The sequence below is a fragment of the Chionomys nivalis genome, chromosome 8 (assembly GCF_950005125.1).
Source record: "Chionomys nivalis chromosome 8, mChiNiv1.1, whole genome shotgun sequence".
Classification (NCBI taxonomy): domain Eukaryota; kingdom Metazoa; phylum Chordata; class Mammalia; order Rodentia; family Cricetidae; genus Chionomys; species Chionomys nivalis.
In genome coordinates this window covers 44017209-44161387 of record NC_080093.1, presented here as the reverse complement: position 1 = coordinate 44161387, position 144179 = coordinate 44017209, and the positions used below count along the sequence as shown (strand labels likewise).

General features: G+C 39.3%; 6 protein-coding genes and 1 non-coding gene across 10 annotated transcripts in view; 3 read left to right on the top strand and 4 right to left on the bottom strand.

Moving 5' to 3' along the window:
- LOC130880603 (glycine N-acyltransferase-like protein Keg1) overlaps positions 1–11776 on the top strand; it is a 19494-nt gene extending 7718 nt beyond the window's left edge. Inside the window, exons 4-5 of the mRNA XM_057779719.1 lie at positions 8424–8595; positions 11374–11776. Coding sequence (XP_057635702.1) covers positions 8424–8595; positions 11374–11776 — 575 coding nt within the window. The remainder of the gene's footprint in view (positions 1–8423; positions 8596–11373) is intronic.
- A 36773-nt stretch (positions 11777–48549) lies between these two features.
- Positions 48550–53035, bottom strand: Cntf (ciliary neurotrophic factor). The gene is made up of 2 exons (XM_057777559.1): positions 51445–53035; positions 48550–50601 (listed from the first exon to the last, which is right to left on the bottom strand). Exons 1-2 carry the CDS (start codon positions 51556–51558, stop codon positions 50113–50115), a joined length of 603 nt encoding a protein of 200 aa, XP_057633542.1. The 5' UTR covers positions 51559–53035; the 3' UTR covers positions 48550–50112.
- Positions 53036–53185: 150 nt separating this feature from the next.
- Zfp91 (ZFP91 zinc finger protein, atypical E3 ubiquitin ligase) lies at positions 53186–86222 on the bottom strand. 3 transcript variants are annotated; one of them, XM_057777558.1, is made up of 12 exons: positions 85762–86222; positions 81294–81322; positions 69508–69714; positions 69232–69268; positions 68569–68670; positions 65961–66095; positions 64953–65003; positions 64497–64575; positions 63256–63370; positions 57303–57402; positions 56466–56838; positions 53186–53540 (listed from the first exon to the last, which is right to left on the bottom strand). In XM_057777558.1, exons 1-12 carry the CDS (start codon positions 86109–86111, stop codon positions 53418–53420), a joined length of 1701 nt encoding a protein of 566 aa, XP_057633541.1. In that variant the 5' UTR covers positions 86112–86222; the 3' UTR covers positions 53186–53417. The 3 variants fall into 3 exon arrangements, with proteins under 3 accessions (XP_057633541.1, XP_057633539.1, XP_057633540.1); XM_057777556.1 differs by having other exon boundaries at positions 53397–56838; XM_057777557.1 differs by having other exon boundaries at positions 53397–56838; positions 68569–68667.
- A 955-nt stretch (positions 86223–87177) lies between these two features.
- On the top strand, positions 87178–116723 carry Lpxn (leupaxin). 2 transcript variants are annotated; one of them, XM_057778416.1, is made up of 9 exons: positions 87178–87351; positions 95458–95615; positions 101059–101105; positions 104942–105041; positions 108209–108376; positions 109133–109306; positions 109425–109506; positions 114969–115117; positions 115826–116723. In XM_057778416.1, exons 4-9 carry the CDS (start codon positions 105012–105014, stop codon positions 116093–116095), a joined length of 873 nt encoding a protein of 290 aa, XP_057634399.1. In that variant the 5' UTR covers positions 87178–87351; positions 95458–95615; positions 101059–101105; positions 104942–105011; the 3' UTR covers positions 116096–116723. The 2 variants fall into 2 exon arrangements, with proteins under 2 accessions (XP_057634399.1, XP_057634398.1); XM_057778415.1 differs by lacking the exon at positions 87178–87351 and adding an exon at positions 89240–89319 and having other exon boundaries at positions 115826–116722.
- On the bottom strand, positions 92709–92834 carry LOC130880845 (small nucleolar RNA SNORA40). Its single transcript, XR_009057647.1, has one exon. It is a non-coding gene; the product is annotated as a small nucleolar RNA SNORA40 (small nucleolar RNA).
- Positions 116724–118573: 1850 nt separating the features above from the next.
- Positions 118574–119518, top strand: LOC130879744 (olfactory receptor 5B12-like). The gene has a single exon (XM_057778538.1). It carries the CDS (start codon positions 118574–118576, stop codon positions 119516–119518), a length of 945 nt encoding a protein of 314 aa, XP_057634521.1.
- A 10159-nt stretch (positions 119519–129677) lies between these two features.
- LOC130879748 (olfactory receptor 5B2-like) lies at positions 129678–130607 on the bottom strand. Its single transcript, XM_057778542.1, has one exon. It carries the CDS (start codon positions 130605–130607, stop codon positions 129678–129680), a length of 930 nt encoding a protein of 309 aa, XP_057634525.1.
- Between the last annotated feature and the right edge of the window lie 13572 nt (positions 130608–144179).

Sequence of the window (144179 nt, the reverse complement as noted above, 5' to 3'; positions counted from 1 at the left end):
CCTCCTCCCACACATTGCCCCCTCCTCCCACTCCCCTCCCCCATCCCCACTCCTCTTCTCCTCCCCCCAGTCCATTCCCCCTCCCTCTCGATACTGAAGAGCAGTCCAAATTCCCTGCCCTACAGGAAGACCAAGGTCCTCCCACTTCCATCCAGGCCCAGGAAGTTGAGCATCAAAACAGGCTAAGCTCCCACAAAGCCAGTTCATGTATTAGGATCGAAACCTAGTGCCATTGTCCTTGGCTTCTCATCAGCCTTCATTGTCCGCCATGTTCAGAGAGTCCAGTTTCAACCCATGCTTATTCAGTCCCAGTCCAGCTGGCCTTGAAGAGCTCCCAATAGATCAGTTCCACTGTCACAGTGGGTGGGTGCACGCCTCGTGGTCCTGATTTCCTTGCTCATGTTCTCCCTCCTTTTGCTCCTCATTTGGACCTTAAGAGCTCAGACCGTTGCTCCAATTTGGGTCTCTGTCTCTCTCTCGATCTATCGCCAGTTGAAAGTTCCTGTGCCATTCTCCTTGGCCTCTCGTCAGCTCTCATTGTCCGCCACATTCCGAGAGTCCGGTTTTATCCCATGTTTTTTTTCAGTAGCAGTCCAGCTGACCTTGGTGAGCTCCCAATAGATCGGCCCCACTGTCTCAGTGGTTGGGTGCACCCCTCATGGTCCTGACTTCCTTGTTCATGTTCTCTCTCCTTCTGCTCCTCATTATAACCTTGGGAGCTCAGACCGGTGCTCCAGTGTAGGTCTCTGGCTCTATCTCCATCCATCGCTAGATGAAGGTTCTATGGCGATATGCAAGATATTCATCAGTATGATTATAGGATAGGTTCATTTCAGGTTCCCTATCCTCAGGTGCCCCAATGAACTAACTGGGGACATTGCCCTGGGCATCTGGTAACCATTCCAAGTTCAAGTCTCTTGCTACCCCTTAGGTGGCTCCCTTACCTAAGGTATGAGTTTCCCTGCTCCCCTATCCAACCTTCCTTTATCCCCAATCACCCCAATTCCCCCAGTTCCCCTCATCCTCTCCTTCACACTTTTCTCTCCCCATCACCCCTCATCCCCATCCCACCCCACCCCCAAGATTCCAATTTTTTGCCCATCAGTCATGTCTATTTCCCATAGCTGGGAGGATATCTATATGTTTTTCCTTGGGTTTACCCTCTTGTTTAGCTTCTTTAGGATCACAAATTATAGACTCAGTGGCCCCTATCCATGGCTAGAAACCAATTATGAGTGAGTACATCCCATGTTCTTCTTTTTGGGTCTGGGTTACCTCACTAAGGATCGTATTTTCTATTTCCATCCATTTGCATGCAAAATTCGAGAAGTCATTGTTTTTTACCGCAGAGTAGTACTCTAATGTGTATATATTCCACACTTTCTTCATCCATTCTTCCATTGAAGGGCATCTAGGTTGCTTCCAGGTTCTGGCTATTACAAATAATGCTGCTATGAACATAGTTGGACAAATGCTTTTGTCATATGATAGGGCATCTCTTGGGTATATTCCCAAGAGTGGTATTGCTGGGTCCAGGGGTAGGTTGATCCCAATTTTTCTGAGAAACCGCCACACTGATTTCCAAAGTGGTTGCACAAGTTTGCAGTCCCACCAGCAATGGATGAGGGTACCCCTTTCTCCACAACCTCTCCAGCAAAGGCTATCCTTGGTGTTTTTGATTTTAGCCATTCTGACAGGTGTAAGATGATATCTCAAAGTTGTTTTGATTTGCATTTCTCTGATCGCTAAGGAGGTTGAGCATGACCTTAAGTATCTTTTGGCCATTTTAACTTCTTCTGTTGAGAATTCTCTGTTCAGTTCAGTGCCCCATTTTTTAATTGGGTTAATTATCCTTTTAAAGTCTAGTTTCTTGAGTTCTTTATATATTTTGGAGATCAGACCTTTGTCTGTTGCGGGGTTGGTGAAGATCTTCTCCCAGTCAGTAGGCTGCCTTTTTGTCTTAATGACAGTGTCCTTTGCTTTACAGAAGCTTCTCAGTTTCAGGAGGTCCCATTTATTCAATGTTGCCCTTAATGTCTGTGCTGCTGGGGTTATACATAGGAAGCGATCTCCAGTGCCCATATGTTGTAGGGTACTTCCCATTTTCTCTTCTATCAGGTTCAGTGTGTTCAGATTGATATTGAGGTCTTTGATCCATTTGGACTTGAGTTTTGTGCATGGTGATAGATATGGGTCTATTTTCATTCTTCTACAGGTTGACATCCAATTGTGCCAGCACCATTTGTTGAAGATGCTTTCTTTCTTCCATTGTATACTTTTAGCTCCTTTATCAAAAATCAGTTGTTCATAGGTTTGTGGGTTAAAATCCGGGTCTTCTATACGATTCCATTGGTCGACTTCTCTGTTTTTATGCCAGTACCACGCTGTTTTCATTACTGTAGCTCTGTAATAGAGTTTGAAGTCAGGGATGGTAATGCCTCCAGAAGTTCCTTTATTGTATAAGATTGTTTTGGCTATCCTGGGTTTTTTGTTTCTCCATATAAAGTTGATTATTGTCCTTTCAAGATCTGTGAAGAATTTTGATGGGATTTTAATGGGATTGCATTGAATCTATAAATTGCCCTTGGTAGAATTGCCATTTTTACTATGTTGATTCTCCCAATCCAAGAGCAAGGGAGATCCTTCCATTTTCTGGTATCCTCTTCAATTTCTTTCTTCAATGCCTTAAAGTTTTTGTCAAATAGATCTTTCACTTCCTTGGTTAGAGTTACCCCAAGATATTTTATGCTGTTTGTGGCTATCGTGAAAGGTGATGATTCTCTTATTTCTCTCTCTGCTTCCAGATCCTTTGTGTATAAGAGGGCGACTGATTTTTTGGAGTTGATCTTGTATCCTGCCACATTACTAAACGTGTTTATCAGCTGTAGGAGTTCTTTGGAGGAGTTTTTGGGGTCGCTCATGTACACTATTATATCATCTGCAAATAATGAAAGTTTAACTTCTTCCTTTCCAATTTGAATCCCCTTTATCCCCTTATGTTGTCTTATTGTTATTGCTAAAACTTCGAGAACTATATTGAAGAGGTATGGAGAGAGTGGACAGCCTTGGCGTGTTCCTGATTTTAGTGGAATGGCTTTAAGTTTCTCTCCATTTAATTTGATATTAGCTGTCGGCTTGCTGTATATAGCTTTAATTATATTTAGGTATGACCCTTGTATCCCTAATCTCTCCAAGACTTTTATCATAAAGGGATGTTGAATTTTGTCAAATGCTTTTTCAGCATCTAATGAAACGATCATATGGTTTTTTTCTTTCAGTTTATTTATATGATGGATTACATTGATAGATTTGCGTATGTTAAACCAGCCCTGCATCTCTGGTATGAAGCCTACTTGATCATAATGGATAATTTTTCTAATGTGTTCTTGGATTCGGTTTGCCAGAATTTTGTTGAGGATTTTTGCGTCGATGTTCATGAGTGAGATTGGCCTGTAATTCTCTTTCTTGGTTGTGTCTTTGTGTGATTTTGGTATCAGAGTAACTGCAGCTTCATAAAAGGAATTTGGCAATGACTTCTCTGTTTCTATATTGTGAAATACATTAAGGAGTATAGGTATTAGGTCTTCTTGGAAGTTCTGGTAGAATTCTGCATTGAAGCCGTCTAGACCTGGGCTTTTTTTGGTGGGGAGGCTTTTTATAACAACTTCTAATTCTTCGCAACCTACAGGTCTATTTAGATTGTTCACCTGGTCCTGGTTTAACTTTGGTATATGGTACTTATCTAAAAAAGTGTCCATTTCTTTTACATTTTCCAATTTTGTGGCATACAGGTTTTTGTAGTAAGATCTAATGATTCTCTGAATTTCCTCTGTGTCTGTGGTTATGTCTCCCTTTTCGTTTCTGATTTTGTTAATTTGTGTATTCTCTCTCCGCCGTTTGATTAGTTTGGATAGGGGTTTATCAATCTTATTGATTTTCTCCAAGAACCAGCTTTTTGTTTCATTGATTCTTTGGATTGTTTTCTGTGTTTCTATTTTGTTGATTTCAGCCCTCAATTTGATTATTTCCAGTCTTCTACTTCTCCTAGGTGAGTCTGCTTCTTTTTTTTCTAAAGCTTTCAGGTGGGCTATTAAGTCTCCAATGTGTGCTTTCTCCGTTTTCTTTAATTGGGCACTTAATGCTATGAACTTTCCTCTTAGCACTGCTTTCATAGTGTCCCATAGGTTTGAGTATGTTGAGTCTTCGTTTTCATTGAATTCAAGAAAGACTTTAATTTCTTTCTTTATTTCTTCCTTGATCCAGGTGTGGTTCAGTAGTTGACTGTCCAGTTTCCATGAGTTCATAGGCTTTCTGGGGATAGCATTGTTGTTGAATTCTAACTTTAATCCATGGTGATCTGATAAGACACAGGTGGTCACCGATATTTTTTGTAGCTGTGTAAGTTTGCTTTGTTACCGAGTATGTGGTCTATTTTCGAGAAGGTTCCATGAGCTGCAGAGAAGAAGGTATATTCTTTCTTATTTGAGTGGAATGTTCTATAGATGTCTGTTAAGTCCATTTGATTCATTACCTCCCTTAATCCTCTTATTTCTCTGTTAGGTTTCTGTCTGATTGACCTGTCCATTGGTGAGAGAGGAGTGTTGAAATCTCCTACTATTAGTGTGTGTGGTTTGATGACTGCCTTGAGTTTTAGTAACGTTTCTTTTATATAAGTGGGTGCTTTTATATTAGGGGCATATATATTCAGGATTGAGACTTCATCCTGGTGAATTGTTCCTGTTATGAGTAAAAAATGTCCCTCTCCATCTCTTTTGATTGATTTTAGTTTGAAGTCAACTTTCTTAGAAATTAGTATGGCCACACCTGCTTGTTTCTTAGGTCCGTTTGCTTGATAAACCTTTTCCCAGCCCTTTACTCTGAGTAGATGTCTGTCTTTGTGGTTGAGGTGTGTTTCTTGTAAGCAGCAGAATGTTGGATCCTGTTTTTGTATCCAATCTCTTAGCCTGTGCCTCTTTATAGGTGAGTTGAGTCCATTGATATTAAGTGATATTAATGACCAGTGGTTGTTAACTCCGGTCATTTTTCCTTTCTTTCTTTCTTTCTTTCTTTCTTTCTTTCTTTCTTTCTTTCTTTCTTTCTTTTGGTAGTAGAGTTTGTGTGTTTTCCTTCTTCAAGTTGTGCTGGTGAAGGGTCATTAGATGTCTGAGTTATTGTGGGCATTGTTGGACTCCTTGGTTTGTGATTTTCCTTCTATTACTTTCTGTAAGGCTGGATTTGTGGCTACGTATTGTTTAAATTTGTTTTTATCCTGGAAAATTTTGTTTTCTCCATTTATAGTGAACGAAAGCTTGGCTGGGTATAGTAGTCTGGGCTTGCATCCATGGTCTCTTAGTTTCTGCAGTACATCTATCCAGGACCTTCTGGCTTTCATGGTTTCCATAGAGAAATCAGGTGTAAATCTGATAGGTTTACCTTTATATGTAACTTGACCTTTTTCCTTTGCAGCTCTTAATATTCTTTCTTTATTCTGTATGTTTTGTGTTTTGATTATTATATGACGAGGAGATGTTTTTTTTTTGATCCAGTTGATTCGGTGTTCTGTATGCTTCTTGGACCTTCAAAGAAATATCTTTCTTAAGGTTGGGAAAGTTTTCTTCTATAATTTTATTAAATATATTTTCTGGACCATTGAGCTGTACTTCTTCTCCTTCTTCTATCCCTATTATTCTTAGGTTTGGTCTTTTTATTGTGTCCTAGATTTCCTGAATGTTTTGTGTTGAGAATTTGTTGGTTATGCTGTTTTCTTTGATCAGAGAGTTGATTTTCTCTATGGTATCTTCAGTGTCTGAGATTCTTTCTTCTATCTCTTGTAATCTGTTGGTGGTACTTGTCTCTGTAGTTCCTGTTTGTTTATCCAAATTTTCCATCTCCATCCTTCCCTCGGTTTGTGTTTTCTTTATTACTTCCACTTCATTCTTCAAGTCTTGAACCATTTCCCTTACCTGTTTGATTACTTTTTCTTGTTTTTCTTGTTTTTCTTGGGTATCTTTGAGAGATTTATTCATTTCCTCTACCTTTTTGTTTGTAATCTCTAATTGATTATGGCAGTTTTTCACCTCCTGTTTAAGGTCCTCTATTATTTTCATATAATTCACTTTTGAGTCGAATTCTTCTAATTCTTCGGGATTAGGGTGTACACTTCTTATTTCGGGATTCCTGGATTCTGGTGATGTCACGTTGCCTTTCAAGTTGTTGGGGGAATTCTTGCATTGGCGCCTGCTCATCTCTTCCTTCAAATGGAGCTGGGAGAGGCCTGGTGTCTTGGACCAGTCTTTGCTGTGACTAACTCTCTGGGTGTATCTCCTCAGTGTAGGGGCAGGAACCGTTCCCTACCAGATGAACTCCTCAACACCAAAACAGGGATGCCTGGTATTCCAATGACCCGTGGAAAGAAGGGCAAATGCAGGGGGTAGGGCGGGGTCGAGTAGAACACAGGCGACACTGCAGTACAAGCTGGAGGTGCCTGCGCTCCCTTTCGGGGGTTGCTGAGGCCTGCCCGCTAGGCAGGCACTCACTGCTCTGGTTGGGTAGCCTTAGTGTAGGGGGGTTTGTGCTCTCTACCGGGACAGTCCGCCCCAGGATAGCACACACTCACCCGTCCAGATGGAACTTCTCAGCACCTACACAAGGACTCCTGGTAGCCCCAATGAGCCAGAGACCAAGGGAAGTAGGGCGCAGGCAGAGCTGCAGCAGGAGCTGGGGGAGGGGCATTTGTGCTCTCTACCGGGACAGTCCGCCCCAGGATAGCACACACTCACCCATCCAGATGGAACTTCTCAGCACCTACACAGGGACTCCTGGTAGCCCCAATGAGCCAGGGACCAAGGGAAGTAGGGCGCAGGCAGAGCTGCAGCAGGAGCTCTTTTTTTGGTTTTTTGAGACAAGGTTTCTCTGTGGTTTTGAAGCTTGTCCTGGAACTAGCTCTGGCTGGTCTCGAACTCACAGAGATCCGCCTGCCTCTGCCTCCCGAGTGCTGGGATTAAAGGCATGTGCCACCACCGCCCAGCCCCACTGTGCCAACTCTTAACCTCAGGGATGGAAGTGGACTGAGTGACATGCAAATGTCACAGGATCAAGAATAGAAAGTGAAAGTCAACCTCAGTGCACTCTTTGAACCATGTTTACTAAATCACATTCTTCCCATAAACCCAAGCAAGTTTTATGACTGAACCAAGGTAATTAAGGGTAAAAGGACTCATATTAGTGCAACAGATAGATACTGAGAACCTTATACTGACAATTTAATGGATTGAGTACATAGAAATGTCCCTTCAATTTCAGTTACCATACTTCTACCTCACCTTGTTTGGTAGCTATATCTGTAGCCTTTTTAAATTTTACATACCAACCACAGTTTCCCCTTCCTCCTCTGTTCTCATTCCCTCCCCTATTTTCCTACTACACCACCCACAATCACGTCTTCTCAGTCTTCATTCAGAAGGGGTAATTCATCCCATGGGAGTCAACAAAGCAGGGCAGATCAAGTTGAAGCAGGACCAAGCTCTTCCCCACAGCATCACGGTTGGGCAAGGCATCCCACCATTGAGAATAGGTTACAAAGAGCCAGCTCATGCATCAGGGACAGGTCCTAGTCCCAGTGCTAGGGACACACAAACAGAAAAAGCTACACAGCTCTCACGCAGATGCATAACACCAAGGTTCAATACAGGCTGTCTAACTGCCTTTTCGGAGTCCTGAACTCCCACAAGCTCAGGTCAGTTGTCTCTGTGGGTTTCTTCTCATCATGATCTTGAAGCTCCTTGCTTCTTCTTTAGCTGGACTATTGGAACTTGGCCCAGTGCTTGGCTGTGGACCTCTGCATCTGTTTCCATCAGTTACTGGATGAAGTCTCTATGATGACTATTAGGGAAGTCACCAGTATGATTACAGAAGAAGGCTAGTTCAGGCATCAATTCCTCTCTTGCTAGGGATCTTAGTTGGGGTCATCCTTGTGTTTTCCTGGGAGCTTCCCTGGCACCATGCTTCTCTCTAATTTCATAACTCCTGAATATAACTGTAGTCTTAAGTACTTAGGGTTTGTGATACCATATAAAACTTAAATTTTAAGCCGGGCGGTGGTGGCGCACACCTTTAATCCCAGCACTCGGGAGGCAGAGGCAGGCGGATCTCTGTGAGTTCTAGGCCAGTCTGGTCTAGAAGAGCTAGTTACAGGACAGGAATCAAAAGCTACAGAGAAACCTTGTCTCGAAAATCAAAAAAAAAAAAAAAAAAACTTAAATTTTAAAAAGGGAGGGATATAACCTTTATCATATGAACCTGGTCATGATTAAAACAAGACTTGATGATGCTATGCTCATATTCCCTTTGCTTCCACTGAATAGCCTTCCCAAATATTAAGATGAATAATGGTATATCATTTGCTGCCCTGTTTCCCCATCAAGGTTCACAGTCAAGCCTGGACAAAGTGATAGAAACTCTTGGAGCCATTAATTTGGGCAAGGTCAAGCATACACAGGGCTCTCTCTTTATGATACTTGAAACAGCAAAGAAACTGGCTCCTTCCTTGGTGGATGGGAATAAGTTTGTACGCAGCAGTGACATGTCCAAGCCCATGTAAGTGTTTCCAAGCTGTCTGCACCAATCATTATCTTACTAATGACATGCCTCCTGTGTTAGATTTCTGAAGTGATCGTTAGAAGGCCACCTTAAAGGATAGGGCTAAAATCAAAGCACATGTGATCCATCGTTGTTTTGGAGTCTAGAAGGTGGAAATCAAGATCTGAGCAAGGCTGTGCTGCATTGTAATACAAAGGATAGAATTCCTTATGTTCTTTCCCCACACACATTGTCATTCCAGGAGTAGCTTGGCTTTGGGTTGCAATGCTCCACTTACTAAACTCACTTTCACACGACCTTCTTTATCCTCTGTGTCTTTTCCTCTTTTGTTTGTTGTGAGGACACTTATCAATAGATTTGGGACCCACAGAATAACTGAGATGAGATTATATTGAAGTCTTAGACTTGATGTTCACAGATTTATTTCCTAAGCAGGATTATCTGCATAAAGGACTAGCAAGATGTCTCAACATCTAAAGGTGCTTGCTAACAAGTTTAATAGCCTGAATTCAATCCCTTAGGCCTATATGAAGAGAGAGATAGCCAACTCCCAAAATTAGTATCCTCATTTTCATACATGAACATGTGAGATCCATCTATATACACACACACATATATGCATGCAATTAAAAATTTTACTTTCCTATACAAGCTGAATGTAGGTTACCATTTAACTAGCCGTGCCTTCACTACCTTTGCTAGCTTTTGCCCTGGTACCTATCCAACCAATATTTTTCAGAGTAGATTTCTAATTAACTAACTTTAAATAAGGATGATGTCTCTCTCCTGCTAACAAGATTTCAAAGCTCCCTGGCATGCTTTCTAATCTTTCTGAAATTCTCGGCCCACTAAGCTGAGATTTTCATCTATTTCTCAGGCCTTATCTTGTTTCTTCCGTACAAAACTTCCAGACATTTTAAAAAATACTACAAGTTTTTTTTTAAACATAACCTGTCTTTTAGACATAAGTCTAAAATCAGAGGTTGAGCCATTCTTTCAAACTAGTGTTCTCATGGATGTAGTCTAAAGAGGAAGAGGTTGATTTTATAGACTGAGCTAAGCTAAAATAACACAAGCAAACTTTTGTCATTTCAGTGTTATTTCCCACATAAAATAGAAAAGGAAGGCACACATTAGAATTTGACAGATTGGTTCACATCAGTTTACTTCTTGTTAAATATTTTGGTTAGATTTAGAGGAAAGGGAACCTCATTCAAATTCTCTATCTCTCTCTTTTGCTCACTCACAAGCTCACTCTCTTGCTCTTTCCTTCTCTCTCTCAGAAAGTCAATTAACACTGTCATATTGGTTAGGTGACAGGAAGCATTATGTGAATGATTTAACATTGTTTCTAGTGTTAGAGCTAAATGCAGAAGGTACTGATGCTATGCCATAGCTTTGCTGCAATTCTACTTGACCTTCATGAGCTCAGGTCTCCAAGATGAGCTCAACCCCCCCACCCCCCCCCCACCCCCGGTCTAAAATTTCTCTCTTATGCAGATCAGTCTTTACACTAATGACTTACTTGTTATCCAGATCAGATCAGCTCACAAGTTCCTTCATCAGCGTCCTGGGTAAAGCACTTCAATAAAAGTCACCATTGTGCAGGATTCACATTTATTTTACTCATAGCACTCATGAGTATTTGAAACTAGTTAATTTATCCTACAGATTTGATATTTGATTCATCCTCTACCAATAATGAAAACCCTGCAAGAGTTGGGATCATCAGGAGCTGCCACACAGTGGGTTTTAAACCAATATGTGTTCAGTGAATTCTCTTCATGCAACAACTGAATCCTAATAAACCTATTTTGAACACATTTTACACTGTCCCTATTTATGTTTAACATAATGCTGAGGAGAACTAGAAGCCAGCAGTGAGCATGTGACTTGAGGATGCTCAATTCTAAAGCCCTTTGTGGAATTTCCCTCCCGGAAGTACCCTGTTCTCCTGTATACTACAAGGCAACCTGGAGAACACTCCCATCCAAAAGCTACTTGGAACTTTTGTCTTACTGTGAGCTAAAAGTTAGCCCAATTTCTTGACAGAAGGTAGAATCTAGTGGTGGAATAGTTTGTTTAAAACATGGATGAATGAATCCAGGTTGAAAAAGAGTGTCTAGCTTCACCTCCAGAGCTCATTCCAAAATGATTCCTGAACCTCCCCACACCCTTGCAGATGTCTTCGGGCATCAGACTCAGTAATGTGGGCTATCTTCATTCCGCGTCGCTGCGAATCTTTGCACTTGACTTTATCTTTTGTTCAACACAATGCCTAAGGCTGCAAGATATCAAATACTATGATTCTGAACTTTGGCTTCTGCTTTCTACATGTGTTTAGGGAAGTTTGCTTCTCCACAAAACCTTTTCCTTTTACATAAAACAAGACTGATCACATTGAAGCTCCCTAACTGAAAGATCATATTTGAACTCTCTAGCTGAGTCATGGGCAAATAAAAACTGCAAATGTTGCCTGGAACATTTTTACTAGCTGTTAGGCACCAAATATGAGCCCCCATCACACTAATGTGCTCATCTATAGTGCAAGTTGCTTATTATCCCTACTCACTAGATGGGGAAACACAAAAAGTGAAGAACAATTAATCAGCAGTTAATGCACACAGTGCTGATAGGAGCTCAGACAGTCTGGCTACAGAGCACACAGTCTTAGTGATTCTACTGTCTGACTCTTGGGGAAATTTATGGGAAAATAAATAAAATTATTCATAACCTATGTGACTAAGGGCTGCTCTCTCCTCTTGTTCCCAATAGTAATCAAGAGTTGTTCAAACTCAGCTCCCTGGATGTTACACATGCTGCATTGGTGAATAGCATCTGGCATTATGGTGGCAATGAGAAAAGTCAGAAGTTCATTGAGCGCTGTATCCACACCTTCCCCAACTCCTGTATTATGGGGCCTGAGGGGATTCCCGTGTCCTGGGGCCTGATGGACCACACTGGAGAAATGAGAATGGCAGGCACCTTGCCTCAGTACCGGAACCAGGGTCTCGTTTACCATGTTGCCTTCCACCAGATTCAGACTCTAAATGATCTTGACTTCCCTATGTATGCACATGTGGATAAAGCTAACTTCACCATGCAGAGAGTGGCTGCCAGGCTGGCTCATGTCCCCATGCCCTGTACTTGGAACCAGTGGAATTATGAGCCTCTATGAAGATGCAAAGAGTGATGAGGGTACAGTCCTTGTAGATGGGGAAGGAGCTGAGTGAACAGAGAGAAGTACTAAATTGTCATTAGGTGGGCGTGTGTTTCTAGATCAGGGGAATATCATGAACTGCACACACACACCGTTTCTCTGCCATCACATTGCTCACACACTTAACTCCACTTTGTTGTCATGCAGAAGGTCACTGTCTCCCGCTCCAACTCTGTCACAGGTCTCACATTCTCAGGATGCCTCTAACACAGTGGTTCTCAAACTTCCTAATTCTGATACTCTTTAATACAGGTCCTCATGTTGTGGTGAATTCTAACCATAAAATTATTTTTATTCCTACTTCATAACTGTAATTTTGCTACTGTTATGATTTATAAAATATACATCTGAGTTTTCTGATGGTCTTAGGCAACCCTTGTAAAAGGGTCGTTTGACCCCCCCCCAATGGTTTTGCAATCTGAAGTTTGAGAACACTGCTCTAACACATTTAACTGAATCATTTTCTTTTCTACTTTGCCTTTACAGCTTCTGATCCATGCCCATTACAAGGAGATTTTTTTTTGTGACCTGCTGCACCACACACATTCATACTGCCTCTGGATTTCTGTTGTTTTTCTTTTATTGACTTGAGAAGTAGCTTGTCATCTATAAATACCTATTTAAAATCATTCTCTCCCAGGTCACTTCCTAGCTGTTATATTGTTTTTATGTAAAAACTACTACACATGTATGCACAGATGCACAACGTGTGTGGTAAAATTGTAGAATTATTAAGAAATAAACCAGGGATCAGCAGGTACAGATGCCTGCAGCCACGCCTTTTTACCTGAGTTCAATATCTAGGACCCACATTGTGGAAAAAGAAAACCAATTGCATCAAGTTGTCCTCTGGCCTCCACGGATGTGCCATGACATGTATACTCACAAATAAATAAATGTAATTTTAAGAAAGGACTAATTTTCTGTAATTTACAATGACTTTCACCATTAGTTCCCACACCAGGAAAGAGAAGTTAGCATTGTTCTAAAGGTTGAGCTTTGTCACTTCACTCTAATGTTCATATTTAATAAAACTATTCTTTATTTATAGAAGCATAAATGTTAGAAGGCAGAGCACTGGAGGGAGAGGAGAAAACAATAGTACTCAAACCAGAAAAATGGATGTCTTTATGTAGGAGAGAGACAAAAGGGGATGGTGAAGGAGAAGAAAAACAAAACTGGGCGGCCAAAGGAAGTTAAGGGGAGAGAGAGACAGACAGAGAGAGAGAGAGAGAGAGAGAGAGATCTTGGGTTGTAGAAAGACCATCTCTTCAGTAAAGAGGAAAATGCTGTGTCTGAACTTTTATGAGCTGAATTTAAATAAATTTTCCGGAGTATGTTCAAATACTCAGGACTTTAGACAACCGTCTAAAGCTCCAACAGCAGACAGCCCCTGAGTTCTTCCCTCCGGTTCTCAAATCCTGCTGCTGCCAGTCCTGTGGCTCTAAACAGTTGTTTAATTTGTTTTTCCCCCTCAAGTTTTCTGGAAATGACTGAATATTTATATTCTTTTTTAATCTAAAGTCAAGTTGCACAGGGGTTCATTTTAAAACAAGGCTTTAATTGCCTTTCTTATTCTATTTGAAGTCAGCTATGTTTTTAGGAACTTATAAATTATATAGTGTATATATTTATATGTGTGTATGTGTATTTACATCTATTTACAATCTTAGTTTCTTAAATATTTAAACATATACCAAACTATATTTTTGAATTTTATTTTCACTTTAATTTTTTAAGATCTCTCTTAGCAACAGAATCATCCAAAATAGGAAATTCTAAAATTCATTAAGAGCACTGACTGATCTTTCAGAGGACTCCTATTTCATTCATAGAACCCAAATGATGACTCACAATCATCTGCACTTCTACTACATGGGCTTGATGCCCTCTTCTGGCCTCTGCAAGCACCTGCATGTGCATTGTATACACACACACACACATACACATGTGCATGAACACATACGTGCATGAACACACACATACTATGAAGCTTAAAGAAATATAATTCAAATGTAAACATAATAAATTCAGAGAATTTACAAATACAAAAGATCTTCCAGACATTTCTGGTTTATTCATTTATTTATTTTACATGATGATCACAACCTCTCTCCCATCTTATCTTCTCACTCTTTCCCCTTTCCTCCCCTTCACACTCTAAATTCACTCCTCCTCTGTATTTGCTCAGAAAGGGACAGGCCTCTCTGTATGTCAGCAAGGCATGGCCTATCAAGATGCCATAAAACCGCCGGGCGGTGGTGGCACACGCCTTTAATCCCAGCACTCGGGAGGCAGAGGCAGGCGGATCTCTGTGAGTTCGAGACCAGCCTGGTCTACAAGAGCTAGTTCCAGGACAAGCTCCAAAACCACAGAGAAACCCTGTCTCGAAAAAACCAGAAAAAAAAAATGCCATAAAACCATAAGACTCCCTGTATTCAGTTTGGGCAAGGCAATCCAGCATGAGTCATAGGTTCTCAAGAGCCAGTCAAAGCAGTAGGGATACCCCCTGCTCCCATAACCAAAGTCCCACAAACAGACCCAGCAACACAACTTTCTGACATGTGAAAAGGGCCTTGATCAGTCCCATGCAATGTAGGTGACACAGTACAAACTGGTTAGTAAAATAGAAGAATTCCTGTGAACTGTATTATGAGTTCCTATACATATGTGCACTTTAAAACTTGATCAATTATACTCAGGTTTTGGGTCACTTGGCCAGCATGTGTAGGGTCTTGAGTGCTAACTACAGCTCTATAAAAAATAAAAACAGAGAAATGGTTTATGAGAGAATTAGGAGATATGTAATTCAGAGACTTATTAGAATATCATTCTTGAAAGAGTTTTGAAACTCCAAAAATTCAAAAGCACTTAGTGACAAGGTTTTTTTTAGGTAAAAATTAGTTTTTTTGAGACATGGTCTCACTGTGTTGATCTTGAGCTCTGAAAAATTCACCTGCTTCTGCCTCTCAAGTGCTGGGATTAAAGTCTTGGGCCACTAGGCATGTATAACGCAGTTTTAAAATGAATAAAGTAAAGAATATGAATTTTTAGAGAAGAGAATGACCATTTACCTTAGTCCAGCAGAGAGTGAGAATTTTTCAGTTGACCAGATTGCAAAAGGATGAAAAATAGTTCAAAAGAATGGGCTGATCCTCACAGACTCTGCTCAGCCAGCAGAGGGCAGCAGCAGCAGCCAAGTCCTCTAGCAGGAGTGGATGCTTCTTGGCATAAACTCCTCCTGGACTTTAACCTACAGCTCTTAGTAAGTGCTTCAGGTCTTCTATTATAACTCAACCTCTGGGAAACTGTTATGTCAAGATATTGGCAGCTACATCACATGAAAATGAGAAAATTCTTTGGAAGACTATCTCTCCAAAGAAGGGGTCTTAAAGTGGAGTCTGCAAGAAATGAATTTACCTTTCTTGCCATCAAGGGTTTGTCCTTGTGTTTCAGGGATCATCCACACAGGGAATGCTAATAAGATTTTTCATCATGAGTCACTGTTTTCAGAGTAGAAAACAAGCAGAAAGTTTAACTAGAAATTACTAAAACTGTAACTCAGCATCACTGTTTCCCACTGTACCCACCAGATTTCCTAATTCTCTGTAAGAACTGAAAGGAGATAATTCCTGAATACACTAAATAATGAAGAAATAAAAATAAAGTAATATAAATGCTCTTTTAGTTCTATTTTATTTTACTTCTCACATATATAATTTTCCATAGCTAATATGATCTTCTAAACCAAGCAGGGCTGACCTTGTTAGTACTTAGATTGGAACAAAGGCGTGATGAATTGAATTGTCCTCTTCGTTATTGGAAGGAATGTACATTTCTGTGGCTTTTAGTTGTTGGCATTAGAGGCCATGTTTTGACAGAAAGAAGTTCTGCTTAGGTCAGTAGATTTCCCAGAGGTTCACTTAAATTCAGGGAAGAGAGGGGAGAGACAGAGAGAGACAGAGAGACAGAGATTGGTTTTTATTAACTCCAAGCCACATATTAGCAACACATTAGCATTTCCTTCTATTTATGAATGTATACATAAGATTACAGTAAATTTGCATTTCTGCTGGTTGTGTGACAATTTCTGCTGAATGGTGACAATATGATTTCATGTCTGATTTATTTTGGTGAAGATAAACTGAAATATCATTCTACTCTTAAATATTTAGTGTAAAAACATAATCATTTAATAAATAGTTGCACTCACTACTAGACTTTGCCATTAGATCTTTGTTAGTTAATGAGTTAATCATATTTGCAACTGTATTGCACAACATTAACTACTAAATTAGAAAATAAAGGTTGTGTTTTTTATTATCAAAGTAAAAACGGAATGAGCATCTAGTGTCAGTCTTACACATAAAATCAGAAACCCAACATAATTCTTGCAACCTTTTACCCATCTCTTCCATGAGAGTAAAGTACAAATTTTTGGATTATTTTTGTAATTTGATTTTTATATTTCATCTGCTGAGGCAAGATTAGTTTTTTGCCATTCATTCTACCTTATTGTCATACTTAAAATACTTTATTAGACTTAAATCCGTGTTTTACTGGTTTCAATATTCATCATTTTACTATAATTTTAAAACTGTTTATTCACAATAACTTTTTCTCTGGAGCATGTAACTGAATTAAATGCATTTTGCATTATGATATAGCCACAAGCAGATGGGAGTCAGGAAATGGGGAATGGCATGTGATGGTATAAATGGGAATGGTCCCTATGGGCTCATATATTTAAATGTTTGGTTCCCAGCAGTGGATTGTTAAGAAGTATTAGGAGTTATGACCTTGTTGTAGAAGGTACATCACTGAGGGTTGACTTTGGGGTTCCAAAAGCTCACAGCATACCCTCTCCCCCTCTAGATCTAACTCTCTCTCTCTCTTCCACCTCTTGCTTGTGGGCTAAGATATGTGCTCCTGGATACTGCTTCAGTATCATGTCTGCCTGTCACTATACTTTCTATCATGATGTTTGTCTTGGGTGTTTCTAGGGACACCATGACCATAGCAACTCTTATAAAGGAAAACATTTAATTGGGATGGCTTACATTTTTTTCAGAGCTTTTAGTCCATTATTATCTTGGTGAGACATGGTGGTTTAACAGGCAGACATGGTGCTTGAGAATGAGCCAAGTGTCCTACATCTTGACCTGCAGATAATAGGCAGTGGTCTGAACTAGGCATAGTTTGAGCATAGGAGACCTCAAAGTCTGTCCGCAGTGACACACTTCCTCCATCAAGGTCATACCTCCTAATAGTGCCATTCTCTAGGAGCTTATGGGGGCCAATTACACTCAAGCTACCACAATGCTCATAGACTTATGATGGTAATAATTGATCTTGTTATGCTATAACAAATAAAGCTTGCCTAAGGATCAGAATGTGGAGCAAGCCACTAGTTAACCATAGAGGCCAGGCAGTGGTGGCAGGTACCTTTAATCCCAGCATGCAGAAGGCAGAGACAGACTGATCTCTGTGAATTCAAGGCCACCCTGGGCTACACTAGATTGATTCAATCTCAAAGAGAAATAGAGCCTGTGGTTGTGCCTCACACCTTTAATCCCAGTACTTGGGGGTCACATGCCCTTAACCCCAACACTAGGGAGGTGGAGACAGAAAGGGATGTAAATGGGCAGAGAGAGGAGACAGGAGTTCAAGGCACTCAGTCTGAGAATTTGTGGAGGCAGAATCTTTCCCCCTTCGATCTGAGGATTTGGTAGAGGTAAAAAGTCTCTCTAGTGGCTAGCTCCTTTACTTCTCTGATCTTTCAGCATTTATCACAATATCTGACTTGGGTTTTTATTATTAAGACCAACTAGAATTCACACTACAACTTATACCTTCAGAAACTGTAAGCAAATCTCCAACTAAATGCTTTCTTTTATAAATTGCCTTGGTCATGTTGTTGCTACATTGTTTCTTTTTTAGTTAATCTTTTTTCAAAGCATCTATTTTATTCACTGTCCAATTTCTGTGAAAAGATACCATGACTAGCCGGGCGGTGGTGGCTCATGCCTTTAATCCCAGCACTCGGGAGGCAGAGGCAGGCGGATCTCTGTGAGTTCGAGGCCAGCCTGGTCTACAAGAGCTAGTTCCGGGATGGGCACCAAAGCTACAGAGAAACTCTGTCTCGAAAAAAAAAAAAAAAAAAAAAAAAAAAAAAAAAAAAAAAAAAAAAAAAAACATGACTAATGAAATTCTAATAAAAGAAAGTATTTAATTGTGGCTTTCTCACAGTTTTAGAGGTTTATTCCATGGTAGTAAGCAGACAGGAATGTGGCTGAGAGCTGACATCCTGATCTGCAGACAGTGGGTAGAGAGACACTGGGCCTGTCACGGGCCTTTAAACCCCAAAGCCAAGCCCCAGTGACATACCTTCTTCAAGATCATTCCTACTTCATCTAGGCCAGAGACTTACGTAGATATAATCTACATGGGAAATAGAAAGTAGAAAAAGACAAGATCTCCTGAGTAAATTGGGAGCATGGGGACCTTGGGAGGGGAGCATAGAAAAATGTAGACCTCAATAAATATCAATAAAATATATATATAATTGCTGGGTCCAGGGGTAGATGGATCCCGAAATTTCTGAGAAACCGCCATACTGTTTTCCAAAGTGGTTGCACAAGTTTGCATTCCCACCAGCAATGGATGAGTGTACCTCTTTCTCCACAACCTCTCCAGCAAAGGCTATCATTGGTGTTTTTTATTTTAGCCATTCTGATAGGTGTAAGATGGTATCTTAAAGTTGGACCCAGCAATACCACTCTTGGGAATATACCCAAGAAATGCCCTATCATACAACAAAAGTATATGCTCAACTATGTTCATAGCAGCATTGTTTGTAATAGCCAGAACCTGGAAACAACCTAGATGCCCTTCAATGGAAGAATGGATGAAGAAAGTATGGAATATATACATATTAGAGTATTACTCAGCAGTAAAAAACAATGACTTCCTGAATTTTGCAGGCAAATGGACGGAAATAAAAAACACTATCCTGAGTGAGGTGAGCCAGACCCAAAAAGAGGAACATGGGATGTACTCACTCATATTTGGTTTCTAGCCATGAATAGGGGACGTTGAGCCTATTATGCGTGATCCTAGAGAAGCTAATTAAGAAGGTGAACCCAAAGAAAAACATTTAGGCGATGAAAGGAGACAGAGACAAAGACCCACATTGGAGCACCGGACTGAAATCTCAAGGTCCAAATCAAGAGCAGGAGACAGAGCACGAGCAAGGAACTCAGGACTGCGAGGGGTGCACCCACACACTGAGACAATGGAGATGTTCTATCAGGAACTCACCAAGGCCAGCTGGCCTGGGTCTGAAAAAGCATGGGATAAAACCAGACTTGCTGAACATAATAGACAATGAGGTCTACTGAGAACTCAAGAACAATGGCAATGGGTTTTTGATCCTACTGCATGTACTGGCTTTGTGGGAACCTAGGCAGTTTGGATGCTCACCTTACTAGACCTGGATGGAGGTGGGTGGTCCTTGGACTTCCCACAGGGCAGGGAACCCGGATTACTCTTAGGGATAATGAGGGAGGGGGACTTGATGGGGGAGGGGGAGGGAAATGGGAGGTGGTGGCGGGGAGAAGGCAGAAATCTTTAATAAATAAATAAATAGAAAGTAGGAAAAAAATTAAAAAAAATATATATATAAAAAAACAGGGATAAACACTCATGGATACAGATTAGACACCGCCATGATCTAGCTGTTATGTCCTGCAGTTCTACCCAGGAGAGCTGGGGTCCAACCACTGGAGCAAGAAAGCAAGAAAGAGAGTAACTTTTCCCCCTCTGCTTTTAGGAGGTCACATAAGTAGACAAGATTTCACCCTAGGGCTTGTTTCCATAAAGGTCAGTGACTAAACAGATCAAAATCCCATAACACTTTAATTACTTGAAACCCTGTCAGAGGAAATAAAGAGGTAAATGTTTCACCAATATAAATGGCTTTATATTACTTTTGTGTGGTCTGAAAAAAAATTCCTTGATCAAAAGTAAATTAAGAGAAAAAGATTACTTTGGCTTATTACTCCAAAGGGTTAGAGGCCATCATGGCAGGGATGGTATGGAAGCAAATGGCTGAAATGGGAAACTGAATGATCACATTTATCTGAAAACCTGAAGCAAAAAGAAAAAGGAAGTTGAGCCAGGCTACACCCACAAAGCTCACTCTAGTGACATATGTCCTCCCACAAAGCTCCATCTCCTAATAGGTACTTAACCTTCCCCATAAGCACAAAAAATGGGCAACCAAGTATTCAAATGCATGAACAGATGTTGACATTTCTCATTTAAACCACCACAAGCTCCAAAAATTTTACCAGGATACTAGGTCATGGAGACTGATTTCAACTTATCATGACTAGATTTTCTCTGAAGATGGGGCTTTCTGTATCTCAACAAGGTCCAACAGATGTCCCGTGGTGGATATGCTGTGCCTGTTCTCCAATCCTAGCATTCTGAGTCTGAATTTATTTCAGGAATGTTTTGCTGCCCTGTTCCTGTGTTCTGATTCTCATCATCCCTTGGGCTACTACAGGTCTCAGCCTCCCAAGTGCTGGAATTACAATCAGGAGATACCAAAAAGAGTTCTTCCTTTGAGTTTTCATGGAAGTCTCTCAAAGAGAGGTTCCTTGTAGTCCTACAGAGGCTGGCTGGGGAGCAGCTGCAGGCTGTGATGTAGGTTTCCCTTCTGTATGCTGTGAATACCATTAGTTAATAAAGAAGCTGCTTTGGGCCTAGTGCAGTGAAGTATAGGGGAAGGAGGCCTCTTCTGGCCTCAGTGGGCAGTACACACACACACACACACACACACACACGTGCGCGCGCAAATCTAACCAATCAAACAAAAAGTTCTTCCATAAGAAAGGAATGTCTTAGGATGATAACTTTCATTGGCACTGTTCTCTTCTGGTGGATGAAGCCAACAATAGGGTGGTACTAGCCTCCAAAATAAAATGAACTGCTTACCACCAGAGGAATCTTTTCTCCTAGGTGCCCCATTTTTTTCCTAATACTGGAAGTAAGTATGGTCATGGATAATAATCTAGTTTTTTTTTTAAAATGTGCCATAAGCAAAGAAGATTCCCCTCAATTTTTATTCATATGGACACTCCAGTAAATTCTTTTATATTTGAAAATCTCCTGGAGCTAAAGTTACATGCAGTTGTAAACTGACTGATATAAGTGAACTGAAGCCCTTTGAAGAAACGGAACCACTGTTAACCACTGAGTCATCTTTCCAGCCTCTACGTACTTTTTGAATTATCACCTTCATCTCTATTAGATAAACAACAACCTGAGTAGTCACACAAATCTAGATAGATAGCAGCCGTAGCTCTCTATGCAACACATTTGACTGAGAGAAATTTTACATCACCAATTTTGTTCTTAGCAAAGAAGGATTTCTAAGAACCCTTTCTGTATTAGTTAGTTTTCTATTGCTGTGATAAAACACCATAATTGGGGTCACTTATAGAAGGAAGAGTTTTATTTGGGGCTTATAGTTCCATGGGGAATAAGAGTTCATCTCCATCATGGCAGGAATGACAGCAGGCAGGCCATGGCTACTAGATCTGGAAGCTGAGAGCTGAGAGTTGAGAGCTCATATCTCAGATCATAAAGGGGAAGCAGAAAGAACAAAGTCAAAATAGCATAAGTCTTTATTCTCTTAAAATCCACCCACGATGACATATTTCCTCCAGCAATGTTGGAGGGAATGGGCCACTTGTTTGTCCTGACCATCCCGCTAGCTTATACCCTAAATAACCACACAGAAATTATATTAATTAAACCACTGCTTGGCCATTAGCTCTAACTTCTTATTGGCTAACTCTTACATATTAGTTTAGCCCATCTCCATTAATCTGTGTATCACCACATGGCTGTGGCTTACCGGAGATTCTAACCTGCATCCATCTCAGGCAGAGGATCCATGGCTTCTCTCACTCTGCCCTTCTTCCCAACATTCAGTTCTGTCTTCTCCACTTACCTAAGTTCTCCCCTATCAGGCCCAGAACAGTTTCTTTATTCATTAACCAATGAAAGCAACACATGAACAGAAGAACCTCCTACACCACAGCAAGGTCTTATCTACTAAGCTTCCCCATATACTAGCTGGGGATTAAATATTTAAATGAGCAGACAATAGGAGAACATCTTATTTAGACTAGCACAAGTCGATTGGTCATAAAATATATTGAGTTCATAGAGAGTTTACCAGAAGGTCAGGAAATGAAAGGTTTTCCTTCAGGGAGATTTAAGCAGGGAATGAACTAAGCTATTCCTACTTCCGCTGTGATGTGGAATGGTACTGGGTTAGTGTAACAAGGTAAATATCTATTACTGCACAATAGACCGTGATAAAATTTGGTGGGCTGGCGTCTAGAGTATAACCAAATATAAAGCATGCACTTAACATGTGCAAGGCCCTGGGTGCATGTGCAAGATCTTGGGTATAGTCTCCATAGCACAAAAACAGACACGCAAGCAAAAGTTGATGGTTCTATAGTCTAACTTAATTCATCTAGACAGCAATTTTGAGCCATGATGCGTTATCCAGGATTTCATCTAAAACCAGATGTCCAGATGACTCTTACATCTTGAATACCTGTGTTTTTTAAAAAAAGTATGAGGGCTTGCTGCAGGAGCATCTTCTGCTCCTTCAGCCAATAGCCGCTGAAATACCAGTGCAAGCCTCAGTTAGCTCTCTTGGTTCCAGCTCTTGCTCTAGCGACTAGACTCCTTTTTTGACTGTTGGTGTTTTGTAAGTTTTACCCCTAAAATAAATACCCCTTTAAATCCAAACTGTTGTGGGATTGTTTCACGCTTTAAGGGCTGAGATGAACTGAGAATGGGCAGAGCTGAAACTCCTGTAAATAGTCTATGATCTCTTCCTTTTCACAGCTGGATGACTCAGATTCCCAGAAGTGAAGCTTTCAGATCATTTCCGGTGTAGAGATGGTTTCAGGGCTACCATACTGAATTGGTTAAAGTGAATTATAGGACCAAAGCAAGTTTGCTGTGGGATGAGGATTAAAATGGGTATTCATACAGAGGGGACAACTAACAGGGTACTGTTTTGGAGACCAGTGAGAGACTATAGAGACAGATTAATGGGTAGGAGCACATACTGCTCTTCCAGAAAAATTAGATTCCCAAATTCCACACCAGGCAGCTTAAAATCACCTGTAACCTAGGGGGTTCAATGCCTGTGACTTCTGTGCGCATTAACACATTTGCGCATATACAAATTATTAAAAATAATTTAAAAATTAAAAATGTGTCTAACTGTTGAAGGAAGAACAGAGCATAATAATCCCCAGGCTCAGGGAACATCATGGAATGGGGAGCAGAAAGATTGAAAGAGTCAAAGTTCAGAGAGGAATGTTACAAAATTATGCCATCTAGATACAACAGAGCCATTGTACTCATAAACTCATAATAATGATAGCTGCCTGCATAAGACCAACACAAGATCAAGAGAGTCTACAGTCTAGTCTAGATGGGGGAGGGGAATCACAACCTCTCCCTTACAGCTAAAAACTATTGATAGTTGATGGCTATTAGGGCATGGACAGTCAGTTTTTTTGAAGGGTGCTCATGCTCCAGTGCATTTCACTACACCATTCCCATGTAATATCCATACCAAAGGCAGTAATAACTGGATTCTGTGGAAGAGGGAGAGAGAGAAAAAAGAGAGAGAAGGGGTGGGAGATAAAATTGGAGTGGTCATGGAGGATCTGGGAGAAATTAGAAGGGGAGATGTGGGTTGGATTTGATTAAAATACATTGTATGTATATATGACATTCTCAGTGAATGGGTAAATAAAATTTTAAAGAGAATAGAGCATAAAGCATAGATAAAAGCACAAAACTGATTAAAATTTAAGAGGTTGGGATAGTTTCAAGTGTTAGATTTGTAAAAGAAAATAAATGAACAACTGATCTGAAAGTGAGTGCCTGCTCCAGTCACCTAGGACCTTGATCATTAGATGCCCAGCAACTTGATTCATCTTCATCCAATGCCTCTCAAAACTAATTGTACAGACAGTGACTAGGAGCTACCAAATGCCATTTCCCCAAATATCATGAATATAAAAATTGAAGACAGCATATCATAACAAAGATTTGGTAATGTCTCAGCACACAGGATGAGAAATTATGGGGAATTGGAAACTTTCCTTAAGGCAATTCTGTCAAGAGAGAAAGGGAAGACCTCGTTGTGACTGTGCAATAGAACATCACAATCTAAGACTGGAGGGCAAAACAAGATAAGTGTATCCACATACACTCAGAACAAAAACTGTCTCTTAAGGCTTTCCACTGAAGACCTGATGGATATTTAGAGAACTTCCTATGATGAGTGTCAAGACTTTGGTCTGGGTGAGAGTCTCTTGCAATAGTGAAGTTATGTATGATAAAAGAAAAGGTGTAGATGTGCCAATTTAATTACACAGGCCACAGGGCAAAGGCCAAGAGGAAATGATAAGGGATGTTAATCGACAAGTCTGCTCCACATTCCTGACTGTGTGTTGAAACCTTGACTCAAACTCCAGAGTCAGCCTCTGGTACCATCCAGTTATAACAGTTTTTCCAATGAAAACACCAAGTACCTCAGAAGAAACAAACATCAACTAACTCAGAAATAGTAAATTGGCTTGGGAACTGGCCTCCCCTGGTGGTTTTCCAAACCTTTCTTATCCTTTATTTCTGACCAATAGCCAATGTAGATTCAGTGTAAATGATTTTCACTACACTTCCCAAAGTGTTTCTGGCTCTTAGATCCACAGGACTCTCAATAACCTACAAGCCTAGGTAGTGGTAGTCACAGACCATTCCTTTTCTGACAAAAAAAGTATCTGTAATACCTCAATACACAGTTTTAAATTTAAGATTCCCTTGGCCTCAGGAGCTAACAGGCTGCTTAAGACCATTAATGAGCTGGGCGGTGGTGGCGCACGCCTTTAATCCCAGCACTCGGGAGGCAGAGTCAGGCGGATCTCTGTGAGTTCGAGACCAGCCTGGTCCACAAGAGCTAGTTCCAGGACAGGCTCCAAAACCACAGAGAAACTCTGTCTCGAAACCCCCCCCCCCCCCAAAAAAAAAAAGACCATTAATGACATTGGAAAAGTGACTTCGGAGGTCTGAGCTCTTTTGGGTGTGGTTACTTTGGATATCACAGCTCATTTTTTTTTTAAGTTTAGTTCAGGAAAGCTTAGTAACTGTTATGAACAGGCTTAATTTGTAAGCAATGCCATTAGCAAGAACCCAGGACAAGTTTTTACTCTGGGGTTGTCAAGATTCCAAATGTCCTTCAAGAGGTTGGATCACTGGCTGGGAGGTAAAAATAATCCTTTAGAGAATATATTATGTTGATATAAAATGTGATTATTTTTCACACATTTATGTATTGTTTATTAAATTTATTCATTTATTTTACATCCCAACCTCAGTTTTCTCTCCCTCCTCTCCTCCTATTTCCTCGCCCCACCTCTCCTCCATTCCACCCCTCAATCCACTCCTCTGTTTCTGTTAAGAAAGGGGAAGGCCTCCCATGGGTATCAACAAAGCATGACATTACCTAGTTGAGTTAGGACTAGAGGAACTTAGTTTCCTCCCCTTGTTGTAAGGCTGGGCAAGGCGACCCACTATGAGGAATAGGTTCCTAAAAGCCAGCCACAGTGTTAGGGATAGACCTTGCTCCATTACCAGGGATCCCACAAGTAGAACAAGATACACAACTGTCACATATATGTAGAGGGTCTAGGTTGACTCCATGAAGGCTCCTTGGTTGTTGGACCAGACTACGTGAGTTCCTATGAGCACAGGTTAGTTAATTCTGTGGGTGTTCTTGTGATGTCCTTGACCCCACTGGCACCTACAATTCTTCCTCCCTTGTTTCAGCAGGATGCCTGGCTGTGGGTCTCTGCATCCATTTCCATCAGTGATTGGATGAAGGCTTCCTGATGACAATTGAGGTAGTTACCAATCCCCTGCACTTTCCTTAGGTAGGACAGACTGTAGTTGGGCTGGTATCTCAGTCCCTTCAAGGAAAGTCTCACTAGGCCACAGGAGATTGTCAGTGCAGGCTACACAGCCACCATTGCTAAGAGTCTAAGCAAGGGTCATCCTTGTAGATCCCTGGGGGTTGCAGGTTTCCCTTACACCAGGTTTTTACCTGACCCCAAAATACACCACCACCACCCCCATGTCCAGTCTTCTCTTCAGTACTCTCCCCTTCCTTCCATTCCCCAACCTAATCCTTCGTGGTTCCATCTCCACCTGTCCCCAGTCCACCCATGAGATCTCTTCTATTTCCCCTTCCCCAGGAGATCCATGCATCCCACCTTGGGCTCTGCTTGTTACTAAGCCTATTTGGGTCTGTGGATTATAGCATGGTTATTCTTTATTTACAGCTAATATCCAGCTATAAGTGATATACCTTGTTTGTCTTTCTGGGTCTGGGTTACCTCAGGATGGATGTTTTCTAGTTCTGTCTATTTGACTGACAATTTTATGATAACATTGTTTTTAACTGCTAAGTAATATTTTATTGCATAAGTATATCACATTTTATTTGTCTGTTCTTCAGTTGAGGGACATCTAGATTGTTACCAAGTTTTGAATATTACAAATAAAGCTACTATGACCACAGTTGAACAAGTGTCTTTGTGTTATTCATGAGTATCTCCTGGGTATGTACCCAAAAGTAGTATCACTTGGTCTTGAAGCAAATTGATTTCCAATTTTCTAAGACATCACTCTATTGATTTCCAAAGTGGCTGTACAAATTTGCACTCCACCAGCACAGGAGGAATGTTCCCCTTTCTCTACATCCATGAAATGGGATTTTGCATGCAGGGCACAGACTAATTCAGACATGCTGGCCAGGGTTCCCCATTGATTCTTTCTCTCCAAGCTCTCTCATCTTGATGATTTGTGGTCTTCTTAAAGATAAACCACCAAGAATATGAGTATCCACAATCAGATGAGGTACTGTGAGCACTAATGATATGTTTTAAATTTAAATTACTGTGTGTAAGAGATCTATAACACAAAATGCCTCTAACCTGTAAGCCCCACTTGCCCAAGGACAGATAAGTTTTTGGAATACTGCAGACTATTGTTCATATAAGATAACGAGTTAAGTGTTTTTCCTTTTGCAAACAAACTTGTTTGCCCCAATTACACAGGATGTTCTTGAGCTCATGTAGGTGGGATGTACATAAGCAGGAAGTACGTCAGGATGTACACTTGCCACTGATTGAACAAAAGTGGGAGAAAGTATGTAGCCTTGTAGATTTTGCCTACTAAGTCCCTGACTAATGTAATTCATCACCATACTCTGGGAATCCCCTGTATGGACTTGTCCAGCAGTTAAAAAAGCTTGATTCAAATTTGACTCAAAAGATTGTAGTCTTATTCTTTTCCGATAGGAATGATAGTAGATCCGTGAGCAAACAGTACGTGTGTGTGTATGCATATATATATATATTTATGCATGTATATATGCATATATGTATATATACGCATGTGTATATATGTGTGTGTAGTCAGGTGAGTTAGATCCATGATTAAACTTTGTGTGTGTGAATGTACAGGTGCACACGTTCTGTGGGTGCCATGTGCACATAAACAATGCCTCAAGGACAACCTTAGGTGTCATGCCTTGGGAGTCACTCACCTTACTTTGATACAAGATCTCTCACTGATTTTGAGGTGAAAAAGTAGGCTTATCTGGTTAGCTAGTACCTCATGGATCCTCAGATCTCTGCCTTCTCAATGCTGGGATTACTAGCATATGTCATCATAGGCAGCCTTTTGTGTATGTGTGGTAAACACCTTACCAACTAAATTATCTCATTGATTTCCACAAGTACCCATCTTTAAGGAGAACTACCGCAATGAATGTCAGGAGACTGAAGGAAACATGATTTCCTGGTGCCTTTAGAAGGGACAAGAATGGCTTAATAATCTTTTCTTTAATGCTGAAGTTTTAATCAACACCTAACAATTATATTATTATATTATATTATATATACTTAATGCCCACAGTAATGTGTGATACTTCCTTTCATATATACAATGTGTACTGATCATATCTGGGTAATTTATCCATCTATCACCTCAGATACAGATCATTTATTTGTGCACTGTTGCTAGGCATTCTGAAACAATCAGTTAATTATTGCCAACCACAATTTTATTTTATTTTGCCAATGGCTTCTTTGACTTACATAGTGTTTTCCTGTATATAGTATCCTATAGATGGAGGGTGAATCAAGAAGGAAGAGAGGCCATGAAGAAACTAACTCAAAGCCTCCTTCACATGGAATTGAGGGTAAGAAAGACCTCAAAACCCCAACTTAGATTCATGGTCCAGTAGTAACTGTTAACATTGAACTATTAGGTTGCCAGACTAAAAGTCCCTGAAACACCTCAACCTATCTGACTCTTAATTGGCATAATTCTGGTTAAATTACTCTTTGATATCTTCTTCCTCCTCAGGTTAAATTATCTTCCTCCTCCTCACATGAACAAGTGTCTGGAGAAAGAAGAAAGCAAGGAGGTTAAGTCACTTTTGCAAGGTCACCAACCTCAGAGTTATATAAACAAATCCCCAATTCCACATGACTCTTCCTTTAAACTCCTTCCTTTTAATGCCTTCTCTTACCCTTCCTAAACACTCAAATATTTTTAAAAACATATAGTCAGTTACTAACATTGTGTTTCTACTAAAGGAATGTCTTTCTTTCTTGCGGCATTTGGTCTACCTTCCTTTCTGCTGTTATAATAAACACTCTAAACTAAAGCTGTTATGATTTCAGTCACAGTAAGGCTGACACTTTCGGGTTTTAGGGCCATGCGTGTGCAGCAAGTCTTCAAACAAAAGTGCCTAATGGTGCTGGGGATGTTAAAGGGCCCTGCATGATCCATGTAGTGTGGCTGCATCATTCACGTATGACTCAGCTAAGCCCCTGCGTGCATGTGTGAGTCCCATCATCTGTGTATGACATAGTCACGTCAACCTCCTATGTGCATGTGCTAGGCAGCTTTTAAAAGCAGGATGACCCATATTCCCCCCCACTCTGTTTCTGCACACCAACTTCCCCAGGCCTGTACACGCCCCCTCTAATAAACTCCTAAGCAGGTTTGTTGCGTGTTCCGTGTTTCCTTCTCACTTGTGCCAGGTAGTTTCACTGGGACCATGAGACTCAGGAGGCTCTTCTTCACCCCTGAGCCCTTCTCCTGGGGTTGGGATCTGGAACCAGGTATTTTTTCCATAATACCCACATGTACCATCTGCCTGAGCATGATTTCTATGCACACTGCTGGCCTCAATTGGTGAGTTTCCTCCATTCTGGTCAGCTTAACCATTTCTTCAAATCCAAGAAATTGACCATTGAGCTCCCTGAAATCTTCTGGTGTTCCTAGAAATGGGGGAACAACCCCCAACCATGGCCTTCAGGGCTACAGTTGAGTCCTTCACTGACATTCATCTCTAGATTGCTTCCCTTAGCTGAAATTGTGTTTGGAAGACCCAGGGTCAGTCCTCCTGCAACTGGGGGCCTAGGGTCCCTCAGATTTTTCTTTTTCCTTTTTTTTTCTTTTCTTTTGGAACACTCATTCTGCCATGGCCTCTCTGGCTACCGAGTTGCCCCAACCAGAACTACTTAGGCTCTAACACCCCACCACTGCCTCGCCATCTCCCTCCACTTGCACCTGTGTAGTGCAGGCTCCACTGCCCTCTTCAGCTCTCTCCCTTCCCCCTCTAACTACTCCATCAGCTCCGCTGGATCATCCTTCCTCTCAGAGCCTGGCCACAGCAGCCACCCAGCTCTGGCACCCACCTTTACCCCTCTTCTCACACGCTCCCGTGCTGCTATGGAACCCAACCTTGACCAAACCAAGCCTACTGCCGTTCTCCCATTGCAAGAGGTGGCTGGCATAGATGGATTGGTTAGGGTACACATTCCTTTCTACCTCTCAGAACTCTCCCATGTAGAACAAAAAGTGAGGTCTTATATGTCTAATTCTACCTCGTTCATAAAGCAATTCCAATGTATTACCCAGTCTTATAATCTCACCTTTCCTGATGCTTATATGATCCTATCTAATAACCTACTTCCTGAAGAGTGCAGGTGAGTTTGGAAGCAGGCCAGATTACATACAGATGAGATTCACCAAACACATACAACACACCCTCTGGGGGCAGAGGCGGTCCCCGAGCAGGAACCACACTGGGACTATAACACTCCAGGTGGAATTTTAGCTAGGGACTGGTTTTTGACTGCCTCCTGGCAGGTCTCTGTAAGGCTGTCTTCAAGCCAGTAAACTATAATAAGCTCTCAGAGGTCATTCAAGATACAAAGAAAAATCCTCCTGCATTTTTCGAATGCCTCACTAAAGCCCTGTTACAATATTCTAACTTAGATCCAAAAACCACAGAAGGCAGTTACTAATGACTCATTTTTTTTTCTCAGTGCTACCCTGATATTAAAGCTAAACTTAGAGGTTTGGAGAAAGGCCCCTTGACCCCACAGGCAGAAGTCTTAGAGTTGGTTTTTAAGGTGTACCATGCAAGGAATGACAAAGCCTGCAATCATCACTGTTATGTGCTAGCCACTCCTACTGGCCGAGGCAACAGATTGCCTGATCCATGCTGTCCATACTGCTCCCTTGCCCCGAACCCAAGGCTCAAGAACACCAGGCCCATGTTTCAAATCCGGTAGAACTGGTTACTGGGCCCAAACATGCCCTAATCCTCATCTTGGTCCCATGATACCTAGTCCAAAATGCCATAGGGAAGGACATTGGGCAGTCGATTGTCCTCATGCACATAGTGGCATGGGGACATCAAACCCAGAAAATTCCCAAGTTGACCTTCTCGGTCTGGCCATGGATGAGTGAGGCTTCCTGGGCTCCTTTGACCCAACCACAACCATCATCTGTAACACGGAACCACAGGTAAACATCTATCAGGACGGCCCATCTACTTTCTCTTGGACACGGAGCCACATACTTGGTACTGAGGGAATTCTGGGGGCCTACCTCTCCTTCTAGTTTCTCTATTGTCAGGGGAGGGGGACAGCCTTATCTACCTCAGCAGACTCCACCACTTAACTGTGTTTTTGAGGGTATTTACCTCACTCATTCATTTTTAGTCATGCTGACCTGCCCAGTACCTCTTATGGGAAGAGAGTGTGTTTTTAGCAAAAGTAGGAGCTTTCTTTTCATTTGCTCCTTCTATTCACCTTACCTCAGACTCACCAGTAGGTCCCCTCTTCCTCCTTCTACCCTCCCAGCCTCCCATCTCCAGTGTGCCTTTTCCTCTACCAGCCTTTCAGGTAGACCCCCAAGTCTGGGACACACAAAACCCCTCTCTTGCTAAACATCATTCCCCCATTGTTATCCAATTACAAGACTCTACATTACCCAAGCTCAGTACTCCGTCTCTCTCTAGAGCCTTAGGAAACTTAAGCCTATTATTTCTGACCTTCTAAGAAAAAAAGCTACTTCACCCCACCTCTTCTCTCTTAACACCCTATACTTGCTGTTAAAAAATCCTAATGGAGCCTATCGCCTGGTTCAAGAACTTTGGCTCGTTAACTCTGCAGTGGTCCCTCTTCATCCTGTAGTGCCTAACACTAGTGTAACACTTCTTTACACCAAACCCCCAGGAACCTCCCACTTCTCAGTTTTAGATCTTAAGGATGTTTTTTGCTCTATTCCTCTCAACTCTCAATCTCAAAATATCATTGCCTTCACCGGGCTGACCAAGCAGCTAGAACAGCAGTATTCCAGAACCCAAACCTACCTCAATCACCTCAGGGGGTTCATACAGTATAGCCCACATTCTTGCAGACACCCCCTGACACCCAGAAAATTCTGTCCTATCTACATAATCTCTTTCATCCTAATAGCAAAGCTCTGTTTCATTTTGTCAAGGCTCACCTCCAATCCACCCCTGAGGACTTAGAGTTCTTTTTTTTTTATTGAAAAAAAAAATTTCCGCCTCCTTCCCGCCTCCCATTTCCCTCTCCCTCCTCCCACCCCTCTCCCCCTCCCCCAACTCCTATTCTCCTCCCTCTCCAGCCCCAAGAGCAGTCAGGGTTCCCTGCCCTGTGGAAAGTTCAAGGTCCTCCCCCTCCATCCAGGTCTAGGAAGGTGAACATCCAAACTGTCTCGGCTCCCACAAAACCAGAACATGAAGTAGAAACTAGACGTTAAAATGCTAAATAACCCAATTAAAAAATGGGGCACTGATTTAAACAGAGAATTCTCAACAGAAGAAGTTCAAATGACCAAAAGACACTTAAAGTCATGCTCAACCTCCTTAGCGATCAGAGAAATGCAAATCAAAACAACTTTGAGATATCATCTTACACCTGTCAGAATGGCTAAAATCAAAAACACCAAGGATAGCCTTTGCTGGAGAGGTTGTGGAGAAAGGGGTACCCTCATCCATTGCTGGTGGGACTGCAAACTTGTGCAACCACTTTGGAAATCAGTGTGGCGGTTTCTCAGAAAAACTGGGATCAACCTACCCCTGGACCCAGCAATACCACTCTTGGGAATATACCCAAGAGATGCCCTATCATATGACAAAAGCATTTGTCCAACTATGTTCATAGGACTTAGAGTTCTTAAAAGTTATCACTGCCTCTTGCAAAATCTGTCGAACGTCAGATTTCAAGACTTTTTCCCTTTTCCCACCCACCAGGTCAGGGGCTCTCTTCCAGGAACTAACTGGCAGCTTGATTTTATTCATATGCCCACAGTCAGAGGAGTTAAATATCTTCTGACTTTGGTGGGCACCATGTCTGGGTGGATTGAAGCATTTCCCACCTCTAACAAGAGGGTCCAGACAGTTTCAGATGTTCTTCCCCTAGAAATTATCCCCCAGTTTGGAATCCCAACCTCTCTTCATTCAGATAATGGCCCAGAGTTTAACTCCCAGATCTCTTAAACTTTATCTAAGGCTCTTAACATTCCCTGGCAGCTTCATATCCCATACCATCCTCAGTCTTCAGGGAAAGTAGAATGAAATAACCATTCATTAAAAACTGTTCTTGTTAAGTTGTTAGAGGATCTTCACCTTAACTGTATAAAACTTTTGCCTCTGGCTCTAAAGGGCTTAGAGCTCTTCCCCAAAAGCCCCCTTTTCATCTCACCCTTTGAACTCATGCATGGGCAGCCAGTTTTAACCCAGGCCTCTCCCCTTCCTGATCATCTGCTTACTCTGTTGTTATCCCATCTTCGCTCTCTATTATGGGATTTTACCGACTATTCATTACCCTAACCATGTGCCAATTCATGCCCACCACCGATTAAAATAGGAGAGCAGGTATTATTTTCTCCCCCAGACCAATGACCCTCACCCCTTCCCACTAAATGGCAAGGCCCCTTTAAAGTAATTCTTGTAACTCCCACAGTTGCCAAACTTGCGGGCATCTCTCATTGGATCCACCTGTCTCACCTTAAACCTTTTATTCTTCCAGCTCAAGATACCCCTTCATATATCGTAACTCAAACAGGGCCCTGTTCCTTTCAGTTCTAGAGGACACCAAGGTCAGTTACTTTTTTTCCAGTTCCAGAAAAATAAAAGTTTCATCACCATACTCAACACTCCTGTGCCCAAAACTCCATATACTCTCCGTCTTCCTCTTTCTCCTATCTGCTGTACCAACTTCTCTATATCTCCAATGTCATACTTAAATTTCCAGATTAACCACTCAGCTGTTATTACAGGGGCCATCATTAAACGTAGAGCTGGAGGTACAAGAACTGTCAAAAGCCCAGGTGGTAAGAAACAATAACAAGTTTGGGGACATTCACAGCCCCAGACTCCAAGAACTCACAACACAGAGTTTACTATAACAGTTTATCACTGACTGCAGCAGTGTCTACTGGATGTTAAGGAAATACCATGACGCTAAAGAGAACAAGTGCCTTAAGATTTGCTTTGGGTAAAACATTAAGGGGTCTAATAATTCCCCCTTTCCAATAATTCCCCCTTCTTTTCTTCTCTCATCCCCACCGTCTTCCATTCCAACACTATACCATCCTAATCATAAGCTTTTAATATGCCTAAAATTTATTTATTTTCAAACATTTTTTTCATAAGCTCCAGGAAGCCTATTGGACCTGTCTAAATGGACCAGACTCACTCAGAATAGGTATCATTTAATTTTTCCCTCATCATTCCTGGTCTTGGGAACCCCTGAGAAATTCCCTCCCCCCCCCAAAAAAAAACACTCTATCTACCATCTTGGGGCTCTCCTCCCTTAATCACCAGGATCTAAAATTTTTTCAAACATAATTTTCTGCCTTTCCAGCATCCTGTGTGGTCCAAACTGCCAGCCAGCCAGTTCCGAAGAGCCTGGAAAAAACACTAAAGTAATCAGCCACCCTAGGACATGGTCAAGCACCTCAACTCTTCTATGCCCACAAAATCAGCAGGAAGCAGTCATGAGACCTTACAAGGCCCCATTCCCACCCATTAAAGACCCAAACTCCCCAAATTTTCTATAATAAACAAAACGGTGGAATGTTACGATTTCAGCCACAATAAGGCTGACACTTCCGGGTTCTAGTGCTACGGATGTGTGGACAAGGCCTCAGGCAGAAGTGCCCAATGGCCCTGGGGATGTTAAAGGGCCCCGCGTGACCGACATATGGTGTGGCCCGCATCATCCACGTATGACTCAGCTAAGCCCTTGCGTGCATGCGTGAGCCCCGTCATCTGCATATGACGTAGTCGTGTCAACCCCCTGTGAGCATGACCTAGGAAGCTTTTAAAAGCTGGACCCGCCATCTTTCTCTGCACACTGACTTCTCCCAGCCTTTACATGCCCCCTCTACTAAACTCTTAAGCTGGTTTGTTGCATGTTCTGTGTTTTCTTCTCACTCGCGCCAGGTAATTTCAAAAGCAACTTAGGGAAGGGAAAGAAAGGATGTATTTGGCTTACACAGGCCATAGTCCATACACGGAGGGAAATCAGAGCAGAAACTTAAAGCAGTAACCGTGTGAAAATGCTGCTTGTTGGCTCTCTCTGTGTGTCTCATGCTCTGCAAGTTTCCTCAGACACCCAGGACTAAACACCTAGGGAATGGTACTGCCTACAGTGGCCTGGGCCCTCCAATAACAACCATCCACACAATCCCTCACTCACATACCTGCAGACCAGTTTCATGAAGATAATCATCAATTTGAGACTTTTTTTTTCAGATGATTCCAGACTGTGTGAAGTTTGCATTTAATGCTAACTAGGAGAGTATTTAAAACAATGACACATTGTTCTTATTTCTACACTGGTTCTTATTTAGAGAGATGTAGAATATGAAATGAGCCCACACAAGCAGGGTAAATATAGATCTAGTAACTAACCTGAGGCAGGCCATTTGCAGCTTTTGTTAGTCCTGATTGATTGGGCTTAGAACTTGCATGGGGTTCAATATTTTAACCATTTCTCATGCTCATCTGCAGTACTAATCATCCGTATTTGTGTTCCTTATGGATCTTAATAAGAGTGTGCACAGCCAAAGGAGACTTGGGGTGAAGAAATGCTCAAGGTCGACTAAACTAGAGGTACAGTTAAGGTTCAGGAACTCAGGGACAGCCCGGTCTTGCTGTGCTGTACCCTTATATGACCTATCCGTATCCCTTCCTTTCTCTGGAAGTTAGTTTCTCTGTGGGTAAAAATTATATGGCCTAGTTCAATGCTATGCCAAACAGCACACACATGTAAGTCTGGCTGTATGCCTGCATTCATGGATTATATATTGACTTCAGGTTTTCTCTGGAGAGCACAGCTAGGTTCAACAGGTTTTTTTCTACCTTATATAACCCCCTTGTTCTTTTAATTTCTCATAACAAGCATTTTTCAACATTTTTTAAAGTTAACAGCTAAAAAGTCCTGTTTGATCCTTTTTAAAAGGAAGTCATAGTTCTAACCCAAGGTCACTCATGCCTCAGCACCCGATTCTGAAGTCTGTGCAGTCTGAACATTTTTAACGCTGATCAGAACAATGGGGGGATGTGAGCTCTGGGCTCCAATGAACCCCTCATAATCTCTTAGCCTCAGCACTTACTGCCCAGGGATGGTAAGAAAACATCCTCACAGTTTTCTTATCTTCCTATTGGCTTCTGATCCAAACAGCAGATAGAAAACTGCTATTTAGCTTAAAGTATGTTTATTTTCTTTCATAGGCATGGGTGAGACTGACCTATGTCCAAGGAGAGCACTACTAGCAAAACAAGTTTGCATGAACTAATGTCTGCACCGCCACATTGGGCTGCCATGTTTTGGGAGATACCTTTTAGGGGTGACTTCTGCCATGATCCTAACCACAGTGGGTTCGTACATTCCAGGGTATGGGTGTGAGGATTAGGAGTGCTAGGTAGAAGGAACAGAGATGAGAAAGAATCACAGAGACAAAAGAAAGTATTGGGAGGGCCACTCAATGCCTCCTGCATTCTGAGTTCTTTTTCTGATTTCTGAGTTCACCTGTTTTATTTTTCCATACACTTTTATAACCCAATACCAAAGAGGGGAAGAAGGCAAAAGACTGTCCTAACATGATACAAAGGACAACTAGAACAATTACTTGCTTCAATACTGAAGACATCATACATCTTTAGAAAAGCATTTATTCTATAGTATGCAGTGAACCCACCTTAAACAAAGTATCCTGAAGGCAGTTACTCCCTAGGTCAAACCTAATTCAAAAGGAGGAGCAGAAGTATGCTTGAACTCTCTGACCTTTGGTCTGGGTGGAGTGGGTCTACCTTTACGGGTCATCTTAATGTTTAAAACACCAAGTAACCACACCCCAGGTCTGGGTGTGTAGCCACAGTTGTCAACAACTTTGAGCAAGCTAAAACTCTCTGACCTTTAGACAAGGTGGAATAGGCTCACATTTTTGGGCCTCCACAAACTAATAATGATATGACGTCCTTGTGCCTGGCTCAATGGACTAGGAAGTGGCAAAGCAACAATGATTCCTTGTTCTTGGCATGGGAAGGAACTCCAAAAGGAAAAACAGCTTTGTCATTTTCCCGGATAACAGCTTCTCTGCAGCAAACAACCAAGAGAGCTAGACTCTGGACTCAGACAACCTGAGACCAAATCCAGGTCTTGGCTAAGTCACTTAGCTCACTTCTTTGAGATGTTAGCATCTGTACCACATACTGTGACGACAGTTTGCATCCAATAGCTCAAGCCTGAAGAGGATTGTATAGTTCTTAGTATGCAATAGATGATGGGAGTAGAGCTAGGAAAGACATCCAGGAAATTAGGAGAGTTCACATGATGCAATGACAAGGTCCAGATTCCAATTCACACCTTTTGAAGTAAAGGGCCACAATAGTAACTGGATAGTGAGCCTCTCCCTCGACATAATGGTGAGGAAAGATTCCTGACCCAAGCATCCTACTCCAAGCATTCTGCTACAAACATATCTTACCAGCAGTAGCCATAAGCCCAGAGATGGCTAAGATTGATTTCCTACAATCATCTAGGAGACAAACTTTTGGGCATGTCTGTGAGGGAATTTCTAAATTGAATTAACTGACGTGGGGAAATGGACCCTACATGTTAGGAGTAGTAGTCCATGAGCTGGGGATCCAAGATTAAGGTTTTGTTTTTTTTTTTTTAAAAAAAAAAAAGACTGCAAACTGAGCACCCAGTACTCATCTCTCTCTGTTTGATGACTACAGATACAGTGAGACCATCCCCTTCACTTTAGGACTATCATGAGACTTTCCTACCATGAAGGACTGTACCCTCAAACTGTGAGCCAGAATAAACCATCTTTCCCTGCTTAATTTTTTCCTGAGGTATTTTGTCATAGTTACAGAAAAAACATAACTAATACATGCCCTCTCCACAAATCTTGTTTAAAATGCAAGCTCCCTAGGCAGCAGGGAGAAATACCACTTACAGATCAGAGTGGAAACCGGGCTTTGACATCAAATGAAATTGGTTGCAAATGCCAGAACAGCTATGTACCATGACGTTGGCATTTTACTTGGCCTCTCTAGATGTAAAAGATGGACAATAGGAGATATGATGGTATTATATCCGTGAGGCTCATTTGGGAGTGGTATATCTCAGGGAAAATAGAAGTCCCTATAAGGCTTCAGGAAGAATAATAGTACAAGAAAAAAAATCTTCACTCGGGAGGCAGAGGCAGGCGGATCTCTGTGAGTTCGAGACCAGCCTGGTCTACAGAGCTAGTTCCAGGACAGGCTCCAAAGCCACAGAGAAACCCTGTCTTGAAAAACCAAAAAAAAAAAAAAAAATCTTGGGATTTGGGCTATGTTGTTATGAATCTGAGGTTAATGATACACAATAAATCTCAGTCCTTGGATGTATTGAGCCTGCTTGAGATAATCTTCACTACCAATGTACTAGGATTCTAGAGCATGGCACAGTTACCAATATTTGCTGGCACTGCCCTGTACCCGACTTAGTTCAGAAGAGGGATCCTTGCTATATACTATATGCTGAAAGCCCACAGTGAAATCCACTCAGAGTAAGGGTAAATCCCAGGTTCCAAGGCAGGTCCAACAGGGAGAAGAGGAACTCAGTTTCCCAAATCCAGAAGTAAACTTGTTCCTGGCTGAACACAAGTTTCAGTTCATTCCTGAGCCTCACATTTACAGGTTTAGTAGTAGAATGCTACCTGCAGCATGTGACAAGGGTCAAAGAGCTAAATACTAGGTGCTTGATAAATGTGAACATTTGTTCTTCTCACAGGACTGAGTTCAGAGGCCCTTGGGCTGTAAGCTTTCCATTATCCTTTCCTGTTATAATTCAAAGCCTGGAGTCTGTCCAGGTTTCATTCTTGCATGCTTCTGATAAGAGATGTCCTTGATATTCTTTCCACTGGAGAGCAACCTGTGGGGGGGGGGGAGGAGCTTGCTTCCAGCTGAGTCAATACCCTGAGGCTGGGCATATTTCAAGTCCCAGGTGGTAAACTTCCCTAAGTCACAGCAGGAGATGGGAGGCAGTTGCAAAAGGAAAGCCTTAGGCTTTGCTCCTCTGTAATTCCTGGTCCTTGGTGGGCACCACAGAATGGTGAAATTCTGGGGTGCCAGGCTTCCAAAGTTGCAAATACAGAACTCACAGATGTTAGAGTGGTACAATCTGTGCAACGTGAACCTCATCGTTGAGATTACTTGAAGTGCTTCTCCATGGAGAATGCCAAGTGCCATATCGAGACCATGAGCACACAGGGACATCAAGGGGGAGAACCCTAGACATCTGTGAGAAGCACTTGGACCACTAACTCAGCTACATTTCTGCATAGACTGTCCCTAGCAAGGAAAGCCTCCCATTCCAGCTTTAGTGGTTAGCTGTTCAAAGCAGTGAGCTCAGATATATGTCACAGAAGTTGCAGGAAGGTTCCAGCAACCAGTGAGTGGAATCAACTCTCTCTGTCTCTCTCTGTCTGTCTGTCTCTCTGTCTCTGTCTCTCTCTCTCGTGTGTGTGTGTGTGTGTGTGTGTGTGACAATGTAAAATATATTTTGAACTGTGGATGCAGTGAAACATTTGAAAGCATCTTTGGTAGATACTCCATGACACTTGAGGAGGGTATGTTTTCACATCCCTCTTTGTTCCCCTTACTCACCACTGCAAATAGTTCCCTTAGAGATTCTGTTTAGTTCAAACAAGCTACAGAAAATTTCCTTCTTTTTTTTTTTTTTTTTGTTTTTTGTTTTTTGTTTTTCGAGACAGGGTTTCTCTGTGGCTTTGGAGCCTGTCCTGGAACTAGCTCTGTAGACCAGGCTGGTCTCAAACTCACAGAGATCTGCCTGTCTCTGCCTCCCGAGTGCTGGAATTAAAGGCGTGCGCCACCATCGCCCGGCGAAAATTTCCTTCTTTAATTCCAATCAGAAATCTTTGGGGAGGTAGCTCAGTTTTGAAATATTCTTCGAACATAGGTTTTATCATACCCCATAAGCCCTGACTTCGAAACAACAGTACAGAACTTTGTCCAAATGGGCCCAGAAATTGTGACTTTATCAAAATTAAAAATGGTAAAGAGAAGATGATACCAAATCTGTGAAGCACAATATCCATATAAAATATAGGTCAGTCAGTGGCTCACAAGGCGGGGGCCTGTTTTTGTAGCAAAGTTTCGTTGGAAATAGCATCTGCATTTGTTTATTATTTGTAACTGCTTCTGTGCTACAATGAGAGCGTTCAACAGTCACAACAGAAACTCCTACAGCTCATAGGACTAAAATATTTACACTCCACCTTAAAAGTGTTATTTGCTAACCCTTGATATAGATAGAGCACATGTCCAAGATGTACTGATCCCTTTATCATAATAGTCACCCAATCGTAAAGTAGGTACACTGCATGCACCATGGTCCAGTTCCCTCCAGCCTAGAGCAGCTTCCTCCTAGAATCCAGATCCTCCAGTTTATTCCACGGTGCTTTACGGAAGTCATTATCTCTGTGGAAAAGACTGGTAAGCACTGGTATGAAACCATGTTTGCCATCATACACTGCCTTTGTCACTCCCTCTTCCTGACTTTGTACTCTCACTTAGATAGCATTTAGTGAATTCTTTCCTTATACTAGGGAAGGCACAGACCTGCCTTTCAAAAGCCCATACTGGAGGAGAAGGACATGTATATAAACAACTAGTACATAAGAAGTATGATTTGTGTACAGCAGTCTTATCTGGTCTATGGGTTCCCCAACGAGGTCTGCAACCACAGATGGTCGATCTATCTATCTATCTATCTATCTATCTATCTATCTATCTATCTATCTATCTATCTATCTATCTATCTATCTATCCTTTATCTGTCCTATTAGCTATCTATCATCTATAAGTACATATATGTACATATATGTATATATTGTGCGTATATTATGCAGTTTCTTATGCATACATACACACATACACATATACATACCCATGAGTTTTAATTTGTAAATTAGGTGCAGTAAGAAACTAAACACCATCCTCAAGGATAAAATAGAACAACCATAATAATGTTCTATATAAAAGTTATATTAATGTGCTACCTCTCGAAGAACTCAAGATAAATATTAATGTATTCAGACTGTAGCTGACAATAAGGAACTGGATGGTGAGAAGATAAAACTGTGGGCAAAGAGAGGCCACTGAGGTTTACTACTCACTGGTTCTGCAGCTGTGAACCAGTCAAACTTTCTGAGCTTCTGTTGTTTCCTATGTAAACTGGACATGAACTAGTAAGTGTAAGGAAAGGGTTGTGGTGAAGGATACAAGTGCTGCTCAGTGTAAGGCACCGAGTCCAGTGTCTGTAAAACAAAATTGAAATTCCTCAGCAATATGTTTAAGGCCCTTGCCGGCTTAGCCCCACCCTTTCCCCCAGTCTCATTCTTCACTCCTTTCCCATTCTGCTACTTTGCACATTCAACTCAGCTCATGCATAAACCAGTACTGCAAAGTCCTATACACTATCCAATACCTAGTCCTCATTCTTGTTTTCTGCTTGATTTATTCCCTCTCATCCTACTTGGGAGTGGCTGCTTTTTGATTTCTATCTTTTTTTTTTCAAACTCTATCCTTCTGTCCAGTTCCCCTTGAAAAATATTCTGTCCCATTTTCCAAAATTATTCTCATTTTCACCATGCCTATGGTCACTGTTCTGATTTAGGCTCTCAGCTTTTGCTTTTTCACGATTTTGCCATCACAGATCCATCTGCCCACAGCAACTTGAAGTTCCTTTTAACCATATAATATAAATTCCATTACGTTCTGATTTAAAACCTTCTGATGAATATTTGTAAAAATTACTTGTAGAATATATGGAATTAAAGATGGTTTATTGACATGTTGCAACTAGGGAGGCAGCCAAACATAGGGGACCTTGAGACACTTTGGGATGAAAATGTTAAAGGTATTTGCTGTAGGATTCAGACTTGTGTTAGTTAATTTGGGGAAGGATTCAATAAAGTATGGTTTTGTTATAGATTTGGTGCCATCAGAAACCAATGGTGATTCCATCATTAGGTATCTAGATACTGTTTTAGTTAAGGATTTTTTTCTCTTTGCTATTTAGGAAGAATAGTAACCAAATAGGATTAATCAACACTGACTTTAGAATCATTTGTAAGTTTGCTTTGCTCACCAATTTCTTTTCCATACATAACCTTGTCATTAATGAGAAAAGTGAATGTAACTGATGCCTAGAATCAAGATTGTACGCCCTTCCCTGCGTACTTTGGGATTATTACAAGCTAAGCTGAGGTGCACAGCTCAGTGAGCAGAGACAATGTGAACAACCTCTTAGAATTATAACCTTAGACCAAGTTACACTGAGACCACAATAACAGAGCACAACAGCCCACTTCACAATTTTATGTCAACACACAGACACAAATAAGCTCATGGTACCATCTATAAGGTATCTTCTCATAAAACTGAATACACACACACACACACACACAAATACATGTATGTGTGTATCCTGAGTCCTATCTTTGCCTTGTCATTTCTTGCATATTATTTTTTCTTTGATTGTCCTCAAGACCACTGCACAAGCTCAACCAACCATTTTAAAGGCTTTTTTCTCGTAGACACTTTTACAGAGATTCACCTATTGCTCTGATTTCTTGTCTTTGGGGTTTACTTAGTGGTTAACACAGGGGCTTCCACCAGCTTGATATATGGGATTCTCACAGTTGGATGCAAGCATACAAAGATTGGGTTAGTGCTTGTTTAAGGATGTGACAGCTCTGGAAATCTACGCATTAGTCATCAGGGTGAGTGAGAGTGGTCATCAACATCTGGCCTCGAACTCCCGATCTCCTGTTTTAACCTTTGATGTCTGGGGGTTCTATGCATGCATCAACAGACCCAGTTCTTCACCACTTCTGGTCAACAGTATTGACATTCATTCTACCTGTCTCTAGCACCAAGGCTCTTCTTGTCTGTGATGGTGGGTTGTGGGAGAAGTCCAACCTTTTCATGAGATTGTAGCAACAGAGAGCTTCCCCACTTCCTGATAGTGTCCAACTAGAGCAAAACTCTGCCCTGCTTAGACTCTACTCCATCAGTCAACCATAGCCTAAAATGCCAGTAGAGGTTTGAACATGTTCTTCCTGAAATACAGTTCCTCCTCGATCATCTTGCCCTCAACATAGCTGCTTAGCAGCATTGTGTTTCTTCTAGCCTCTGGCTGAAAGACCTTGTTCTTGGCACTTCTTTTCTGCTCAGTTGGCTTCAGCCCCATCAACCTTTCATTTCTTTGAAGACAAGAAACTACAACCTGCCTTAGGGACTTGTGTTTAACAGTGTCTTTACTCAGAACGAATCATGGCTGATTCAGATCTCAGGGAAATGGAACCAGAAAATTAAGATAGAGGAAAATAGCAAAGCCTTCTTGAAAGTGGTGAAGAATGTTAGACACAAATCATTAATATGGCCAGAAAAATAGATCCTGGTTATTTTTACATAACCTGCTGTTTACTGCGGAGGTTTTACCAACAAAATACTATAAAAAGAATCAATCTTTCACTTGTAACTCCATTTTACTTCCCTGTAGATCTTCATTGGCTAGGAAAGTTCATGTATAGATCCTGACATAGATGTAGAAGGAATGAAGCCCTAGAGGACTGTCCCTTGAGGATTCCTCCTCTTTGCCTTGGTGGCCATTACTCTCAGTGACTCTTTTTCTACACATTTTTGTTTAAATCAATATCTAAGTTATAATAATGTATGTTGCTTGTCTTCACTCACTAGAATGCAGACTTCAGAAGTAAGGCACTATCTTGTGTTTGTTTCTATGTCCTGGTAGCTCCAATATTCCCATTTCTTACTTTGAGCATCGAATGGCATATTTCCAGGGAATTCTTCTGTCTCCAGTTGTGGTAGCTCCAGTGCATACACAGCTGTCTCAGATATACTTTCTGGAACAAAAAGTTATTGCTAGCAATCCTCATCTCCAAAACTCTCATGGATTCTTTTTCCCAAGGTGGCGTCATTTCCCTCCTGCAGTCTGATTCTCTCAGAAACTCTCAGAAAGCCTTGAGATTCAGTCGCACTGATTGGTCTCAGACATGCCACAAGCCTACCAGTAGCCAAGCCCTGACAAGTGCCACTGAATCTAACAGCAGTGTTCTTGCTAGCCTCTCACTTTTATTATTATTATTTTCCCAAGGGCACAATCCTCATTGTTTTTCAATGCCCAACTGCCAGGATGTCCAACTTCTAAAATGTGTTTTCTATGCTTTTGCTGCTCCAAGTTATCCACATGAACTGCTAAGCACACCCAATCCCTCACAGTTGTATTCCCAAGGGACCACAAGTATTTCAAGTACAATCAATGGTCAGGTACATGTCTTCACTGTTTCCTTTGTAAAACAAAGATCTTTCTATGTATCTTACAGACTTCTGAAGAGGAATACATGAGATTATGCACGGAAAGCAACTAGAACAACACTTGGCATAAACACCACATACACTTATCTTTATTATCCATGGCTGTTTCAGCAGGGACCCAAAACAATTTTGTCAAAATGCATTGTTGTTAAAATTGGTTAACTCTGGCAGGCAACTTCCAAAAGTTGAACTTTAGAGCTTCAAGATAGCATGAAAATATTGGCATTATTTTCCTGGTGACCTTTCAAGTTATTTGTATAACCCTCAACCTTCTTGCTATCCTGAGTTTTGGTCATAGGAACTGGGTTGGTAGCTGTTATGCAATAGAAATGTCTTAGCTCTTACCCTATCCTTATGACATAAACATCAACATCTGATCTGAAAGCATCTTTATTAGAATGTTATTTAGAGTCTTCTCTGGGTGCCTTCAGTCCTGGAAAATACTTTAGAATGTATTCTACATCTCTCATCATGTCAGAGAGGGATAGGATATAGGATCTTAATATTACAACAGAGCTTGTGGTTGGGAAGTAGAAAGTATCTGGGTTAGGAGTTACTAAAGCTATGGGTTTCAAAGGAATTAAGTAAGAGCCCTAGAGCTTCAAAGGATTATTAGAGGTACAGGAGCTGAAGAGCTGAGGATGAAACAGACAGCTGATGCCTTCTGAAAGTCTAATGGAGAGGCTGAATTGTGCAGTATAGTGTCTTTGTGAGGTGTGTGTGCATGTGTGCATGCGTGTGCATGCGTGTGCGTGTGATGTACAGTTCTTATTCTTTCTCTTTGGAACTGGGATGCTGTGACAGAGTTCAGAATGCCTTTAATTACCTCACACTAGGTGCCTAATAAAGGACAGGACTAAATGAAGTTTGAGTTCTTTCCTGTATTAAGAGGAGGGCGTGGGTATAAGAGGAATGAGTCTAAATGCATGCTTTAACACATCTTGGGTGGTGCCTAGGTTTGCATGTTTTTTTGGCTCCCCAGTCTAGAGCCTGCCAGATGTCTCCAAGGCCTGTCTGACAATACTACAAGGGAAGTGATCTGTGTGCAGTGAATGACCTGTGCCTCAAGCTCTCCAGAAATGTAGGAGTCCTAAGGCCTCGGAGTGAGGTTGGGTTGGTATTTTGTAGCCTAAGGTCAACAAGCTGAAAACTAGGTTATGACCCCACCAGGTCCATCCTGGGAAGAAAATAACAATCTCTGAGATGTTTAGAGCACACTCCTCTGTCCAAAGTGTAACTTGAATCTAAGCTACTTGAGTTATTAAAGACATTTGAAGTTCACATGCCTTTTACAAGTACATACAGATAATTTGTCTGAACTGTGTAACAACCTGTGAGGTCAGGCATTTGTCATCGTTTCCATTTCATAAGTGAGGAGCTCAGAGAAAGTGACTTGTCCCAAGTCGGTAGCTTAAATTGGCTTTGTTACCCTTTGAGACAGGTTGATACTGGTTTTGTCCAAGTGAACTGCAGAGGTGGAGGGTGGATTTCAGAATTGGATGATTTTGGTCACCAGATCTCTTATGGTATGAAGAAAGTGTAGAAGAAAGCTTTGAGACAAGAATTAAATCTTTAGCCCTGTCATATGCTCGAGGAATAGATTTGAACAAATTAATGCCCATTGTCATTTCCCTAATCTGTGAAAGAAGATAGTATCTCAAAGGATTACACATGACAAATGTCAAGTTGTCTCATATGCCAAGTAAATGCCTTGTTCTTTCCTACTACCTCATCATGCAGAGAGAAATACAGACTCATCAATTTTATTTTCACCTATGTGCTTTGTCACAACCTAATCTCTACCTCTAAAATAACTAGAAACAGATTCTTCAGACATCTGTCTCTGCCAAAGGCTAGACTGGGAACAAAACAATTTGAAATTAAACCTTCATTTACAGCTTAGGTCACTGAATTTAGAGAGGGTTGCAGGAAAATTTGGCCTGGTGGTGTAGGGGCACTCAGCCTTTTCCAGGCTGCCTGCCCCTGGGATTTTTGCCCACTATTCTGGCATCATGGAGAATTATCCAGCATGCTTGATCGAGCCTGGCCCTGGCTGAGAGGATTACATTTCATCCAGTGTTGAAATCACTTGAAATTCCCCTTGTTCATCCAAAGACACAGAAATAAAAGAGGTAACTTGTGGTCTTGCTGAGAAGAGAACTCTATTGTTAGCCATTCTAGCATCTTTTATTTTCTATGTGCTCAAAATAGATTGATCCAAGAAACATTCTTTTGTTAAGAATCTCAAGCACATGGCTATTTATTTTAAACACCAAACATTTCATTTCTTCTATCAGCAATAGTCAGAATTCTGTAAAAGCTTTTGTCGTGAGATCATTTTTTACTGCCTTTTACTTTTGAATGCACCAGAATTCAGAGGGTTCATTTTTGACCATGAAGCTTGAGGTTGAGGCCAAACCATTTCTTTAAAGAATTCCCTGTTCCTAAACCACATTATATCACACACACCACAATCAATTGAAATCTCAACTCAACCACCACTGTTCCTCATTTTGGTGGAGGCCTGCTTTCTATGTTGCTAACCCTTAATACAAGCAACAAATGAGCTGCTGCTCTGGTACTCAGTGAGGACCCAAGGATGTGTGATCACAAGTCACTTGAAGCTCTTCTTCAGACCTTCCCCCCTCTGGTCAGAGGTCACAACAGTGTCATTCATTGGGCTTTCGTTCAGGGCAGTCTGAAATAACAGCAATACCAGGGCTATGACTTTATACTCTGCCTCAATTCCATTTCTTAAAGCTGATTCTTTTCCATGCTTGGACAAATTTATGGGTTTCAAATCATCATCTTATGGAGAATTTGTCAAGCTTTATTAATGCAATTCAGGGAAACAGAATTTCCCTCCTCAGGGATTTTTTTTTTTTTTTTAATGGTGCTGTGGGGTAGAATTTCTTTTTAAACAATGTAAAGGTGAGGCACTGAGTTTATATATCTTATGAGTTTTTTTAAGGGATTCCATAGATAGACAGGTCTATGAAATAAGGATAAAATCTAAAGAAAAATCTCACCTTGTGAATTACTAAAAACTATACCTTTCCATATGCTGGGACTGGAGCTCGGTGTAGAGTGCGTATTATGTGAGGCATTGGGTTTCATGTCCCATGCTAAAACCAAGCTCCTCCCAAGCCCAGTAAGATCCTTAGTGGCATACAGGCTATGAAAACAATCAAACAAGAACTAGGTATGTCCACAGTACTGTTGTCTGTATTATTAAGATACCTATGACATTGGCATTGTCAGCCCTTTATTCAATTTTATGCATTTCTGGTATGATGCATTGTCTACACATTAACTTTTCACACAGGTTCATATTTGTTATATGGCTAAGAACTCATTCAACCTTTTACTCCCTCTTCCCTTGAGACACTCTACGTAGTCCTAGGACAGGACCAGACTGGCCTTGAACTCTGCATTTTCCTGCCTCTGCTTCTTGAGTGCTGTGATTAAAGGTACACACCATGCCCAGTTCCCCCTCCCTTTACTAAAAATTCGTGTGTGTGCGCATGTGTGGTACATGTGAATTTGCATGCATGCTGAGGTCAGAGAGGGATACCAAGAGTCATCTATTACTGTCTTTGTCTTGAAATAATGTCACAGGACACTTACACAGTGAGCTCCACACACAACCATGCTCGCAACTTTTACATGTTTTGGGGTATATATTCAAATTCTCAAGATTTTAGGACAAATATTCTTACTCACTGAGACATCTCCCATTCATCCCCCTCCCCCCGCCTTTTTCCCTGAAGGATTTCTACACACAGCTGAGAGACATACTTTAAATTTCTATTTTTCTTCTTGGGGTGTGTGTGTGTGTACATTCTATGTAGTCCAAGCTACCCTCAAACTCCCAATCCTTCAGTTTCCTGAGTGCCTGGGATGCTGCCATGCACTACCAAGTTTCTTGAAGATGAATCTGACAACACAGTAGGACAGGGCACTAAAATCTCAGACGTCTTCCGATTTCTCCTCATTCAATTTTTGTACTTTGTCTGGGCTGCCTTCCAATTGAAACCTATATACACATTCATTCACATGTAACTCAATAGAGCTCAAGCTAGACTCACTGATTTCTGAAAATCCTGCAATATCTGTCACACCTGTGAGATTAAAAAAAAAAAAAACCCTAGAAGAGGGGTCACTCATGATGCAGATTGTTCGTAATCTTGTCATTCCTCATAATGAAATTTTAGACACTTTTCTTCTTTAAACATGAGCCTTGTTAACATACACTTTATTAAATGGAAGATCCTCCTGACAAACAGAACTTAATAAACACAAATGAAATAAGACTTTATCGTAATGAAAAATATGTATACCACAATCACAAATGGAAGAAAACAAAATAGGCCTTTATGGTGCTGGGTGCGGGTCCAGACATGTTCATGAGCCAACTTCTTGTTCTTTTTTTTCTGTTGGAGTTTATTCTGTATTATACTCCATCACCCAGGAAGCACATTGACTTGTGGCTTTAAATGATCTCTTTTAGTTCTTTATAATCCCATTCTAGTTTTGATCTTTTTATTTTATACATATACAACCGTATTTTCACAAATGCATACTAGAAAACAGAGTCTCACTTCCCCTGAGCTACTACAATGCTTGACTGAGTATGGTCATGTACTTAAATCAGAGTTTTAGCCTTTATGGAACCCATTATAGGAGAGCACACAAGATGAGTCACATATCCCCACCTCATGCAACTTATGGAAGTTAACCCTCTCTGACTCATGCATAGTTCATTCATTTATGAAGCGAGATGTCATGATTAGACTTGGGCCCTCAACTCAAGATCTCTCAGGTTTATCTAAAAATAAGTAAAAAACAAATGATACAAATTGTTGGAATCACAGTACACCACTAATGCACAGATCTTTCCCACGGACATCTGTTTCCTAGTTTTCCATGCTGTGTGGCTCTCACAAGAACATTAAAAGCAGAGCGGTACTGTGTTAAGAATCCCTGGCATTCTCAGTGGGGACCAACTAGACTTCATCCTCCCCTCATGAGTAAGCCCAGAGAATAGAAGGTGATGGAGCTCTGTGATCTTTAACCTCAACATTCCACTCACTATCGAGCATCTATATATCATACCTGTATCACTCATCTGTTAATTTCCTATAAACAATGATTAACCCAATACTCAAGTACAGTCAACCCTAACCTCCCTGTTATTGCATATCATCTGTTTCCAAATACGGAAGTACACTGGGCCCCATGTTTCACCCAAATGGAATCTTAAGATTTGTAGTTGCTGTTCTTTGTCAGGTATGGGCAACAAACACTTGGACATGTGCTGCTGACTTCTGAGGATATTTAACAAAAGGCTGTTTGCTTTTCAGCGCTAGGGATAGGTCACAAGACACATCTAACCCTCTGAGACAAAGATGTAAAGTTATATAGAATATACATAAAGCTATGGCACTCATTGCCTCAGCACACCAATATATTACTATGGTAGTTTGAATGATGATAGACTAGGATTTCTAATTTGTTTATTCAGTCTTTTAAGAAGTCAATCAGAACTAGTTACAATTTCTCTTCTGTTTGAAAGGCTGTTAAATGCCTAGAAAGGCCACTTAGTATCAGTATCAGGGACATTAAAGCTCTAAGGTGGGAGGATATTTCCCTTGTTTCTACTCTATTATACCACCAGTACAAACAAAAATGTTCGTACACATGCGTACACCCAGAATAACCATGTATATCCGTTCAAATGTGGTCAAGCCTACTTCATGAAACTGCTTGTGGTTTAAGGTTTTCAAAAATTGGTTCTGGGAAAACAAGGCCTCAGGGAACTACCTATATCTCAGCAGAACAAAAAATGAGAGGGAAGGGCTAACTGCTACAGTTGTTTGTCCTTGGCCCCATAATGGCTCTCATGTGCTGGGATTCCCATCTGATGAGAAGAAATGACACGGAGGTCATGGATAGACCTCACGGTCCACTGTGAAAGCTCTTGAAGGACCTTCAGGCCCCATAGCTTCTTCTCAAAGAGGCCACCATCTCCAACAGCAACAGGCGTCCCATCAACCTCATTTTCAGGGATCTTCTGTTCCAGCAGCACCATTAACTCCTCTAGCTGATAGGCAAAGGCAGAAACCTGGAGCAGAAGAGTATGTATTGCCTGATGGAAGTCACCTTCAGCTGGGGTGAAATGCACTCTCTGGTCTTCTAAAAGCTTGGCCAACATCCCGTGGAAGGTACGGTAAGCCTGGAGGTTCTCTTGGAGTCGCTCTGCCTCAGTCATCTCACTCCAGCGATCAGTGCTTGCCACTGGCACGCCATCCACAGAATCCAGGTTGATATTTTTATTCAGGCCCTGATGCTTCACCTGGCCAAGGACAGAGTAAAACATATGTTCCATTACCATCTCAATTCCATTCTCCAATCACAAATAAACACTCACTTCTGTAGTCAATGATCCAAGTTGTAAATAGAAACCCTTCATTTGGAGAGCCATGATCTTGCAGCGCTACCTTAATTTCACTCTCCCCAATGTCCACTCTCAGCGAGATCAATCCTTTAGAATACAATAGGAACTGGCTTTAATAGGGTAACCATTAGTCTTATAAATGGCAAGGCTTTTCAAGTTACCAATTCTCAGAGAACATAAATTTGTAACTTTACCAGAGGTTTGGAATATTATATCAGGCCTTTAGATGGAGGCCTTTCATGAGAAAACAAGCTCAGAACTCCATGGTTAATTTAACATTTTCACAAGACTCTAGTGAAAATTCTAGGGAATATTTTTAGTTACAGGTATACTTCTGATGTAAAAATTAAAATGTATATAGGTAGCTTACACTGTTCAGAGGGAAACTAAACTTTCTCTAAAATTCCATAAGGTTCTTCCTAATCCTATAACCTTTTATTTTACAAAGCTCAAAAATTTTATGAAGAACCAAAACTTTAAGTCTACTGTCTATCCTGGTAGGGTTCAGAAAAAAGGCAACCAAATATTCTATTTTCTCACTCAAGAAAAGACATGTCTCAAGAAGATAGTTAAGGTTACATGAGTTTTCTCAAGGGAGAAGCCATGCCAAATTATAGGTGTTTAATATATGAATGACCATTAAGACTAGAGTTTTCATAACTGGTTATGGGGTTGGAACATGATGGTTAAGAGTTGAACTAGAAGAGTTAAAAACAGACAACAGCAAAATAGACAACTTACGTAAGATTCCATAAGAGCAGTCAGGTCTGAGCGAATCTTCCTTGCTAGCCAGATAGAACGGCTACAGAGGTCCCGGCGGTGCAGGGTCAGAGGTGAATTCTCTGCAAAAGCCATCCCCTAAATCAACTGTCCCAGGAAACAAGTGAGCTGGTTTGCTTCTGTCTTCACAGGGCCAAATAAGAAATGTGACTCCCACAGACTAACTCCACTGGGCATTCTCTAATGGGATTGTGCACCCCCATCCCCACCCCCTGCCTGACTCAGAGGTGGCAGCAAATTCCTGGCTGTGGATTTTTGTGCCTGTGGAATCAAAGAGCCCTTTTAATCAGTCTTTTTCCCCCCCCGCAGTGTCTGCCTCCATCTCTCTCCTCCACTCAGTATTCAGCACTTGTTTTTATGTCATTGTTTTGCTTTTTACTTAGCAACAAGGTCACTATCACACTAATCCTCATGACACCCACCCCTGCCTAATATAGTCTGTTATTTACACACATAATCTGTTGATTTTATTCTGCTTTCTACAGCCTAAATTTTTCTTTAGCATGGCAAAGTATATTATTAAGTGCCATTTATCAAATGGGTCAGATAATATGCTCCAATATTTATGATTCTTAGATTAATTCTGGGCTAAATATTAGTATTCTTTGGAGGTAAAAGAAAAGTGTTCTCATTTGATATAAGAAACTTTCCTCAAAGAAGTTAATCCAATAAACTAGACTTGTGTTCCTACACTGGTCTTTGGGTTTATTCTCCCCCTTCCCAACTTTATGACTTCTTTGTACAGCTTCTGTTTTGTGCAAGAGACAAAGACTATGTGATGCAGGCCTTTCGTAGCATCTTTCCATTCCTATCCCTTATAAGGTTAAACTTGTTTATAATTAGCTAAAGGAACATCTCTAATCTCAATCATGGAGCCTTCCTAGTAGCTACAGGATGTGAAAGGCACTGTTTAGGCCTGTTCTCTCCCAAAGGAAACACCCAACCCTACTTGGTAACATTTCTCAGGCAGTTTTACTCAAGTGACAACACGCTTCTTTTTCTTCCCAGTCCCAGTCATACTCCATGCTAACAAGAGAATGAACAAGGTTTTGAAATGAGGACAAAAGAGTTAAAAGGTGCTTACAGAGCTTTCATTCTATTGTACTGTAGTCACTGGGTGATGCTATTGGCTGAAGTTTCAAAGTTTCATCCTCAAATGGGTCAGTGACTGTCCCTATTTCATATCAGATGTTGCCAAGAAGGTCAAACATAGACCATCTCAGGAACGAATTGACATAGGCAAACAATAAATGAGGAATGACTGCCACTGAACTTTTAATCAAAATTAGACTGTTTTCTTTTTTAAATTCTAACTTGACATGGGTATTAAAAGCGTTGTCAAGAAGCACTAATGTTAAATGCAACCAAGGTTCTGTCATTATCAGAGTAAACTGTACTTCACAGTATCTTTAATAACCTCAAGCAAGCAACTGAAACACCCATTTGGAGTCTGCCAAATACAGAGCTACGAGGCATCTCAGCATTAGAACCGCTACCCAACTTTCAATAAAGAGCAAATAGCAGCATACAAAAGCCTACCCTGGAGGCATCTGTTTTCTTCATTTAACAGCATCAACTGTTTTACTCTTGGATGACTAATTCAGTATAACCAAGGAAGACTAGTTGCTTCCAGGAAGACAACTTTTATTTTTCTTTACATACTTATTTTGAATATGATTACCTAGATTAAGAGGAAACAAGATTTTTAAAAGCAAAGTATCCCTTTTATTATAATTTTTTTTACATAACTTTTAAACCTAGATCAAGTAACCACCTATCTTTCATCACAGGAAAAGGGTCCTGCACATTTCAACAGGCAAAAAAAGCTTTTAGGAAATATAACTGCCCCATTACAATGTTCTGATTTTCTTGAGTATATGGAAAATTGGAAGAAAGACAGGAGCGAAACTGTTTTGTAGCAAGGCTGTAAGACCTCACTTAGGTTGGTGGTAGAGTTCACAATCTTCCTCCGAACAGGTGCGAGGGAGGTCCAAGTGCTCTATGACGATGTTTTCTGTGCTCATTCCCAGGACTCCCAGCCAGTGTCCGACTAAACCCTGTAAAATGTGTAAGGGTCTAATTATGCAAAAATATGCCAGCAAGGAGTATGCACAACTCCCAGAAATACCGAATGATTATCACACACAACTATATCCATAAAATTTGGAATTGCCAATTGAAAATGGAGGTATGACTAGTTATTTAAAAGATAATAAGATATGATTATGAAATATCTATCAATTTTTAAGATTAAAAGGACTCTTTAAAGGACAATTAAATGAGTGGCATGGGAATAAAGGAATTGGTAATGGTGCTTAGTTTGCTCATATAGACTTTTACTATGCTAGCACTTGTTCTCAAAAGAAAAAAAATAAAGTTCATGAAAAATATTTTAAAATTTATTGCAAACCGCTACAATAATTTATTGTCAGCAAACGGTAGCTATGAAGATGACCCAAGTCCCCTTTACGCCCCCTCCCCCAAATGAGAGGACAGGAAGTTTCTAATTATTATAACTAGTTGCTTTCGTGGGGAGGGGAGTGAGGTACAGAAAAGAACATATTTCTCCCCGTCCCAGAAAGAAGAGATGTTTACAATGCAGTCTGCTTTTCTGTGGGTGGCTATATTTGATGAGTAACCACTCTAAATGAAATCAGTCTAAATGTGAAAAGCAAAGGCTAAGTGTAGGATACAGATATTAGGGAGAGAAACAGTATCATGTAGAGCAACTCTGCTGCAGTCCCATTTATAATTGCTCTTACACTATTTCCAAATCTGTGTACCAATGCACCAGAGTCAATGCACATTTCAAATCAATGCGGCAAAGTCAAACTCTGTGGGGCAGGAAAGTCTATCTTCATGCCTTCTCTCCCCTGATATGGGAAGGATGGCAAAGTCTGCAACACTTTAGAGGAAACAATAATGTGTTTAATATTGTTCCTGTAGGTGTCTTTGCCCTCCTCCCTGGCATCCCAACCAGTGACATTGGTGGGTGTACAGTAAGCGTCTTTCAGAGATGACATTTTTTGGGGAAAAAAAATTAAGCAGAGAAAATTTGATAAACTCCATAGCTTTAGTGTTTGTGAAAAACAAGCTGTTCCTTATTTTGTTCTCAGACTCTTAATTTTCCCAACAGTCATCATGTATTTCTGGTAACTGGCCAGGTCTTCAATGGCAGATTCTGAAGCACACAGGGAGGAATTGCATTCCTAATTCTCAAAAAAGTGAGCTCAATGCTCAATTAGGGTTTTAGTCTTCCGAGAGGTATAAGCATGTAAAAACACAATCTGCGTCTCCCAATGACAGTGATAATCCACAATGCATTAAAAATCCCTACTCCAAGGAAAATAGGTAATTTGGGGACAGCCAAAGACATTATCACACAGATTTTTTACCTTTGCTTTTGTCTATTCAAACTTTGTTCCTTCTACGGGGGAAATATGACACACCAGTTTTCTCTAAACCCAAACTCTAGAACTCTTAATTTTGTCCTTCATGAATGACAGGGTCTGGTCTTCCACTAATCAAGAGCTGGAATAACCAATGACAAAACCAAAACCACAATCAAAACAAGGGGCTGGAATTAGGACAGCAGGGAGATTAATGCACATAAATGGTGAGGACAAAAAGAAAAAAATTCACAGAAGAAAAAAATCTTTTGATTCAGACCATGAGTAACATTCCTCATCCCCTCAAATCCTTGTGTATCTCCAAGAGCACTCTAGTTACCACAAACCCATCAACCTTCCCTAAGGCTTCCAAAAAAAGCACTAGGCTACTGTAGTGATTCTGTTAGTGCTGAGGACCAGCTTTCTGTAAAGGCCACTGGAAAACTATGATTTTAGAGGCTGGCTGTGCTTCTTTAACTCTAAGCCTTGCCTTCAAAGTACCTCTTATAGGAAGGATCCCATGTCAGAATAATCTACTCTCCCAGCCCCACAAAACATAGCAACAAAGACCCTCCCCCCCAAAGAAATCAGACTTTCCATTAATAAATAAGGAATCTCAGGTTCCACAACACAAAAACACACATGTTCAAAGTGCAAATTTCTGCCATTAGCCTGGGACTTTTCTCACTGACATAGAGCCCTGTCTTACAGTCAGAAAGACTGTACATAGGGCAGTCCCCTCTTTCTTGGGAGCCTGCTTCCAAGCAATTGAGCACCATTAAGAGCCATATGGAGGTTTAGGAGGGGGGACTGAGGTGCTGGGATCCACTGAAGGGGAGGGAGGTGGTCCCCATGTATCCTTCCTTCCCCAAACCCAGTGAGTAATGGAAGAGGGGTGAGATGTGTGCTGTTTTAACAGCATCCTGCTGAGGGGCTCTAAAGTGCCAAGTCAAGCTGCCAGCCTCCAGAAAATAGAATTATATATTATTTGAGGATAAGTGTTGGTTGTTGCAGTGGGGAGAAGCCAGAGCTATAGGGCAGCAGTAGAGGAGAAAAGATTTAGATGATAGTAATATACTACTATGAGTTAAAAGCTGATCCAGAGCACATCAGTTATAGGTTGGGAAAAGGAGATTTGCCGATGAGCAGGAAATCAGCTGCTGGCTGGAACCAAGTACACTGCTGCTTTTTCAATGACCTTTCTGGTAAAGGCAACATCAATATTTTAAGGATAAGGGAGGGAAATTCAGGAGAGGGGGCGAAAGGGAGGGAGGGATGAGACAAAGTCTCTCTCTGTGTGAGTTGTGTGTGTGTGTGTGCTGTGATCCACAATGCAAAGAGCAGGCCCTTCAGTTATTTTACTAGATTTTAAATGCTTTAAATTTTTTTTTTGTCCTTTTTTGTCTTTTAAATACAAAGTCTGCACTGTCCCAGTGCCCAAAGTCTTCCTTTGCACTAAGGTCCAGTAGAGTCTGAATCTTCAATCAGAACCTCTGTGGTAGCACCGAGTATATCCGAGTTCATGACCAGCCCTTCAGTGCCCCCACTGCTGCCGCTTCCCACAAAGATCTTCCCGTCAGCCATAAGGCTCACCCGTTCTGTCCCACTGCAGTATGACTTTGACATCCCTTCAGCTTCTAGCAGTAGGCACTCTCCAGATGTTGAGTTTCCCAAGGGCTCAGGAAGGAGAGGAAGCCCCTGTGCATCTGCAGGTTGTGTCAGGGGCTCTGGATTAGTGCCCAAGATATCTGTGCTGGTGATGAGGGCGCCTGCATTGGCTGCCAGAGCTTCTGCAATCAGCACCTCAGGGTGGCTTTTTGCTTTGTGTGCCACTACGCTGTCCTTCTTCTCAAATTTTTTGCCACAGATATTGCAAGAAAATTGGTAGAAGGAGTCTGCGTCATGCTTCTTCATGTGCCAATTAAGGGATGCCTTTTGTCGACAAGTAAATCCACAGATCTCACATCTAAAGAAAATCCAAAGGAAATGAATGATCAAGCAGAACTCTATCAAGGGCCAAGTGAGAACTGAAAAAATGTATACACATACTAATCCATAGCACATACATTTTATGAACAGGAAATTACTAGATGGAAATCTAAGTAAAAAAAAAATTGTTTGCTTAAGAAACAGCAAAAAAGAAAATTAAAAAAAAAAAAGAAAAAGAAAAGAAAAGCACAGCCCTATCCTCAAATATATAGGCAGTACAAACTGGGTTCTATGGCTTATTTCAAAAAAGGGGGCTGGGCTGGGTGGGAAGTGGTTAAGGCAGAATAAATTCTCAAACTAATAAGATTATCTAGTCTTTCACTTAGAAAAAGTCCAATAGCGGTGACAACTGAAATGTTTATAATGGACTACAAACCTCCAAGTGAGGTAAATGTATGTATTCCTTCCTACCCAGATATTCAATAGTAAGTAAATACTCACTGTAATGGCTTCTCGCCCGTGTGAATCATTCGGTGTACTGCCAGATTGTGGGAACTCTTGAAGGCCCGAGCACAATATTCACAGATATAATCCCTCTGATCTAAGAAGAAAAATAATGTGGTTAATGTTCTATTAAGACACCTGCTAAGTATTTTCTACAGTTTGCAGATGAGCAAGTGTTCTGGCAGTTAGTCTACAGCACATAACACCCTTTGCAATGAGTAAATATTTTGAGCAAGCTAAATTTAACAACAGAAAGTATTGTTTTGATTGTATTTTTCATCCATGCATCTAGCAGAGTAAAACTCAGCTTAAACTAATGGAAGAAGAGGCAGAAAGCCATAGCGGAGCACTGTGCTGAGCTCCCAAGTTCAATCAAAGAGTGGGAGGAGTGAGACTATGAACAAAGAGATCATGACCATGATGGGACATCCACTAAAACAGCTTACCTGAGCTAATGGGAGTTCACCAACTCTGGCTAGACAGGGAAAGAACCAGCATAGGACCAAACTAGGCCCTTGGAATGTGGGTGATAGTATGGCTGGGGCAGACTGCGGAGCCACTGGCAGTGGCACCAGGATTTATCCCTACTGCTTGTACTGGCTTTTCGGAACCCATTCTCTTTGGAGGGATACCTTGCTCAGCTAGATACAGTAGGGAGGGCCTTGGACCTTCCCTAAAGCCATGTGCCTTACCCTCTCTCTGGGGAGTGGATGGGCGGTTGGGGGAAGTAGGAGAGAGGTGGATGAGGATGGGAGGAGGGGAGGGAGTGAGAACTGGGATTGGTATGTAAAATGAAAAAAAGTTTGTTTTTTAAACAGAATAAAAAATCAGCTTAAAAGACAATTCTAGAAGCCAGTATTACTCTAATACCCAAGCTACATATAAGCAAAAACACAAAAAATAAAACTATAGGCCAATATCCCTGATACACATAGATGCAAAATAAAATACTTGCAAACTGAATACAGACACATCAAAAAGATAACCCACCATGATCAAGCTGATTTTATCACAGAGATGGAGGAATGAGTCAATATATGTAAGTAAATAAATCATATAAAGGGGCTTAAAATAAAAAATCACCATAAGATCATCTCAATAGACACATGAAAGTTTTTCACAAAAAACCAAACATTTGACTATAAAATTTAATAAAAGCATCCCAAACACAAACAGTAGAGACAAGACAGCATTTTCATGAAATTATACTGGGAAAATGAGATGCCTATTGAAATCACGCCCATATTTACCACCTTGCACAAAAATTAACTCCAAATGGATCAAAGACCTCAGTATGAATCATGAAACACTGACACTGCTTGAAGAAAACCTAAGATAAAGGTGTAGAAAAGACTTTCTGAATATGACTCTATTTGCCCAGGAATTAACACCAACAACTGACAAGTGGTGTTCTCTTAGAGTTTTATTGCTGTGAAGAGACACCTGGGGCTAGCTTATAGTTCAAATCTAGTTCATTAATGCCATAGCAGAAAACATGGTGGCATGCAGGCAGATGTGGTTCTGGGGAGGTAGCTGAGAGGTCTACATCTGGCAGCACAAAGAGACAATGACCCAATGGCTTGAGTTTATGAGAGCAGTGACACACTTCAACAACACCACATCTACTCCAACAAGGCTATACTTCCCAATAATGCCAATACCTATGAGCCTATGGGGTCACTTTCATTCAAACCACCATAAGCGTGCCATAATATCAAAGCTTCTGTACAGCTAAGAAAACAACTGAGCAAAGAGGAATCCTACAGAGTGGGTAAGAACCTAAGCCTGCTACACATTTGACAGAGGGTAAGTATACAGAATATATAAAAAACACACAAAAAAACAAAGAATCAAGAAAACAAACCATTTCAAAAAATGGGCTATGGATCTGAACAGAGTTGCAAAAGAAGAAATGAAATTGGCTAAGAAACATCACAAAAAGTATTCATCGCCGGGCGGGGGTGGCGCACGCCTTTAATCCCAGCACTTGGGAGGCAGAGGCAGGCGGATCTCTGTGAGTTCGAGACCAGCCTGGTCTACAAGAGCTAGTTCCAGGACAGGCTCCAAAACCACAGAGAAACCCTGTCTCAAAAAACCAAAAAAAAAAAAAAAAAAAAAAAAACCAAAAAGTATTCATCATCTTCAGCAACTAGTGAAATACAAATGAAAACAATTCCATCTTATCCCTGCCAGAACGACTAACAAAACAACTGACAACAAATGCTGAGTGGAGGAAGGAACCTTCATCCACTGTTATTGAAATTTGCAAACTGATGCAGACACTTTGGAAATCAGTGTGGAGAATCCTTAAAAATCTAAAAATAACTCTGCCACATGGTCCAGCTATTCCACTCTGACAATGCCCAAAGGACTTGACATTCTACTCTACAGATGCCTGTTCAGTCATGTTCACTGCTGCTCTATAATAGCTAGGAAAACAGAACCAAACTTAATGTCTTTCAACTGATGAATGAATAATAAAAAGTGGTACATATATACAATGCTCTATTCAGTTGTGAAGAAAAATGAAATCATGAAATTTCCAAGTAAATAAATGGAACTAGAAAATATATTGAGTTGGGTAACCTGATGCAGAAAGACAAAAGTTCTCTATCACTTGTGGTTCCTATCTCCAAATCTTCAGATATCAGTACATAAACTGGAGTAACTAGGCTAGTACCAGCACTCAGGAAGCAGAGTCAGCCAGATCTCTATATGAGGCTACATAGAGAGTTCAGGCCAGCTAGGGCTACATAGCTAACCTTGCTTCAAAAAAAAACCAAAAAACAAAAAACAAAAAACAAAAAAAAACTCACTCACACAAAAAATCTAAGTATAAATAAGGAAACCAGAACCTCAATCCCAGCTGTACCAACATTCCAGGATACTGAATAAACTGGTTAGGATTTTGTGGTGGTCTGAATGAGAATGGCCCTGTAGGCTCATATATTAGAATGTCTGATTCTCAGATGGTGAACTACTTAGGAAGGATAAGGAGGTATGGCCATGCTGGAGAGAACTCACTGGGGGTTGGCTTTGAGGTTTCAAAAGCCCAAACTAGGCACAGTCTCTCTTTTGGCCTGCAACTTGTGGACTAGATATGAGCTCTCAGCTACTTCCCCAGTGCCATGCCTACCTCCTGCCATGACAATGGACTAACACTCTGTCTGACCTTGTAAGCAAGCTCCCAATTAAATGCTGTTCTTTAATAAAAGAAAGTATTTTTTCTTTTTATTAAAAGAGGTGCATTGGTAATGCGGTTTTCTCACAGCAACAGAACAGTAACTATTCAGACATTAGTGCACTTTCTGTCGGTTTTATTTTTTAAAATAATTTTTTTCAGATTGTCACATAAAAACAGCCCAGATATAAACAATATGATTTTCTACTGGAACAAGCTGATCCATATCTAAACAGCAAACATTCCATTTCAGGTTAAATGATAACTAGATAATATTTCAAATAAATTCAAATGCCACTTGCATTTATTTCTTTATTTGCCACCCTGCATCTTCTGCACCATTCAAGTATTTCCTCATGCTATTGTAATTACCTTCGTCATTTCAAGTTTCACAGAAACTTAATCTCGCATAATGTGGAATCAATGACATAAAGGATCATTGCACTATGTTTCTACTACTTGGTTAAGGAGCCAAAGGACTGAGGTATGTTGAATAATTTGTTTAAGAACCACTACATTTTCTATTCCACTTAAAACTACTTGATGCAATCACAGTAAAAACATCTTAAGTCATCAACAATATCTATTTTAATATTCCTTTCCAAATAGTTTTAACATGTGTAGCAACCAGATATGGTAAGTGGCTCTTTCAGGAGGCTGAGGAACAAGCCGTTTTTCCTCAAATTTAAACACCTAACAATCACCTTGGACATACTAATGAATATGCTGATTCATCACATATGAGAGAGAGCGAGCAGAAACCTAAATGATGCCAATGCTGGCTATTCTGTGTTGCACACTACACAAGGTCTGAAAATACAGTTTCTAGCACAGGAGCAAGCGCATCACTCATAGTCCCGCTTAAAAGCTTCTTGGCTGTCAGATTAGAACATTTTAGCACTCATGAAGCACAGCGAATGTGTGGGGCAACCACTTGATAAGTTACATTTACAAAGAAGGTCTGTATAAACTAATTTTTAAAGGAAAAGCTAACATTCTGAAATTATATTAACCAAATTAAAGTTTCTCATAGTAGTTTGTGGTATTTAGCTGAAACAATCTAAGCTAGCTGTCGGGAAGACTTTCAGTGAGACAAAAACAGTATAGAGGGAGAACAACAACAACAACAACAACAACAACAAAAATACGGCCTGTATTCAGGAGCAAAATAGCAGGCTTTTTTTTCTTCTTCAGTTTATATAGTATGAAGAAATGATTGTAGATCTTGGGGAAATTAATGTCCAAGAGTTCATATCCTGGTATCTTGCAAATGTCTACTATGTTGCAAGTTCTATGTGACATACAAAAATGTTATCTCATTTCATATTTATTATAATTAGCCTGTCATATTGGTACCTGTAATTTATAGTTAAGGAAAAATGAAAAGTTAAGTAACTTGCCTGTGTGAGAGTATGTACACCATTATCAGCTAGGGGAGGGACATATTCTTTCAAGGGGAATTTTTAGTCTTACTATCCAAGACTGAGGAGAGAACACATGTAATTATCAAATGTGAGGTATATCATTTTGTATAATATACTATTAATAGGCAACTCAATTCATATTTAAAGCAGAATTTCACTAAGATTGTCAGTGGCTATAAATGAATAGAATTTGAGCCTATTCCATAATACACATTAGTCAGCTTCTGTTTTTGAGCTGTTTATATAGGAATTAGCAACAAGTTCAGTAACTAGTTTTTCTGATCTCCACAGATATAATCATCTCAAGCTATTTAATAGAAAAACATAAATGAAAGCAATCTCCCTTTACTGTTTAGGCTTTCTCATTAATGTTCAACCTACTTTTATTCCCTAAAAGCTCCTGCCAACTATCTTTGCTGATCAGTAACTGCCTGAAGCAGAATAGAAAGCTTATTTAATTAATTAGGTGATCATTGGCAAACTGTTTAAGTCTTCTAAAGTCCTATATTCTTAAGTATAAAACATGGCTTAGTGGTGTTGAGTGGAGAGATTAGCACAGCTATGTTAAGTTCAAAGCTTAGAATATATGCTTAGTAAAAAATTAATAGCCCCAGTACAAAAAAATTCTCAGAAGCCAAGTAGTAAAAGTTCTAAAGCATTAGCTGATTACAACCTGTAATAGTCACACTTTCTAAAAATTTAAATTATTATTTTTTGTGTGTATGGTGTATATAAAGGACTGAAGTTAAAGTCAAGAGTCTCTTGGGATCGCTATCTACTTTATTTTTTGAGGCAGGATTGCTCACAGATCCCAGAGAGCACTGAATCCTGCTAGTTAGCCAGATTGCCCTAGAGATGCTATTTCCCAAATGTTAGGATTAAAGGAAGCCAGCTGCCTGGCTTTTATATGGGTCCTAGAGTATCTCTGGTCCTTATGCTTGTGGGCAAGGGCTTTATCCTATCAATAAGGTTATTTTAAAACAAGAAAACCAATGAGGGTCAATCCCAATACCTGGGAAACAATGGTAGGATTGGTGGGAGTTTAAGGCCAGTCTGCTCTCCACAGTGAGTTTCAGGACAACCAAGACTTCTTAATGAGATCCTATATCTCCCCTATTTCCAGCTTTTAAAACAGATTCTATATATGTAGTCCAGCCTGGCCTGGAACTCAAACCCCTGCTTTAGTTTTCCCAGTGCTATTTTCCCACTTTCTCCCATGCTTGTCAACTAGGTGCTTTTAAAAAGACTTATATTAGAAATATCTTGCTTCATTACCAGACTATAATGCAATGTCCTAATTGCAGTTCACTTGGTTACATGATAAACCTTTTACTTAGAAATGTACCTGTATGATGTTTGGCATGTCGCAGAAGTTGTTTCTGGAGCCTGAAGAGTCGTCCACAGGAAGGATGGGGACATACATATTTTTTTTTCAGCAAATGCTGGTACTTAATGTGGTGCTAAAATAGCAAAAGGAAAGTGAAACAGGAAAACAACTGTTCTCAACATTCTTTTGTTTTCTAAATCAAAAAAAAGTTCTAAAGGAAAACTAGCAGAATAAAATGGTAAAGAACACAAGAATAAATAGACCTGGGTTCCAATGTGTTCCTGTCACTCACTAGCAATGTGATCTTAGAAATACTTAAACATTTCAAGTTCTAGTTTTCATTTGCAAAATAAAAACACAAAATAAAAATGGGTATACCAAATGATACATACCAAAAACCAAAACCATACTCCAAAAGTAAGGTCTTAGTTTCATACTTACTGCTAAAGAGTAACAGGCATTTCCTAAGCAACATTTCACTATTTCAATTCCGTTTCCTGCCATACTGCACATACCCTGAAAGCCAGTCAGTTAAATATCTACTCATTTAAAGAAAAACCTTAAAAGATCAAAAATTTAAAAAAATAATTTTTAATACCATCTCGAGGAAATCATTAGTTTGCACACTATATTCTTTGTATCCTAATAAATATTGAAGTTAAAACCTAATAAGCCTGTGTCTTTCTGTATAGTTTCAATAATCTGTTATGGGAGACTTCTTCATACCACTTTGGGACATAATGTAACACTGTAAAAATCCGAGTAAAGTCACATACTCAGGGAACAGAATGTGCTAAGTTTTAAGTGTATCCACTTCTCCACCCCCCACTGGTTCCTGTGTTGAAAACTTAAACCTTCAATGCAATAATGCTGAGGTATATTTACATGTTCTGTTTTCAGAAATCGATTAAAATTGTTAACAAAGTGAACCCAGATCCCTGTTTCTCCTCATGCTTCCTTCTTGTCTTTCAGTCTTACACTCTGAAGAAGAAGACCCCTTTCCAGACGCTGGTACCATATTCTTAATACTAAGGGACTTGGAATCAAAAGCTAATAAATTTGTTCTTTAAATTGCTAGTCTCAGGTATATTTGTTAAAGGAGTACAAGTGGAGTAAAGATGATTTATGTAATTTTATACTTAGCAATATTTTTCTTCATATTTTATATCAATGTTTACAAATGCTATACAAATTAACATTTTAGGAGACAAGTAATGGACACTGCATGAAAGACTGTCTTGTTTAACAACTTCACTGACCTGCAAATAGCGAGGGTGAGCCAGAACAGTCCCACATCCTTCCATCTCACAACGGACATATTGGATTGGAGGTTTTTTTCTATTACCAAAATATTAGAAAAAAGTTAGCAGGTGAAGTGGTATTCTATATATAGTGTGATGTTTAATATAAATTAAAATATTTATAGTAACACATAGGTTTCACAAAATTTGTACTCAAGTAATCAAATTGCCAAATATTCAAGTTTATAAACAGCATGAATAAGCTAGTAACCTGCAAAAATTAGAAAGTACTGAAGATTTCAGACAAATTAGCAATTTGCAATGAAAATGAAAACACATCATCTGTGCATGAAGGACATTAAGAAAACCACTTTTGTGAAATTTAAGTCACACCTCTTCTGTTTATTAAAGCTAAAGTAATCAAACGCCTACCAAAGACTTTAGGTATAAAAAACAGGAGCAGAAATGCCTCACCTCCTTTTGGGTAACCGTGGACTTTTGTCATCTTTTCTCCTTCTCCCTCTCCTACAATTTAAGAAAGAGCAGTTGACTAAATATTCTAGATGAAAGCTAATAGAAAGCTGAAGTACATTCCAGAGACCCAAGAACAGGTGGCAGACACAGAGCATAACCAACACAAAAACAAAGGCATTTGGTCTCAAGCTAGATTTACTGAGGTAATTCCATTCATAAATTATTCTTTATTACAGGCATTACTATGAAATATCTGGCTAAATTTCAATAATACTTGAAGACTAGCTAAGTAAAGAGTTTGCCATCTCAATGCAATTAATTAAAAAAAGACAAGAAGACAATAAAATACTTATTTCTGCAACAAAGTGTGTGCTACATGGAAAGGTTTTACAGAATCAAATCTATTGCCTCATTTAATCTATTTATTAGTTTTTGAGAATACACATCTGAGATTATTTTTCTGGTTTTCTCTATTCCTCTGTATCCCCATAGATACTGCCTTTTGCTCATTTGGACTTACTGATATATTGCTTTGCAATGAAAAAAAACCAACACCAATACAACCTTTCAAAGTTGTTCCAAAGAAACTCTAAGTTGCTTAACATTAGTATTTTACACATTCATATACCCCTTTTATATCTTTGGGTTTTTTTTTTTTTTTTTGGTTTTTCGAGACAGGGTTTCTCTGTGGTTTTTGGAGCCTGTCCTGGTAGACCAGGCTGGTCTCGAACTCACAGAGATCTCTTTGGGTTTTTTTTTTTTATCTGAGGGCGTGTCTCATTATGTAGCCATGGTTGGGCTGGAATTGGGTATGTAGATTAGGTTGGCCTCACACACAAGGCTTGTCTCTGCCTCCCAAGTGCTGGGACTAAATCCATGTGGCCTCATGGCCCAAATATGTGCGCACACACGTGCATGCATGCATACACACTCTCATCTAACTTGAATTCTGTCTACTAGTGGTTTTAAAAGGAAGGTTTCCACTTTTAGTAGAAACTGCCTACTCACTTCCTAGGAGGCTCTTCATCTTCCCTGATTTCATTCTCCTCTTCTTTCACCTCTACTTCTACTTCCACTTTTATTTCTTGCTTTTCTTTTTCTTCTTTCACCTTCCCTGATTTTCTCCGTGGTTTTGGGGTTTCCCTGAAAACAGAAAAAAAATCTCAACACAAACATTTTAACAAAGACTTCATTAAAGGCAATATATGATACCAGGTTGAAGCTTAGGGTTTATCATTATCTCATTATTCCAACGCTGTGATTCTCGTGTTAAAAACCAGATGTTATCAATTGTCCACACCCCCAACCTCACAGCAAGAGTGTGTGTGTGATGTCCATGGGAGAATACTGCTTTATACTGGTTAATTTATGTCAATTTGACACAAACTGGAGTCATCCCAAGGGTGAAACTTCAACCGAAAATATGACTCCGTAAGATCAGGTCATACTGCCCATCAAAATCCCAGCAAAATTCTTCAAAAACCTCAAATTAATGGTACTCATTTTCAGTTGGAAAAGCAAAAAACCCAGGATACTCAAAACAATCCTGTGCAATAAAAGAACTTCTGGAGGCATCACAATTCCTGATTTCAAACTCTACTACAGAGCTACAGTACTGAAAACAGCCTGGTATTGGCATAAGAACAGACAGGAGGACCAATGGACTTGAATAGAAGACCCGGATATCAATCCACACATCTTCAAACACCTGATCTTTGATAAAGGAGCAAAAAGTATCAAATGGAAAAAAGAAAGCATATTTAACAAGTGGTGCTGGCATAACTGAATATCAACATGTAGAAAAATGAAAATAGACCCGTATCTATCACCATGCACAAAACTCAAGTCCAAATGGATCAAAGACCTCAACATAAAGCCAGCCACACTGGACCTTATAGAAGAGAAAGTGGGAAGTACACTTGAATGCATTGGCACAGAGAACCACTTCCTAAATACAAACCCAGTAGCATAGACACTGAGAGAAACAATTAATAAATGGACCTCCTGAAATTGAAAACTGCAAAAGACATGGCCAACAAGACAAAACGACAGCCTACAGACTGGGAAAAGATCTTCACTAACCCCACATCAGACAGAGGTCTGATCTCCAAAATATAGAAAAAACTCAAGAAATTGGACACCAAAAGATCACATAATCCAATAAAAAATGGAGTACAGACCTAAACAGAGAACTCTCAACAGAGAAATCTAAAATGGCTGAAAGACACTTAAGGAAATGTTCAACATCCTTAGGTCATCAGAGAAATGCAAATCGAAACACCTCTGAGATTCCATCCTACACTTGTATGAATGGCCAATATCAAAAACACTGATGACAACTTATGCTGGAGAGGTTGTGGGGAAAAGGGAACACTTCTGCATTGCTAGTGGGAATGCAAGCTGGTATAACCCCTTTGGATGTTAGTGTGGCGATTTCTCCGAAAATTAGGAAACAACCTTCCTCAAGACCCAGTAATACCACTCTTGGGTGTATATCCGAAGGATGCTCAATTATGTCCATAGCAGCTTTGTTTGTCAAAACAAGAACCTGGAAACAGCCTAAATGCCCCTCGATCAAAGAATGGATAAGAAAAATGTGGTACATTTACACAATGGAGCACTACACAGCAGAAAAAAATAACGACAGCTCGAATTTTGCAGGAAAATGGATGGAGCTAGGAAGCATCATTTTTGAGTGAGGTAACCCAGACACAGAAAGACAATTATCACATGTACTCACTCATAGGTGGTTTTTAATCATAAAGCAAAGAAAGCCAGCCTACAAACCACAATCCCAAAGAATTTAGACAACAATGCGGACACTAAGAGAGACTTTCATAGATATAATGCACATGTGAAGTAGAAAGTAGAAAAAGACAAGATCTCCTAAGTAAATTGGGAGCATAGAGACCTCGGGGGAGGATTGAAGTATGGAGGGGAGAAGAGAAAAATGTAGAGCTCAATAAATATCAACAAAAGAAAATTAAAAAAAAAAAAAAGATCAGGCTATAGGTAAAGCCTGGATTAATTAGTGATTATTGTGGGGAGAATCTAGCCCATTGTGAATGTGACCAACCCTGGGCCAGTGGTACTGGATGCAGTCTATAAGAGGGCAGGCCAAGGAAGTCAGAAAGCAGTGTCCTCCATAGTCTCTGCAAATGTCTCTGCCTCCAGGTTCTCACCCTTCTTGAGTTCCTTCCTGTCCTAACTTCCTATAGTGGTGGCCAATGTGTGTAGAAGAGTAAGTCTAAACCCTTTCCCTCCAATTTGCTTTTGGTCATCATAGCCAACAGTAATGCAAACTAAGGTAGGCCAAAACATACAAAAATCAAATCTCACTATAGCTGCAAAGAGAAGTAAGATATTAAGTGAAACAACTTTAAACATTCCATAAAACCTTATTAAAACATGCACACTTCTACTAAATGGTATAGTTAATATTAAAATTCAACAGATCAAACAAGGTTCTATGAGAGTAAAAATGCTAGAGTTGCAAAACAATCACTCAAATTATTTCCATGTTTATTTAATCTTGGGACAAAAATAAAACAAACATATCCAACTGTGTATTCTTATGTGTTTTTCACTAGCACATACAGTAAAATTTCAAACATGCCTTTCAAGATGGGGCTTGTAGGTCTCATCTCTTGGGTCATCTTTGAATGGTATTTCCTCTTCACTGATTAACATCTCTTCCTCCTCCTCTTCCTCATCACTACTATAAATAAACAAACAAATAATAAATTCTGATTCCAAGGATTATCTAATTAGGAGTGAATTAGAATACTTATACACCACCAAAAATCCACATCATCTAAAATTTTCATCCTTATGACCTGATTAGACTACATCCTAAACAATATACTTAAAACTCAGACTATATAAATAAGATATACTACAACATTTTAAAATTAAATAATTGCCCAATGGCATGAAGACTTAGACAACTGACTTTGTAATTCAGTTGTAATTGTCTGATGTGTTGTATCACAAAAGACTTAACCAACATTAAACTACCAAAGTACTATGAAAGACACTGGCAAGACACTTATATTTATGTGCCCAAAAGAGAATAACCAGAGAAGATACTCAAAACACGCCTTTGGAATTAGGAAACTAAGTCTCCTAATGTTTTATGGCCCATTTAAAATCAGATGTAGAATATTAAGTGTGATATATTAAAAATGAAATTAACAGTTCAACATTCTATCAAATAAAAAGTCTCAATCATTTAATACAATTGAGTATTCAAGATATAAGTATGAAATAAACGTTATACCTAATGCCACCGGGAGACAGAGGTTCTTCTCGAACTTCTGGAAAATTAAACCAAAATTTATTGAGACACACACACGAGATATTTTCTCTTCATAGTCAAAGATTAAGTGAAATCACTGTATGAAGGAGCTCTGTAAATGGAGAGTATCTACAATGTACCCAAAACAAATCCTACCTACATTACCACCTGTCCCCCGAAATTAAGATATTCAGCATTACATTTAAGGTTAAAGAACCAATCAGGTATTTGAGTAACCATATTATATTTACATCGTACCATATTCAAGTTGATCTGTAATTGGCTCTGACTTGCAGACGAGTTGCAACGAACTAGTCTTGGACCTAGAGCTCCGAGTATTCTCAGTGTCTCGAAGGCGAGAAATAGATGTCCTGCTACTACTACGCCAGCCTCGGCTAGGCCTAGTTGCAGAAATGGAAACTTCCTGAGGGAGGATAGAATCATCTTCTTTCTCTTCCTTGGGATCTAGATGAAAACATAATTCAAGTTTCAGCTAAATAGTGAAATAACCACGCTTATACATCTAATTAAAATAAAATCAAGACAACACTGAAATAAAATGGATCTTTACTTCGCCCCTACAGGTTCATATATTTGAATGTTTCATTATCATGGAGTGTGACCTTGTTGGGGTTGGTGTGGCCTTGTAGGAGGAAGTGTGTCACTGGTGGGTGGATGGGCGGGCTTTGGGGTTTCAAATGCTCAAGCCAAGTCCAGTAGCTCTCTGCCTGCAGATCTGGATGTAGAGTTCTCAGTTACTTCTCCAGCACGTCTGCCTGTGTGCCACCACCCTCTCCGCCATGACAACAATGGGCTAAACCTCTGAAAAAGTTTGCCCTGTCATGGTACTTCATCACAGCGATCGTATACGACAACTGTGGTAGGTAGTGTTCTTATACTCCATCATTCAGACTGAGACAGAAAAAGGATCATGAATTAAAACTAGTGAGAGTATAAAAAACAGACAGACAAACAAATCCAATGGCAAATTGCTCACCAGAACTGAATGGTCAGAACCTACTGCTGAAGAGACCATATACTTTGGTTGCAAGACAAAAATCAAGCTGGAACTGAATTGGACACTCAACTTTACAGGGCTGAGAGGTGCTATGCACACTGTTGGGAAAGTCATCAGTCTCATCTAATTGTGGATCTTGCATTCTACAATACTGCCAGGCAAGATGTATCCATTTGTATAAAAGTGGCATGACTGTTATAGGGGTGATCGATTACTTTCTAAACTGGATTTGAGGCTCATTCCATCAGAGAAAATTCATGTCTGTTAGGAATAACTTTGTCAAAAATCCCAGTTGGTAGGGAGGTGGGATATGCTCTCAGAGGGGAAACCTATTACTGCTGTTTCCCTACCCAGACATTGATATAGATATGAATAATTTGCATTGGTATGGATTTTAAGGTCAATTTTGTTATATGTATTTCTGATCTTGATTAAGGTATTGTGATTGTGAAGTTCATTTTTAAAATGTAATGTATAGTTAGAAAATATAAGTTGTTAATGGATAATCATCTATAATAGTCAAGTTTGTAGTCATGTTAGATTTTCTAGGTGTACATAGATATATTTTAGATAGACATTCTTCATATCTTTCAAAGACTGCAGAATATGCTATTTAATGTTTTAATAACTTAAGACTTTTCATGACAATAAGACACTCTGCTCCTGGCAGCACCAATCTACTTCAAGAAGAAAGAAGATGGGCATCGAAGAGGATCCTTATGGAGTTTGATAGCCATTTGGGCAAGAAACTGTTCTTGCCTGGACTATTGCATAAACTGGACACAGAGAACCCTCAGAGAGAGGACTGCTGAACTTGCCTAAAGGTGAGATGATCTTTTAGGGTTCCTGATTCATGAAGGAGTCTGCGAGACATTCTGCAGGACACAGCAGAAAGTGAATGAACTGCTTTGGAATTTCCTTCTTCATGGAAATGTCTGCTGGATACTATGGGCCTGAAGGCCAAAGATGGATGCCCCAACGGTACAGAAGAACTTTGGGTGACTGTACAGGCAGCAAGATGTCTCTGTCATTTCTAGAGTTTTGGATTTCTTGTTTACTTAGGCAATATTGTATCTTTCAGGAGTCTTTGATGGAGTTGAAGAATAGTTATAGTTTTCCTTAGTTATGATAAAGATAAAATAGATGTAAATATTGTAATTTTTACTTGATAACTGTTTTGTTATATGTAATTTTGCTATGTTAAAGTTAAAGCCTTCCTTTTTTTTTTTGTTTAAACAGAAAAAGGGGAAATGATGGAGGAAGGTCATTGGTTAAAAATAAACTGCTTGGCCCTCATAGGTTAGAACATAGGTGGGTGGAGTAAACAGAACAGAATGCTGGGAGGAAGAGGAAGTGAGCTAAGATGCAGGGCAGCTCCTCTCAGGGCCAGAAGCGATGCAGCCAGCCGCCAGGTCAGACATGCTGAATCTTTCCCGGTAAGACTGGTGCTACACAGATTATTAGAGATGGGTTGATCGGGATATGAGAAGTAGCCAGTAAGGGCTAGAGCTAATGGGCCAAGCAGTGTTTAAAAGAATACAGTAAAACCATGTGGGCGGCCGGGTGCGGGGACGCAACCCCACCGCTCCTATCACAACAAGACATAATGTCACATTGTTTTCATTTATGTTTACATCTAGTGATTAGTGCTTTCTCAGCCTTGATTGAGTAGTAAGTTAATATAGAGTTTCTTAACTGATCAAAATTCTGAGAATAAGTGACTTTTGAGTGCTCAGCACTGTCCAGGACATCTACCCTACCCATTCAGGGAAGGGAGGGAAGTATGTAAGAATCAAAATATGGGAGACTGTGTTGTAAAATGCTATGTTCTGAATCTGACAAGGCACCTGCACTCATAAAAAGCCAGTGGTTGTAGTTATTTGCCTAAGACTGGGGTCTTCGACGTAAAATTTCACCTTTCTCTAAGCTGTCAATGTCTCTGTAAATTGCCCTTGTCCCAACATTCATGCAAGCAACCTTAATTAAATGCAGTGGCGTGTGTGTGTGCATATACACACACACATACATATACAGAAAAAATATGGCGTACGGCTTTCAAACATACAAAAATCTCAACCCATTTATAATGACATCAACAGAGCAGTACATTCTGATATTTATACAAATGTATGACAACACACTGTATGACCATGGCAAGGTTTCAAGAAAACAGGCACTTGAACACACAGATGTTAGGTTATTAGTAAAGGCAATTCTATTAGAGTGGAAGGCCCAAGGATAATCTTTATAGATCATGCTTTGTATTCTGAGCCCAGTGGTGACAAGAGTCATCTTTTGCAACATTAATTCTCCTACTGAAATATCTTCACATGTTGTTCTAGCTTCAACCATCCCAAATACAAAAATCTAGGCTCATAACTTAGTAGTTAATCCTAACAAATATTTCAAAACAAAACAAACCTCTAGACTTTCTCAGACTTTAAAAAATATTAAATAGATCACTTCAATAATATTATGATGTCAGCATCACCCAACATCAAAGCAAAAACAAACAACCCCCCCCCAAAATCCTCTACATACCAATCTATATTTCCTATAAAACAAATGCTATGGCATATTTAAGAGAATCAATATATAGTTTTGATATTCAAAATAAAATAAAACGAAAAAAATCATTTCAACATAGATAAACTAACAAAAGCACACATACTCCCCTGAGCATACTCGGTTGCAAAAACAAAGTCTTCTACCTAAGTAGAAAATCATGGATGACCTCTTCTATTTAATAGTCTACTACAAATTCAAGCCTCAACAATTAAGGGAAAGGAAAACAAAGAAAAATAAAGGTAACATCCAAACTGGGACAACGACAAAATTCCTTTATTATCTGCAGATTAAATGACCTTATATTAATACTGATCGATATCTCCCCTTGTAATGAATTTAGAAAGGCGTAGAATAGAAAAATCAATAAATACAATTCTGCCTTAAAATATATCACCAACTGAACAAGCCCCAAAGGAAATTCAGAAAATGCTTCCTGCCGGGCGGTGGTGACACACACCTTTAATCCCAGCACTTGGGAGGCAGAGGCAGGAGAATCTCTGGGAGTTCGAGACCAGCCTGGTCTACAAGAGCTAGTTCCAGGATAGGCTCCAAAGCCACAGAGAAACCCTATCTCGAAAAACCAAAAACAAACAAACAAAAAACAACAAAAAATGCTTCCTCTTTTAAAAGAATAAAAAATACTGCTAAGAAAATAATCTTTCCAAAACAGATGCACAAACAACGTATCTGTAAAAATCCAGATTCTGTTAACCTGATCCTAAAATGCATATGAAAAATCTTGAGGAGGAGTGGCCAAAACTACTGAAACAAGAACAAACTTGGAAGACTTTTTAGAACTTCAAAACCTATTAAAGGTTACAGGAACCAGTACTGGTAAAAGACTAAACATAATAGCCAATAAACTGAATTAAAACTTTAGCAATAAATCTATCCATCTATGTGCAAAAAAGCCGGTGGGAATGGACATTCTCTTCAACAAATGTTAATGGGAAAACAGTATATACAAAGATTAGAAAGCTAGATTCTTAGCTCTTAAAATTTAATTCAAAATGGATCATATATATATACGTATATACATATACATACATACATACATATATATATATATAAGTGAAAGAGCTAACACTTTAAAATTCATAGCGAAGATGGTTTACAGAATGGGAGAGATTTACAAATTACATTTGCTACAATACTTTAAGCATATAAAACTCATCTTTCATTTTAAAGAGGCATATAACCAGAAACATAAGCAAAAGATATGAATAAGCATTTCATTAAAGATAAACAAGCTTTAAAAAAAAACCAAAACAAAAACCATATGCAAAGATACTCAACATCAGTCATTAATGAAAGGCAAATCAAAAGCCTGATGAGACCATAATTTCATACTGACTAGGATGGTTATAAAAAAGAAAAGTGTGTTGAAGAGAATTAAGAGAAACTAGAACTGTTGTATAATGCAAACAGACATAAGATTGGGCAGGAAAACAGAAGATTCTCAAAACACCACCAAATTATATATATGAGTCAACAGTTCTTAGTTCATGTAATGATTGGATATAATGACCTCCCCCAAAGCTTAGTCTTAAAACTAAGTCTGAGTTTCAACAGCTTCAGTGCTGAGCCTTCAGAAGTAACAGAATCACAAGAGCTCTATCATCAGATTAATCCACAGATGAATTCATGACTTAGTGAATTGTTAGGAAGTGGGTTTTCCTTCTGACTGCTATAAAGCAGTTTTCCTTCACTGTAATATAGAGGCAACCCATAGAAGGAAAAAATTCTTACCAACTCCACATCTAAGAGAGGACTAATATCCAATAATAAAGAACTCAAGAAACTTGATCTAAAAAAAACAAATGACTAATAAAAAAAATGGGGTATAGAACTAAACACAGAATTCTCAATAGAAGAAACTCAAATGGTTGAGAAACAAAGAAATATTCAATATCCTTAACCAATCAGGGAAGTGAAAATCAAAACTATTTTTGAGATTACATTATACCATCATTATGGCTAAGATCAATATTGCAAATGACAGCTCATATTGGCAAGGACGGAGAGTAAGAAGAATACTCATACATTGCTGGTGGGATTGCAAACATGTACAGCCACTATGGAAATCAATACGGTGACTTCTCAGAAAACTGGGAATTGTTCTACCTCAAGATCCAGTACCCAAATGAGACAGCATCCTATCATAAGGACATTTGCTCAACTATGTTCACTGCTGTTCTATTTATAATAGCCAGAAACTTGAAACAATGTTTGTTGATGTCCCTCAATAGAGGACTAGATAAAAACATTTACAGGATGGAGTTTAAAAAGTATGCCATTGCAGGGTGGTAGTGGTGCATACTTTTAATTCCAGCACTCAAGAGGCAGAGGCAGGTGGCTCTCTGTGAGTTTACTTTTTTATTTTTTTTTTTTTGGTTTTTCGAGACAGGGTTTCTCTGTGGCTTTGGAGCTTGTCCTGGAACTAGCTCTGTAGACCAGGCTGGTCTCGAACTCACAGAGATCCGCCTGCCTCTGCCTCCCAAGTGCTGGGATTAAAGGCGTGTGCCACCATCGCCCGGCTTCTCTGTGAGTTTGAGGTCAGCCTGGTCTACAGTGCAAGTTCCAGAGAAATCCTCTGTCAGCCTGGTCTACAGCAAAAGTTACACAGAGAAATCCTGTCTTGAAAAAACAAAAAGTATGCCATCATGAAATCTGCAGGCAAATGAACTAGCAAAAAATCATCCCGAGGTAACCCAGACTTAGAAAGATAAATACTGTATATATTCACTTATCTGTGGATATTAGCCATTAAATGAATGATAACCAAGCTACAATCATTAGATCCAGAAGTTAAGACTACGGGGGAACACATATATCTCCCTGGGAGAAGGAAATCTTACAGGTGGATTGGTGGTGGGAGTGGAGGATGGGAATGGGAGGATAAGGTGGGGAGCAGTAGAGATGTGCTGAGAAAAGGAATGCAGGGGAGACACAGTTAAATTTGAGAGGCATTTGAGGTGTGGCATGGAAATCTGGTGCAGGGGAAACTTCCCAAAATATATGTTAGCAATCCAAATGAAGTCTCTAAATATGAGGTAAATAGAATCCCAACTAGCCATTTCTTGTCACCAAATGAAGCTTCCACTATTGAGATTGGATTACATCCAATTGCATTGTGGTAGAAAGGGATCCCACGGAAATCCCAAACAATCTAATCTGTTGACAAGACAATAGATTGCTCTCCTTAAACTGACAGCAACACCCCTGTCCTGAAGACAACTTCCACATAACTCACTGAGCATGGAAAAGATGAGCTGGTGCTTACATAGAACCTTTACCCCTATGTTCTAGTATCTTTGTCTGGGAAGGCATTCTGTAGGCTACCAAGAAAAACGTAAACATCAACCTAGCCATAAAACCTTTGATCTGTAATAGTTTCCTGCCTGTAAAATTATGCTTGGTCAATGGTGGCACAAATCTTGTGAAAATAATCAACCAGTGTCTGCTTGGACTTAAGATCCACTCTGCAAGATGGAACACATACCCAATACTGCTTGGGTGACCAAGGTATTAGATAGCCCAATGACCTAAGGTAAAACTAAATACTATTGGTCTTTAAAAAAAAAAAAAAAGGGTAACAATAAAATGACTTCCTAATGATATTCTGCTATACTCAGACCAGTGCCTTACTGAGCTATCAGCAGAGAAGTCTCCTCCCACAGCATACAGGAACACATACAGAGACCCACAGCCACACATTACATAAAGAGACAGACATTGGAACATAGATCTACATGGATGTCTCCATTAAATTCCTCTCCTCAGAGCTCAGAGAACCTCTGGAAGGAGAGGCAGAAAGAGTTTAAGAGTCAGAGAGAAAAGAGGACACCAAGAGAACAAGGGCCCCCTAAATCAAATGAACTATGAACTCACAGGGACTGAAGCAGCAAGCACAGGCCTGACATGGAGATGCACAGGTCTCTTAAAATATATATTATTATAGCTTTCAGTTTAGTAACGTAAGTATTTTTATGGGGTGTGTGAACGATCGTGTATCTGATTCTTGTGACTTCTCATGGGGCTCTTTTCCTTCTGTTGGTTTGCCTTGCCCAACTTTGATGTGATGATTTTAGTTTTATTTTGTTGAATTTGGTTGTTATCTCTTAGACACCTGTTCTTTAATGAGACAGAAAGGGAATGGATATGAATAGGAGGGAAGATAGGGAGGAATAAGGAGGAGTAGAGGCAGGGAAATTGTAATCAGGATATACTGTATAAGAAAAGAATGTATTTTTAATAAAAAGGGAAAAATAACTGTGCCCCACTACAGGTCCAGAAACAGGCCAAATGGCAATGAATAGAAACTTCTGAAGCAAGGAGTTCAAATAAATCTTTCATTTTTTTGTAAACTGTTTTCTCAGGAATTTTACCCTGGCAAAACCAAGTCACATGTCAAAACGTGAAAACAGGGATTTAATGAAACAAATGCTTATACTGAAATAACTATCACAATTCATTATGGCCAAAATGTACAAACACAAATATTTATCATATCCAGCTAAGAACCGAAGTTTCATGGTTGTTAACTCTTAATACTAATATGCTTGTTCTATGGTGCCTAGTTGTCAGCCTAAATGCCAATCTACATCAGTTGAAAGACTTTAAGACTTAGGTTTTGGGAAGAAATTCAATCTCAAGACTGTACCAGAAACTCCAAATTTCCAGTCTAGAATTTAGATTAAAAAGTCTAAAATCAACAACTTTATTTCTACCTTGCTGGTTGATCCTCAGTTCCTCAAAATTAATTTTTAACTGACAAGTAATTACACTTAGTGGTATAGTAAATGCTTCTAATTTAACCTTGTCTCAGCACCTACTTCAAATGCATTCTTAGCATTATAATAAAGGAGGCAAGGCTCATTCAACTATCAATCTTCTTTTTTTGTCTGTTTTTAGAGAAAGTGTTTCTCTGCGACCCTGGCTGTCCTGGAACTCACTATGTAGATCAGGTTGGCCTCAAAATCAGAGATCCACCTGCTTCTGTCTCCTAAATGATGGGATTAAAGGAGTGCACTACCACTGCCAGGTTTTAATACCACATCCAAATGCCTTAAGAGTGTAGCCACGAATAAAATCTCCAGATGTCTCTGAAGGTCTGCAGTACCATGAACGTCTGGGTCAAGCCTGCCCTAGTCTTCCATAGCCCCTGCTTGTTGCTTTCTCTCCTCTCCCTTACTATGCTAACTTGCATATGACCTGTGCCTATGCCACTACTCTCCAGAGTCTGTGAGTACTAAAAACTCCTCTAAGTGTAGCTTTCTGCAGTAAGATCTAGGAGGAAGTGAATCCACTCTACAAGGAACACATGAAGGTGAATCCTTGTGGTTGCTGCTCTTTTGTCTCAGTCTTTGGTGATTGCTAGCTAAGCTGGAGAAACCTAGAAGTTAAGCTCAGAGCATGCACAAAATGTATTTATATTATAATGTTTCAAGTAAGCAAATTAGCATAATTTCCAGTTTACTAATTTGCCATTTATGTATGAGCACTAAGAATGACTTTAACAATCTTGAAATGTCTATTACATTATTACTTATTGTGCTAAAGTACAGAACAATAAAACACTGAAATGTACTCCTGGATTTTAAGCAAAACCTGTACCCTATCATAACAGACCCCCTTTCACCTTAGTCTCTAGTAACCACTCTGCTACTTGTATAACAGAATAATTTACAGCTCACGTAACATTTAAGTAAATACTGCAGCATTTTTCTTTCTAAGTCTGGCTAATTTCATGTAATGTTCTCTACTTCTATCTGTAAAGGACAGTTTCCTTTTTCCTAAAGGATATGATGCATTAAATTATGTAATTTACATTTACTTTTTGTTGTTCTTATTTGTTGGAGCAAGGTTCTTACTTTGTAGCTCAGGTTAGCCTGGAATTTGTGGCAATCTTTCTAAGCCATACATATGAGTGCTAGAATTTACAAGTATGAGCCATATGCCCATCTACAAACACTAAACAACAAAACCCCTACAGTTATAAATACTGATAAACTCAGAATAAAATTATCAGCTCAAACTTATAAATAGTATCAAAAAGAATTGTTACATGTTAGTGATGATCGAGAAAAAAAGAATACCACACTACAAGCTAATCTGAAAACTGGTAAAGAGGTTTCTCAAAAAACTAAAAACAGAAAATAGTTCAGCCAAGAAATGATAAATCGTTGCAGTCTAATTTGTCAAATTTTGTGGGATAAACTGGTGACTTCTTTGCCAAGTTTCCTTTCTGATTCTTGGAATGTAAAGCTTGTACTGCAAATACCAGCCAGAAGTACTATATACAAGTGCTGATCACTTTTGTCTAGCAAGGTTATTATTACTACTTATAAAGCAAAAGATAATGCAGTAAAGAAAACTAGGTTTATAAAGTTTTATACAGGCAAAGTTATAAACAGAATCAACAAATAAACAGCTAGGCGACAAGTTGAGTGTTTAGGACCAATGAAACCAGCAGGTGAGCAGAAAATACAAGTTCCCTTTTTTTTTTTTTTTTGGATTTTTCGAGACAGGGTTTCTCTGTGGCTTTTTGGTTCCTGTCCTGGAACTAGCTCTTCTAGACCAGGCTGGCCTCGAACTCACAAAGATCCGCCTGCCTCTGCCTCCTGAGTGCTGAGATTAAAGGCGTGCGCCACCACCACCCGGCCAAGTTTCTTTTTTTTAAACTGAACTGATATTAGACTAGTGAAGACATGGAGGAGAGATAGGAGTTTGAAAATTTCCAGACCTGTCAGGTGGAGGCGCACACCTTTCATCCCAGCACTGGTGGGGGGGGGGGGCGGCAGAGGCAGGTGGATCTCTGTCAGTTCAAGGCCAACCTGGTCTACAAGAGCTAGTGACAGGACAAGCTACAGAAATCCTGTTTTCATCTTCCCCCAGCTGCACAGCTACCCACCATGCTGGAACTTCCAGATTAAAATACTCAAGAAAAAATATTTTCCACAGTACTTCAAAAATTTTCTTCAAGAAAACTATATTTTCAGCTCTAATAAAAACAACTGCCTTTAAAACCTTTTTTTAAAAAATGAGAACTAGCCTTGTACCCATTACTTATCTGCACTTCCCCACAGAGTAAGAGCTCCAAAGTGATTTCTGAGTAAGGAACACAGACTTTCCACATAGTAACAAGAACCTTGCTAGACAAAAACAATGTCTTCTTCTACCTGTATATCAGATATTAGCTTTACATTCCAAGAATCAGAGAAAGAAACTTGTGAAAAGAACTTGATGAAGAAATCACCAATTCAAGTTACTGGCTCCTAATCACACTGTCATACGTTCAAATAGCATAAACATCCAATGTTTGAATGTAACTTAAATAGTTGCAATGCATACTTTACAAAGAATAGAAAAAAAGGTCACTTAAGAAATTACAGATATAATAAATGTCACACACACACTTTAGTAATAAGCTAAATCAGGAAGATTCTGAGTTAGGCTAGCTTGGGCAACATAATGGGGTTGTCTCTCCACCAAATATAGCAATGTATAATTAGACCTTAAAAACTCACTAGTTAATTCTACAAATTAAGTTAATTCCAGGAGTTGAAAATTGTCTATGTTAGACGAGATCAAAAGTACAAAGTACAATCAAGAAGTGAAATATGGGCTGGAGAGATGGCTCAGAGGTTAAGAGCATTGCTTGCCCTTCCAAAGGTCCTGAGTTCAATTCCCAGCAACCACATGGTGGCTCACAACCATCTGTATTGGGGTCTGGTGCCCTCTTCTGGCCTGCAGACATACACACAGACAGAATATTGTATACATAATAAATAAATAAATAAATATTTTAAAAAAAAAAGAAGTGAAATACAATTAAGGAGTTATTTTGTCCAGCTTAGAATTTAAATTTAAAGATCACAACTAAAGATTAGAAAAAGGGAAAAATTGTCATAACAGTACAGAGGCATTTTAATAACTCAATTTGCAAAATCAGAATAAAGTTTCATATTTAAAATGAAACATTTGCTTCCTTTTATAATCCAGATAAGCAGAAATCTACATTCAACATCAATACCTGTATTTCATTTGCTAAACTGTAAATAGATTTAAATGACTTAATGAATTTTTTCAATTATTTACCAAGGTAAAATCTTAGCATACTTTCCACATTCTTTAAACTATGAGTCTACCAGTTATCAAGATTTACCTATACTTTACTATTATTACATGTAATTTTGTTACTTCTTAATAAATGACTAGCTTTAAAAATCGGTGTGGTTTTTAAATTATAACCCATTATTGAGTTTCTAAATTCAAAGACATTGTATTTTCCAAATCTGCTTGCTGTGTCATCTAAAGAGAATCGAACTCTTTCAGCAGGTCTACAGCCTAAAGTAACCTTTGAATGGAAAGCACTGAATAATTAGGCTGAAGTGTACTGTCTTTTCTAATAGACTACAAGACAGTGCTATCTATATGCCAAAACAATGAGTCTTACCTTTATCAATTGCTATTTTTTCTATGCACCTGAAAGAAATCAAGAGTCAAACGTTAGATGAGTAATTTTGTGCATGTCTTTAAAACACAAGTATTTATTTTAGATTCATCTCCAGAATAATACAGAAAGCATCTGCAATATGTTTAAAACAGAGCCTAACTTTCAGCAGTGGTAGAAATATCCTATCTATACCATATATACTATAGCACTGTAACTGGGGAAGTTTTTTATGTCGATTAAAGTAAACTTAAAGAGTGGCCACCATAACCAATAGCACAGAAACAGAATATCATTTGAAATAATTGCTTTATTCATAAAAAAAAAACAAGGAAAATTTTGCCAATTTTATTAAAAGTGGTTATCTGAGAAAATGAATGTCCTTATTTTATATATGTACAGTAAATGAGACTGAAATGACAACATCTGAGATGTGCTCAAAAACACTTCTGTCTAAAACAGAAGGTAGGGAGGGAGGTGTAGCAAGGATGGTAAGATAGATGCCAGTAACTTTCACTGATAAATACTGATGTTTTATTACACTACTTTTCCTACTTTGTATTTACTGAACAATCCTACTAACAAAATGTAATTTTAACAGTCCCTAAACTTGACCACTGAATCCAATAAAAATTTCTAAAACGGCAATATATACATCTCAAATATTACTTATACATTACAAATTAAATGCAAGTAAAAAGCTCAAAAAGTTAAAAGCCTACTGACTTAAAATACAAAGTGACCGCCATGATTTTAATTTGGGATAGCTTCTAAGACATGTAACTGGAAATGCAGTATTTTGAATTCCATACCTCTTCTCCAAACTCAGAAGTAAACTGGCTTCCTATTTGTATTATAAAGATACCACATTGTATCTAGCAGCATAAAGGCTGCAAATGAACTCAATGCAATTAAAAGATGTTTTGTGAAAGAAGAGTTGTCATTGTGCCTCATTTTTAAAAGCGTATTATGATGACTTTAGTTGTCATAAACTTCACAATTGACAAGTATCTGAACCACCTTTACTTTAGTAAATGGAGCACTAAAAACACACCTGCTGGATGCCTGAGATGTTTTTCAAATAGTTCAGTGTTTATACCATCATCCTAACCTCCCCCTAGGTTCCTGACCACTCAGGATTCCAGTGCTGTGCAACTGAGGTCTTCTAGAAACAAAAAGCTTGTGTTTGTCTATTCAGAATATTCACCTCACTATCCACAACCCTTCAAGCAAACACAGCAAAAAAAAAAAAAAAAAAAAAGTACAGATTACTATTTTACTTTTGTCAAAATAACTCCACAAAGAACTCTGAACTTTATACCAAAAGAGTAAAACAACTCTCTTCTTCATGTGTCACTCATCTGAACCTAAAGAAGACTTCCAAAAATATTCAAGGCTTTGTTTAAAAACGCTATGCAACAACTACATTTTAAGTTTCAAGACTTATTTGTTAAAGAGTTTTAAAATCTGGAATACACAGATATTCAATTTTATGTTATAGATAAAGATATTTTGTCTCCTATCCTAGGAGGCAAATTGATTTCACTGTTTGCACATCGATATTTTAATTTATTAAAAACAGAAAAGCCAGGCAGGGTGATGCATGACTTTTATCAAAGCACTTGAGAAGCAGTAGACGACCAACAGATCTGTCACTAGGAGGTACAGTATGGTATACATACAAAGGCAGATCTGTCACTAGGAGGTACAGTATGGTATACATACAAAGTTCCAGGCAAGGGCTACATAGTGATGCCCCATCTTCAAGGAAGCAATTAAACAAGCAGAAAACCTCACAAACAATGAAACACATCAAAAAGGAAAAATAAAACACGTAAGAGGATAAAAATCATATTCTTAGACTTATTGTACCACCACATGCTTCTCGAAGCATATCCACAATTAAAACAAGAATCACAGCTAAAACAGAACGATGAGCTTAATTCTTAACATAAACACAAATTTTGTACAAATTGAATTTAAATTACTAACTGCTAGCCATTTAGGTAATTTGTGTATGAGACTAGCATTTAACTTTATGCCTCCCTCCAGAACATACTCACTGAAACTGTATTATCTTAATTCTCAAAAACTTCGATGTGAATTAAGTTGTTATACATTCAAGTTTATGAAAGTATAACCCATTATTCAGCTGTAGACCTCCTGAGGAACAGCTCTCAAGATTTGGTGACTTGTTCAGGGCTACTTAGCCAGAGAGTAGTAAAAGCTTACAGATCACATTTACAGTCTGAACATCAAGTCCAAGCTTTTTTTCCACTATATAATTTAGTAATACACATTTCAGTTGATCCAAATCTATGTTTTTGATATTTTAAACAACTTTGTACATTTTTCTGTTTCTAATTGGGAGAAAGAAATACAGGTCAATACCCAATTTCATAGTATTTTGTAGGCAAAAAAGCAGGAATATGGAAAATGGATGAAAAAGTAACTAGGGAGGGAAAGATCTAAAAAGAACAAATAATTAATAGAGAGATTAAATTACTTATATCCTTTTTAAATGTTATTTCATTTGGAAGAGATTAATTAAGGTCAGAGTTCAGTACACCGACCCTCAAAACTGCATGTCTCAAAGGATTAAATAGAAAAGTGAGTTCAAAAACAATGATGTCACTGACCATCTGCAAACCATGCACACGAGTTTAATGAGTGCTAATCAACGTTCCCTTCCTCAGCAAGGTCCTTGAAGACAAGGCCAGGTCTAATTTAATTTTCTAATGCTTAAAGGAGTAAGAATATTAGTCCCAGTTACTTTTCAAACAAGAACTGCAAAGCTGAAACTGTGTTGTGATTTCTCTGACGTGTAAGCCATTGAATAAGTAAATTGTGCAATAAAAATGAAAATTCATTTTTAGGAATGTAAAATTGTATAATCTTAAATACACGACCAAGGGATAAGTCTGAAGGCAAAAGAATGTAAAGATCATTCTAACTATGTATAGTACTAGATGAGAAGGAAGATTAAGATTGCCTCTTCCCCTCCACAACAAATACTGTGATCAAAAACCAAGCAAGCAAGCAAGCAATCATATTCATCCCAGATCAACTGCTTCCACAATTAATTATACTGTGGGATTCAAAATGTCCATCAGTACTTCTACCACATAGGAAAAAGTAAGATACTACTCTACATATAATTTAACTTGATTCAGATTACTTTACTCTCAAGTGCCACGTTAAAAAAAATTTTAAAATACTTGTTTATGTAAGATAATAGAAAAGCACGCAACTTTACAAAACCGACACAAAAACACCAGTACAAAGTACTGTTTCTGATAGGGCACCACTTTTCAACACAGCAGATTGAATTTGGTATTTTGCTGTGTGAGACACTGTGTGAAATGGTCCCACAATGTATTTAATACACACAAACTCAAGTCATGAAAGTTATCCCCCTCCCCCAGTGTAACTGCGCACAGATGAAGAAACCAAGATACACATAAAGAATTTGTCTACGAAATTTATGCTCAATTAGAATCAATGATTTACATCATTTCAAGTTTGTGAGTTAAATACATATAAGCGGTTAAGATTTTTGTAAGCACGTACATACAGCAGTTACAACTCTTAATTCAGTTTAAAAATTTGTAATCAGAAACTTAATTTTGAAATAGGACTGTTTTTAAGATTTATAAATGTTCCCAGTCCAAGGTAAGTCAAGCCCTACTTGATTTGTACTCTACTGAAAGGTTGCTGGTTATCTGAAACCGAAAAAAATCCCTGCCCTTTGATTTTCTCTGCCCCCTTTCCCATTTGTAAATCATAAAATTGCTAACAATGAATAGCTAATTTGATTTAAACGTGTAACTTATAAAACATGTATTTAATTATTTTTAACTTAAGCATTACTCTAATGAGCAATTTAAAATATTTAAGCTCCTGGCCATCTGCTAAGGGCCTCTATTAGTTCAAAGTAGTAATTCAGATCAATCAAATTTTAAGAATGAAGTACCTACGTCAGAATCTAGGAATAAAGAAAAAGTACTACACATCTAGTTTGGTTATGTAAAATTGCCACAGCAAGTTTTCATCCTGAGGACAAAAATGAACGTGACGATTTAGGGGGACAAGAAAGGGGACATTTTTAAGTGGTTCGCAAGCTAGTTAATAAGGTCGAGCAAAAACACTCTCGAGGGCTAGAATGGTGCTGTTGGATTTCCTCACGGGGATGTGGGAAGACTGGAAGCCATAGGCTGACAAAGGGGGCGCAAAAGCCAGAGGACTGAGGAGGCAGAGGGCAAGCAGCCTGCAGAGTGACTTCGGGCGTGGGCTGCCGGCCACAGGCTGCGGAGCCGCGGGAGCACGGCCGCCAGCGGCGTGACATCTGGCGTGCCGAGCCGGCAGGGGGCAGAGCAAGCGGGGTGTCACGTGGAGCGGGTGCTACGGGAGCCGGGAGGGTAGCGAGGATCAGAGGGGGGTCTTCCCCAAAGCCTCAAAGACAGTTACTCACTGGAGTCGCGGACTCTTCTTGCCCTGAGCAGGAGACGGGGGCTTCGCGGCCGCGAGCTGCTGCCCCGGGGCGTCGGGAGGCCTGTTGCTGGGGCTGCTCCTCCGCCGGCGGGGATACTCGGCCTTCCTCCGGCGGGACACAGCGGCGGCGGCGGCGGCCGCAGCGGCCCGGCCGCGGTCCCGACCTCCCCTCAGAACGCGGCTGCTCGCGGTCCCTGCAGGCGCCGCCGCCGCCGTCGCCGCCGCCACGCCGGGCCGGGGCTCGTCCGAAGCCGCGTCGGCCGCCGCTGCCTGGCCCCCTTCCTGGTCCTGCTGCTGCGGGGATCGCGGCTCCTCCGTCTCCCCCGGCATCGGGGCTCGTCCGTCCCCCACCCCTGCGTCCCAGGCGGCGGAGGCGGCGGCGCCCGCGGCGCAGCTCCCCCCGCCCCCCTAGGCTCCCGGAGAGTCCGGCTCCCTCGCACTCCCAAGCACCTCTCTCCCCCCCCGCCCCTCCGAGAGCGCTCCCCCCCCCACCCGCACCCCCTGCCACTCAAGCCCGCGACCGCCGGCGGCGCGCACGCGCGCACCCGCAGAGGCAAGCAATGGACCAATCGGGAAGGAGGATCGGCCTCCGGGCCCCGCCCCTCACGGTCTCGGACTCAGTGTAGCGCACTCAGTGCCCTCCCCCACCCCTCCCTTCGACCAATCAGGAAACGGCTCCGAGGGAGAGCGCGAGGTTTCCTTCCCCGCGCGCCCGTTCTCACCGTTAAACGGCTGCGTCTCGCGACAATCCCAAAGTGACCTTTCCCCCGCCCCGGGCGTTCAGCCCCACTTAGGGGCGGTGGGAGGAGCGGGGCGGGTGCGGGGCGCGGAGAGGACAAAACGGACCTCGGCCCGCTTCGCGCGCATCCCCCCCCCAGCGGCTGCGCGCGCACCTGCCTCCCAGAGGCGCCCCTGCCTCCTCAGGGGCTCTCGCTAGGCTAACAAGCGGCCGGGACGTGGTCCCGCCTCCACCAGGACCCCCACCTTCCTGCTCTGGCCTTTCTGTCCCCTGCGCCGCCGGCTCTCGCGGGGAGAAGGGGTAAATTATTTGAGTTGCCGCTTCTCCTTTAAGAAAAAAAGGCCCCGTCCGTTGCCGGATGAAAGTCTCTGAAAAAATGGCGGCGGTAGGCTAGAGGCGGGGTTAAGGGAACAGCGCGGGATAGTCGGGCCGCGCATGCGCAGGGCTAATTTAGCCCGCGGCATCCTGGGAGACGAAGTCCTCATTAGTCTGTGCTTCCAGGGAAACTAGAGGCCGAGGGAAGTCTGGGAGTTTTTGCCCGATTCACTACGGGAAACGTAGTTTGCTAGTCACACTCCGGAACGTTTACGTTTTACGTCCCAGAGACGCACTGCTTCCGGGCCAGGCCTCAGCGCCTGCGTACAACTGGCACAAATATTGAGTCAATTACTGGCTAGGGTTTCCGGAGCGGGCAATCTCCTTCACTGTGTTAAACTGGAGTCTGTGTAAGCTCTTCGAAGTGGCCTCATCACAGTCCCCACTTCGTCTCCTCTGCGACCTTCTGTCATTCCTCCACCTTGCGTTGACCCTCTCAGCCGTGAGACCCTGGAGGTCAGGGACGTTCGGCTTCCACCACTTGAATTTCAATAAACCACCTAGGGACGAATTGGAAGGTTGTTTCCTAGTAGGAACTGGGCAGCACGGACTGGCGCTGGCTGTGGTCCTTGAGCTGGAGAGAGAGAGCGTTGGCGTGACTCCCAGTGATTTATGCGGAGAAGCTGGTGCTCTGTCGTGTTCTCCGCCTCAACGCTGCACGCCTTTGCGGTTTGTAGATGTTTCTGCAGCACAGGAAGCAGAGTCAGAATAGCTGGTTTTGTCTAGCGTGTGCAACTAAGTACCTTCCTGATGGGTAAAGGGGGGCGGGGAGGGGGGTTTCCATTTGTTAAGCCGCAGCTGGGGATTCTTCGGCCTCTTGTGTTGGTTTCCCTCTCATACATTGTGTTGGCATTTCTTCCCCTTTTATACATTGTTTGCATTCCTTAGTTTCCTTTTTATACATTGTAATCGGAGAACAACTTGAGGGGACTCTTGCAAATGGAAACATCCCCAGTTAAAGTCTTCACAAGACGATGAAGATAACAAAGTTTGGAGATGTAATTCCGATTTTTACTATAGTCATTAAACGGCAAACATGCAGTAAAATCCATTGTCCTTTCCAGCATTTGGCCCACTTGCCACACAGATAAAGCAAATGTTTTATAGTCTGTATTGAGTCTTTGACTCTTTCAAAGGACTAGTATCATTTTCTGTTGTAAAAATGGACAGTATTGAGTAGGAACGCATTTTCAAGCTGTATTTGCTCACTGTACTGTAGGTGAAAGAGAACATACTGAGTTAAAACTGGTTTATATAACAAGTAGCACGGCTATCACTCTATTCTGTTCTTTTAGCCAGTTACTATTCCTTGTGCCTGTTTCACTACTGGTGAAACCAGGACGAAACTTACTTCACAGGACCATGATTATAGTTATGTACTGTCTTCTCAAGGTGGGCCTGTTTTAAGTGCTTTCTTCCTTTTGAGATGAACTAAGACACAGGGATAAAATGAAAAGTTGACCTGGCTCATTTTTTGAAGAAATTGTTACAAGGCTATGTGAACTGAACTGGGATTTTGGATAATTCAGATTTTAGTATCTAGTATCTTAAATCTTCTGGATTGATTCTTCCTTCGCCTGTAGATGTTTGCATTTTGGATAACTATACAATCCAGCACTAGAGAACTCAAAAGTGAACCCGCTTCTGTTCAACTTTAAAGAATTTGTAATCTGAGCTGGTGGATTGCTCAGCCAATGAAGGCACTGTGCTGACAAGTCTGATGAGTTTGGTCTGTGGGACTCAGGTGGTAGAAGTAGAAAATTGATTCCCATAACTCATGAGTGTCAACAGACACACACACACACACACACTTGCACTCAAATAAATGTAATTTTAAAAAGTTTTTAAATTACAGTTTGAGAGTTAAACACACGTAAGCGTTTAAGATTTTTTGTAAGCACATACATACAGCAGTTGCAACTTATAATTCATGACTTCTGAATAAGAAAATAGAGAACGTGAAATGCAGTTGGTACTGTCTAATCAAAAATTTTAAGGAAGGAGCCATGCTTCCATAGTCCTTTAGTTTTGGGGGGGGCGGTGTTGGCAGTGGGCAGTGGGATACTTGAACTTGGAAAAAGTAAGGCCTTGTATGTGGTATGTGTTGCAAACTTTGAAACATCAACTTAAAGTCTTTATAACCACCCTGACCAATGTAGCATCAAAACCTCAGTCTTACACAACCCGCCTTTCTCTGTCAGCACTATTTTAAAAAACTGAGCTAATAGAAAAGAAAAGAAAAATTTGACAAATCAAAAGTGAGGAAGTGCTAAGCAAATACAGGAACCAAAAAGGGTCATAGAAGCTGCTTTGCCCTGGCTTCTTCAGTTCCGTTGTGGTCCCCTTCTTCACCACATGCTGAAGCAGTTCACAGTCTTCAGGGCTAGAGCGCCGGCGGTGGGTGTAAGACAATGGAAGAGCTAGGTGAGTGAGGGGCTTTTGAAGATGCTCTAAGGAAGTGTGGACTTGGTTCTCATCCATCCCCGTGAGTGATGAGGTGTGTTCTAGCTGAACTGAGGACAGTGTTAAAAGATTTATTTTCACTTCTGTCCTCAGTTCGAACAAGCATGAGGCAGGAGGAACTCTGTTGGGGGAAACTATGGGGTCTCTGCTTGCAAAGGCAGAGAGTTGAGAGCTAACCACAGAACAGACACCCAGAGAAGCACTTTTAGAAGGAAAAGTAATTGAAAGCGCTTCCCCTCTTGGCAGCTACTGGAGATCATAGCGTGGTTCCAGAGATAGGTGATTGTGAAAATACGATTTTGGAAGAAAAAGGAAACAAAGTTGGGAAAGGGAGAGGAAATAAGTGAAGAGAAGGGGGGAAAGGACAAAGAAGAAGACGGGAGAGTATAGGGAAGAGCAATAAGGTAACAGTGGGAGGAAAGGGTCTGTAGCGGCTGCAGTTTAGACTGCAGAGGTATCCGCACTGGAGTGGCTCTTGTTGGCTTTTTGTTTAGAGAAATCTTGAAGGAGCAGATTAGTTGGCGAAAAATGCAGTCCTTTTTTTCAACTCTTAGGTCATGAAAGCAATGGTGAAAGTGTCAACAGCTAACCATGCCCAGAGAAATCACAGATTTCAAAGCTTTGGAACTGTAAATCTGCCTCCTTGGGACTCATGTCATACACTTTGGCAATATTCATTCATTCACTTATTTATTTACAGCATCCTTAACATCAAGCTACTTTCACTTCTTTTCAAACTGTATTTATTCAACATTGTGTGTTTGTAGCTTTGCAAAAACTGCCAGCAATAACAAAATTCATAGCGTGTACATTTTGCTTATAAAGAATTATTTAGATTATACTTTTAAGGCTAGAGAAACAGAGAAAGGAAGAAGGGTAGAGAAATTAATTATGGAAAAAGGGGTGTTTAGTAAATGCTGATTTTTTTTTTTTGGCAAGAAAGTGTATTTTGAGACTGTGGTAAAAGCTATACTTTGGACTTTGGTGTAGAATCCAGATTCTTTTTTTATATAATATTATTTATTCTCTGAGAATTTGCCGCAAGCATATACTGTGTGGGTACTGAGGGAATTTGTATTTCTCCATGGAGTTTTACCATTTTGTTTTCAGAGAGGATCTTATTTTGCTTTGTTTTATGGATATTAAATTTTACTCAAATTTAGTTCAAAAAGTTAAAAGAACTAATACAGTGAAAACAAAATATGTTAATATAAGTATTACTTTTTTTCTTTAAATAAAGAAAAACAAAATACCCTGCTCACCTTCAGGAGCATCTGTCACTAAGAGAGCAATTAATGACAATTTTACGAGTTGTTCTCCTATGTTAGAAGTGTGTTTGTCTTGGTAGCCAATGGAGTAATAACACTTTTTTAAAGTATACTTTTCTGTTTTCTGCGGATGATCGTTGTTTAGGGAAATCTAAATGTAAATGTAGAAAGTATGCAGTTTTGAAAGCCAACTGTGTAGGTTATCCAGTTAGCTACAAGTCAATGGATGGCTGATGGCCACACATCAGCAGTCTCTTCAAAATGTCACCATCTGCATGGAGTGTGGCACTGCTTCCCTGGAATCCCGGCTCAGAGGTGGAAGCAGGAAGCTCCGAAGCTTAAGGCTATTGTTGGCTATTAGAAAATTTGAGACCAGCCTAGACTATGTAAGAGCCTATCTCAAAAAGCCAGACATGGGAAGCAGAAGCAGATTTCTATGAATTTGAGGCTAGACTGGTTTTCATTGTAAGTTCTAGGTCAGCTAGGGCTATATAGTGAGACCCCGTCTCAAAAAACCAACAAAACACAAGGCAGAAAGTATTTGCCAGGCACAAGAGCTTACACCTGTGATCTGAGCACTGGGGAGGTTAGATCGGAGGACTGCCCAGAGTTTGAGGCCAACCTGAGCTGGAGCTAGTTCCAGGTTTGCTTGGACTAGAGCAAGACCCTGCCTTAACGAACTAGCTACCGCCGGGCGGTGGTGGCGCACGCCTTTAATCCCAGCACTAGGGAGACAGAGACAGGCGGATCTCTGTGAGTTCTAAAGCCACAGAGAAACCCTGTCTCGTAAAACCAAAAAAAAAAAAAAAAAAAAAAAAAACTCCACCCCCGAAGATTTGGGGTGGAGTTTTCTTTCTAATTCTGTAAAAATTGTATCAAGGACAGTTTGATTCAGGTGGGCAAATCTTCCCTCTCTCCAATACTGCTTTGGATGTTAGTAGCTTGCCTTCACCTAGGTTTTACAATTTAGGAATGAGATCATTATAACCTGTGGAGACCCACAGAAGACTTCACTTGTGGGTGAAAGTTGATATTTAACTCCGCAGGTCAAGGACTAGGAAGATGAGCTGCAGTTTTCAGTCCATTTCACTCGCCCCAGTATCTTATATTAGTCACACCAAAATTAGTCATCCAATTTAAACTGTAGAATCTGCACGAAGCAGAAAGAGTAGACTCAGGGTATTGGTGAAATGTGCACTCATTGGAAATAGGAAGTGAGAGTCCTGTTAACTCAGGAGCTGAGAGGAGAGTTTTAATAGATTTGGTGAGCAGATGCTTCTAAAGATTACTTCATATTTTTGCTGAATGATACTCCTGTCTCATACTCTTTAGTATAGATTGATTCTATTAATCCAGGAAGGCCTTTGAATTTTGATTGGATCAAAGCTTAGAAAATAGAAAAGAGAATGATTCTGTTTTAACAGAGAATAAAATATTGGAATTCTGAAATCCAGAGTTCAGTCTGGCTAATAAAATTAATATAAAACTTTTGCTTTATAGTTTTTTTTTTTTTTTTGGTTTTTCGAGACAAGGTTTCTCTGTGGTTTTGGAGCCTGTCCTGGAACTAGCTCTTGTAGACCAGGCTGGTCTCGAACTCACAGAGATCCACCTGCCTCTGCCTCCCGAGTGCTGGGATTAAAGGCGTGCGCCACCACCGCCCGGCTATAGTTTTGTTTTTTAAAACCCTTTCATTGTAAAGAATTTTAAAATATACAGAAATAGAGAAACTATTTTAATGAAATCTAAGCCTTCTCAGTTTCAACAATCATTAGCTCTTGACAATCTTATTTCATGTCATTTTCAAGAAATTTCAGATATTAAATTTCTTATCTGTAAATATTTCAGCCTTAATCTATTACATAAAATGTATATATTTATAGAAACAACCATTTTAACAGTATCACACCCACAATAGCTAATAATCTTAATGTTGGTTCCTCGATATCATGAAATAACATTATCACACCTAAAATTAATTGAAGTCACTTTAATGTTAATATTTTCAAATTCCTAAAATGCTAGCATTTAATGCTAACTATGCAGTGTTAAATATTTTTAAAATTTTTTAAATTTTATTTTTTTGATCATCTGTCTTATGCATGTAAAACTCATGCTGAGTACTGAATTCTGAATTGCCAAAGAGGATTTATTTTTGCACTTGCCTTTAAGCTTTTGATCACAAGTTCGGCAAAATCTCACACAAATACTATCAATCGGTATTATTGATTGATCTAATTTTTAAATTAAAGTTATGACCTAAATTGAAATTAGTTACATGTCTCCTAGTTCTCTTTTATTATATATGTACCTCTGCTGTCTTTTTTTTCTCTTGTTAGTTTATTTGTTGAAGAACAGTCTAGCCTTAATAGATTAGCTAGTCCAGTTCATTCTTTCTCTCTCTCTCTCTCTCTCTCTTTCTTTCTTTCTTTCTTTTTGGTTTGACAGGGTTTCTCTTTTATTTTTTTTCAACACATCTTTGTATCATTAAAACAAATGTTCCACAGAATAAACAAATGTAACACATCTTAAAATAATATTCCTCAATACTGCTGAATAGACATTTCCCCTCCCCTCGAAGTGCACAAACCTAAATAAGGGGTGAAACATTTATTCACATGAAAAACTGGCACTACTAGATCATACTTACTATATGGTATTATAAGTATCGATAATAAACTTGAAGCAGTGGATGCTCCCAAGTTTCCGAGGAAGAAAGTTCTTCTTACCTAATCTTAGAGTAAGCTTTTTCCAGGAAATACATTAGCTTTAAAACCATTCTATTTTAAACAGCAAAAGTTTGCCAGTTCCCATTGGGGAATAAGGTTTTATTTTATTTTTTTCTACCTTTTATTTCCCATATTAGGGAAATGCTATAATTTTTTTAATTAATTAATTTATTTCTTTATTAAAGATTTCTGCCTCCTCCCCGCCACTGCCTCCCATTTCCCTCCCCCTCCCCCGATCAAGTCCCCCTCCCTAAGGGTTCCCAAGTCAGCCCTAAGAGCAATCAGGGTTCCCTGCCCTGTGGGAAGTCCAAGGACCACCCACCTCCATCCAGGTCTAGTAAGGTGAGCATCCAAACTGCCTAGGCTCCCACAAAGCCAGTACGTACAGTAGGGTTTCTCTTGTACACCAGGCTGACCTCGAACTCACAGAGATCTAGATCTACCTGCCTCTGTCTCCCAAGTGCTGGGATTAAAGGCGTGCACCACCACCACCCGGCTCAGTTTGGTTATTTCTGAAATAGTGTACTAAAGGTCAAAATTTTGAGATATAAATGATTGAGAAAGTTCTACAGAATATTTCTTTTGTGAAAACTGATTGCATCTTCCTTATAATATTGAGAAATACGGCTCCTTAATCTGGGGATGTGGCTTAGTGGCACATTAACGTACTTTGGTCTAGTATACATAAGTTCCTGGTTCAGCATTGTAAAGAGGGAAGACAGTGTGGGTAAGGCAGCTTTTGAGCTGCTCATGGTGGCACACTCATGTAATCTCAACACCCAGGAAGTGGAGGCAGGAAGATCATAAATTTTAGGCCATCCTAGATCATTGAGTGATTTGCAGGCCAAGTTGCTTTATGACAGCCTCTCTTAAAAACTAGACAGATTAAAACCCCGTTCTCTCCAAATATGAAGAACATGTTTGTTTTTTTAATGGCATGTTAAGGTCATTTTCTTTATATGAGAATTTCAGAGCTAGGCAGGTCCCTAGAAACCCCACAATCTAGTGCTTTGCAAGTTTATAAAAGCTAATGTATTTTTAAAATCCCCTAAAGTTCTAAAAAAGGCACTAAAATATCTTGACTTGCAACTTGAAAAATACTCTTCTATCCAATTGCGTGATTATGTAGATGAAGAAAGGACCTTCAGAAAACATGCTGTGCTTAAAATGACTCAGACGACCTAATGATGATGGCAACTTCAACTTAAAAGTTTACAACATTGACGTTGAGGTGGCGCTCACATAGCTCCCCTTGGAGTTCTGCTTCTGTGCTCAAGAGCCTTTGAGAGCTACATTCTCTCTTTCCTGGATATGATATGAGAACAGTAATGTCCTCCATCTCAAAGTGTTAGGATAATACTTTTCATACACTGTGCTTGGCATTGGCTGATTTTCATTAATTGTTGTGATTAATGACATTGCAACAGGAAGGTACTAGCAAAATGCTTATGAAGTCTATTGGCATTTTCCCAAGAAAACTGCAAAAGAAGTCTCAATTATTTGGATTGCTACATCTTGCTTGATTGTGCAATACTTTAGTTTCTCTTTGTTTCCCCAACCTCTTTCTCCTTTTGCATCCAAACAAACCACCACCACCAACAAAAACCCAGTAATACTTAACAGTTTTTGGTTGTTGTTGTTATATTCTTGGGCTAATCTTTGAGATATTAGATTAAATAAAATCACGATTAATGTTTTGTCTCCCTACTGTACTTGGGATATATTGTATGAGAGTATAAAAGAAAAAGAAGAATGTTTGCCTCTTGGTATATTTTGAAAAACCTTATTTTTTCTAATATGAAATACATAGTTGTTCTTTTTTTGGTGTGCGTGTTTGTGTGTGTGTGATCTACCCAACTGGTTAAAAACCAATACCTAGAAGTTAAGTTGTAGAGAGTCTATGAAATTGAATGCAATTATAGGAAATATCAAACAGACCCTAATGTAATCTCCTCGGACATGTCACACTCCTGAAGTCAGGTATGGAGGGAGGGAGGGATTTACAAATTGTTATCATCCAAAAAAAGAAGAGAGGATTTAAGAAGGAAATAATTCTGGAGACTCACAAATTCTACATTATGCTCCCTTCGTTTCTTGTGATATAGATGCCTTATTGGAGGAATTGGAACGTTCTACCCTCCAGGACAGTGATGCATATGCAAAGCCCATTTCTTGTTACCCAGATCAGCAATCCAAACAGGAGAGCAAGCTTCCCGAAAGTCCAAAAGCCTTGTCATCTCAGAGTCACACAAGTCCCCTGAAGGTAACATTTCATCTTTTGTAGTATTGTAGACAATATTTGATTGCACTTCTGAAAGTTAGTTGTATCCCACTTATATTAAAGGAGACGCATATATTCTGGATAGAAGAAAGTATCAGTTTAGTATTAATTTAAAGATAGTTGCTTTTGGAAAGAGGAGAATTGAGAAAATGACCATAGAATATGTCTTTGAAATTTTTTTATTCTAGTAAAGGTACAGTAGCATAATATTGCCTTATTCATGCCGGTTATTATTATGTTGCTCCCTGGCTACCAGAACTGCCATGACTAGAGTCACACCCAGTAAGATCAGAATCACTGAGTAGTTTAGACAAATCTTGGGGGTGACTTACAGCAGTTACTTCATTGATCTTCTTTTCTGCTGAATAGATTCAGAAATTGTTTTCATCCAGCTATATAGTGAAGCTCTTAGTAGGCACCATGAAGAAACTAAATCCTCCAGAGATGATTTATTTTAAAGCCCGGAAATCTGGTGTGTTAATTTATGATTAAGTGTTAAAGCTATCAAGTTCGTATTTGCTGAGGTGTGTATTCTCTTCCTTTGGATCAGTATGCACAAACCTTTATTATAAATAATAATACTTACTTAATGAGAATGCAATTAGTATAAGAGACACTGAGTGGATGTTCTTCATAGCTGGTATTTATAAACTGTAATGTTCTGATTCCTTCTTGGGTACTCATATAGTATGAGTATCCCAGAACTGGAATTTGAATGCAGGAATAGGTAGTTTCCAACTTCTCTTGAGACTGCTTATCTGACTCTTGACTAGAGAGTGTTTGTTTGCTGAAAGTCTTAAACTACAGCCATAGCATCCTAATGTTCTCCTGCATTGACACTTGCACTTTATTATTTCATAGGAGCCCCATAGAGCCTTGTCTTACTTGAGACCATGACACTCTTTTTTTTTTTTTTTTTTTTTTTTTTTTTTTTTTTTTTTGGTTTTTCGAGACAGGGTTTCTCTGTGGCTTTGGAGCCTGTCCTGGAACTAGCTCTGTAGACCAGGCTGGTCTCGAACTCACAGAGATCCGCCTGCCTCTGCCTCCCGAGTGCTGGGGTTAAAGGCGTGCGCCACCATCGCCCGGCTTGAGACCATGACACTCTTGTACCCTCACTATGGCAGTGATTTCCTATCATTTGCAGTAAAGGCCACAATGTTGGCACTGATCTTTGTGGATGACCACATCTTTGTTTGCCTGCAATAACATTAGCTTTTGCTTATTTTCCTGACTTCTCATTAATTTCCTTTGATGTAACATTTTCAGTTGTTTTTGAAGTTGTATTATTAGTATTTGCATTAACATATTAATATGATTATGACTAATACCAAAAGGTGACTAATAATGACTCCTTCTGATCTTGTTCAGACAAAACCTCAGTAATGTCACCCTTTTATGGCAGGATTCAGGGAGATGACTATGAAGTCTGAGAGTGCAAACATAAGCTAACTTCTGTGGTTTAGGTGGTAGCAGAAGAAATCCGCTGACCACTTGGTATGCTGCCAATCATATCCTGCTGTGGTCCATGTGATGTATACACGGAACATCTGGGTACAGTAAATAATAAGGGAATCATGGTTAGTGACATAAAGTTGATGTTCAGGAAATAGAATTTAGTATTCTGTCATCACAAATGCTGTATTGTAAACATTATTAAAGCATTTTGTATTTGTAAACTCCTCAGTGTTTTATTTTTGTTAGCACTGAAGAAATCTTAATATTACTCTTTTGTCACTTGGCTTAAAACAGAGCAGAAACAAAATCTTTGGGTTTTATTTTCTCAAAGCAGTTATGAAGACTGTGTAATTTGCACAAAACATTTTTTGATGTTTTCCAGTCACTGTGGGAATGGAATAGAGCTGTTACTGTTCTTCTAAATATCAGGAGACACAAAAAAGGCGAAGAAGAATTAGCATGTACTTTAGATTTAATACTTAATTTTTGAAGCACGTTTCTGAAGATGACAATCTATGCACAGCTACAGGAAGTGTATTTGCAGATCACTGTGAAATACACATTTCCACTTATAGCAAACCACTCTTGTAAACATTTTTTTTTTGCCTTGTTTTCAGTTTTACATTTTCATCTGCTTACAAGCAGAGTGGAAAGGGTCTTTGAAAACCATCAAAAATGTCAGTCTTGAGTCACTGTCATTAGAGGTGTTGGTTAGAAAATTAGAGCATTCTCAGCTCTTTGATTTATTTTTCACTCAACATCCAGCATCAAAATAAAACCCTGGAAGTTAATTTTCCTGTTAAAAATAAAACAAGCAACATTACTAATGTCAGTACAGTGAGTTGAAAAAGTATTGAAGACAGCAAAATCTTCTGGTAAGAATAAGAAAACAGACTGTCAGTAGAACACAACATCATGGTAATATGTTCTTACCAGTTTAAATCCAACAGAGCAGAAATGAATTTGGAGCTTGTTGTGAAGTGCACAGAATTCTTGACTTCATCAAAACAAACAACAGCATTCTGCCTATTAAAACCAAAATTATCAAGACTGGCAAATGTCATGCTAGTCATTTTTTTCTAGGAGTGATATGAAATTCAAAGCAACATCAACTACAACTATATTAATTTTCTTTATGTGTTGGAAATGTTCTCTGGGTTTATAATAATCCCACCCTTATTTCATAAAGCACAAGGTGCACTGTGTGCAAAATCAGCTGGAGAGCTGTAATCAAATTATTCAATCAATATAAAATGGAAAAGTGCTTCTTAACAATCTGCAATCATGTTCAATTGAGTTTAAGAAAAGGAAGCAGCTCCATTTTCCCCTAGCTTATACCAAGAGATGAGAGCTCATGTGACTCAATTGTTTAATTTGAAAATGTGATTCTTGGTTTTTCGAGACAGGGTTTCTCTGTGGCTTTGGAGCCTGTCCTGAAACTAGCTCTGTAGACCAGGCTGGTCTCGAACTCACAGAGATCTGCCTGCCTCTGCCTCCCGAGTGCTGGGATTAAAGGCGTGCGCCACCATCGCCCGGCTGAAAATGTGATTCTAAAACATCTTGACTTTGATAGATTATTGGCTTTATATTCTTGGCTAAATTTATAAACCAACATGTAATAGTATAATGGAAGACAATGATTTTGGTCTTACCCATCCCTTACAAAATACGTTAAAAAGAATCACAAATAGAGACAACTTCATGGTATTATTAGAATATTAATGGAGAAAGATGCTGTGTGAATAGAGGTAGCTAAGCAAAGACACATGGGAATATTGTCTTGGCCAAAGGAGAAGGGAGAAAGCCTGAGGGTGGGCAAGAATACAAGAGAGGTAATGGGATGGAAAGAAAACAAATATTGCATTTTACATCATTTATATCACCGATGTATTCTATATATGATTTAAAGACAAAAGACAGATTTGTGGAGTGAAATTGACCAGAGGGAGGGTGAAGGGGACACAAGGAGGGTGGTGGGAAGGCAAATATAATCATAGTACATTAATATTCATGTACTAGTGAACTCCATTATTTTATGTACTAATAAAATTAATTAAAAGGTATTTTCCTGAATGTCTTTACACATTTTAGTAGAGAAAACGGAATTTAGAACTTGTTCCACAGGGCAGAATGTGCCCTGAATGTTCAGCTTCATCAGCATTAGAGAGATGACATCTCTACACTATGCCCCAGAGAAAAGCCCAAGGTAAAGGTAACAGCAGTCTCTAGTCCACAAACCTAAAATGCAGCTTTGGAAAACATTATGAATTCAAAAGTGACAGTACTACATATTTTGTTTTTTAAAAAAATCAACATTTTAAAGGAAAATTCCTAAATCAAAATGCTAGAGCCAATAATAGTCAAGTTACCAATTAAAGTAAGTGACTATATTTTGAGAGTAATTGTTTTCTTATGCTGTTTACAATGTTTAAGTGATAATAATAATATTAATAACACTAAAGACTGGCTGCAAGCTTGCTATTTGCCTCAGTTTTTCAAGTGCTGTGGTTAAGGCATAAAGGCATGAGCCACCACACCCTGACTTTGATTAGAATGATGTCTACCAATTAGAGGTCTACCAATACAATACAACCAAGTTGTTTGCTAGGAATTTGACTTCATTAGCAAACTATGAGACACATATTTGCAGTATCAGTACTAATGAAGATGAGACAGGAGCTCGAGTCTGAACTAGATCCCAGTCTCTCTCCTAACTCCCTCCCTTCTTCCCTCCCACCATCTTCTTTCCCTCTCTAAAAATTTAAATGTATTAAATTAAATACATTGAATTAATTCTGAAACCTCCTTTCCCTTATAAGTATCTCAGTTTGAGCTGAATATATATGCGATTACCACTTGCAGATCTAGCCCCCTTCCCTGCTTTACTGCACAGACTACACAGGCTTCCTTGTTCCCATTTATTCTTTGCACATGGATAACATTACCCTGACACCTGATTGCTTTCCTTGCTTCCTGTAAGTCATTTCTCAAGTGTTGTCTGCTAAGTGAGATTTTCTCTATCATTGCATTTATAACCACTACTATATCCACATTTCTTATTTGCTACTCTTTGTTTAACTTTTATGTCTATTTCTTGCCAATAGGCTATAAGCTCTGGAGTATTTAGTTTTTGTTTTCTTAAGTTGGGTGTCAAGTAAGCTAGGCTGACTTCAAGTTCACTGTGTAGGGAAAAATGAGTTTAAATTCTTGATCCTGTGTCCAGCTCCCAAGTGTTGGCATACCAGTATCACACCACAACACCAGGTTTATACAGTGCTGGGATTAGAACCCACGGCCTCGTAGATGCTAGGTAAATACTCCTCCATTTACATTCCCCAGATCATTTGGTTTTACTGTGATTGTTTTATTTTGTGGTTTTGGGGATAACATCCTAACTCTGGAATATGTCAGTTACTCAGTAAGTATCTGTTCAGTGAATAAATAGATGAATTTCTGTCTAGCCACATCTTTGGTGGATACATTATTACCTTTCATAAGGCAAGTTTGTGTTACAGCCTTCCCCTAGGCACCATTGTGTTTAAAGTACTTTTCCCTGAACCATCATATTTTATGATTCCTATCTGAGGATGATACATCTCTTTATAGCTTTGTTTTTAAGGCAGGGAGAGTAGTACTTATTCAGGTGCCAACTTCTGTTTATAATTTGGTTTTGCTCTACATGATAGAAGATAATCCTGCCTTTGGAAACATTTAAACAATGTATGAGTTATTACTTTTATTGTTTATTATTATTATTAGCTTTGAGACAAGGTCTTGATGTTATTTCCAGACTAATCTCATACTCATGCTTCTCAGCCTCCCAAGTAGCTTGAATTACAAGTGTGCACCACTATGCCATTCTAGTTATCGCCTTTGGAAACTAAAAACCTCCGTCCCTCTCTGTTTTGATAAGCAACAACATTCTAATAAAGATGTCATTCTTTGCCCTTTTCTGTCATGTATGTCTTAGGTGCAGCTCGTGTATACAACCAATATTCAGGAGCCCAATGTCTACAGGTATGCTTTGGTTTCTAATAAATAATTTCAGAATTAAAAATTATTAGGTAATTTATTAAAAATTACAGTATTTTGGTTTGTAAAGATTATTATTGGATTTTCTCCATAGTATGTCTCTTGCCAGAGCCTTTACACAGAGTTAGAACCCTTCTAAGCTGACTTGGCAGCTTCTCAATGTATCTTTCCTCCAGAAAGGTATCCAGACTTGGGGGGAGGTCTCTGTATTTTCCTTACCACCTGAAAAGAATAAAAAGTCCCAGAGTCAGAACAGATGTTTTGGCACTTCAGTTCCACGTATCATGCAACAAGTGCTCAAAAGAGAAAATACACCTGAAAAAACTTAAGCAAGGGTCCAACAATGTCATTGCCAGGACCAGGGCTATATGAAGACAACAAGGGTCGGTCCATCACAGACAAATGAGTGTACACTTCTACTTTCTAGGTCTACTTGAAATTTATTTAGGTGGTAGAAGGGTATCCCTTTCATAAAATGCTGTGAGATATCTTTCTGTACATTGCTTTCAATAAAGTTTCTTTGGCCTATGATAAGACAGAATTGAGCCAGGTAGGAAATCTAAGCAGAGATACAGAAAAGAAGGGCAGAGTCTGGGAGACTCCATCCAGCTGCCCAAGGAAAAACATTCCAAAAGACTGGTAATGCTTGGATTAATAGAAATGGGTTAATTTAAATGTAAGAGGTAGCTAGTAATAAGCCTGATCCATTGGCCAAACATTTATAATTAATATTAAACCTCTGAGTGGTTATTTTAGAAGTGACTGTGGGACTCGGTGGCACAGAAAGCCTTCATTTACAATAAAAGTTAGACATGAAATAGATTCATTTGCTAAATCATTTTTCTAGTCAAAGCAGAACCAGCAGTTATAACAAACAAAAGACAGAAAGACTATCTCTTTTGTGTCTCTCTATTTAAAAAATAGGCTCTCTTTTAAGGATTTGTGCTTGGCACAGAGTGCTACACTTCATTATTTCATAATCATAGCACATAGAGCACACATGGAAGGCTAAAACAGGGAAATGACATGAGGTACATGAAGTCATTTAAAACTTCCCAGTTGAGGTCTCTTTTGTGTTGGTTTGTTTTTTGAGACAGGGTTTCTCTGTCGTGCTTTGCAGCCTGTCCTGGAACTCGTTTTGTAGACCAAGTTGGCCTCGAATTCACAGAGATCTGCCTGCCCCTGCCTCCTGAGTGTTGGGATTAAAGGTGTGTGTCAGCATCACCCAACTGAGGTCACCTTTTACTGTGGTGGGAGTGAAGCTAGTTTATAATACACGTTACCTATTTATTCCAGCTCTAGGAGGTGGTGGGTAAACACTTCTCCATCATCTTTACTCAATTGTTGCAGTTAAAAACAAACAACAAGAAAAGCAGTGCCTGTGATTTTACAGTGAGATTTAGTAGTAGACCTTGGGGTCACTTAAGACTTAAGACTACTATCCTGCTGTATATTCAGCCTGTTTGTTTAGCATACTTTTACTTTAAAGAGAACAACCAACCTTAGTGGCCTTGAATTTCCCCTGTAATCAACTTTAGTAACCCAAGCCAATGCATGGCTGTAATATTAAATTATGTACTTCTGACCCAAGAAAAATGCATGTGTGTGTTGAAAAATGCATGTGTGCATTATGATAATCATTTGCTAAAAGCAGAACAAAAGCCAATAGCAGCCTTATAAAATGAATACCCACCATAAATATTGAATGAAACATATGGATATTTCTTGAAGACATTGGTTTGTTTATTAATTATCTGGGTCAGTTGGGGTCAGTTTGAGTTAGTAACTTAATACTTTGTAAAACTCTGTTAAAGATTTTGTAAAGTATCCCTCATTCTTTATTCATGCAGTGCTTTCTGTGCTGTTCAAGAAGTACACATTAGCCAGGCGGTGGTGGCGCACGCCTTTAATCCCAGCACTTGGGAGGCAAAGGCAGGCGGATCTCTGTGAGTTCGAGACCAGCCTGGTCTACAAGAGCTAGTTCCAGGATAGGCTCCAAAACCACAGAGAAACCCTGTCTCGAAAAAACCAAAAAAAAAAAAAAAAAAAAAAAAAAGAAGAAGTACACATTAGAAGCCCTTTATTAGAAGACACAAGAAGAACAAAGTAGAGAATTCAAACGTAGGCTCGCTCTTGATCAAATGACACCAATAAGAAGTGCTTTTTTGACTTCGGTCCTTAATGCAACACTGATGAGTTATTGGTGATTTTGAGGTTATTATTAATGTGCTTAAGCTTATATAATGAAGCAGATGAACAAAATTTTAAATTTAGTAGTAATCTCATATATGCACAATTTTATTACCTATAAACCCCAATTTGTCTGTGGCACAATCGGTTAGCGCGTTTGACCGTTAACTGAAAGGATGGTGGTTCAAGCCCACCCAGGGACAATAGCCTTTAGGTTTTGCCGGGCGATGGTGGCGCACGCCTTTAATCCCAGCATTCGGGAGGCAGAGGCAGGCGGATCTCTGTGAGTTCGAGACCAGCCTGGTCTACAGAGCTAGTTCCAGGACAGGCTCCAAAGCCACAGAGAAACCCTGTCTCGAAAAACCAAAAAAAAAAAAAAAAAAAAAAAGAAAAAAAACCCAACTCTGACCTGTATTTCATTTCTTGTCCACTTTCTCACTCCTAAAATCCATTGTTTTTCTATTATTTAATCATTTTCCATTCTCTCTATATATGCTTATAAGTACAATCATGTGATGTTTTATGTTTTTACCTTATTTCCTTTTGTACAATGTACTTTAAGCTTATCTATGTTGAATCAAATATCAAGATCTCTTTCTTCTCTAAGATTGAATTATATTCCAGTGTCTATGTCATCCATAGCAGTTTAATTTTCCTAATTCATTCATTCATGCAGAGAGACTTTGGTTATTTCCATATCTTGACTATGTAAATAACACTATAGGAAACATAGGATCACAGAATTCTTTATAGTATATTGGTTTTATGCCCTTCACAGAAGAGGGACTGCTGGGTCATATGGTAGTTCTCGTTTTCATTGTTTTGGGAACCTCCATATAGTTTCTCAAGGAGACGACACCGACCTGCAGAGCACTGGTAGATTACATTGCTTTCCTTTCTCTATTCTTTTGCCGGAATTTGCTTCATGCTATGATGAGTGTAAAGTGGTATCTCGTAGTAACTTTGATTTGGATTTTCCTGATAATTAATGAGGTTGAACACCTTTTTGTATACTGGATGACTGTTAATTATTTTTAGAGGAGTGTTTATTCAGGTCTCTTGGTTACCTATAAAACTTTTTGTTGCATATGACTTATAATTTTAAAATTTTCTATTAAACTGCTAGTTATGATTTTATTTATTTATTTATTTATTTATTTTTGGATTTTTCGAGACAGGGTTTCTCTGTAACTTTTGGTTCCTGTCCTGGAACTAGCTCTTGTAGACCAGGCTGGCCTCGAACTCACAGAGATCCACCTGCCTCTGCCTCCCGAGTGCTGGGATTAAAGGCGTGCGCCACCACCGCCCGGCTAGTTATGGTTTTAAAGCTCTGTTGTAAGGTTACCTGGAATCTAGAAATTGGAGACATGTCTAGCACTTTCCTTCATACACTTGGGAACAAATAGGTTATTTATTTATTTAGGTGGTCAAGAAGAAACAGATACACAATGCAGAGAGGCCTATTTAAACATTTAGAGTAGCAACTATTTTTAAAATACTCCCTGTCTTTGATTTTTAGATTCATGTCAAATAGGTTAGCAGGTAAAATTGTATCCTCTGATACTTACAGGGGACTTAATATTTATTTGAGTTTTTATATGTTAATATAACTTTTTTTCTTCTGTCTGTAGTGAGGTCCAAGAGCCAAAAGAATCAGTACCACCTCCTAAAACCTCAGCAGCTGCTCAGCTGGATGAGCTCATGGCCCACCTGAGTGAAATGCAGTCCAAGGTGGGTACAGTATGGAACATAAAGTCTGGGTCTTTGAGGCACCAAGTTAGCATGGTAGTGGTCAGTCTCTTATCCCCTGCTTGGGAATTCTAAGGTGACATTCATTTTCCTAGATTAAATTTAATTCAGTAGAGAAAATCATTTGGACATTAAAGATAACATGGTATAGGCCTTGATATGGAAGAGATTGGGGTGTTTATGGTGTAGCCAGTCATAAAACTCTGCAGTGGTTGTAGAATGAAAGACTGGAGATTTTCCAAAGTGAGTGGAGCACAGCCCAGGATTTTGAAAGGTTAATCAGATTTTGTCAGAGCAGTTGTGACGGGATTTAGGATGGACACAGAATGATCAGGGTTGGAGAGATCCCGAGGGCAAAGGCTCCCCTGAAGGCATGCTGATGCAGAGGTCTAGTAAAAACGTGTGCCTGAGCAGGACAGAGGTCAGGGGGCAGGCTGAGACACAGAGCGAGCAAGGCCAAGGGAAGAAAGATGAGTTTTGAGACCATACTGGGATAAAATTAGCTCTTTTTTTCTTGTCTGTAGAATGAAAATGTCATACTGACAGAGAGCAGAAATCAGATAAGGAGTCTTAAGCATTTATCAAGAACATAGATCTATAATCCTTAACATAGAGAATCCAGCCTTTTAAAATCTGGTTGAGAGCCGGGCGGTGGTGGCGCACACCTTTAATCCCAGCACTTGGGAGGCAGAGGCAGGCGGATCTCTGTGAGTTCGAGGCCAGCCTGGTCTACAAGAGCTAGTTCCGGGACAGGCTCCAAAACCACAGAGAAACCCTGTCTCGAAAAACCAAAAAAAAAAAAAAAAAAAAAAAAATCTGGTTGAATGTTAAGGTGCATACTCATGAAATCAGTATGAAATATTTAAGGCAGACTGTTAAAATGTGTATGATAGAAGAGTACAGGGACGGTGTCAGCGTGAGACTCCCCATGTCACACATGGTGCCTAGCACACAGGGACTAAGTAATTCACAGCTGTTGGAGGGGCAGATGAATAAATGTCACATCACGGTTCTCTATTGGCTAATACTCTGTAGTTAGCTAACTAACATCTACACTAAAATGAGTGTATTGACTTGTGCTGCATACTTGATGATGCTAGAAAAAACAGTCATATTAGGAAATTTATACTGTTTTCTTCTTAAATTATCTCTTGGTGTGTTTATATTTTAACTTAAAATGTATGTTTTAAAACTAAACAATGCATATACATTACACAAAATCAAAAGTACAAAAATGTAGTGAACAAGGGCCATAATTTGTCCCAGATAGTCCTATATTGCCCCCTGCAGGTCATCAGTATGTACTGCATTTTATGTATGTATCTGGAAATATTTTGGAATATGCAAGCAAAGAGACGTAGATGTAGAGAATATATAGTTATATTTTTACTTAGTTATTTTTCAAATGGAAAATTAATTATTTTTGGTACCTCTGGACATTGATCTTTTGGATAGATACCTCTCTGTAGTAAGAAGGCCACACTTGTTTGTTCCCGGCTACCCAGCCAGCCCCTAAATAATTACACAAAAACTATATTATTTAAATCACTGCTTGGCCCATTAGCTCTAGATTCTTATTGGCTAACCCTTACATATTATTTTAACCTATCTCCATTAATCTTAATCTGTGTATCTACACGTGACTGTGGCTTACTGGGTAAAATTCCGTTCTGTCTGTCTCTGCCAGTAGCTCCATGGCTTCCCCCTAAACTCTGTCTCCTTTTTCCCAGCATTAAGTTTAGTTTTCCCCATCTACCTCTATTCCCTGCACAGGCACAAGACAGTTTTTTTATTAACCAATGATATTCATAGCATACACATCACCTCTCAAACACTAACTTCCATTATATAAAAGGAAGGAAAGAAATATGTTTGAGGATCAATTTTTTAAGGGAAATAAGCATAATAAGTGGTAAAAAAAGTGAAGATTTTATAGACAGTAATGATTGAATAACTAGAGAAAGCAGATATTGCAGAGCTATCCAGGAAAATGTTGGGAACCTGCCTACTTCAACAAGAAGGCTTTTAACTGTGAAATAGGAAATGAGATTGGGAAGACATTAATTAGTAGGTGTGAAACTGTGACTATCCATTTGATTATAAAAAAATTGATGGGTAGGCAGTGGATCTGTTTGAGCCACTATATCTATTTGACCAGATAAACATTGGAAAGGACATGAAATGATGAAGGAAAAATGTAGGCTTTTGTATGTATATGTGTGTCTGTGTACAACTGATGAGTGATTTATAATAAGAAGTTTGGATCTATCTTCTAATAAATGTAATCTCATTACCTTCTCTGTTAACACTGGCTTTAAACATTGTATAAATCATTTCAAAGTATTAAAGCACAACTAATAAAAACCCAGAGACATATATTAGGGTTCAAACTGAAAGATCAGAGAAGTAAAGCAGCCAACCACTAGAGAGCTCTTACCTCTACAAAATCTTCAGACTGAAAGAGAGCGAGTTCCTGTCTCATCCCACCTTATATTCCTCTCTAGTGCTGGGATTAAAGGCGTGCACCACCACTTCCTGGCCTCTGTGGCTAACTAATGTGGCTGCTGCTGGGAATAAAGATGTGTGTCACCACTGTCTGGCCTGTATGGCTGACCAGTGTGGCTACTTTGCACTCTGATCTTCAAGCAAACTTTATCAAAACACAAATGAAATGTCACTATAAAGTATTGCACATCTGCTTCTCTCTACTCATAGAATAAAAATTCCATGAGGCTAGAAACTTGGTATGCTTATATACTGCTTAATAACAAGTGACTGTGACAAATTAGGTGCTTGGCAATTAATAAATGAATAAAAGAAAGAGATGACTAATATTCATCTGGGGTCAGGTCACTGTAAGAGCTACAAAAGTATAATCTTTTTATATTCGATTTTTTTCATTAGACAGAAGATTTACAAATCAATGATAAATGATCAAATTTCATTTCACTCAAGGAATTTAAAATGACATGGAAATAAAAGTATTTTTATTTATGTTCATGTTGGATGTCTCCAGTTCCTTGAAGAAAGGTTAGGGGAAGACAAGATCAGACATCAGAAGTATAGGAATAGGTTGTATATAGCAAATGCCAAAAAGAATGAAGGTCTATACAGACTGATTTTTATTCATGGTTCTTTCCTTGTCCAAGGTTTCAGTGACAGCAGATGCCAGCAGGAAACCCTTACCAGACAAACAGGATCACAAGGCATCGTTGGACTCAATGCTTGGGGGTTTGGAACAGGAACTGCAAGATCTTGGGATTGCCACCGTGCCCAAGGGCCACTGTGCTTCCTGCGAAAAGCCAATTGCTGGGAAGGTGGGGTGATCCAGGATGTTGGTCCAATCAGTCTGTGTCTGTGGGTGTCCAAGAATGGCTTTCTCTTTGTATTCTAAGATATTTTAATTTTTTGTTAACAACCACTGACTGCTTATATTATTCTGGGCGCTGAGTTAAGTGATTTATTAGTATTCCTACATTTAATAGTTTAATCAATCTTTTAAGGAGATTTTATTATCATATCTTTTGCAAAAACAAGGAGGTCAAGTGCTCAGAGACATTTCTTGGAAAGACGAAAGCGTAGTAAGAAAGAAGCAAAGGGAACATTTGAGTTCAGGATGGTCTGCCTTCTGAGTTTGAATTCCTAATCACTTTTATTCACTGTCATTTCTGAGATGGCCTTTCACACTGCTTTCTCTCTTCAGACATTTCTGGACTTACATTTATTCATTGCAATTTCAGCTAGATGAAATTGAGATATGACTCGTTAAACAGAGATACTAACTCTGAACCATTATTACCAAATCCACAGGGCAGGGCTTTCCTGTGCGAGGCAAGGTGTGCAGAGGCTCAGAGCTGAGAAGTAAATTCTGCTTGGCTTCTTGATTAATCAGCATGGCAGGTCCCTTTTACTATTCTTTAAGCATGGTTGCAGATGTCCTTAATGTAACCTAGGTCTTGGCCTTGTAATTGTATGTAACTCAGGAGGTGTTGTCTAAGGGAATGCAGCGTGCAGAGTGCCCTCTAGAGGTGCCTTCTGCTGCACTGCCATGCCAGGCTCTGTGCTATCCCTAGGTGATCCATGCTCTGGGGCAATCCTGGCACCCAGAGCACTTCATTTGCAGTCACTGCAAGGAGGAGATTGGCCCCAGTCCCTTCTTTGAACGGAACGGCTTGGCCTACTGTTCCCAGGACTACCACCAGCTGTTCTCTCCGCGTTGTGCCTACTGTGCTGCTCCCATCATGGATGTGAGTAACTCCCCAGCCCTGTCAGCTTTCATGTAGTATCTGATTACTCATTAAGAGCACTGGCCATGTTTCTCAACTCTGAAGCCTTCTAATACCTCTCCATGTGTGCCGTTTCCAGAAAGTGCTGACAGCAATGAACCAGACATGGCACCCAGAGCACTTCTTCTGCTCTCACTGTGGAGAGGTGTTTGGTGCAGAAGGTAAGTGGGAGGCTGCGACTCGAGGCTGAGGTGGGCGGGCCAGCAGCACTCCTCCTTGGGACCGCTGTCTGTTTAGTTCTGCTCTCAGCACTGACACCTAGAAGTCCATTCCATGCCGAGATGTTGTCTCTCTGCTTTTCCCTATCATTACTACTTTTGGTTTAAATTGATTTTTTTTTTAAATTAAGGAAGTGGAAATCCATCATTTAAAAACAGATTGTGCCTCTGGAGATGACTTGGCAGGTGAAGCCCTTGCTGCACATTTATGAAGAAGACCTGAATCTGCTTAAAAGCTAGGGCTGGTAGCACAAGTCTGTGGCACTAGTGTGTTCCTTTCAAAGATGTGAGGTTTCTAAGGACGATCCGTAGAAACTTGCAGGCAGACAGAAGAGACTGCCTCAATCATGGAAGGAAGGGACTGCCACCAGAAGTTGTCGTTACCTCTACACATGAATTATGGCACATGTAACAAACATGCAAACACACATACATACCCCCTCTCCCACACACAATGTGTCACTGTTACTTACAAGTATGAACCAATTTTTTCTCTTGGAATTAAAATTTGAGTTGCTTTCTTCTAGCTTAGTTACGCTATACTTACCACTAATTTACCTGATAGAACCATAAAATCCTTATCAAAATAGTCAGTTGCATCTGCTAATAAGCCTGCTCCATTTTATTTTATTGATGATTTTGCTCTAACCTGAAATGCTTTCTTCCTGCTAAGTAGCAGCCATTTTAGTTCTTTCCCCTGAATTATCCCTGGAATCTGCTGCTACTACCTTTCTCTTTAGATCCTCTATTTCCAGGACCCCATTTCTCCTTTCTTTGAGTGTGTTTTGATCACTTTCTGCATGTATAATGGGCATCCTGATTACTGTAACTTCCTGCTCTAACGTCCCATCTACCTGATTTTACCTCCTTCTTCCTCCTGATAAGTACCCTTTACACACTTTTTGTTGTTATTTTTTTTTTTTGTCTGATTGTTGAGACCCACTGCGTTTAACCAGGTGGGAGAGTTTCAGTGGTAGAGAATTTGTCAACATGTCAGCCGTTCCTAATGTGCCTTTCCCCACTCCCAGTGGAGAGCTCGACTTATTTCTTAGGTATGCTAGAGCACTTAGAGTCTCCACTAGGTAGTTTCAAATAGTCCCTGTGTTTTGTGACATAATGGGGCATCAGCTCATCCAATAGCTTTTCAGACTTGAGCCAGTCCTGTCTAAACTTGAGAAATACTTTGAATTCAGGTACTGGGAGAGCTCATGCTGATGACCCCAGCAGTGAAAGTGGTTATCCCTTTCAGCCTTAGATCTGTCATGTTAGAGGCTACTCTTGTACTTTACATTATAAAAACAAACAAAGCAGCAACCACCAGAAAAATCCTTATTAATATTTCATACTGTCATCTCCTTTCTTTTTCTCATTTTCTTTGTGATTCTTTTATAATTTAAATAATTTCTTACATGTTTTTATTCTGTCACTGCCCTTGAGTTGCCTCAACATAGAATTCTATAGGAATTGAATATTAATATACAGAGGGAAATGTTTGCATTCCTAATTCTTTTTTTTTTTTTTTTTTTTTTTGGATTTTCGAGACAGGGTTTCTCCATAGCTTTTGGAACCTGTCCTGGAACTAGCTCTGTAGACCAGGCTGGCCTCTAACTCACAGAGATCCTCCTGCCTCTGCCTCCCGAGTGCTGGGATTAAAGGCGTGCACCACTACCGCCCGGCTGCATTCCTAATTCTTAGGACTGTGTTCATTTTCCATAATTGAGAAGTTTCCATTAAGCCTTTATTTTCATTTTGTATACTACCCCAATTTCTTTTTGTGGCTTTCATTTATTTATTTATTTATTTATTTATTACATTTTTATTTTGCCTGTGAATGTGAGCGTACCATTTTATACATATGGAGGTTAGCAAACAGAGTGAGTTAGTTCTCTCCTTCTGCCTCGTGGGTCCCAATGTTTGAACGTAGGTCCTCAGGCTTGGTGGTAAGTTCCTTTACCCACTGAACCATCTCACCAGCCCTATTTTGTCTTCTATATGTGACCCATTTTAACAGTTTACAAGGATTTATTTTCTGAATTGTCCTGATATTTTGTCCCCCTTTTATTGTTCATTTTGGTTTTGGAGCAGTGGAGTGCCGTATAGCTTGGGCTGGTTTGAGGTTTACCGTTTAGGTGATGATGACTCCCAGTCTCTTCTCTACACCTCCCGGGAACACACATGCATGTGGATGCTAGAGGGAAATCTTAGGTATTATTCCTCAGGGCCATAACTACGTGTGTGTGAGTGAGTGAGAAAAGGCCTGAAGCTTGCCGAGTAGGATTGACTCTTTTTGGAGCCCCATGATACCAACAGTCTCCCCAGTTGTGGATTACAAATGTGTGTCACTATGCCCAGTTTACTTATTTATTTGTTTGTTGTTTGCTTGCCTATTTACTTATTTGGTGGGTTCTGTCTGGGGATCTAACACAGTTCCTTGCCTTGTGTTTACAAGGCAAGCACTTCATTGACTGAGATATCATTGAAGGGATGGAAAGAATTTGAACTCAGTTCTCATTTCTGTAAGTGCCACATCACACTTTTGTTAACATATTCTAAGTACTCTTTGACTGGGATTTAATTCTCCTGTTGCTAAGTCTTCTTACCTTCTCAGTACCAACTTATACTTTACTGGGAAATAGAGTCAGACATGATAGTACTGACATAAGGCACTAACAAAGTTCTTTGTAGTGATTTGCTTGTCCATTGGAGCTTGTTCAAAGCACTTAATATGTCAAAATGATACGTATTTCCTGTATCAGTAGCAATAGAAATATGAAAGTTAATTAGACTAAGTTAATAAATAGTCATTAAATGAATACTGTCTGATGCAGAATTCTTTGCTTAACAGCCATCCTCTTCGTCTGAGCAGGGGTGGCTACCTACATGAGACCTTCATTGGGTTTATTGACTGTAGATATTCCTTCATAGAATAAGGGGCTAACTGGCCAACTGAATGTGATTCTGCTCTAGTGTGGTACATGGTCTCATGTTCTCGAGAGGTGCTACAGCATACAGCATATGTAAGGTTAGTGGAAGAGGAAACTCTGTATGTGCTGCTGTACTAAAGTTGTTACCCATGTTCAGGGAGGCTATCTGGTGGTGTGGCTGCTTTGGGATTACCCATACTCTATAAACACAATGAACTCAATGATTCCCTAAGTTGGACTTTTGTGAAATCATACTTTGGCTTATCTTTGATGACCTATAAGGAGAGGGTGAACAGCACTATCTATTGATAATTATGTTGTAGAAATTACCTGGAAACAGGTAAGGGAATATTTGAAGAACAGCTATAGTTGCATACAAAAGAAAAATGCCCAACCCTTAAGGATAACTAGTTGTTCTTGAGTTGGGCTCATCCTAATCTGATGGTTCACTGGTTCATTATGATATGAAATAAACATGAAATTACACTGAAAACATGTATTAATAGAGGCAATGGCAATGGAGCCATTTATTACTTAGAAGTTCCTTTTGGGTTATAGTCATGTTCTTTTTCCTGGCTTTCTCATAAATGGGTCCACTGTCATATGGTCAGTTAATTAATTAGATAGCATCCTGACTTTTATTCCAGGACACAGGCACATATAGAGTTTTGATAATAACAGTTAAATTATGGAACCTCCTGGGAAATTAAATTCATCTGCATTTTTCTTCAGTTCAGAGAATCCCTCTTTAAGGCTAAAGTTTTTAAATGCATTGGCCCTTAGCGATTTTCCTAGGGACCTATGTCTTCAGTGCTTCCCATCTTTCTTTTTAATTGTTCATTATCTCGGCCATGCAGGTGCTCTTTGATTTCCCCTGTGGCTAAGAGACACTGGAGTGAAAATACTCTCCCATGTCTCTGTGGTAACTTTTAATTGTCAGTGTCTTTCATTCATTCTCTTGAGGTAATTGGCCCCTGAGCGAGCCTTCAGGACAGTGCTGAAACTTTTCCAATTTAGGGGGTTACTAAGTACAGAAACATTATAGCAATTTTGGTGGATGGATTGTTTTGATTTCCCTCCTGAGACTCACCCAAGTAGAAATGGAGGGTGTTACTCTCCTACTGTCTCACTCTGGAGACCAACTGCTCTGCAGATTCCTAAATGGGGTTCATACCTAGGTTAGGTGGTATGTCTTGCAGCTTTCTTAAGAAATACCAACTTATATCACTTGGGGGCATGTTAAGAATGCAAAATCTTTAGTACCATAAATAAAAAATTGGGGGGTGTGGAGGGTAGGGAGGACCTCACAATCTGCGTTTTAACAAATTTTCAGGCGAGTGAGACATGTTGGAGTGAAAAAGAGTGCTGCTTTACTCCAAAAAGAGACCTGCGGGTATTTCTTTCCTTAAGTAGTGATGATGGTGGTGTGGGGTTGACATTCACTTTCCCTTAGACTCTAGAAATCTTCTGAATGGGTCAGAAAAGAAAAAGAGAATAGTAAAGTAAGCTTTCTCAGTCTGTGGGGTTCAGAAGAATAACACAGGACAGATATAAAATTGCTAGGTTGGATTCTTAGATCTCTAGGCCTTATGATTTTGACAACTTACCTATTTTGTTTTAGAGAAAACATAATTGAGTGAAGCAAGCTCCATCAAACAGTGACAAGAACGAAAGTCAGAAAGACCAGCCATGTGATTTATGATTTAGGTCCTACCCTGATATCCTATTACAGTTTTGTGATCTGGCTACTATGATCACAGGACCTTTCTAGAATATTCCTAGAGTAGATAGCTTGAACAACCCACTAAACACACTTTGTTTCATACCACTAGGCTGGTGAGGCACAGGGTGGCTTCTCATGTGTATACAGTTTTGGTTAGTATATTCGTACTTAGTTGACCTATCAGTTTCCATGGAAAGGTCACAGTTTGGATGCATTTAAGTTAGAGGTGGGATGTGAGTTTTTTCTCCTCCACTGACTAGTTAACTATGGATAACTTATCAAAGTTAATTACTATTTAGTGTTATCTTATTTTAAAGTATTTTAAATATTGTGTGTGGGGGGTAATGGTAGCAAGACCAGTGGTATCTAGTTTCTCTCAGAGCTAATTTTTCAGTGAGGGAAGATAGCCTATAACAATGATTTAAGATAAAGTAAGTGCTATGAAGACGGATTGACAGAGAAGGGCTGGGTTGATGGCAATGAAAAGGTGACCTTTTGAGCTGAATTACAATTGTATCAGTGGCAGGAATAGAGCTTCAGGCTAAGGTAACATTTGTATCAAGCTGTTAAGGAGAAATAGCCCCTAGTACTTAGACTGTGATCCAGGTTCAATACTAAAAGGCACCTGCATTGTCTTCTTTTGAACATGGGGATACTAAAGTTGGGAAAAGTTACAATAATGACCTTATCTCTGCTTCTAATGTAGCTTTAAAGGACTCAAAGGCTGAAACTATGAATCTTTGATTTTATCTTTTCAGGTTTTCATGAGAAGGACAAGAAGCCATATTGCCGAAAAGATTTCTTAGCCATGTTCTCACCTAAGTGTGGTGGCTGCAACCGCCCAGTGTTGGAGAACTATCTTTCAGCAATGAACACTGTCTGGCACCCAGAGTGCTTTGTGTGTGGGGTTTGTATGCTCAATTACCTTCAGTTTTAGAGAAAATCGAATCGTATTCTTCCCCGAGAGGATGAGCTGCTTCATAGTGAGATAGTTTCTAGTCTAAAGTGAGGAATCCATGTTAGTTTTATTTATTTATTTGTAGTAAGAGCTGCGGTGGGCTGCATTCCCTACCGCTCAGCTCCGCATGGCTAGCTTTACCCCGAAATAATTACACAGAAACTGTATTCTTTTAAACACTGCCTGACCCATTAGTTATAACCTCTTATTGGCTAGCTCTTACATATTGATCTAACCCATTTCTAATATCTGTATTACCACTTGAGTGTGGCTTACTGGGACGAGTCTAACTGGCATCCATCTCGGAGAGGAGAGTCATGGCAACTGCCTGACTCGGCTTCTTTCTCCCAGCATTCTGTTCTGTCTACTCTGCCTACCTAATTTTCTGTCCTATCAGGCCAAGCAGTTTTCTTTATTAATTAACCAATGAAGGCAACGGATAGATACAAGACCCACCTCCATCATTTATTTAAAAAGAAAAATAGGGCTTTTGCTTGTCTGTTTTGCAATGTGTAAATCTAGCCTTTGTTTGTCAAGGACCTGAGATAAATCCTACAACTGGCAGGTAACTGTCAAGAATTTTGAAGATAAACATCTTATTTGGTGGCATTATCTCTTGATGTGCATTTCTTTTGTCTGTGTTCACTCCATCCTCAGGACTGCTTCAGCAGTTTTTCTTCTGGCTCCTTCTTCGAACTGGATGGCCGTCCATTCTGTGAACTCCATTACCATCAACGCCGAGGGACCCTCTGCTATGGCTGCGGGCAGCCCATTACTGGCCGCTGCATCAGTGCCATGGGGCACAAGTTTCATCCTGAGCACTTTGTGTGTGCTTTCTGCTTGACACAGCTGTCAAAAGGCATCTTCCGAGAGCAGAACAACAAGACCTACTGTCAACTCTGCTTCACTAAGCTCTTTCCACAGTAATTCCCTTTGATCCGCCATCTACTTAATGTTGCCTGAGACCAAGGCAGGGAAGAACACACTTTGTTTCCCTGACCTTCACTCAGTGGGCTAGTAGAGTACAAAAAATGAGCAAATAAGGGAATTTCTGCATGTTACTAGGCTTATAATCTTATTTTTGAAGACATTTCTTATTATGTATTTGCATTTAGATCTAGATGATGCTATCAAGACACTCTGAAGGTTTATTTCTCATGTGCACAATTCATTCCACCTCTGGTTTTCTGTTTCTCACCTTTTACCTCTACTGATGCCCCTCTCAGACCTTCAGCTGTGGGCCCCAGAGTCTGACTTTTTCTTTTCTCTCAGGAGTCATGACTCTACCCTTAAGCCCTTATAGTGCCTTCCCTCAATGTTTGCTATTTTAAGAGGAAGTGTATTTTAACTGACATCTGTGTGAATAAAGCAGCTTGTGGTTTTGGTGACTCACTGTCATATTCATGTGATAGACAAATGTTTTGCTTCCTATATTATAGAACGCCAGGCCCTATTTGCAGCTAAATTTGTACTCCCTTTCTTCTTTCCTTGCATATAGCAGTGTAAACCCCCTTTTAATAAGAAAAAGCTAAAAGATGAGACCTATTGTTTCTAACTTTTCTCTTTAGTTCGGGCTTTTACCCATTTTACTTTTCAGACTGAAATCTTTGGATAATTACAAGGTAACAAGATTTTTAGAATCTGTCTTCACTTTTTTTTTATCTAAAAAGATCTAGTTTCCCATTAAATACCTTAAAAATACATTTCAAAAATGAAAATGAAGGATGTGTCTCTTTCAGAACTACCTGATGGAGACAAATGACAAATGTCTATGCATATTCTCTCCAAGGAAAGATGTTATAAAAGATCAAATGCGGGTCTTTTAGTTTGGACAAGAAAGCTAAGCCACAAACAATTAATTGTTTTTTCAAAACACTTTAGGTTAATTTATAGAAAACTTTACAAGTTACTGAAGAATCTGACTTTTTCTTTTTTTTTTGATCCTATTGGTTTGTTTACAGAGTAGGCTGCACACGGAGCCATGATTCTGTAAGTGAGGCGCTCATTGGGCATGGTGTGATTTATTTTCTTACCAGAGTCTTCAAAATAATTCTTTGACTATTTTATTATATCAGAAATCATAGGGGTTTTTTTTGAATCCTAGATTCTGAGATTACAGGCAGACCCCCCTTTCCCTGGAAGGTGTCCCCCACAAAAAAAAACTTAGGACCAAATGTGTTATTTTTAGGTTGGTACAAGAATAGTACTTCTTATAGATTAAAATGGACTAAGTGATTCTTGCCAAGATTCATTATATGTCTCCTTTGCTAGGATGAATAAAAAGGGAGTTTTGAGAGTTCAAAAGCAGTAGTGACAGCTAATTCTATGAAATAGGAACATATGTGGGAGGCCACAGAGAAAATGGAGCCATCTGGCCTTTTGTTTGGTTGGCTGAACATAGCAGACAAAACACAACGTACTTTCAGCTTCCCGGTGTCTTTTTCACTTTATCTCCACTGATGACATCAAAGCAGGTGTGAATGATGCAGTGTTCACAGTAACTTTGGCATTTTGACAAAGTGAACTTGAGGTTTCAGTGCAAAATAAAAAAATGTTCAGGTACAGAGTGCTTTCGTTTGTTTGAAGAACTGCTGTTTTGAGATCTTTTACAATGTAAATATTTAAAAATATCAGAGAGTTGTCAGAACTCACAAGCATTCAATTAAGAAGGAAAGTGTCATCCTTTCACAGTAGAGATAGTTATGTTTGCTCCAGAAAAGATGCTGCCTCAAGACCCAGCCTTTTAACAAGAAAACGACCTTCAGATAAATGTTCTCCTTAAGAAGTACCTGCCGACACCTAAGTACATTATTTAAACTTACCACCTAACTTCTTTTCTTGGTTATAAATAACTCCTAAGTGTTCAAAAACATAAAACACTTCTCCAAAGCAGTAGTTCTCCATCCTTGGCTATCTGTATACAGAAAAGAAGTTTATTTTAGAACCCTGCTGTTGAGGAGTTTCCACCTGGCCCACTACTCTGTGAAATATTGAGTTCTCCAGGATGATGCTTGGACAGACACAGTTGCTTTGCCTTATAAATTTGATCATGTGTTCCTCTCATGGTATGTGATGCCTGTTCAATGTGTGTTCCTGTGTTTATTACTTATATGGGGAGGAAAAGTTTATTTTCTAGCTCTTATAAACAAAACTACAGTGAGTCATCCTAACTAGACTAGCATAGGTCACAGTACAGTCATCATGAAATTATTGGATTCAGATACAGCATCTCTGAGAAAACAGTGCGATATTATTTTACTTAATTTAATTTAATCAATTTAATTTAAACTTGAATTTTGCTGCATAGCTTGCTTGGATGAGAATGCAGAAAGAAACATGTGTAGTGCCCCCATCTCCCATCCTGATCTCCTTTCTCTTTGCTGCAGGGAAGCCATCTAATCCCTAATGGAGAACAGTACAGAGGTGACTGAGTTCATTCTTGCAGGCTTAACAGATGACCCAGAGCTCCAGATCCCTCTCTTCTTTGTCTTCCTTCTCATCTATCTCTGCACTGTGCTTGGGAACGTGGGAATGACAGGACTGATTCTGCTGGACTCACACCTCCACACTCCCATGTACCTTTTCCTCAGTCACCTGTCTCTGGTGGACTTTGGTTATTCTTCAGCTGTCACTCCCAAGGTAATGGCAGGACTCATTTCAACAGATAAAATCATATCCCACAATGCTTGTGGCACCCAATTCTTCTTCTTTGTGGGATTTATAACCACAGAAAGTTTCCTCCTGGTTGCCATGGCTTATGACCGCTATGCAGCAGTGTGTAAGCCCCTGCATTACACCACCATCATGACTACAAACACATGTGCCTGTATGACCATAAGCTCCTATGTCTGTGGCTTCATGAATTCCTCCATCCACACTGGGAACATTTTCAGTCTCTCCTTCTGCAAATCTAATATGATAGACCATTTCTTTTGTGATGCCCCTCCTCTCCTGGCCCTCTCGTGTTCAGACACCACTGTCAGTGAGATGGTGATTTTCTTCGTGGTGGGTTTTAATGTTCTCCTCTCTATTGTAGTCATTTTGATCTCCTATCTGTTTATATTCACCACTATTCTGAGGATGCGATCATCTGAAGGGCGCCAGAAGGCCTTTTCCACCTGTGCTTCCCATCTCACTGCAGTCTCTATCTTCTATGGGTCAGGCATCTTCATGTACTTACAACCCAGCTCCAGTCACAACATGGGCACTGACAAGGTGGCATCTGTGTTTTACACCACGGTCATCCCCATGCTGAATCCTCTGGTTTACAGCCTGAGGAACAAAGAGGTCAAGAGTGCATTACAAAAGACTGTGGAGAAAGCAAAAATTACTATAACATTCATATTTTAATTTTATAGAATCTGCATGAAGGCTGTTTAATTTACCTCAGATTAATCTTTGCTCAGTTCAAGAAATGAGTTTACTTAGGAGCTGTCTCTATTACTTGCTTTAAACCTGTGTAAAGTTTCATTATTTTCTTTTATTTCATCCTGGGGTAATGGAGATTGAATCTAGTGCCTGGCACATGGAAAGCAAGTTTCTTCCATTGAACTAGACCAGATGCCTACATTTGACCAATTTAATTAGTGCTATTTTCTGAGCTCTGGAAATACTGTCTTTCCTCCCAAACAGTTTATTGTTGGTAATGGTGCCATTAGTGAGTTCCTGGGTTATTTAACTTGTATTCCTTATTATGAGTGGCTAGCATTTCTTTCATTTTTGAGATTATAATACAATCATGTAATTTTTCTTTCCTTTTCTCTGTCCAAACCCACCATATACCTCTCTTTGATCTTTCATAGCCTCTTTTCATTGTTGACATACTCTTATATACATATATTTTACACACCCACATAGACTTACACACACATATATCATGATTGGTCTATACAATGCTACTTGTACGTGTATTTTCAGACCTGATTATTTGGTATTGGACAACCAGTTGGTGTTCCCTCTCTTGGGGAAGACTATTTCTTTCCCTCTCAGCACTCCTTATTTCTTTTAGAAATATTTATTTTCTTGAGATGCTAATATATAATGCACCATTTATCCTTCCATTTTCTCTCTATGTAATCTCTCATAGACTCTCTTGCTCTTATTCAAATTCATTCTTTCTCTTTCATTTATTGTTATTCTATCTATCTATCCATCTATCTATGCATCTATCATCTATCTATCTATCTATCTATCTATCTATCTATCTATCTATCTATCTATCCATTTTCTCTTTATTATCCATCTATCTTTTCATTATCTCATGGGCTTTCTCATATCCACATTATATAAAATGTTTTGAACTATTAATTTTCTTATCTTCTTCTGTACCTTCATTTGTGCACACTTTTGGATTGCCTGAAAACAAACCTAAAGGCATTAGTTTGGCTGTTGATTGGGGTCCTAATTCCCTGTAAACATTCTCTCTCATATCTAAATTGAGCATGTTAAGTTATGTTAGCAAATTGTCCTGTACTGTTTCAACCCAAAAGATGCTGGAAGATGGATTTCGCTCTCCCATTCCAGATGCAAGCATCTTTATCTCAAAATATCCTCCAACCACCATCTTTGCTCAGGCTGGCCCTTTGACTTTGTGATAGAGAAAAAGAGAAAAAAAAAAAAAACAGCCCAACCCTTCCCTCATCCTGGAACAGGGATTTTAACATTTCTTAAGAAGCTTTCTAGAACACCTTTATCTCTTGTTCCTCATCTTTTCTCCAACCCTGAGAGAAAGCGAGTGCCGTAATTCTAGGTGTTCTACTAGTTACCTACAAACTCAGATTTCTTGACCTGAGACCATGAAATATCTTACTTTGTTTTATTATTTTTATATTTTGCCCCTACCTGCCTATACCATAAGTACAATTTCTTCCTATATCCATACTACCCTATCTAATGAAAATCTCTAATGAAAGAGTGTGGCAATCTATATTTAATCTATGAAGTGGTGGATACCCTAGAGACTCCTGCCCCAATTGGAGATGGTTCACTTTACCATGGTACTGAGTTCAACTTGAACAGAAAGCAACTATGTAGTTTGCTGCTATCTTCTTTAGTAACTTCCTTGTAATGGAACCAACAATGTAATTAGACTGCCACATTTTTAATGATATCATAGAGAAGGCAAATGTCATGTGACTTCACCACCCCCTCGGTTAATGTCACCACATGGCACAAGTAGAAATGGTAGTGTCCATAAAAGTTTATGTTCAATTGAGTCCTCTGGGGACTACTGCATCCTTTTTGTACTGCACTAAGGAGAAAACATCAGACCTTCAAAGCTTTTATTTTGTAATTTTAATGTTGCAATTTTGATACAATTTTTATAAGATCATTTGCTTCCAATACTGGTATACCAACAAGAGGAGCTAGTATTTTGAGATCCACATGTCCCAAAAGAGACTCAAAAGATAAATTGCCAAGTGCTAGAAAAGCTGCTACCAGGGAGGAGCTGTTATCATAGGCCAGCAGATCTTAATTCCTACTGTTTCTCCTGGGTCTCTTCAGGACCATTTTCCTCTAGCTGAGATAAAATGGTTATGCCTCTCATCAGTACTCCTTTTTTCTACATATGTTTGCTTTCTTTCTGTCCACTCTAACAATATTTAGCAATAAACAATGTTTGCTGAAATATCTATCCTCAGACTCTGGAATGCAGGGTTAGTGACCCAAATGCTTTAGGTGGGCTGAGAAACTTCTGACAGGAAGGTTATCTTGACAGATAACACCTGTGGGCTGGCAGGATCCTGGACATTTCTGAGAAGGGTACCAACACACCACCCCCACTGCTATCTACCACTCTGAGACTGCAATGGAACGGACCTACAGATAGGATCTTCTATCTCAAAAGTTTCCTTTCCTGTCTTATGAAATCCCCAAGCACACTGTACCACGTGCCCACACTTTCCACCTCGCCCTCTGGGGTTTTGGGTGGGGGACAACACAGACTACTGGTGTCTTTCAGTTGTTATGATTAAAGAACAATTCTCATGATAAAAATAAAAGAATTTGGGTAGGTGTTAGTTGCCCCAACTGATATTTATATCTTAGAAAATTGCAATGTTAAATAGTTGCTGTTCTTTGAACATGTGTCTAAATACAGAGTTTTTCCTCACTCAGCTAACTGTATTTAATAGAAAAAACATAAATTATAAAAAGGGCTCTTCTAGGGAGCTGTCAGAAGAATATCTGTATTCCTTTGAAAATGTTCTTTTTATCATTGCCGTGGCTGTTATGCTAACATTTTCCTGAGATAGTATGGGTTTCACTTTGGTACTTCTCAAAGCACCTACAGAGCTAGGTTATATGGCAAGTTTAGCCATGTACAGTAAGATGGTGGTTGAGTATGATCATGTGAGGATCATCTCCCCATAAACACATCAACCTGAACAGATGTCAGACAAAAGACTTGCAGGAATGCTAAGAAATAAGCAGGTGAACAAACACTACACCTGGTTTTAAAATAACAACAACATTGAAGACACTGTTTGCTCAGGAAAGAAAAATAATTGAATCAAAATCTCACTCTTAAAATTAGTACTGGGATCATCATAGTAAAACTCGTTTTTTATGCATTGTCTCATAGCCTCTGTCCCCATGTCAGTCAGAGTGAACCAAGACACTGGATCACATTACCTAAGGAATAAAAGGATGTCTTCAATCTCACTACCCTAATACTAGCACTGCATTGATCAAGACTTTATTTGCTGGGCAGTAAGATGGAGAAGTAAGTAAATGTTACCTTGAAAATTAGAGATAGATTTGTGCCAATCTAATATTGAATGAATATTGATGGCTCTATTGTCCAGGACCCCAGTTCCTGAACTGGCTACTAAGTTCATTGTGTCATGAGACTGGTGGCAGAATGAGACCCAACTCCAGTCAGATAGCCTTTTTATCTTGCCGGTATTATTTTGGTTTTGTAGAAAAAGTGTTAGGGAGAACCCTCTATTCATGCTGGCCAGGGAAGCAGGAACATTAACTGCAGATCTTCATCATCTCTCCTTTCTCTTTTCCAAATCAAGTCCCCAGTCTCACCCCTAACTCTATAGCAGCCCACCTGCGACCTCCCCCTCCTCTCTGCCACCACCCCCAGCAACCACACAGCTCTTCTCTTCCAGGCTTCCTTTCCATCTATCCTTTATTCCAACCCCATCCTTCTGCTGCATCCATGAAACACAGCTTAACATCAAGGATAGATATCACCTCAGGGTAAAAATATAAGAAAAGATATTCTAATAAATTAACATGGGAGCAATCTGATATGGTCATTTTATGATCTGACAGAATAAACTTCAAACCCAAACTAGCCAGAACAGATGGGGAAGGATACTACGTACTAATCACAGGAAAAATCCAAGAGGACATTTCATTCTTAACATCTATGTCCCAAACTCAAGGGTACTCATGCCTGTAAAAGAAAGACTTCTCCAGCTTAAATCACATATTGACTGTCACACAGAGATGGTGGGAAACTCTAATCACCATACTCTCACAAATGGACAGCTCATCCAGACAAAAACTAAACAGAGATACTGGAGCTAACAGATGTTATAAATCAAATGGATGCCATCAGGTTCTAACACCACTGGAAGGGTATATGTATGTGTGTGTGTGTGTGTGTGTGTGTGTGTGTGTGTGTGTGTGTTGTGTATACATATATCCCCTTGGCTTGTGCCTACAGTGTCTGTAAGTACTTGAATGCATGGATAACCACTGCAAAATCACTTCTCTGGGTAGCTTTGTTAAGCAAGGTGATTCATGGTGTCTTGTTAAAGTAGTTCAAATGTACTTATACTTTTACTTCCTTGATGCACTAGATGATGGCATGTAAGTTACCAAGACACTCTGAAGGCATCCTTTCTATTGTTCCAGGCTAGACATTCATTCTGGCCTGCATTCACGTGCATGCACGTGTGTGTGTGTGTGTGTGTGTGATGTATTTGACTGTGTGGAAGACTGATGATAACTTTGGGTGTCTGTATTCACTTTCCATCTTCTTTGTGACAGTGTTTCTTTTCTGCCATGGTACACACCAGGGTACCTGATCTTCTAAGGATTCTCTTGTCTCCAAGTTCCACCTTGCTGTAGGAGTGATGGTATTGTAGATATTTTGCAGTGGTTCTGGAGATCCAAATTCATGTTTCTGTGCTTGTGCAGCAAGTATTTTACTGTGCAAGCCATCTCCCCAGCCCCAACTTCTATTTAATGGTACTAAATCTCTTCCTTTACTGCACTGTTCTTAGTGCAAGCTTTTCACACTAGCTTTTCTGGTCATATTTAAAGTTTTTTGAATCTTTCTGTCTTGCATGTAGTTCTTATTGCAAATATGGTTTAAAGGTATCTGGTAACATTCATCCAGAGACTAAATACTGCCTTTCTTTGAAATTTTCTTAGCTGTCACCTTTAAACTTGGCCTTACTCAAAATCTCAGCAGATGAACAAGATGTAGACACACGCTTTGTCAGAGTGTAGCATACGTAATAACAAGCCCAGGTCCAGAGAGACTTCTCTTTTCCATCTGAAACCTGGTCCACATTTATTTTTTGGGTTTTATTGGTGTTTTCACTTGAACCCCCAATAAAATTGCCCATTATGCTTTGCTACATTCCCAGGCGCCTCTAGCTTTCCTCTAGAAACATTTCTAAACTATTCCTATAAATCAGCTGCTAAGGCCATTTAGTTCATTGTCAGTAATAGTCATAACAATAAAACCCTTTTTCTAATGTGTCTTGTGTCTGTCTCAAAATAACTGGGAGAAAATGCTAAAAAGGAAGAAATATTTCTTAGGCTCATGGTCAGAGCTTCAGTCCATGATATTTGAAATTCATTGCTTCCAGGAATGTGGAAAAGCCGAGTGTGGTCAATGTGTGAAGGGAGTGATGGAGTAAAACAGCATTAGGCTTTGGAAATTATGTCATTAAAGACAAAAAGCAAAAATATGCATACTGTACTTTATATCTTTGATGCCTAACATTTTTTAAATAATTTTTTGTTGCTTTCTAAATAATACCATTCAAAATTTCCACCTCCTCCCCTGTGTCCATTTTCCTCCCATTCCCCCCAGTCCTGACAGAAGGCAGGGTACCCTGCTCGTGGGAAGTCCAAGGCTCTCCCCCCTCCATCTAGGTCTAGGAAGGTGTGCATCCAAACAGACTAGAATCCTCAAAAGCCAGCACATGCAGTAGAATGAAATTCCAGTGCCATTATCATTGGCTTCTCAGTCAGCCCCCATTGTCAGCCACATTCAGAGAGTCCAGTTTGATCACCTGATTGTTCAGTCCTAGTCCAGCTTGCTTTAGTGAGCCCCCATTAGATCAGTCACACCGTCTCAGTGGGTAGATGCACCCCTCACGGTCCTGACTTCCTTGCTCATCCTCTCCTTCCTTCTTCTCTTCATCTGGACCTTGGGAGCTCAGTCCAGTGCTCCATTGTGGGTCTCTGTCTCTATCTCCATCCATTGCTGGATGAAGGTTCTATGGTGATATTCAAGATATATTTATCCTCCTGGAAATCGAAAGTAAACAATATCACCAGGCAAAAGTTGGGAACATGGGGGTGGGGGTGGGGTGGGGAGAAGGAGAGATGGGGAGAGAGAAAGGAGAAGGGGAGGATTACGGAGTTCTTGGGGGCGTGGGATGGTTGAGATGGAGGAAGTGTGGATATGGGAGCAGGGAAGAAGATATCTTAATTATGGGAGCCATTTTAGGGTTGACAAGAGACTTGGCTCTATAGAGGTTCCCAGGTGTCTAAGGGGATGTCCCCAGCTAGGTCCTTGGGCAGCAGATGAGAGGGTACCTGAATTGGCCTTGTCCCATAGCCACACTGATGAATATTTCTGTTTTCTTTATGTGGGCACTTAGTGCTATGAAATTTCCTCTTAGCATTGCTTTCATAGTGTCCCATAGGTTTGGGTATGTTGTGTCTTTATTTTCGTTGAATTCAAGGAAGACTTAATTTCTTTCTTTATTTCTTCCTTGACCCAGGGGTGGTTCAGTTTTGTGTTAAGAATTTGTTGGATTTACTGTTTTCTTTAATCAATGAGTTTATTTCCTTTATAGTAGCTTCAGCATCTGAGATTCTTTCTTCTATTTCTTGTATTCTGTTGGTTATACTTGTCTCTGTATTTCCTGTTCGTTTACCCAGATTTTTCATATCCAGCCATTCCTCGGTTTGTGTGTTCTTCATTACCTTCATTTAAGTTTTCAAGTCTTCAACTGTTTCCATTACCTGTTTGCATTCTTTTTCTTGGTTTTCTTGGGTATCTTTGAGAGATTTATTCTTTTAACTTTTTGTTTGTCTTCTCATCCATTTCTTTAAATGAGTTTTTCATATCCCATTTAAGGGCCTCTATTATTTTCATAATGTTATGTTTAAAGTCGATTTCTTCTACTTCTTCTGGAATAGGGTATTCAAGTCTTCTTGTTGTGTGCTCACTGTATTTTGGTATTGTCATGTTTCTTTTCAGGTTGTTGGAGGAATTCTTGCATTGGCACCTGCCCATCTCTTCCTTCATATGCATCCAGGAGAGTCTTGGCGTCTTGGTCCAATCTTTGCTGTGACTGACTGTGTACTTGGAGAAATTTCTTGGTTTGCCCTCTCTTAGGATCGCTCAGCACTGGAGCTGACTGTGCTGATAGATACAAGGACCCTGCAGATGGAAAGGAGTGCCCTCTGGATGTATCTCCTCAGGGCATGAGCAGGAACTCTTCCTGGGCCGTGGATGTCACAGACAATAGGGCAGGCTTGGGAGAGGCAGGGTAGTGTGGAACAAAGAAGCCCCTGCAGCAGGAATTGGAGGGGTCCTGTACTCTGTTCCTGGACCGTCTGTCCGGACAGGCACACACTCACTCCCCTGGATCTATCTCCTCAGTACAGGAGCAGGGACTCTTGGTGGGCCAAGGACCTTGCAGACAAAAGTGTGACTTGGGGGGGGGGCAGCATCGTGTTTGATTGTTAAAGATGACAAACCACTAACCTGTATTTTTTGTTTCTTTCTTTTTTCAAAAATAACTTATTTTTATTTTATGTACATTGTTGTTTTGCCTGTATGTATGTTTGTGTGAGAGTGTCAGAACTTGGAATTATAGACAGTTTTTAGCTGCCATGTAGTGTGCTGGGAACTGAACCTGGGTTCTCTGGAAGAGCAGTCAGTGCTCTTAACCACTGAGTTATCTCTTTAGTCATAATCTATATCCTAAGCAGTTTATAATAATAGCTTTTAAGGTCTAGAATGACACTTTTTAAATTGAGCTGCATAGGCACTATACCTTAAACAAGAGAAGAAACATATGTACAGTATGTTATAACAAAAATGACCTCAAATTTGTATCATCATATATAATCCATACCAATGTAAAATATTAGAGGTTAATAGTTGCTCTTTTTGCTTTGAAAGTAGATCCAATAATTCATCCTTTAATTGCATCCTTTCTATATCTTCTCTCCTTTTTTGGGAGGTAATTTAAAAATAAAAATGGTTTAAGAAGCATAAAACGTGACAAAGGAGAATGAGATAGTGTAGGTGATATGTGGAGAATAGTTGGTTCATAAAACTTGTCAGAGAGGATCCATGAGAAAACAGCAACTGAAGCTAATATTTGAATGAAATGAATGTATTACTTATAGGATGAGCCAATGTGAAGGAAATGAACAAGATTGACTGATGTAAGAAGAAATTCAAAGAGGAAGAATATTAGGAGAAAGAAGTTACTTAAAATGAATGGCTATTCTACAAAGAACTTTCTTAAAGAAAGTAACTTAAAGAAAGTTACACCTCCTAATTTTTAGCTTGATTCAAATATCATTTGATGATGCTTAACAATATATGAATACATTACAATATTCCAATTAGTTTCTATTTTCTTTGCTTTTATTGTAACTTTTGAAATTTCAAGTATCAACATGTTATGTTTCTATACAAATATATATATATACACAAAATGACATAATCCAGTAGAAATAGGAAATTTCAGAATTCTTCATCTGTGAACATCAAAGAAAATATATGTAATTTCATTTAATTATTGAATTTGTTTCTATTCAAGACCTTTATGCCAATATAGAGAAAAATAAACATTGCACATATATTACATTTTCATAAAGTAAATGAAAGATTAGGTTATAGTCACTGTATTAGTTACCTTTCTGTAATGTGATAAAATACAAGTCACCAAGAACAACTTAAGGAAGAAAAGGTTTGTTTGGGATTATGATTTCAGAGGAATACAACAATCATGACAGTAGGAATGGCAACAAGGGGCAGGCAAGGTGGAAGGAGTTGGAGCCAGAGATCACATCTTCAATCAAAACGTTAAGTAGCAATCACAAACATTAACTAGAGAGAGCATTGGGAAGGGAGCAGAGCTATGAACACTCAGAATCCTTTTCCAAGTAATGCATTTCATCTCGCAAGTGTCTACTTCCTAAACCTCACTACTGAGCAGCACTACCAACTGGGGACCAAGTCTTCAAATAGGTGAGCCCATAGGAGACATTTCTTATCCAAAGCACCACACTCACTAAATGCTTTTGTAGTTTCCAAAGTTCCCCTGAGAAACAGAATCAATAGGATATAATGTAGACGGTGAAACAAGAGGATATTTATTGTGGATAGTGACTTATGTGACAGGGGTGCTTAGAAGTACCTTGATAGCCTGCCTTCAAACATGAGAAAAAAACAGAAGCCAGTGATTAAGGCAATCTGAGTTTAGAAGCCTGAGAAAAGAGAGGTGACATGTAGCTGGGATAAGCCTTGAAGGTCAAAGTCTAAATAGTCAGGACTGGATCATCAGTTTTGATATCTAAGAGTGTGAGGAGATGAACCTTCAGGGTAAAGGAGAAGGGGAAAGGACAGAGAAGAGTGAGAGTGGGGAATAAAGAAGAGGGAGAGACGAGGGATTTTGGACTCTAAGTGGTGACATCACGTCCAGCCTCATAAATGAGATAACATGTTCTTCTTCTTATATAAATGTTCCTTATGTTAGACTCTTGAACTCTTGGAAATATGGTCATAGATACACCATTAATTCAGGCAGTTGAACACATAAAACTAAACACCACAAATAACCATATTATGTATATAATTCTATAAAATTTACTACATTCATGTGCACATTATGAAACACCTTCATGCACTGCTTATATCTATGGCATTTATCTTTAATATGTGTATTTTCATTGAGATGTAGTAGGATAAATACATGCAGTTAAGTGATATAACAGTATTATTAATGAGATTTTGAAAACTCTATGCTATCCTATACCATTCAAGTAAACAATTCTATTTAAAATATTTTTAAGAGTTTTGAAGAAGGAGTAAGAATATTATTTCATCTACTTTATTTTGGTGAGGACATCCACTCTAAGTACATGATGGAGTTTTGAGAAGAATGAAACTAGGAACGGTGCATCTCACAGAGCACTAAAGTTAAAATCCTAAAACAGTGCATCTCACAGAGCTAAGCTAAAATCCTAAAAATTCGTTTTCAACAAATGAATGCCTTTTTCACCTCTAAGAATGTAGTATTGACTTTAAGAATGCATTCTTGACCTTCTTGTTCCTCAGACTGTAGACCAGAGGATTCAGCATAGGAATGACCATGGTGTAGAACACAGACGTAACTTTGTCTGTGTCCATGGTATGATTGGAGCTGGGCTGTAAATACATAAAGATGACAGTACCATAGAAGATAGTCACTGCAGTGAAGTGGGAGGCACAGGTGGATACAGCCTTACGATGTCTTGCAGCTGAGTGCATCTTTAAGATAGTGACAAAAATGAACATGTAAGATGTCCAGATAACTATAAGAGCAAAAAAAATATTTAAACTCTCAGTATAAAGAAGAACAAGCTCCCTAAATTGATTATCAAAGCAAGCAAGAGCCATGATTGCTGGAACATCACAGAAAAAATGATGGATCACATTGGACTTACAGAAGGGGAGAGTGAATATGTCTGCAATATGGATAGAGGCATTCATGAAACTGATGACATAAGAGCCAATAATCAGCCATGTATATACACTTTTAGTCATGGTGCTGGCATAGTGTAGGGGCTTGCATACTGCTACATAGCGATCATAGGCCATTGAGGCCAACAGGTAATTCTCTGCAGTAGCAAAACCTGCAAAGAAGAACATCTGAGCAGCACAATCATTGTAGGAAATGACCTTGTCACCCACAAGAAGCTCAGTCATGACTGTGGGCGTGACAGCTGAGGAGTAACAAAAATCCACCAGAGAAAGGTTACCAAGGAAAATATACATGGGGGTATGAAGGTGAGAGTCCAAGAGAATCAGCAGGATCATGCCCAGGTTCCCCACCAAGGTGATGATATAGATGAGGAGGAAGGTGATGAAGAGTGGAAGCTGTAAGCCTGGGTCATCAGTGAGTCCCAACAGAAGGAACTGTGTCACTTCTGTTCCATTCTTCATTAGTGCCATCTTGTAATAATTAGATTCTCTGTAGCAATGGGAAAAAAGCTTCATGATGATTTGAAAATTCCATTGAACTTGAAAATTATAAACCATATTTTTCAAAAAGTTTATTGTAGTCTTTCACACAATATGCTTTGATCATATTCTATCTCCTTTTCTCATCTCCTTCCAGATCCTTCCCAGCTCTCTACCAACCAACTTATACTTCTACATTCTATAAAGCCAGCATAAAATTTAGAATTGGTTTGGTGAATCAACTACACCCACGAAGGATTCTTAATGGTATTATAATTTCAAAATTTTATATATTTGTTATTTGAGATGTAAGCAAATTAATACATTCAAGAGTATGATTTTTATGGATAATTCTCTCTGTTAATCCACTTTCCCCTATATCAGCAAAACCTAACATTTCTTTGCCATTCATCTGTCAAGGTACTATTGAATCTTTGGATATGTCACTTTTGTATTTTATCTCAATAATATGTTTTATTTTGTTGTTCAAGTCATGAAAACTATGAAACTAAAGATGCTGACTAATTTATATTTACATTAGCATTAAAATGGACTTTCAGTTATAGACAATACCAAGTTTTAACCCTATGCTTTTGAGCATAGGGTAAATTTAAATCAACTCACTGATTACTTTAGCTTAAACATAGCAAAAGTTTTGGTTTTCACAATGAACTACAATTTTTGTTAATTGTGCACAAATTTCACCTCATTTGTCATGGATTTTCTCATCTTTGAAGGTAGAACAAGGAAACAAAGAAAATAGAAAATTAAATCATTTTCTTTTCAATACTAATACTGTTAAAAGAATTAACCATGTCTGAATTGCCATTTAGTCCTTTCCTCATAGCTCCATGATTATTTACATTAGCACATGCATATGCTAATGAACACAATATGTGTGTGTGTGTATGTGTTTGTGTGTGTATATGTGTGTATGTATATTTCCACTGATACTACCAAAAACTCTAATCATTCAAGTAGTTGGTTTATGTAATGCATTATAGTATATATACTCTGAATAGATGATGTTATGGATAACTATGGCAGGAGGATGCTCAACCTGCAGAAAGCAGTTTTGAGTGATGAAATCCCATTAGATTTAGCAGATGTAGAGCTGAGGTTCCTGGGAGAAATAGATGCCTTTCAAATTTGGTCCTAGCCTAACTTCCTAACATCGTATTTCATTCAACTTGAAGACATCAATGTAGCTACTTCCAGGTACTGTTGGGAGAAATAACCCAACTTAAAGACAAAAAATTATGGTTGTTAATCAAATCTACAAGGGATATCAAACCTGTTATTGTCAGTATGGGACAATGGTCTTTAAGTTTGAGTAATGAAGGTATATGCCACATTCAGCATTCTAGCCCCAAGAATTCTGGAAGCTTCAGTCTCTAACTTTCCTTTTGTTCTACACTGAGTCATGAAGAATATCTGGATTCTCCTCTGCTCCTTGGAGTATCCTTATTCCTTACCTGTGGCTGTTGCCCCTATACCCTATAATTCCTGGTTATTTTTATTCTCTAATTCTTAAAACATATTTAAACTATTGCAATTATTTTAGCTTTTTCTACAAAATCAGGTCAAAGTACTTTTAAAATTAAAAACAAAGATCAGCATAATTGTGTAGAAATAATGCTTCTGAATCCCAGTTACAGTTCTTTTCTCTTACGTTACAAATTACAAGAATAACCATTACATTTTCTCCACATCATGTTTCTGCTTGAAAAAAGAGACCACAGACTTAAAAGAGCACAAGGGAGGTACATGGAAAGATTTGGAGGGGGAGAAAGGAAGGAGAAAACCATGTAATTAAATCTCAGAAAATAACAAGGATCAAAAAAGAAAAGTAGCTTGACTTGGGATGCTATTTTTTATGATTTTTTTATAAAACGCAAAAGAACCCTTTATTGAAATGCGACCCTTTATTGAAGATTAATCTCAGTGTCACTGAAGTAAGTCTGCTGTAGGTATGTTTTGATTGAGGATGTTTTTGGGTTACATTTTACGGTCAACATTTCCCAAAAGTCTGCTTCATTGCAGGCTTGATGTCTCTTGCTACAGAAGTTACTGAATAGTCAAGTCATTATAAAAATAAAAATTTCCTTAGAAACAACGGTTTAGTTGGGATAAAAGAGCCCATTTTTATCAAATGTCTTATTTTCTTATATTACTTTCCTGCCAAAACCAAATCATGAACACTAGGCTTTGACTATTCTCAGTTTATGTGCCACTTGTAGTAACTTCACAGATTTCTTTTGGTGGCAATTTTTATTTGGAAAATATTTTATTTGAATGCTTTTGTGAAATTACACTATTTATCCATTTTTAATTTATTTTTTGTCCACATGATACATTCTGACCAAATTCCCCCTAACTCAACTCCACCCTCACCCCACCTCCCCTCTTCCCCAGATTCACTGCTCCTCACTTTTCCCTCAGAAAATAGCAGGCCTGCTTGTGATATCAACCAGAAATGGCATAACAAGATGCAATAAGACTAGGTACAAATCCTCATGTCAAGACTGGAGCAGGTAACCCAATCTTAAAACACATTACCACCTTAGTTGCTTAAGGTGATAGATAAGGTTTAGCAAATATCACAAGGGATTTAAATATGAATGACATGCCTGTAAGAGTTGGAGTATGTAAGAGAAATGTTATACTTCAACAAGAAAATCTAGTATCTGTGAAATGTGATGCTTTAGAATTATATACACTGCATGAGGAAAAAAAAAGTTCTAGATCCAGGAGTTGAATATGTTTCTTGAGAATCAGCATGAGATACAGAGAGTAAGGACTGAATTCCAGGTTAAACCATATTTCATTTTTTATAAGCATTTTCATATATTTCACGATAGATCACATCACTCTTTTGGGTATTTGTTTATATTTTGTTACTTCCACCAAGATGCAAACACATACAGAATATGATAACGTTCCTACTTTACCAATAAAATTGTTATCTATCTTGTTCTTTGTTTATTATTTTGGGGATAGAATCACTCTGGCTAACAAATCACCAAGTCTCTGTAGTGAACATGGACATTTACAAATACTTCAGACTCACAGTTGGATCACACACTTAGAGTAGTTTTGAAAACAGCTTTGTGCTTTCAGAGAACTCAGAGCAGGTACACATAGCCCTTTGCTTCTACATGGGCTAAACTTTTCCGTTTAATTTTTTTTTTTACAATATAGATACTTACCAGATTTCTATAAAAGAAAGAAAATTCATCATAAAGTAGTCAATGCAAAATCATGAAACCACCCATGGAATGTGCCTTGTGAGGTGCTCTCTCTCAGCTAGTGGTCAAATGTTCCAAGCCCAGTAAGAAAATGGAAAAAATGAGTAAAATCATATTAACATGAACCAAGTTCCAAAACTATCATTTGTTTCTGTGTCATTACAAGGGTCGCCTACTTCTCACATATTTGTAAAATAAACATAATAAAATCACATCTCAGATCTAATTACCTGTTGTGTCTATAAATGGCAAATCACAGAGATATAGCATATCTCTTGAAAAGGATATCATTTGAAGATCATTAAATATGACTTATCTTTGACTATGTATCTGCATTAAGTTTGCAGCCTTGTAGCAAATTCTTAAGTAAGAGTAACTACCATTCTAAGACTACATGGCATTCAATGGCATAGCACACAGAGTATTCTTTCTACAAAGAGAAGCTGTGGAGTCAGGCTGGGGCAGAGATTTGGAAGGAGTTTCTTATACTTGGAGATCTCTGGAGAGGTTCCCTTTGAGAATAACTGAAGTTCTTCATCCTGCCTTCCCAGGGAAGAAACAATTACTAGTCTGTAGGGATCAAGCTGGTTACTGTTTTTTATAAAGCAAATTCATTTTCACTGACAAATGTTAAAAGCATGAATTGTTAATATTACTATGGTGTGGTACCTTGAGATCTTTGTTTACACACATGCATTGTGTAAGGTCAAAACTTATGCTAAACATGTCTGTCTCCTGTAATATTTGTCACTTCTTTATGGCGAGAACTTTCAAAATCGTTCTTTCTAGCTTTTAAAAATATATAATACTATTTTATCTATAGTCTCTTTACTGTTCAGTATCCTCTTGTTTCTGTCTGTAAATTAGTACCAATTTTCAGTTTGGATTTCCAAATGTAGATAAAGCTTAAGCAAAATGAAAACATTTAAAAAACAACCTTGATTAGGAACACATTTCGGCCAGTACCTATAACTGAGCAAGTTCTTATTATATGAAAACTACATCAATTTAAGTTAAGATTTGACATTATGCTCCCGGGGACTGGGGAGATAGATCAGGCAGTAAAGTGCTTGAACCACAGGTATTAGAACCAGAGTTTAGATCCTCTTTAGCACCATAAAAAGTGACGTATGTGCAGTGACCCCCACCTGGACATTGTGCAGAGCGTGAGAAAATTTGGAGCACTCAGTCCTAAATGAGATGGCTTCACCAACTCTTTCTGCTCAGGGATCTGTGTGGAAGAGGAGGCAGGAAGACTAAGAGCTAGAGGTTGAAACTGTCTTCCAAACAACAGGACTGATGCACATACAGACTCACAGAGACTGGCAGCCTGTGCAGGGTTTTCACAGGTTTAAACCAGATGAAGTGTCAGCTCCAGCACTGAAAGGAAGAAGTGGACAAAGGGTCTCCTAACCGAGAATCTATTTGTGATGGACACTCACTGGCAAAAGAAAGATTCGTTTCTTTGCATATATCAGCTGTACTCAAGGGCAGGCCCCATGCTCATGAGTAGCTCGCCAACACAAAATGAACTCAATTATTATTTGTGTGTGGACTTTCTGTTTAATTTTTTTTTTGATTTTTTCGAGACAGGGTTTCTCTGTAGCTTTTTGGTTCCTGTCCTGGAACTAGCTCTTGTAGACCAGGCTGGCCTTGAACTCACAGAGATCCGCCTGCCTCTGCCTCCCGAGTGCTGGCTCTGTTTAATTTTTTGATATGTTTTATTTTATTGCTTTTTTGTTTTGATTTTTATTTTTTTTTCTAAAGAGAGAGCGAGAGAGAGAGCGAGAGAGAGAGAGAGGATATGAAGTTGGGTCAGTAGGGAGGTGAGTTGGTGAGTTAGATCTTGGCAGAGGAGTTGGGGGAGTAAAAACATACACAAAATACATTGTATGACAAACATTTTAAATTACAAAAGATTAAATTGTTGCCCTAAAACATTCCAACTCTGAGAAAGATTGAAATAATATATTTCAAATTTTAGACATGTGACTCAAAGTTTTTGAATATTTGTAATGCTTATTAACTTATAACATTAATATGTTATTGATAGCAATAATATTCTTGATAACTGACAATTATAATAAATGTTATATTTTTATAATTTTTCCCATCTCCATATATTATTCCATTAAAATTATCATATAAGCACATTGGTTTTAAATAATGCTTCTGTAATATGGGAGTTTATCTTACAAAACAAGTTCTTCTATAAAGACATTTACTTAAAAATCTTAAACATTTTTTATTGAGAATCCCACAAATGCAGAATATTATTTGATCCAACTCACCCTGATTCCCTCCTCTCCAATTTTTCCCTTATCCTCCTACCCCTTTTTATCTAAATTTCATAAGCCGTCCCTTTTAAACTGACTGAGTCTGCTTAGTGATCACTGATGTGTGTGTGTGTGTGTGTGTGTGTGTGTGTGTGTAAGGCTGTCTACTTGAACTATACAGGTAGTCTTTCAAGGGTGGCCACATTTCTGATAGAAACTTTCAGAGAGTCTTAAAGGTTTTTGCCTTTAAAACTCACTTTCAGGGTTTAATTAAAGACACCACGAAGATTTAAAGAGGGGCTAGAAATCTGAGGGCAAAGATCTGAGGGGTAAGAAATCTACTGTCCATGTTTCTTTATTCTTCTCTCTTCAACCCACCATTTCCCATTGTTGCACCCATTACTTGTTCTCACTGTTCTACATTGTTCCTTAATTCGACATCGTTCCTCCTTGTTACAAATGTTCCGAGTCATATATACCCTTAAAACCAGTAATTCCCCAGCCCTAGCAGGTTCCAGTCCTGGAAATCTTGTGCCCATAGAAAATCAGGTAAGAGTTTTCACACACACATAGATTCGTGGGCATGGCTAGTACACGTCCAGTATACTCCTTAATAGAGAAAGTTAGTTACGAAAGAAATTAGATCATCAGGGAATCCCAGAGAGGAAAATTAGTGTGCTACCCTTAATTTTTAAGTGATTAGTAAAGAGCTAAGGAGTTTATTTTCAGTAAAATTCTGAATAGGTCAAGGAATGTCCCAGTATGCATAGAGGCTACCAGGTAACCAGGCAACCTAGGAGAAGTTGATGGCTCCTGATCACATAGAACACACACCAGACACTGCAGTTTCTATGGGCCTAGGTCAGGAAGTTAGACTTACTGCTCTAAGTGAAGGAGAGACCCAGGCCTCTAAATGATCAGTTCTGGGCTTTGCTGTTATCAGCCATCCTGATCGTGGGTGTTGTGGGTCTTTTTCTGTGTTGTAGTTAATTATCTTTTCTGTTGTCCTTGAGAGTCCTAAACTAAAATTGCCAGTAAACTGAGGTGAAAGTGAGCACAAGGAGTTCAGAACTGTTTAAGTGGGGGTAAAACCAGAGCACCAGCTTGGGCAGTTGTAATTCTATCTCATTGGAGATCTGTGAATATCTTAAATGAGATGCTCTATGCCTGGACCCTAAACATTGACCAAATGCCTGCTGATAAAGATAATTGCAGGAAGGCAGATCTCTGCACTTACCTAGGTTATAGGAACAGAGGCCTGGCAGTAGGAAACTGTTCTGAACTAGGGAATTAATTCCCAAATGTGTAACAGAAAGGGAGTTAGTCACAGTGAAAATCTATAGCAAAGGACAATCACTTATTCTTTTTTTTTTTTTTTTTTTTTTTTTTTTTTTTTTTTTTGGTTTTTCGAGACAGGGTTTCTCTGTGGCTTTGGAGCCTGTCCTGGAACTAGCTCTTGTAGACCAGGCTGGTCTCGAACTCACAGAGATCCACCTGCCTCTGCCTCCCAAGTGCTGGGATTAAAGGCGTGCGCCACCACTGCCCGGCCAATCACTTATTCTTAAAGCAATAACGCCAAAAAGTCTTGCCTTTTGGTTTAGCCTTTACTGTATAATATTGTGGCTTGTAGCAGAAACTCACTTTTCCTCCTGAAGCAGTCATATTGCCAAAAGCTACTCAGCTACAGGTGGGAATTCATGATCCCCTCCTCCAACAATGCTGGGGTTTTGGTTGCCTTGATCTTGTGTCTGCAATTACATTGCTATGTGTTTATCTGTATATCAACCCTGTCATATCCAGTAAATAATATTTTGCTATAGAATTCACTGCTTCTGTCTCTGATAGTCTTTCCACCCCTTTTCTGTGATGACCCTTGAGCTTTGGGTGTAGTGCCTCTGGTAGAGATGTTCCAACTATAGCTAAGCATTCCACAGTTTGCCCATGCATTAATCATCATCTACTACCAAAAAGCCTCTAATGAAGGTTGACATATGGACCAATTTCTGGTTTTAAAAGTAAGATCTTGAGTGGTTATACTATTTTGCATTTCCACCAGCAATGGAAGAGTGTTTCCCTTACTTTGCATCTTTCCCAGCATATGCTACTATGGATGTTTTTGATCTTAGCCATTCTGAGTGGTATAAGATGGTATCTCAGAGTCATTTTGATTTGAATTTTTCCGATGGCTAAGGACATTGAATATTTTCTTAAGTGTCTTTCAGTCATTTGAGATTCTTCTGTTGAGAATTCTCTGTTTATATCTGTACCCCATTTTTTAACATGGATTATTTGGGATTATGACCTCTTATTTCTTGAGTTTTTTATATATTGGAGATCAGCACTCAACTCCAGGCTGACAGGGAATGAACCTGTATAGGACTAAACTAAACTCTGAATGTGGGTGACAATTGTATGGCTGGGGTGGACTGCAGGGCCATTTGCAGTGGCACCAGGATTTATCCTTACTGCTTTTACTGGCTTTTAAGAACCCATTCCCTTTGGATGAATGCTTTGCTCAGCTTAGATATAGTAGGAAGGGCCTTGGTACTTCCTCAAAGCAATGAGCCTTACCCTCTCTGAGGAGTGGATGGGGGGTGGTATAGGGGAAGAGTAGAGGGAATGGGAGGAGGGGAGGGAGTGGGAACTGGGATTGGTATGTAAAATGAAAACAGATTGTTTTCTTTTTTAAAAAAATAAATTTAAATTTTAAAATGTTTTCTAAATTTTGTACTAATAATATTAATATTGATTATAACATGTTGTAAAAGTATAGCTCAAAGATATGGCTGTAACTAGGTTAAAAATAATATAAAGATTATAAAATTAGTTTATTCAACTTGAAGTAAAATTAATGTTTGATTCTCTACATAAAATAAGATCTTAGTGGGAAGATACTGTGGGAGTACATTATGTTCCTTCAGTCTTTAAGATACCAGCCCACTTGGGCAAAGTGTCTTAATAGTTTAAAAAAACAGTGGGAACTGTGAGCCTGCTCTCTTGCTTCCAGCTCCCATTCCAGCTGATAGACTCTGTTCCTGTTGCTCATAGGGCTATTGTTTAGGACAGTGATCTGTAAGTTTTCCCCTTAAATAAATAACCCTTTTATTTCTGAACTGTATGGGATTGTTTTACAGCATCAATTGGTGCCTATTTATTTATTTATTTGAATCCCCTGTCTCTGCTTCCTGCCGAAAGCTCAGAGTGTACCCAGCTTGGCTCCAGCCCTCCCTCAGCTGGCAGCAGTGGAGCCAGCAGTTCAATATAGAATCTCGCATGGCGGCCTTTCTTGCTATGGATCGGCCACAGTTCTCTATATTTTCTCTTTACATACCTCGGATTGGCTTCAAGTCCCCATATATTGTATTGTTTGCCTCCTGCCAGGGTGCACCACAGACATTTTGGTTAGACGTGGGCTTCCCTGGTCTGAGCCAGCTGTTCTGCTTCTTTCAAATGATTTGTTTGCACTTGCCTATTCCATTGCTCTAGAGACATCCACAGAGCACACAATCTTCAATTTATCTTTCAGCAGTTTGCTCTAAACTCAGATTTCAGATCTGCCACAGGTGAATTCACGTGCACTGTTATACCCTGCTGGGTTAGTTTTGTAGGTGGCCTGTGACACCTACTGGCAGGTTACAGTTATTGCATCTAATCCAACTAATTAAACCTGAGGTGAGATTTAATATCCTAATTATAGATCATAAGTTGCTAATTTAAAAGGACAATATGTCAGACAATCTAACCATCCAAGGTTTCAATAGCCTCTTTACATATACCATGTGCAAGGTTTTATAAGACTTATATGATGTCACTTCTATATCACTATTTTTATTTCTGGGGATTAGTCTTGTACTCAATATTTTCTTTTTTTTTCTTTCTTTCTTTCTTTCTTTCTTTCTTTCTTTCTTTCTTTCTTTCTTTCTTTCTTTTTTTTTTTTTTTTTTGGTTTTTCGAGACAAGGTTTCTCTGTAGCTTGGTGCCTGTCCCGGAACTAGCTCTTGTAGACCAGGCTGGCCTTGAACTCCCAGAGATCCGCCTGCCTCTGCCTCCCGAGTGCTGGGATTAAAGGCGTGCTACTCAATATTTTTTTTTCATAAAAATATGGTTTGACAATAGGGCTAAGAATGAGGCATATCTAGAAATGGTACAGTGTTTTCAGACTAAAACCACACTTCTCAGGAAAGAGGTTGGAAATATAAAGAATGATATGACCAATTTAACTAACAAAACTCTGTCAACTGAGATACTTTTGGAAATGGTACAGACATCAGAATGCCAAATGTTTTAATTGTGGTAGAATGGACATCTGAAAAGGGATTATAGACAACAAATTCCTAGGAATAATGCCTGTTCTGGGAATGACAGAAATAGGAGGACTCAGCCTCCAGGTATATGTAGGAGGTGTGACAAAGGTTGACATTGGACCAATGAATGTAGGTCAATGACAGATAGACAAGGTAACCTGAAACCATCAGGAAATGCCATGGGGGGGCCTCTTGCAGGCCCCCATAATGAATGTGGTCCAGTCATTCCAAGTTACTGTGGAGAATGTGTCTCACCAGGAAAATTAAAAAATCCAATGCCTGCTCTAAAAAGCAATAGTGGTTTGAATGATGGGTTAAATGTTGGGGATGAGTCAAAAACTCTGGTAGGACAGAGGAAACGTACATTTTGGTAGACTTCTTTAAATGATCAAAAGACTAAAGCTAAGAAAATTCTATTGAAGCTTTATTAGACAAGGTACGGATGTAGGTATCATTACTCCAGAATTTTGGCATCTGAATTGGCCTCTTCAAGAGATAGATGTCCAGTTCATGGAAATTGGAACACTATCTCAGTTAAAACAAAGCACAAGATGGGTTGAATGCATAGGGCTAGAAAAGAAAATAGGAAGACCAAGGCCATATATAGCCAATATTGCAGTGAACTTGTGGGGTTGTGACTAATTGCAGCAATGGAACACCCATATTAACATTCTTGAAGCCTCCAAAATTTATGTTTCTGAGGAAAATATTAGAAGATATTGCAGACAATGGACCCAGATATTTGGGCTGTACAAGAACACAAAGCAATTGATAAACCTTTAGAGATACCAACAGCCCTACCTTTAAAATGGTTAACTGAGAAACCAATACGGGTTAAGCAGTCACCTCTAGCTGAGGAAAAGTTGCAGGCTTTAGAACAGCTGGTACAAGAGCAATTAGGTGCTCGACATATAGAAGAATCTACCAGCCCTTGGAATTCTCCTGTATTTTTTGTTAAAAAGAAATCTAGAAAATGAAGAATGGTGACATATCTAAGGGCTATCAACAAGGTTATTCAACCTATGGGCCCTCTACAATCTGTAATTCCTCTGCCTTCTCTGTTACCAAAAGTATAACCTCTCATAGTTATTGATTTAAAGGATTGTTTCTTCACTATACCTTTACAAGAAAAGGATAGTGAAAAGTTTGCCTTCACACTGCCTACTTATAATAATTCTAAGCCTACTAGAAGTTATCAAATGGACTATCCTCCCACAGGGAATGCTCAATAGCCTCACCCTGTGTCAATACTTTGTCAGTCAGCCATCTGAGATAATACATAAGCAATTTCCCAGGCCTATAATCTACCATTACATGGATGGTATTTTGTTATCTGGTTCAACTACAGATATTTCAAAGGGATGTTTGAAGAAGTAAAGAAAGTCTTGCCTAAATGGGGACTACAAATTGATCCTGAAAAGATTCAAAGAGAAGATTCTGTTAATTACCTAGGTTACAGAATAGGCTTACAGAAATTTAGAGCACAAAAGGCACAAGTTAGGAGAGACTAGTTGCAGACTCTTAATGACTTTCAAAGATTATTGTGAGACATTTCCAGTCTATGACTGGCTGTTGGGATAACACCCGATATAATAATTCATTTAAACAAAACCTTAGATGGTGATAAAGACTTGAATAGTTCCAGAGAATTAACAGTTGAACTACAAAAGGAATTTATGATTATTAAATAGAAATTACAGGATGCACATGTAGATATGTGAATCCAAATCTTAATTGTATTCTAGTCATATTGCCTTCCAGAATTTTTCCTACAGGAATTTTAATGCAGAGGGACAATATTATCTTAGAATGGATGTTTTTTTTTAATATAAACCAAGTAAAAAATTTTAAACTTATGTGGAAAAAGTCTCTGCATAAATTATAAAAGGTAAATTGAGACTTCATCGATTGGCAGGTATAGACCCAGCAGAGATTATAGTGCTTTTTCCTGCTGATGAAATAAAAAACTTATGGGAAGATAATTAACCTTGGCAAAAGGCTTATGCTAATTTTTTGGGAGAAATTAATAGCAAGTATCCCAAAAGCAACAGACTTAACCTTATAAAGAGAACTTCTTGGAGTCTTCCCTGAATTATTAGTGACACACCAATAACAAAAGACCATAAATTTTATAATGAATCAAATAAAACAGTGAAGGCAGGTTACAAATCAGAAGAATTCAGTAAACTGGAGCAAAGTCCTTATAATTCTGTCCAGAAGGCAGAATTATATGCTATTCTTATGGGATTTTAAAGAAACTCTCAACATAGTTACTGATTCACAATATGTAGAAAGAGTTATCTTGCATATTGAAACCACTCAATTTATACCAGATGATATAGAATTGACTTCATTGTTCATCCAGGTGCAAGACATAATCAGGAATAAGCTTTGTCCTATATACATAACATACATCCAATTCCATACATGTATGCCAGGTCCTCTAGTACAAGGTAATACAGAAATTGATCAATTATTGATTGGAAGTGTGTTGCAGGTCTCTGAATTTTATAAAAAACATCATGTCAATAGCAAAAGTTTAAAGAAAGAGTTTTTTATTACATGGAAACAAGCTAAGGAGATTATAAAGAGGTGTCCTACTTGCTCTTTCTGTAATTAAACACCATTGCCTGCAGGGAATAACCATAAGGGTACTCAAAGGAATAAAATCTGACAGATGAAAGGATTCCACTTTACGGAATTTGGTAAATTGAAATATGTATATCATACCATAGACACGTATTTAGGTTTTCAATGGGCAACTGCCTTGATCTCAGAAAAGGCTGATTCAGTAATCACACATTTATTAGAAGTTATGGCCATCATGGGCATTCCTGAACAAATAAAGACAGACAATTGTCCAGCATATGTATCTAGGAAAATGAAACAGTTTTTTTTGCTTATTATAATATAAAGCACATTACAAGTATACCAAATAATCCTACAGTTCAGACAGTTATAGAAAGGTCAAATCATACTATGAAGGATATGCTAAACAAACAGAAAGGGATGGAAAATACCCTCAGAAATAGATTTTATAATGCTTTATTAACCTTGAATTTAACGCTATTGAGAAAGGGACAACAGAGAGACACTGGGTAATATAAAAGTCTCCTGAATTAAAACAACTCATTTATTTCAAGGATGTGATGACCTCACAATGGAGACCAGGAGATGTGCTACATTGGGGAAGGCATTTTGCTCTTGTTTCCACAGGAGAAGAAAAAATATGGATACCATCAAATTAATAAAGACTCATTTTGAAAAGGAGAAACCAATCGAAACAGTGAAATGAAAGCTCATCCACAATGGTGAAAACCATACAGGTTGGGTAAGGAAAGCCATATAGGATTGGGCCAGGTTTCTGCTCTTATCTTTGCAGGAAAAATGCATGTCATCAAAAATTCAAGAGACCATGGATGTTTGAATGGGGATAGAATGAAAAATAACTATCCACTAAAGATCATCTAGAAAACAGAATATGGATTATATATAAAGGTAATGGTTACACTTACACACACACACACACAAACACATACACACATCTATCTATCTATCTATCTATCTATCTATCTATCTATCTATCTATCTATCTATCTATCTATCTATCTGGTTTTGGAGTTGGACAATGACTCTGTACTTCTCTAAATCCAAGTGTGTTGTTAAAAGGAACACTCAAAATTTCTGTCTCATATTGGGAGCCATCTGGTATGGGACAGAAGGAAAACTTTAGGA

Coding starts and splice junctions, on each gene's coding strand:
- LOC130879744 (XM_057778538.1), top strand. CDS start 118,574: ATGGAGAACAGTACAGAGGTGACTGAGTTCATTCTTGCAGGCTTAACA.
- Zfp91 (XM_057777556.1), bottom strand. CDS start 86,111: ATGCCGGGGGAGACGGAGGAGCCGCGATCCCCGCAGCAGCAGGACCAG. Junction 69,269..69,507: donor TACAGATCAACTTGAATATG/GTACGATGTAAA, acceptor TTAATTTTCCAG/AAGTTCGAGAAGAACCTCTG. Junction 63,371..64,496: donor CTCACCCTCGCTATTTGCAG/GTCAGTGAAGTT, acceptor TTGCTATTTTAG/CACCACATTAAGTACCAGCA.
- LOC130879748 (XM_057778542.1), bottom strand. CDS start 130,607: ATGGCACTAATGAAGAATGGAACAGAAGTGACACAGTTCCTTCTGTTG.
- Lpxn (XM_057778415.1), top strand. Junction 101,106..104,941: donor CAGGAGCCCAATGTCTACAG/GTATGCTTTGGT, acceptor TTCTGTCTGTAG/TGAGGTCCAAGAGCCAAAAG. Junction 115,118..115,825: donor CAGAGTGCTTTGTGTGTGGG/GTTTGTATGCTC, acceptor CTCCATCCTCAG/GACTGCTTCAGCAGTTTTTC.
- Cntf (XM_057777559.1), bottom strand. CDS start 51,558: ATGGCTTTTGCAGAGAATTCACCTCTGACCCTGCACCGCCGGGACCTC. Junction 50,602..51,444: donor CTGCTCTTATGGAATCTTAC/GTAAGTTGTCTA, acceptor GTCCTTGGCCAG/GTGAAGCATCAGGGCCTGAA.